The following is a 109,390-nucleotide window of genomic DNA, read 5'->3' as shown; positions in this document are numbered from 1 at the left end:
GTTATAGAATGTGTCTGCAACAAGCTCTGTTGCTTAATTGATTTACAACCACTGATGAAAAGATGCAGTCCTGTAACAATTGACAAAGTTTCTTATGTAAATGGAGACTTGATATCAGCAGTGGTGATAAAGTTATGAATATATTTTTGCACATTACATGATGCCCCATGGTTCACAATAATTGAAATAGTGATATAGATACATTTTGTCGATTTTACAGTGTATATCAATAGTGAAATAAGGAAATATTAACTTACAAAATTCTTAAAGTCCATATTTGACATTTGTTGTTTAAAAAACAAAATCTAAATGCCTCTTCCCTCAATGACTCTATTTTATGTAACATTTCATTTCAAATTCTAATTTATTTAATGAAGTCACTTCCTCACCCAACAGCCAATCATATGAAACCTACAATATGACATAGGGTGACAGTATCATTAGGAAAAATGTCATCATGATTTACTGACTGTTTTAAAAAATGGAAATAATGAACTCCCTTTACAATCGAGAAAACACTACAATCTGATGAGATTTAATCCTCTCATGAAATAGATTTGATCACATTGTGTTTATTTGTCTCCCATTGAAGACCCTTACACTGCAGCACAGTTTAAATGAAGGAGGTGAGGTGGGGGGGATATTTTGAGTGCTGTTCAGGCCCAGGGATCCCAATCACCACGCTGAAGGGGTCGTCTATTCACGTCATCTACATCAGAGAGCGGCACAGAGATAATAGCATCATTTCAACCTGTGTGTGTCTGTGGGACCATTCAGCCCCCACAAGTGGTCTTCATCAATAGCATCTGGGCTGGTGTGAAGCCTTTGTTGGCTTCGTCGGCTCATGTCTGAAAACGCTGTCACCTGCGCTGGCTGCCATGGCGACCACAGCTTTGATGGGGTTTATGTCCTTACCTCCACGCCGGAGACAGCCAGTGGCATGAGGCATTATGTTTTTTGGTTGTCCCTTTCCCTCGAATGCAATATCTCAAGAATGGAAATGAATTTCTTTAAATTTGGTACAAATATTCCCTTGGACTCAGGGATTTACTGATTAGATTTTGGTGATCAAAGGTCAAGGTCAAAGTGACCTCATAAAGCAAGTTTTTTTTCAATGTGAAGGTTATATCTCTGCAAGGCCATCAAGGAATCCTTTCTAATTTGGCACAAACATTCAGTTGGAGTCAAGGATTAACTCACTTGACTTTGGCAGCCAAAGGTCACGGTGGCCTCACAAGTATGTCTATGTTCTATGATATAGCATGCCCATTTTACCACAAGTTGATATGGTTCCTTGGGGTCTTAATGAAATGTCTGTAACATACTTTGGTCAAAATACCACAAGGATCATTTAAAACAGCTCCTTTTTACCCTGTATAAAACAGCCCTCCACAGAGTGACCTGTTTTGAGTGCCTGTTCCTTTAAATGCTAATGAGCCAGCTCCCCCTCCCCCCTCTCCCCCCATGATTTTAAACGATATAAATTACATATTTTATATGATATAAATTATCAAATATGCATCCCATACTTTGTATTCCCTTTGTTGTCCTGGAGTTTTAATTTTCCCAATCACATAATTAAATGTCCCCTCTGCCCATCCACTACAAGCACACAAGCAGACAGACAGAGAGAGAAAGAGAGGGGGGGCTATGAAGACCATCATTTACCCCGAACCCCGACATTCAACGGGTACAACAACAAGCGGAGAAAGCAGAATCGCGGGCTGACCTTATATATACAGTCTATGGGGCTGACCAGCGGAGAAATGCTCGCCTCGTGAACAGCCAGGCGGCTGCGCTGCTGGAGAACGCCGCTGTGCCTGAGCGGCGCTTCCCGTCTCGTACCCCGCGGAACTACTGTAACCCGCGTAACTACTGTAACCCGGCGGAACTACTGTAACCTCGGAACTACTGTAACCCGTGTACAGTAGAGCTGAACTACTGCGGAGTCTTCTCACTGACAGTTGTGCGGAAGACCTCCCGCAGTGTTGTAGCGCTGAACACTGCGGAAGTCCTCCACACTGCTGGCTGTGTGGCGCTGACACAAATTCCAGCTCACGCACGGGAGAGCGAGTCGCCCGAGCAGCTGCTGCAGCCTCCCAGTCCCAACGATCCAGACAAATGCCACATGTGAGTGAATCGCGGGCTGACCAGCGGAGAAATGCTCGTCCCGTGTGAACAGCCCGGCTGCGTGCTTGGGAACGGCGCTGCGCTGCCTCGCAGCCTCGCGCCGGTGTAAACCCGGCGTAACGAGTGTGGGGGGACGGGGGGGGTGGGGTGGGCCAAGACCATGTAGGGAGACTTCCAGTACCTTGTTACGACACAAAACCCAGGAAGCTCAATCGAGTCGCTCAAGCATGACGTTTCTGACTTAGAGGAACTATAACAAAACGCGCAAGTGTCAAAGGTCAAGGTCACATTGACCATGTTACTGTGTTTCAGCTGTACCAAGGTAAAGGTTACAGTGACCTTTCTATGAAAAAAAGGATGTTGTAATATATACACAGAAGCTGCACTGGTCGGCGGAGGCATACAACCGCAGTGCAGGAATGTTATTGAGGACAATCTATCAGTGATATGAGATAACTGATTCACCGGTGTGTGTTATTCTAGCAGCTCACACACAGACAGGCCTGTTCACATGTTCGTGAGGCTACACGTACAAAGCTGGAACAGAAATCTGACCTGTGACTGAAGAGTCCTTTATCCACTGAATTAATTTGATTTCCCCAAACTTGGAAACTGGGAAAAGAACAAAAATAAGAAAGAAAGGTTGATTATCTCACTGTCCTGATGGCCTCATTATTACATCAGAGACTTAGAACTGTAAATTTGGGTGTTGGAATAAAAAATCTTGTGTGTGTTATCAGAGGGGGTGGAGCTACATGCAATTCTGGGGATTATATTAAGTTTAAAGGGTACATATTTATCTTGTTATTGCTGTTTTGAGTTTCTTTGTGGTTGTTTTGAATTTGTTTTTAGTAATGTAATGTTTATTTTGTGTCTTGTTCATGTAAAATGACTCTGTATTTTTGCATCCATTTTGCATGTTTTTGTGGTTCATTTGTGTCACTTTGTTGTCGCTTTGTGTGCTTCTCTCTTGTTTTGCATCTTTGTGGTGCTCCCTATTTGTCTATGTTTTGTATCTCTTTGTATTTGCATATGTTATGTAATATTGCATGATTGTGGTCACTTCACTCCTCATTTTGGACTGTCTTTTTGAGGTTGTTCTGTTTATTTTGTGGTGCTTTTTTTGTCCCTTTTGATCACTTTGCATCTTTGTCTTTGCTTTTCTTTGTGATTGTTTTGCGTGTTTGAGTGGCAAAATGTCCTCATAACATTAAAAAATAAAGACTTTCTGTCAACGATCAGAGGGCAATTGCTCTACTTATGTCAACGGATCAAAACATGTAAACATGAAATTGAATCAAACAATGATCAAAATCAATCAGTTAAAATTATGTTTTTCCTTATTGCCCAGTTGAGAATGTTTCCACTGTATCTGTGAGGAAAATCTTGCTGCAACCAACTTACACATGTCGCAAAAACGAAATCCTTTTTATTACTCAACCACCCACATATAAGGAAGAGACCTTCAAAAGAGCCAATGTTGCAAAGACAGGACAAATCACTGTGGGCTTGGCTTGTCTCTCCTTGTGTCATATAACTTGATCTTTTATATCCCTGTACTATGGCTTATGATATTGTCCTTCAGTGGTAAACCCTATGACCTTTGTAATAATAATATGACCCTCGTTTGAAAGACCATTCAGCCTCCATTGACTCCTGCTTCGGACTAACCTCTTTGGGTGAAGGAGTTCAGGATAGAATGTCTTAGAAAAGCTGAAAGTTGCCAAAAGGAAACTGGAGCCTTCGCTGACATGACGAAGTCACGATGACTCGATGGTTTCAACACACTTCTTATCACCACTGAGCTGCACAGGCCATCGGAAAAACCCATGCACCCATGATGTAATCAAATCAAGCATACTGTATATTAACTGCGGAGTCATGATGACGAGAAAATGTCTTTGCATTGTCCTCGCTGCCAATGTTTAACCAGCGTGATGCACACTGAGCTGGTGGATTTCAGCTACAACACTCCAAGTGCTCTCACACTGCTCTTTTACGTGGTTATTGATTAATAGGATTTCTCCAGTCAGGAGTGGTTTTACCTGGAAATGCTTTTCTCATTTCTCGTAAAAATCAGGGGAGTGGGTCAAGCTGGACAAGGCAATTTCAAACACAAAAGAAGAAATCAGAAAACCTCCTTCATATCCAACATAATGAAGAATTAAATCAATAATTAAAATGTACAAAAACTGTTAATATGAGCTCAGGAGTTTATGACCTGACATGAGTGACTCCATAACACATAATTGATCTTTTATTAAACTTTAATTCATGGTTTTGTTCTAAATGTACACCTTAATTAACTAAGCTAATCAATGCCTTAATTTTTATCAACACGAAATAATAATTTAATACAGAAAGTCGCGGTATGGTCTCCCAGGTTACCTTAACTACCAGATTACTCAAACACTGGAGTGTTAACCTATAAATATACTAAAAGCACATAATTCTATTAATAACAAACTTAACCTATCTAACACCTTTAAAACACGGTTACAGGGTATTTTACAAGTGTAGTTAAAAGCAATTATAAGATCATGCAACATTAGAGCACATTTACCAAACTAAAAAGTGTTACAAATGAGAAAAGAGTAAAAACAAGGGGTAAGCACATCTATGACATGTGTCTTTAAGAGAGATTTAAAAGAGAATAAGAAGATTTTTGGAAAGATCCCCTCAGGAGCCCTGGCAGAAAAGGCCCGGTCACCTCTGGTCCTCAGCTGGAACGGTTACGACCGGGCACAGATGTCAAAAGATCTGAAATGTACTAAGGTACAAGTCCAGAACGGGCCTTGAGAGACGGCAGTAAAATCTTAAAATCGATTCTGAAATGTACTGGAAGCCATTGAAGAGAAGCCAAAATCGGAGTAAAATATTTTCTCTAAGTAGATTTAGTGAGAAGTCTAGCTGCTGTAGTTGATGTTTGTCTTGATGTAGGCAATATGCATTAGGGAGGAGATCTGGGCTCTTGAACATGACTCGTCTCCCTGTGGTACATGTCCTGTTCAATATTTAATAATGTGTTGATTTAACATGAATCATAAGTTGTATGATGTAGGTGAAGGAGCTCCAGACACTGGGACTCAACTCTCAGCTTGAGGTTGTATCCACTCTGCTGCTGCTGACACTCATCAGCCTCTAGGTGGCAGCTCAGACTTACTAATGTATCTGTATTTAACTTTCAGGTACTTTCCACTTTTACTCCATTACATACATCATCAAATATCTGTCCTTTCTACTGCACTTCTTATTTACAATGCATTGCAGTACATGTTTACATTTCTTTTTATATTTTTATATTTTTTTTTACCGAAGTAAGATGTTGGAGTACTTCCTCTATCACTGCTCAGCAGTAGGTTTATGACAGCATGACAGACTTTACAACATAACGTGCACTAGACCTTTACATCTTCAAAGCAGGAGTCATAGACAAGCATCACTTCCTGCTGACCACACCAAAATGAGTTACAATGGTTCAGCTAAATCTCTTCATTCACACAGGTTACATGCAAACCAGGCTCTGTCTCGTCTTCATTTGCACCGATGTACTTTTGGTGTCCTCTGCTCTTTTGTACATTATGTTCCCTGTACAGCAGCATGTGCCTCCTCCTCCTCCTCCTCTGCTGCAGAAAACGTGTTTGTAATGAATGTTGAGAGGAGTGCTCGCCGGGTGTAAAGTGTCTCTCCAGCTGGGAGTTCAGATTTGGACTCGTGTCGGATACATAGAGAGAATACTGATCTGCTCTCCCTGCACTGTGTCACCGTTCCCTCGTGTCCCGTACACCACACACAGAGGGGACAGAAACATGCAGGGGAACTGTTCTGGTGCCCTGACGTCCTCTATCCTCTGTTACTTAGCTTTTACTTTACCTATGTATTCATTTATCAAGGGCTGTATATTAAAGGGTTACTCGCTTTTACACATGGAAATCAGTTTACAGGTGTTGAGGAGTACAACTGCATATGTAAATCTAGAAATACTGCCTGTGTGACAATTGCAGTTTACATCCATGTCCGTCCACTATGTAGTAAAGACTGAAGGAATAGAAAAGGAGGTATTAAGTCCATTTTGTCCTAATTAGAGAATTATCCATTCTTGAGTCACGGCTTGTGTTTCATGACGTCACACTGACCTTGAACTTGACTGAAGTGAACATTTGTACTAAATCTGCAGAAATTTCCACACAACGTTCCTGAGAGCCGAAAACATAACAGTGGGGGAGTTCAAATGATACGATGAAGAGTTGTAATGGCTCCAGAGGGAGCTATAAATTACCGCCAGTGATGTCATCACTTGCATCAGTTGTGGCTGATCAGACTACAAGTTTGTGTCACTGATAATGAAAACAATCTAGAACAACACAATGGATTAAGCCTTTTTAAACAAGTTGTATGTGTACTGCAGCAGACTCAGGAGGAGCTGGCTGATCGGCAAGATGAAAGTTTCCTCTCTGGTTTGATTCAGTCACATCTATTATCAGCTTTAAAATTTAAAATGTGTACTTACTCTTCCAAGATACTTAATCGTGCTTGACTAAAATGTCCCAGTTTCAACAGTGTCTCAGATCTCTGAGGGTTGTTTGAATGTCTTAATAGACACACTTACAACTTGTCAAACAAAGTGTGTGAGGAGGAATTTTGAATGAAATATAGTATGAAAGATATATTAGTATTAACTACCTATGATTTCAAAATATTTAACCAAATGTACAACCTACTTTTTCAATAAAATACATCAGGTTGAACACCAGAACATGTTTTTGTACTGTGGTTTGGAGAAGTAGCATCCATCCTTCCCTCCGCTGACAGACTGGATTAGGCTGGAATGTGTACACTGCCTCAGCTTGCTGCCGTATCAAGGAGCCCAGAAAAAAGAACCTGAAGGATTCATTGGTGGTAAATTGAGCTTTTAGACATCAGTAGCATTCCTTTAGATCAGGTAATGGAGATTTCACAATTTATTTGTATTTATTTCCTTATATTTGTCATAATTTAAAATGATGTGTGTAGGATGATCTTTAATAAATAATGAAGACACCCTAATTGTAGGTTTATTTCGCTTTTATAGCTGATGGTTATGATTGCATTAGATATTTGTTAAAGAGCTTTCATATAATTTTCCCAATTTATTTACCTGTTTCCATCTTTTGCTGTTAAATGCCATTTAATCTTATCTTTCATTTGTTTGTTTCTGTTTGTTTCTTCTACCAATTTTTTTGGACTTTTGCGTTTTAAAATTATTTCTCCAGGCAGAAGCTCCTGATAGTTTTGAGCCAATTTCATGTTGGGAGATTTTATTACCTCATATATCTGTCAGCAGCGCAGAGCTCCATGCACTTTTTCCACCAGCCTTCTCCTAATAAGCAGTTAGGAACATATTGCGCCGCTCAGACCAGTTTTGCATCTATTTGTAGTCATTTTGTCTCTCTGTGGTCGTTCTGCATCTCCCTCTGGGCCTCAGGGTGTGGGCCGGGTACGCCTGTTTAGGTTCTGTCCCCATTCGGAGGAAAACAAAGTCAGTTTTACCGTTTTAAGACTTTTCTCACTGACTTTAGATTCAAACTGGCAGATCTGTAACCTTTGACCATGCATTGACTCTGTTTGATCGGTCGGTCGCTAGAGGGAATGTGCCCTGACTCTTGGCCAGCCCCAACCCACAGACGGTTACCCATCATTCCATTCTCAGACAGTAAACACTGACAGGCTTCACACCGTCTTACCATCAGGCCTGGGGTTTGATCAGTCGCGTGGCTCCTAACTCATCCTGACTTCTCCCAGGGATCTGATCTGCGATGCCCGAGAAGACGGGCCTGAGGAATGCAGGGGAGGTCACAGGTTGAAGGCAGCTCAGCAGGAAGTGCTCTCCACTCTAATTAGCTGAACTTAGGGTTGTGACTTGAGATGGACGGAGCCACAGGACGCTGACTGGTTCACCCCTGTCTGGGCCTGAAGGTTTACAGTTGTCTCACACGCCAGATTAAAGTCAAACCTTGACGGCCTCGCTACAGTCATGTGCTCTCCCCCGTGGAGGTTATACTCCCTGAGATGCCTCCATCATTTACAATGTGGGCCAAGTGGATTTTTGTGTTTTAGGACTTTTTTTTCTACATTTACTTAAGCTCAACACAATGTGCAAGAGCCAAAGTCCTAAGTGGATCAAGAGTCTCTGGTTTGGTTGAACTTTGTTCCACCAGACTCATCTCGTTTTGTTTTTCTTTAAACAGGGAAGATTGGGAGACAAGAATTTCCTGTATATTTCTTGAGGGACAGATTATAACAGAGTGTGTCTGTGACTGCAGCTTTGCCAGGAAGTGTTTGGTGAAAAGGACATTAAAAATATCAAGCAGATAAAATCTCATGTGAATTCTCTGTGAATTGCAGCAGAAGTGCTTCATTGTTAAAGTGGAATTGTATTTACTATTTCCAATAGTCATCATATAATAGAAAGTGTACGTGGTAGTATATTGTCCACAGCAACTTCTTAAATATTTATATAAGTTACTTTCTCCTTCAAACTCCATTACATACAGTATGCACTGAAACACATTTAACCTGTAACATCACAGATCATTTCAAATTGTGTTTTTTTTGCTTCGTTTATGTATTGTCTGTAGTTATAATGAACGTACCACTTAAAATACTTATAATGCTAATATTTATTTTGTTGATTATCTGCATCAGGATATAGATCTGTTTTCTAAATAAGAGTTTATCGTAAGCTGACCTTTGTCTTTACTTTTATTTGTGTTTCAGCTAAGTGTGTGTGTGCTCTTGTGCGCTCTTGTGTGTTCTTGTGTGTTCTTGTGTTCATGTGTGTGTCTTTGTGTGTGTGTGTCACAGTTGAATGAGGAATTCAGCCAATTCAGCATGAGGCCGAGGAATAAATCATGAGAAATGTAAAAATATAAATAAATAAAATAAAAACATGCACATGAGAAGATGATTTAATGGGGACTAATGCAATGCTACAGAGGAGACATGTGGTGAAATCACCAGCAGATGTCTTAACTGAACACCAATCCATCAGTTGGTCACAGTTTGGACTGAGGTTGATATTTGTGGGACTAGAGCTGTGTAAAGACAACAAGAGAAATATTGACTGACAGCGGATATGCCTTCAGTTTGGCTTCAAAATAAAAGCAGAAACTTCACTTGCCATATTGTCTAGGAAATCAAATAGTTAAAAAGGTATATTTTACTTAACTTTTTTTTATTTAACGCTTATCCATTTATTAAACAGTACAATATATGTGCAGGCCTATGTGTTCCTGACCTTCTATTTTAGTATTTAGGTCCTTTTATCAAGTGAAGATACCAGTAGGAGAGAACGGGGTAGGTCGAGCCAGTGGGTAAGATGAGCCACCCCCTGTATCTAGATAACCCTTAAAAAGAAAAGTTATGATGTGATCACAAATTAAGAAAATGTGTAGTTGACATTACTCATTCCATACTCAAGCACATGGAGAGAGTGGAAAGCAAAGCAGAGCAATTCAGATTTTTGTAAAGCATAGTGCATCATGTTTCTAAAGTTATCAGTCTTGTATCTTAATTAAAATAGATATGTTTTTGACATTATTACATGTTAATTTAAGTCATTGTAAGCTACAAAACAAGGTAATAAACTTAACATAACTATTGATCTAAGCTACTGAAATTACTAAATTGAGCCAACGGTCAGTCATTGTTCACTGCACACACACACACACACACACACACACACACACACACACACACACACACACACACACACACACACACACACACACACACATAGACATGCCTACACGTACACAAACCCTTTCTGTGTCACTGTTACAAGTTCATGTTGATGTTTTATCACTGTTACACATGTTACAATGTTAATGTAATAAATACCTTGTTGATTAATGTTAAGTTTAAGTCACACAAACATGCTGTACGCACACAAAAGTACAAGTACACATTTTTTCTGTTGCTAGCACACAAAGGTCAAAGTTTAATCCTTCCCTAAAATGTATAAGTAACATGTTGAACAACAGTAAACAAATATATGGTTTTACTACAACAACCTGAGTTATGTTTGTTTTGCAGTAAAATCATCAAATGTAAAAAGTGACTCATCTTACCCCGTTCTCCCCTACGACTGAGTAAAATACTGCATTACATGTACAAGGCCTTCATTGAAGGACTATACAAGTATTCCAGCAGCATTTTAATATTGTCCCTGGAGCCTTTCTATATATATTACAAATTTTGTTTGTAGAAACTTTATCTGTGAGTGGAGGAAAAGAAGGATACACTCTTTGTTTTGACAATGTGATTTAGAACTACACATTAGCACTAATGGAAGCACTAACTAATCATCAGTATACTAATATAAGTATAAGTATAGTAGCCTATATGAGTAAATATGCTTTGACTACATCCATCGATTATACTTTAAAAAACTCTTCAATCATTACATTTTAAATGAGGTCATAATCCCCATCATACATCACCAGCACACTGCCAGCACAGTTGTCAGGGACAATCTGGGGTTCAGCATATTACCCAAGGACACTTGGGCATGTGGAATGGGATCAATTACATTTAAATAAACCACTTTCTTCAGCTGGAAAGTGGTATAGTTGATTTTATCAGAGCCAAAGCTTTAACATCATGGTTTAAGTCACAGAATTTCACACAACTTGGGCTGTAAACTGTTTTTAACCTTGAGATGTCACCTTTTTCTATTGTATCAGTTGAATAATAGTTCCATAGGGTTATTTGGTAGTTTCTCCTTACTCTTGTTGAGGGTTAAGGACAGAGGACGTTGCACGTTGTTAAGCCCTAAGAGATGAACTGTGATTTGTGAATATGGGATATGCAAAAAAAAATGTGATCAATTGATTGAGTTCCTGGGGTCTACTTGTTAATCTGCCCCAGGTTTTTAGGTCCTGTCAGTGAGTGAAAAGCCAAACTCAGCAGGCAAGATTCTCACAGTTTCTATTTGGACTGGCATGACTATCTATTACCTAGAGAGCCACAGCGTGTGGGTTTTATTTTGAAAGCTCGTAGCGGAAAGATGTAGACAGTGATGTGGCTGCAGTCCAGCTTGTTGGGTGTCTGCAGACTCGTGTTTGGAGAGAAAGGGTTAAACCAGGGATCCAAACTCGGGCTGTGCCACACAAATCCCCCCTTTACACACACAGAGCGGCGGCCTGAGCTCGGTCCACAGCTCGGTGCCCGGCTCCTCTGCTCCCCCGCTGCTGCGCCTCCCGGAGCGGACTATGTCAGGATGTACAGGGGGCTGAGGAGCACCAGAGGTCAGAGAGCCGGATCCATGCTCCTGTCCGTCATTAAGTAGACACCAGCGGACCACCGTCAGAGCCCCAAATCAGCCCCCTCCTCCGCGCATGATCCCCGGCAGGACTCGGCTCGGGTCCTCGGTCGCTTCCAGAGCCTCAGGATGAGGAAGCCTAAAGTGATCCGCATGGTGTTCGCCCTGTCTCTGGGTTGTTTCATCATGGTCGTCTTTTACTTCAACAGCAACCTCAAGACAGGTGAGCACGTTATTATCGATATGTGTATTTTTTACATTATATATTTCATCTCAACCCCTCCCCCCCTCTTTATGTCCAATTGTCTCCTTAACTAGTCTAAAAACCCCAAAGACACAATTATAAATAAACGAATAAAGACAATTGATTCAACAACATTTATTCCGTCACTTCATCATCCCTCCGCTGGTCTCATCTATCAACACCAATAATTAATTGAAGTACATGATCATTTATTAAAGAGATTATAAATCCCAGTTAATTGTGCTTACATTTTAATAGAACCTTAACATAATAGAACCACACAAAGCACATTATATTTTTAACATATGTACAAAATAAAATGTTATATCCCACAAGAGCTTTGAAATTATATTTAGAAAAAGATATATAGAATAGAACATGATAATATATGAAAAGATAAGATAAGTCCTTTATTAGTCCCGCTCTGGGGAAATTTATCGCAGCAGCAAAAGAAATTGTGAAATCCAAACTCTACATGTTGTTTGGTCTCAGAGTTCAAACTGCAGAAGATCAGCTGGTCACATCCTGTTGGGGTTCATGTTCCATCTCCCTGTCCTAATGATCACAACCATTCATGCTGTGTCTGCTGTCATTACTGTGAGACATGGTGATAATCCAGCTCAGTCATCACTATGTGCATGAGTGGAGGAAAAGATGTGCAGTGGAAGTGATTGAGCCTCGCACAGCACAGCTTTCTTTACACTGTGTCACTGTCCTCCCTCCGTGCCACCATGCTCATCCCTCTCCACTACCACCCTGTGTGAGGGCCTCAGGTCTTGGTGGAGGAACACTTTGATTAGCACACTGATTAGCTGTAGTGTTTCCTCTGCTACGTGGAGGAAGGCTGGGAGAAGTTGCAGCTGTGCTGGAAGCTGGTCGGCCCTCACCCAGATCTGTTTCCACCTCTTCCTGGTCCCTGCCACACACAATGGCCTCATTCAGACATGCCCAGCTCGACCGTGGGCCAAGAAATCATATATGGTGCATACTGTGAGGAGGGTTTTTGGAGAGAGAGGGGTCAGTCAGCTCTGGATGTGTGTGATGTGTGACACAGGGAGAAGACTGTCCAGAGTCGTGGGGTGTAAAAGACCAGCAGGAGAATTTCAAACTAATGTTCGGGGTTAAAGAGTAAACCTTGAATCACTTGACTGGTCGGACACTGTTCATGTCCACCTTGCTTTGTTGTGGGTTGATGTTTCATTGAGCTGCTTGTATTGTGCTTTGTCCTGAAAGTCAGAGCACAGAACTTCAAGTGTGAAGTTTGACAGATTAATGTGACGATGATTGTGTTGCATTCAGTCACTTTGAGGTCCCCGATGCTGAACATGCTGGCTTACTGGTATTGTGCCTCTTTTACATCAAATGTGGGTAAACCCGTTAAAAAAGCCGACTCTTTTCTTATTTCTAGTAGAAGACGTTGCCTTTTTTTTTTTTTTATGGTGCAAGAAAACGAGAAGCTCCCTCACCGTGCTGTCTCACCAGTGTTGCATCTTACAAGATGTGTAGAAAAAAAATCGCTGTTGTTTACAAGATGTAAAAAATGATACACAAACGTTCATGGCTATTTATGCACCGACACCCCCAATGTTCAATGTGCGTCATAATGTTGCACCAGAAAAGGTGTCAAAATAAACAAATTAGTGTCAAACCGAAGTGTCAGAGCTGATAAAACCGGTCTATTTCAGAGTCAGGAGTGAACGCAGATTGCATCTATTCCTACTGCAGAGAAAATATGTTATTGGGTGTTAGTGGTTTTTTTGACCATTGGACAGTTTGACTCCAACACGAGGCCGGCTGCAGCCATTTTGGTGCCCGAGGTAAGATAAGGATTTGGCGCCCCTCCACCCCCATGTTGATTTTGAGAATGTGTGCTGAATTGAAGGATGAAGAGATCCTTTCAGATAAATAAACTATCTGAAAACCTGCGTGGGTCAGCTGGTGGAAATTGCTGTCACAAAGCGGGAAACAGGATGTTTGTCTGAGCTCGTGAAAAGTTTATTTTTTAGACATGACTCTCACAGGACAGACAGGCTACAAACACATGATCTTATAGAATATGGTGCATTCCTGTAGATCAAATGTATCAGACAGTGTATGTAGTAGTTCACATAAATTTAATCTAAAACACCTTTTTAAAATATTTAGCCAAAAACCTGTTAGATATTGGAAAACCCCAGGGACTTCTTTTGCTACAGTACATTTAGCTGATAATAATTACATGTCTTCACTTTGGCACGTTTCTGAACGCAGTCACAGCTTTCATCAAAATCCCTGCATCATCCTCCAGGAAAGAATCCCTGGATCCTTTGTCTGAATTTACGCCAAAACTTAAAAGATTATTTCCTGGCCCGTGTCCCGTCATTCCACCACATTTGGTGGAAATCTGTTTAGTGGTTTTGGCATAATCCTGCTGACAAATGAATAAACTGACAAACAGACAGACTTTGGTGGAGGAAATAATTTGAGTTTATTATAATAAAAGTAACTGATGCATCCCTCCAGCTGATCCAATGTTGGCCAGTGATTCACAATTGTGCATCAAACAGTCTCCATTACGACACCACCGCATTCAGCGTGCAGTGGTGTGCAGCGTCGACTGACAGTTTAATTGGTGCAGTATGTGTACTATCATTATTAAATAGCTTCTTTATCGATAATGTTGTCACTGTAATAAAACAACCTTGGCAACCGCCTGTGTCCCCGATATGATGAGCTGGCCCAGCTTCAACAGAGCCATTTCTCATGTTATTTGTTACACGTATCCTTTTGAAGGGTTGAGGCTGGGGCTCAGGCCGTGGCTCAGGTTGTTCACTAACCAGAATGTCAGCGGTTCGACCCCAGTCTCCCCATTCCACGTGCCGAAGTGACCTTGGGCAAGATACTGCACCCCAAATTGCCCCTGGCGGCTGTGCTGGCAGTGTGTGAATGATGTATGATAGAGAAAGTGCGGCACAAAGATGCACTGTATATTTGTGAATGTGTGTGTGAATGGGTGAATGGCAAAAACTGTGCAGTAAAGATCTTCGAGTGGTCAAGATTAGAAAACCGTTATATAAATACAGACCATTTACCATTTATCTTACAGACATGCAGCATTCATTTCTGGTGACGTGCTTCAAAGAGGCACAGGGTATGTGATCATATGCATATTTGAAATAGGGTTATGTATCATTCAAGAGGATTTAAGAAGTAACCTCCTTTTATTGTATTGTTGTGTAGCTTGAATGCACATGGAAGGTGTCTCATGTTTCAGGCATTAAACCTTCCTGTCAACTTTAAATGACTTGAAATTGGTTTCAGATATGCAGCCAGTCCGTCCTATTTGCATTTAGAGCACCTGCATGCTCCCTCTCTTGCTTCATCTGGGTTAAAGTTCATATTGTTTTTGCAAAGGCTATATAAAGCTGCAAGAGAGCAGCCACATTACAAAGGAATGTACAGCCAAGTCAGCTGTAGTGTTTAATAGTTTTTCAGGTTTTCTTTTGCTCACAGAATTCACAGCACTATTTAAATTTAGTATAATTACATAGATACAGCGGGTTTACTGCACATGTCGTGTATGCTGGGCTGCCACAGACACAGGAGATTGAACTAGTAGGTCTGCAGATAATGAGACGTTTCCATCAAGCCTTATTACAAGAAAACTTAAAATGGGTATTTCTTCCGGTGTCTGATGTCCTGCCTCAAGGGCAGCTGGGGTTTCTCCATAAGGTTTACAGAAACACAAGAACTGAAGCAGAGGAGGGAAATGATGAATGAATGGTGCAGCATGGTCTGGCATGTGTTGTTATGTTTTATAGCATTGTCAGGATCTTCTCCAATACTGCTGGAAATGAAACCCAGGAGTATAAAGTATATGTCACCAGTAAAATGTATACACACAGATATGAGTTCATGGTTATCTTGAAGCAGGTTCAAGCCAGTGAACGACAGGCAAAATTTGGCTGTGCTGTCTGGGCTTTGGGGCAATTGTGATCATCTGTGTATTGCTCAGGCATCCATTCCCTAGTCATACCTGCCGTGTCTGGGCTTGACTGGATGCCACAAGAGTCTAACAATGAACTGTTCAGTCAGTGGAAAGAGCTCAGCCCATCAGCTGAACAGTGGCTGTCCACAAAGAAATCATGAAGACTGGATGTGGATGTGACATTTATCCAATTAAAAACAAAGGAACAGTCTGTGACCTCATGATATAATATCCTGCAAAGTTAAAAAAAATCCCTTTTGCCCTCTAACAGCACATCAGATCCTCAGTGTGTATCTAATGGTGGGTCAGGGAAGCGCCACTGTTCTAACCTCCTCCAATCAGCTGCATATTCATAGCAAAAAGCAGCAGGAGCCAACTATTCTGCTAGTATAAAGAATCATGTGTTTTTATTTATTTCATTTAGACCATCTGCCCTATCCTCAAGGATTTGTCTTTAGCTGTTGATATTGCTCAAACCTCCCCTCGACAAAATATCTTTTCTACTAAAGTCTAAGTGCTGCCATGTGGGAGCAAACTGGTCAGGCTAACATCACTTGGTTTTCTGATGAATCTAGGGTTGGTTATTGTGCTAAATTGATACTTTTAAAACAATACTGGTGCCTAAAGGGTGCCAGAACACTTGGGTCACGCAACCAGTCGAACACGCAGCATCCTACCTGATCTGCAGGACTGCCAGTCAGGGACTTTACTGTTTGGAGGTAAGCTAGCTCTCTGCCCAGTGCAAAAGTACATGACTTGTTCCTGCGTAACGTTAGTTTAGCTTGCTAAAGTAGGAAGCTAATTTACAAGTTTAGTTTGCTAACTAGAAAGCTAAACAAGGCATGATGGCCCGTGACTCAGGCAGCCCCTTCAGCGAGGAAGCTGTCACTGCTGTTTCAGGGCTTAGTCATCTCAGTCTCTCTGCATAAGTGGATAGCAACTGCAAAGCAACTGGGGGTTATTTGTATAACCAGTGTCCCCTAAGGGAGAACAACACAGCCCCTCACCTCCTAATGGCTGCATGAAGTGCTGGGTAGATAGAGGACATGAGACTGAGGCATTTCTGGAAGGGTCGGGGCCCCTGTGCCTGCAAAAGTCTCATTGGCCATGATGGACTTGTTAGAAGAAATTCTGCTGGTTGGTCTCACATGGACACAATCCCCATACTTATAATATTTACCGCTCTTTCCTCCCTCTGGGAATATTGGTCATAGACATAACCCCCAGGATTTCATTGAACAAAAACAGGGAGTTGTGAAAATGGACTTGCATGCCCTGGCTGGAACACAGAGATAAGCCATGTGAGGGAAGACTTTGAAGCGTTTGCAGCAGTGTGGCAGGCAATCAACTCTCCAGTTAATGATTTTAACACTGGAGGGGATCCAGAGGAGCTGAGGACACAACTTGGGACACCAGCTCCTCCAACAGCTGCATATGTCAGTACTCAATATTTGGCTTTACTAAGTATTTTTACTTTTCACCCTTTGCAGAGTGATATTGACAGAAGTTGCAACTGCATTCCAAAATTATTCAACCAACACATCAGTGAGCTAATGTGTGTTACCACATATGCACACCAGACCTCTGTCTTATGAACATGATCAAACTCATCTCACTTGCATGCATTTATTATCCTACACCATCCACATGCCTCTGCTTTTGCACTAACACCCCTTAGACACACATTTGTGGCCTCAAAGGATTAGGCTTTCCCTTGTACAGTGTGTCTCTTAGTGAAGCTGCTCTCTGGCATGAGAGGCCAAGGAGGCAGGGAGGGGGCCCCAGTTTTCCCAGTGGGACCTAAACACTGCTCCGTTTATGGCCTGGACGGGAGGAACACACATCAGCCCTTCTATTTTTTGCATTTTTTAAGGCCTCCGTTCTGTAAGAGCAGAGAGGAATGCTGCAACGTTTTGGGTCTAGACAGGGTTAAACCAACAGGACCGCTGCTTCCTTTGAATAGTCCTTAGGTGGGGTTGGTGAATCTCCTCGGTGGAGGAATTTGAACTAACAACTGAGACAGTGTTGCATAGAATAGCATATATGGTATGAGGCCATCTAGCTTGGGAAGTTACCTGTGTCTTTGTAGCACCTGCTGTGACTTTTGGAAACACTACATTCTCCATGTGGCCAAATATAGGCCGGCCTTTTTTGTCCAACCTCTGTTTCCCCTGATACCCTGCAGTTCAGCTTTTACAATTTATCAAGTTCTTTGTTCTGTACTTTAGGAAAAATGTAGATTGTTAATGTTCTCACTTGCCGAGTGATGCCACATTAACAAGGGAGTGATGACACACGATGCACCTTTTCAGCTTGTTGCTGAAACCCTGGTATTTGTCAGTTCCTAACTCATTTCAGACGTTACTTCTTCTTACCTGGGGTGGGGTGGCTTTGGGAGTGGTCCTGTTGGAAATGTGTTTCTGACTTGTTGGTAATTTCCAAAAGGAAGTGGTAATGTGTTAAGAAAACAGGTCAAATAAATCAGTGTACTGTAGCTCCCCTCACCTTGGTAACTCGAGGCAGAGGACAAAGCCTCTCTTTGGCAGCAGCATCCGGCAGCATCTCTGACTCCTCGTTCCTTTAAGAAGGCATAATTTGGCTCCTTGGCAATGGTCAATGCGCTGATTGAGAGGATTATACATTTTCTGTGAGAATTAACCATAATTACATGACTTGCTCTTTGTGCTGTTGGACAGCAAATGGTCACGATGTCATCTGTTATCATAATACAAATGACATCTTGCCACCTTTATAATGTCTATTATCTATTTAATTGTTGGTTGTCAATTACATGAAGACCGCTGAGGAATGATACCATGTTTTTGGCCAGTCCACATGCATTCAAGTAGCAACATTATCATTTATCACATATCATTTTGGTATTCTTGACCTCAGACCTTTGGATTTTATGAAAGCTCAGAGTTCACTGGTTCTTCTGCATTTAGACTTTACAGATTAAACTTGAAATGTGAATTAAGTTATGGAGTTTCTCTTCAGAATTTTATAATACGTCTGAGGAAAATGTTTATATTCCCACTGGCCTCATCTTTTCCCTCTGTTTTAAGGCTTTTGCATTTCCTGCATTAAAATACCCTCCTGCTAGTTTGCTGAATTCTAACTTCTGTGACCTCTAGATGGGGACAGTAATGTTGATTTTAGCATCCATGTGCCGTTGCCTAGCCTAGAGATCACAAGTCCAATTTGAGGGCATCAAGTGTTTACCTTTGAGGGGACGGAGACTCAGTGTCCCGACACAGAGGAATAGTTTGAAGTCATCAGATGTGATGGTAGAGATACATCTTCTCAACACACTCTGTGAATATTGTCCAGTTAAGGAATCAGCCAAGCTAATGTCAGAAAATAAACAGAACAGTCCCAACAAAACAGAGAGAAGGACCTGATTGTGACTGACACATGAATATGAACATCTCTGTTACTGAAGTCCGGCACCTACAACCAGACAAACTGCAACATGTGGCATGAAGGTGAAGGGGCCATGACGAGTCAGAGATCAGTACATGCATGTTGATGTATCCATCCTCTTATTGGCTGTACTCTGACACGTGGGGGGCAGAGCAGGGATGCTGCTTTTAGTGCCATGTGTCTCTGTGCCGTAAAAAACTTGCCTTTTAACATTATTGACCATAAATTCATGTCGTCTGGACTCAGCCAGATGGAATGTGACAGTGTCCATGCAGCTACTGAGACCAGCAGAAAGAATGCGCCTGTGTACAGTCCAGAGGGGCACCACAGTCTCGTAAAGACTACAAGGAAGAGCATGCGATGCGAGGTGACTGAACTTAGTCAATAGAGTTGTTTCTTTTGGCTTTGTTGCAGTTGCTCTATACACAGTTAGGAAAGAGGACATCAATCTGTGAAGTCACAAAACACATGATCTGAAAGAAAACCGACGACACGAGGGAAAAATAATTTATTGGGAGAAAATCAAATGGCTGTGCTACATGAAAGATGATCCAAAAGGTATTCAGTTAAAATATGAACTGTCTGACAAAGCACTAACTCAGGGAGTGGAACACATGTCCAACTGGGTTTACTGTTGTTTAAGAACCTTAACTCGCACTGTGTGCAAAGGGCAGTATCCCTCTCTCCTATGTGGACTTGTACCAGGCTTTACAGGTCAGCCAGTCACAGCAGGGATACCGTCTCATTCTCAAATCCATCATAAACTTTCATTTATATCCTCAATATACAGTTGCCTCCTGAATATTCTGAATGTTGTGAAATCTCTTTTCAGTTGGTTATATGGATGATTGTTAGTAGCTATTAATTATTAATAATTAAATGGCAATGCAGGGTTTCCCGCAGGGTATTAAGGGTGTAAGATTTAAATATCTTTTAGACCGTAAAAACTTCGAAATACATCAAAATATTAAAGGTCCTAAATACGTTTAAGTAGGTCTACATTATGTTAATGTTCATTTAACACTGCTTTTGTCGAGGTTTCATGTTTTTATGAGCAATGTTTTGGCAGCATGCATAGTTTTGCAATGTGTCTGTGTGTTGTAGTTCTTTCTCAACGATACAGATATTTGCATGCTGTAAAAACTACAAACAAGACCATCTGGCCAAAGGTTTTTATGTGATATTGTATTTGATTACAGTGGATTGTTGTTTCTTCGAAACTCAATTATGTAGCTTTTTTCATATTGTCACCAGATGCACCCACGTTCTATAGCTGTGATAGATTTTTAAAAAAACGGACACATGTGACTTTGATTTAGAAATGTAGAAAATATATTTTTTTAATAATTGATAAAATATTGCTGATTCAGCCCTGTGTATAAAATGTTTTGAAATAATGTTTTGAAAGAAAAAAGATGGAAAGCAGGACATAAATTCAGATCAAACTATAGTCAGGTTTTTTTCTTTGGTCTTCCTGTAAAGTTGGCAACATGTCACGTGTGCTTCTTTGGTTCAAAGCCCTCGAAATGTTAGATCAGGAGCCAGTTCTTCAATCTCAGTTTTATTTCAACATCCGAATATATTATCAGTAGTTGGTCGACCACCTCAACAATTCACTGATATGATCTTTGATAACGCTGTAAACAATTTATCTTACAAGATCTACATTGTATCTCATATATTGAGTTACTGGTCATAACCACACATTCTCTACTGTACGTGTCTTGTTGGCTGTCCCCACCATTAGTGTGTCAGTGGGTTTACAGCTCATAAGCTGCTTGGCTCCCATGACTGCTCTGGTCACACCACAGTGAAGAGAGGGAGGTGCACGCACACACACACACGGAAACATGGTCCCTTTTTTATAGGCTTTTTCTGAAATATGGTCGCCAATCTGCCAATCATTCACATGACATCATTTGGCCTTTTAATTAATACTGTTATTAGCATCAAATCTCAAGTATTTGTACATGCAGTTTTAGACACATATTTCCATGGGGTTATCGGCCATTACTTAATCATTTTGAAGTATTTCAAAATGAAGATAAGAAAACATTTTCAGGTGATCTTCAGTTAAAACTGTTTTGTTTTTAAGATTTAAGATCTTTTCTTGTGTTGAATTATTTGACTTTTTCAACAGTTTGTGGCAGCAGGGTTAGGGATAGTGTGTTTAAAATGATTAGTGACTGCAGAGATTATTTAATATCTTAAATCCTTTCAACATTAACAAGTTGTTAATGAGCTTCGGATTTTGTTACCTTCAGTCTGAACTTGACTGACTAAACGGATTCCCCCTGCATTGTTAGGCTAAGCTAACATGCTGTTAGCATGTTCAATATTTAGTTGTAGTAACGTTTTTTAAATTGTCTTTATATTTTGTGCATTCTTTGTAAGTACCATGTTAAATAACACACAACAACAGACAAATATACACTCTAACATAATTTACAAATGCAGTACTGTAAAAATGTGAGTGTTATCTCAAATTTAAAAAGCAGCTGTACTGTACACCTATGGAAGATTACAGCTGTAAAAACACCTCATGCTGTGTGTGTTGATTTGACTTCACACATCTGGCTGACATTGTGACGTGTGAAAGGACGGAGATTCTTTTTTTAACATAAACAAACCGAGCGCGTGTGGAGAGGGTCAATGTCTGTTATATTTGAAAGACTTGTGATGTCAGTGATTCTGAGACCAGTCAGTTCTCTGATAAGTTGCTTTCAGACATGTGATGAACTGCGGAGATTCCCACACTTTGTCCAGAACAGCTGTATGTGTGAACACAAATGTGCGAGGGAGAGAGAGATTCCGAACTCTCTGCAGACTTTCTGTGGTTGGCTCCCTTGTATAAAGTCCACAGAAAGTCCAGAGGAGCCGATGTGAGAACACAGCAGGAGATCCTCTGCACGATTCCCCGCGAGCGAGTGGGTGTGTTGATGATGCTGATAAAGATATCAGGAGAGCTTTTGGTGATAAGAGCCGACGTCCTGCCTCTGTCTGCTGCACCACCCCTCACCTGAATCCTCCAGAAACATCTGTGTTGTTGTGAACTCATCTGAGCGGAGAATCTCTTGCTGCGTTGTGCATGTGTGACAGGAAAATTCTGGAGAAAGTCCAGACCCAATTCTACGTACCTCCTCCGAAGGTCATGTCTGAAAATGGCTTTAGTGTTCTGTGCCCATCTCTGGTCAGACTGACGGCTTCAAATTGTTATGTAAATGCAGCATGTGTTAGAGGACATTTGCAAAATATCAGACAAGTGAGCAATTAAAGTAGTAACTCATAGTTAGTCAAGAATGCAGTCATACTCACACATATATCTGTATTAAATATAAATCTACAATAATAAGGGGACCGCCTAGTTTAGCTTAGTTTATCTTAGCTTACCATAGCATATAGACCCCAGAAACTCACTGTTCCTTGACAAGAAACTCTATGTAAATCCATGAACAAGATATAAAGTGATACTTAGTGAGCATTACTCATCACTGCAAACAAAGCTCTAACTTTGCATCTCGATATACCCAGAGGTCCTTTTCTTTCTCTCTCTGCTGCTCTTCAACCCACACGGTCTGACAAAAGTAACTCCTTAAATATAGAAAATTGTATGTTTACACTGCCAAAAACATCTTTGTCTACTGACACTGTAATAACAAAGCAAGAAAATTCACATTATTGTTGCCATCCAACATTTTCAAGTTTGAACAGTTCTTTATAATTTTCAAGTGTTAAAAATGATAAACCTTCCATCATCTAAATGAACAAAAGTTTAAGTCAGTATGTTTTAGTGTCATTTGGATTCCAGCCTTGGCTATGGAAGTAGATTAGTAGTAGTAGTACAGTATATTAAAGGTCAAAAGGATAACAACACTGTAAAGTCATAAAAAAGCAAGTCATGAAGTAGTTTAAACTTTTTCATGTTTGTTGTGTGAAATTAATGTCATTGTATTTTATTTGTTGGATTTGTTTTTATTCAGGTGATTTAAATCTTCCTTTATCTGCATCTACAGAGCAAAAAAGTAGCATAACCTGCACATATACTGTTTATCCATATGCATTACATTAATATTTTTGATAAGGTCTTCACCATATGAACATGTGGAGCTTAATAGTTGAATCGTTTTTTAAAGCCATCTCTCATATACAGGTAGATACTGAAGTAACTTTAGGAAAAGTAAATGATGTGTGATAGTCAATGCAGTCAGTTTGTGCTCACGTTCAAAGATATTAGTCTTTTTTAACCTTTAACTGTTTGTCTCTCCTCAGCCTCAGAGCCGGTCGGTGAGAGAAGCAGTGGGCAGAAGTCGAGGAGAAGTCCTCTGCAGACGCTGTACGATGGTGACCAGGTCAGTCCTCTCTAACTATGATCCTCTCCTGTGACTCCTTGGATACACAATGTAGCTAGGGCTGCCATCGGCTGCCAGTTCCAAAAACTCCTCCCCTTCTTCTTCTTGCCTGCTACTGTTTTCAAGTAAATTTCACTCAGGGAAACAACAACCTCTAGGCTCCAACCCCACATGCTAAGTTTTGTTCGTACTTAAAGGGGACATAGCATGCCCATTTTACCACAAGTTGATATGGTTCCTTGGGGTCTTAATGAAATGTCTGTAACATACTTTGGTCAAAATACCACAAGGATCATATAAAACAGCACCTTTACCCTGTATAAAACAGCCCTCCACAGAGCGACCTGTTTTGAGTGCCTGTTCCTTTAAATGCTCATGAGCCAGCTCCCCTCTCCCCTGATTTTAAACGATATAAATTACATATTTTATATGATATAAATTATCAAATATGCATCCATACTTTGTATTCCCTTCTGTTGTCCTGGAGTTTTAATTTTCCCAATCACATAATTAATGTCCCCTGCCCATCCACTACAAGCACACAAGCAGACAGAGAGAGAGAAAGAGAGGTGGGGGCTATGAAGACCATCATTTACCCCCGAACCCCGACATTCAACGGTACAACAACAAGCGGAGAAAGCAGAATCGCGGGCTGACCTTATATATACAGTCTATGGGGCTGACCAGCGGAGAAATGCTCGTCCGGTGAACAGCCAGGCGGGCGCGCTGGAGAACGGCGCGCCTGCCTCCGGTTAAACCCGGTAACGAGTGGGGTGGCCAAGGCCATGTAGGGAGACTTCCAGTGTTTTTTCCAGAGTTTTGGGGTTGGTAGACATGCCAGATACCCAAATTAATGTGTAGAAGCACTAACAAAGTGGAGTTTTCATGATATGTCCCCTTTAAATTTGCCATTTTAACGACCGTGATCACCTCCACACATGCATGCACCAAAACACCAGTCGGTTCCTGACACTATTTGCAGGGGCAGCATCCTTGGCTCAATGAGGCCCAACATGACTGTGATTAGTTAAAGAAATACAAACAGACCCGGAGCGTTTTCCCTCTTATAGCAGACACATAATGGGTTCAGCCAGACCTTTCTCCAGCTTTGACACAGCTCTGTAAAGATAGGTCTGTTCATGCAAGACAACCCCCTGACTTTTCTACAAATAGTCAGTAATGTCACTCCATAACACATGTTGAATATTTATTTGAAAGTACAGTATTTATTCAGGCTTATTCTTGCATTTTCTGGGCAAATATTCCCATATTTCTGACGACATACTCAATGTGAGCTCTGATATATTCAGACAAGTCGTTTTGGCAAATGATATGATGGATGGACAATAATGATCCACTTGCCAGGTATGTTAGGATGGTGGAGGAAAAGGCCAAATCAATGACTGGCAGACAGTGTTAACCACAAGAGAGTGTCCAAAAGTAAGCATCTGCTTTTTAGGCTCAGGAAAAGTCTATTGAGGGTGGCTTGAGATTGGATTATAAAGGTTTTGCCACTGTTCTGTCAGAAGAAGATACTGTATGTGATACATTATGTGAATGACAATAGAAGGACAATAATTCTGAAAACATTATGTGCAGGTGTAACATTGGAGCCATCTGAATAAACTTGATTCGAAAATAAAAAGCGTCTTTAGACATATTTCCTGTTTACAAACAAGCATCTTGCTAGAAACCAATCAAAAAACTGTTCAAATGTAAATGACTGTGTTTTCCTCTCCTTGAATTTTGAAATCACATGTCTGCCTTAGTTTGTTGACTGAACCTTAATATGGCATAACAAAGACGGCTAACAAATTACAGGAAAACCCAACATAAAATGTGTTATTGAGGTGTTGGCCCACCACATGCAGCCAGAACAGCTGCAGTGAGCCTCAGCGTTTATTCTCTGAAATCCACTGGAGGGATGAGCATCATTTTTCCTATTTCCAAGAGATTCCCTCATTTAATGACAGTGGTGGAGAGCGCTGTCTAACACATCGGGCCAATCGGGCTGATGTTTAACTGGATTGACATCTGGTCACATCTGGTTATATGATTAATTTAATTTAATAATTTCTTCTACAAAAGCATAAGTGATTTTCTTTAAATTGACGATGATGGGGAAAAAAAACAGCAGGTTGTGTACAGCAGCAGCTAAATAGTCAATAGATGTGAACCGCCGCTGTGCTTAAAGGGGACATAGCATGCAAATTCCACTTTGTTAGTGCTTCTACAGGTTAATGTGGGTATCTGGCATGTCTACCAACCCAAAAACTCTGGGGAAAAAACACTTGCGCGTTTTGTTATAGTTCCTCTAAGTCAGAAACGTCATGCTTGAGCGACTCGATTGCGCTTCCTGGGTTTTGTGTCGTAACAAGGAACTGGAAGTCTCCCTACATGGTCTTGGCCCACCCCCCACCTCATCCCCCGTCGCCCCCCCCACCCGTCACGCCGGGTTTACACCGGAGGCAGCGAGGCTGCGAGGCAGCGCAGCGCCGTTCCCAAGCGCGCAGCCGCCTGGCTGTTCACACGGGACGAGCATTTCTCCGCTGGTCAGCCCGCGATTCACTCACATGTGGCATTTGTCTGGATCGTTGGGACTGGGAGGCTGCAGCAGCTGCTCGGGAGCGACCGCTCGCTCTCCCATGCGTGAGCTGGAATTTGTGTCAGCGCCACACAGCCAGCAGTGTGGAAGACTTCCGCAGTGTTCAGCACTACTGTGAACCCCGACATTCAACGGGTACAACAACAAGCGGAGAAAGCAGAATCGCGGGCTGACCTTATATATACAGTCTATGGGGCTGACCAGCGGAGAAATGCTCGTCCCGTGTGAACAGCCAGGCGGCTGCGGCTGGGCTTGAGCGCTGCCTCGCAGCGATCTTCCACACTGCCAGCTGTGTGGAAGACTTCCGCAGTGTTCAGCTCTACTGTATGCCGGGTTACAGTAGTTACGCCGGGTTACAGTAGTTCCGCGGTATTCCGGGTTACAGTAGTTATGCCGGGTACACCGACGCGAGAGCGCCGCAGCGAGCAGCGCAGCGCCGTTCTCCAGCCGCAGCCGCCTGGCTGTTCACACGGGACGTGCATTTCTCCGCTGGTCAGCCCCATAGACTGTATATATAAGGTCAGCCCGCGATTCTGCTTTCTCCGCTTGTTGTTGTACGACGTTGAATGTCGGTTCGGGGTAAATGATGGTCTTCATAGCCCCCCACCTCTCTTTCTCTCTCTGTCTGTCTGCTTGTGTGCTTGTAGTGGATGGGCAGAGGGGACATTTAATTATGTGATTGGGAAAATTAAAACTCCAGGACAACAGAAGGGGAATACAAAGTATGGGATGCATATTTGATAATTTATATCATATAAAATATGTAATTTATATCGTTTAAAATCATGGGGGAGAGGGGAGGGGAGCTGGCTCATTATCATTTAAGGGAACAGGCACTCAAAACAGGTCACTCTGTGGAGGGCTGTTTTATACAGGGTAAAAAGGGTGCTGTTTTATATGATCCTTGTGGTATTTTGACCAAAGTATGTTACAGACATTTCATTAAGACCCCAAGGAACCATATCAACTTGTGGTAAAATGGGCATGCTATGTCCCCTTTAAGTCTATCCTTACAGAGCCTCTATAGCTTGACTGCAGACTCTTCCTCAGCCACATTCACAAAAAATGGTTTTGCACAAACGTGCTGCAGGTTTCACCGACTTTAAGGTCTATGCTATGCAGCTCATTATCAGCTGCTGGGCTGCGTCTGATACTGCCCTGCAGATACTCTCTGCCAGTGAAGGAGAGCTCCCATTCAGAGGTGGGATTTGTATGAGATCCCCAAGAAAAGAAAGAACTATAGTGAAACCTGTGAAATATGAGTTACAGTAATGAACAGTCACAGTTTAACTAACAACATACAAACAATGTTATTACTACTTGTTTGTGGTTATTGCTGCCATAAATCCATGGGTTCACTTTCATGTTTCCAGCAGCACTGTAAAACATGATCACATTATATTTTATGATGGATTAATGCAAAAAAACTGGTTATTTCAAATGGTTCTTTTACTTTTTCATGCCACTGCACTGTGGTGAACTTCACCTGAGCAAACTGGTATTATACAGATGGAGCAGGTGGAGGGGGAGATGATGATGATTTGATGTGTTCATGAGGTAAATGCAGCTGAACACATTTTAACATCATTTATATTCAAGTTGAAATTCAATCATGATGAATACAAACCATTACACGATTGGATTTTCTTACACAGTCACATATTGTGTTCATTGATAATATTTAATCATTTGTTAGCTGATAGTTACATACAAGCCTGTTCTTATATTGCACTTCTTTTTTCTCTGAGAGTCTTATAAACTTGTCTGAGCTGTGACCTTCTTTTTAGAGGCAGAGAATTTTCCCTGGAGAACTGGCAGTTGCTATTAGCGCGACCTCAGCGAGTCCACCGGGACACTTAATCATCCTCTGTTAACATGTCACCTCTTGCTCTTTGCACAGTCCCTCTTTAAATACATGTGCAATGAGGAGAGAGGCACACACTTGAAGACACTAACAACCTACAAACTGAGGCTCCAGCCTGCTGCGTCGGCTTAGTAAATACTGCACGTGTTTGGGAGTAAAATGACTTGCGTCTTTTTTCAGGTGCAAAAAACCTGCGTCAAATCTAGTACATCTGGTCCTCAGTTGTTTTTTTTTTTTATCAAGTTGAAATGACTGAATGCTCAGCCCTCAGGTTTGAACCTGTGTAGGAGTAAGCAGAGGAATGGAAGAGGAAGGATAAAGGTGAATTTCAGCATCTGTTTGGCACCAGCCCTCGTGAAGTTATCTCTGTTGAACCATAAAGAAAGTAACTTTCTCGGAGCAACTAAGTGGCTGGCCGCTGTGATGTCTTGATCCCTGTGATATTTTTCATGTCGATCTTCTTTGATGTTTCTCTATCCGGCCGAGAAAAAAAAGGTCAGACATCTTTGTTGAATTACACCGGTGACATTTATTGAGGAGGATTCATGGGTCTGAGTGCGCGGAGCATCGGACTGCAGACCATTATCAGCTCAGCAACTTCAGAGGTTTCTGGCATATGTTAATGTATGGAGTTCATATAATAAGAAGCAGAACATATATAAGACCTCTGCTCTCTCCAGATTAACAAGCGACCTCACTTTTCTTCAAAGTTTACAGCCAATTTATGTTATTTTATCTCGTTGTATCTCTCTCATGCAACCAGTAAATATTATAATAATAATAATAATAATATAAACAGAAGAGTCAAAAATCCCTGTTGGATTGGTTTGGAGCTCAGTGTTAAGATCTGACTTGAGTAGTACAAATATTTTGTAATTCAAAGATTATTCTTTACATCTTAGATGTTTTCTCATTATCACTGTCATGTTTTGTATGTTATTGAAATAGAAATAACAAAACAGTACCTGAAGTAAAATTCAATTTAATTCAATTAATCTATAGGGAGAAGTAAATTATATATTGTGAATACATTTGAGTGAGGACAACCTGCATAGTTCAAAAGTATTTATTTTCACTGTTTCTTTTCCCTGAATTTATCGTCTTTATTTTACTGAGTTTATCTGCATCTGTATCTCGCACTTTATCAACAACAGCAGCAACAACAACATTCTCTGAGTGCTGAGATATTTTCATTTAAATATTCACTTCTAAGTCCCCACTGTGATATGGAACAACATAAAATATGATACTGAAAGCACAAACGCAACATGCCTGTTTTAAAAGCAGCGTTTCTGTACACAATTACTTTTGCGGTGAAGTTTATTTATTTATTGCTTGTCTGAACTGATTTTGCCAGTTGAAGAAGATTTTCTCCGACAAACATCCCTGGGCGGGGCTCTAAATAGACACTTTCTCTCTCTATAAAGCCATACAGCTTTTTTAATATTCATCCATGTGAATGTTAGCGCTGCACGTTGGAGGCACAATGATGTGATAGCAGCTGCTTCCAGTTAATTCTCCATGTGAGGAGAAGGAAGGTGAACATGCCAGAAAACAAACCAGCTCCAGAAGACATCGTTGGCTTTTAATTGCTTGTGAGATTTTCTTTGTTCAAACCACTTAAACGCTTCCCCAACAGGAGGAAGCTGCTCGGCCCTCAGGACGGGAACAGGCAGTGAATTGGATTAATGATAATGAGTGTGATTTATTTATTTATATTCGTAAAAACGCTGCATATAATTGCCTTGGGTTCCTCTGCAAGGCTAATTGAGGAAAGTGGAGGATAATGGCTCTCAGACTGACAAAACAAATCCAGCTCCATCCACCATATAAGATGTTAAATTATTATAGTATTATGAAGAGTAACTTGGACAGTGATTGGTTTTTTAAAGATCCACAGCTGATGTGCCCAGACGCCCCAAATATATTTGAAATAAAGCATATTATGTTAGTCTGGCACTCTAGAGCAGGGGTCTTCAACGTTTTTCAGGCCATGACCCCCAAACTGATGGAGAGATGGAGCAGGGACCCCCTACTATATATATTGTATAAAATAGTGTTTTATATTAAACTGGGCCTAGTGCCATGTATAAACATAGCTACCCTGTTATTGTGCATTCAATACTAAGCTATTCAAATAATACACAGGTTCATATATTCATGTTTTTATTATTGTGTGTCGCTGAATGAGCGCATTGCTGACTGAAAGATAATGTCTTCTGCCTCCATTTATCCGTTCACTACAATATGTTGGATTCATGTTAATGTGTATTTAAAGACGTTTAAATTTGTGGAAAAAAAATTGGTTGAAAAAAAAAAATTAAAATTAAAAAAAAAAAAAAAATTGTCTAATCAACCAAAAATTTGGTTGACCCCCTGTTGAAGACCTCTGCTCTAGAGGAACATACACAGACAGCAGAAAAGGAAATATGTATAACTTTACAAATAATTTGTTACATTTATCTGAATGTAATAATATTGAGAGTTTTTATGAAAGAAGAGTTAAAGCTGTTTTTTTGCTTTTTAGGGACGACTGAACAAACTTTAAACGTAACACTGAACTATCATCACAAATTTAAACCTAGAATGGAATTAATGCTTAACACAGGAAGTGTTAGGCATTAATGAAACAACTTCCCTGGTTGTTTTGTTTTACTTTCACTCTGCTACCATAACTGTTATCTCCAACTCCTGAGGTTCCACGTTTGTCCGTCTACTGTTTATTGTTGGGCAGATAATATCAGGGCGGCCGTGGTGAGATGTAACAAAGTACATTTACTTTGTTGCTGTACTTAAGCACATTTTTCATGTGTCTGTACTGTACTTAAGTAGATTTAGTTTTGGTAACTTTTCACTTTTATTCCACTACTTATATCGGCAAATATCAATACTCTCTACTTTGCTATATTTTGACAATAAATTGCATTACCTGATCACATTGTTTTTTTTACATTTATATAATTGACAAAGAGATGGGTATTGGTCCATTGATCCAATCAGAGTGGGCAGGTAACATTAGAGCCCGCCTCCTGCGGCTGCATCACAGGTGAAGAAGAAACATCTGAAATGGATGATCAGCAGCGTTCTTTATCAATATAATGAAGTTTGAATCGCTCTTGTATTAAACAAAATATACAGTAGGCATTAGGCAATAGGTTACAAATGGCAAGTACTATTTTTAAAAGTACTTACTTTTACTCTAAGAAGGTTATTGTTAATGCTTTTACTTGAGTACAATTTTGTCTATTTATTTGGACTTTAACCAAAATAAAATATTTTAGTGTTTAATATTTAATCAGCCTGCTGCTGAAAACTGTTGATGCTGTGAGCTGAGAATCAATGAACCAGTAGGTTTGTCGGTCATAGAATCTACACAATGAGCTGAAAGATGCTCATATACTCTAGTACTTGGGTTGCAGAGTTGTCTGGATATTCCCTGCAGGTGAATGGCCCCTTACTGCAGGTAAATGGCCCCTCACATAGTTATTTTATTTTTTAATATTTAATTAGTGCGGTTTTGAACATTTCTGAAACAAGGGAGAAAACATATGGCGCTGAAAAGCAAATACAGTAGCTACTGGTTAAAACCAGAATTTATGAATTTGGTTACTTAGTGAATCTTGACTTCAATATATTAAGCCATGTGGGCAATTTGCATGTTTACCCAACACAACTAAGAAGACTCTGGTATTCTCCTTGAAAGACACGTTTGTCTTGTGGTGCATCCTGGTGGCTATTTTAATCTCAGAAAAGTATACAAAATCATGCACATGGCTCACATGAAGAGATTCAAGTCGGAGGTGGAAAGACGGCCTTGTACAAGTTTCTGCTGAGAGGAGAAGTTGAGTGCTGGCTTTTCTCTCTATGGCCAGTCTGTACGCTTGATGTCTGCCAGTAAACACACAGCGCCACACATAGTGTCAGGCTCTGACTCAAACTGAGAGGCTCAGGGCTCGACCACTGCAGCGGCGAGCCAGGCTGATTAAATGAAAGCAGCGAATAAGACGTTTTCGCTATGAGGAGGCCAAGCTGAACTGGCTGACCCGTGATTTTATTAAGTCTGAATCCAGCAGTGGATGAACCAAGGGATGGACTGTGATTAGGACCTCCAGGGGAGAAGTATCTGAGAGTATTTTCTCACACTCATCGAATTTATAGGCGTGGGTCTTGGCTTTCTGCTCCAGTTGGCAAACTTATGTTATACATTCTGGTTTGTTTTTTCCTCTATGAGAGCGAAAAGATGTTTGTCCTGGCAGCTGTTATTGTTCGAATGGCGTTACGGAGGACAGGAGGCTCTCTGGCTGTGCTCAGTCGACTCAAGGCTGCACTAATGTTGGTTCAGTGTTACCAGTCTCCACAGGTCCATCACCTCCAGTATTGGGCTGTCTGAAATAATCTGCCAAGGAATTTTTTGGGCATTTAGTTTTTGTCCTTGTAATTCTACCTAAATATCACAAAGGAAGCATCTGACTGTTTGGCTAGCTACCTACACATGCAGTGCATTCACATTTTAACCAACAGATGATGTCGGTGACATGTGTTGGTTGACTACTGTATGTCTTTAACTGAGCTGGGCCTAATTCCCTGATGCTTAAATCCAGCAGGGGGTCAATTTAGGTCCGACCGGCCGGCTGGCACACTGGCAAAGACCCCGGTCCTCTCTGGTTTTTAACAACTTTCATTTTCAGTTAAGATAAAATTGTACCATTGCATGGTGATGTTGCTAAAAATAATTCAAACTTGGCAAGAAATATAAGTAGTGAGACATTCAGAAACAGTGAAACATGTGTAACAAAACCTATGCCACATAATTGAAACCACTTTACTGTGATGTAAAAATGTCAATCTATAGCTGCGGTCTAATCCACTTCATTTAACTCAATTTTGTATGTATTTTATATGTTTGAACCCTTTTGCAGTTTCCCAAAACTCAAATGTCTTTTTTTGTCAGACTTACAGTCCCAGCGATGTTAAATTGACTTGAATTTAGTAATTCAAAATAACGATTAACCAATGAACAAAATAATTGCTTTTTAATTCCTTCTCTATTGATAGACTTATCCTTGACTGACATTTTTTTATGTTTTAGTTCAACACTATTTGGATTAACATAATCAAAAAGTCAGAAGGAGATCTAAATAACCCTAACCTATTTGGAACATGCATGTATGTTCCAAATAGGTTTTTGTTAACTTTAACGTTGTTAACTTTATTGTCAGCAATCAACTCGTAGATAATCTATACTATTATAACTAACGTGAAAAATGAGCGATATTAACCCACATTTATCTTCTAGCTGTTCGCTTCAGGTTTTATTATCCTTCCTTATTGTCCTTTCTTTTCCTTCTCCCTGCAGATTGAATCGGCGGTACAGGGAATCCATCATGGCCGGCGGGAGCTGTTAGAGGAAGGCTGCAGCTCCTACACCCGTAAACGCAGGGTCCTCATCCCAGAGGATCTGAAGCACGTCATTGTGGATGACCAGCATGGCTTACTTTACTGCTACGTGCCCAAAGTGGCCTGCACCAACTGGAAGCGGGTGCTCATGGTTCTGACAGGCGTCGCAGGCTCCCACAGAGAACCCCTGGCCATCCCTGCCAACGAGGCCCACGTGCCAGGAAACCTCCGCACCCTGTCGGAGTACTCCACCTCCCAGATTAACCAGCGCCTGCGCACCTACCTGAAGTTCGTCTTCGTACGGGAGCCCTTCGAGCGGCTGGTGTCTGCCTACCGCAACAAATTCACACGGAGCTACAACACAGCTTTTCATAAACGATACGGCACAAAGATAGTGCGGCGGCACAGGCCAGACCCACAGCCGGAGGCTCTGGAGAAAGGAAATGACGTCTCGTTCGAGGAGTTTGTGTATTATCTCGTGGACCCAGCCACCCAGAGGGAGGAGCCCTTCAATGAGCACTGGGAGCGGGTGCACTCTCTGTGCCACCCCTGCCTCATCCACTATGACGTGGTGGGGAAATACGAGACGCTGGAGCAGGACTCCCGCTACGTGCTGCAGCTGGCTGGGGTGGAGGACCAGGTCAGCTTCCCCACCTCGTCCAAGAGCACCAGGACTACAGGAGACATGGCCGCCCAGTTCTTCCAGAACATCAGCCCTTTTTACCAGAAGAAACTGTACAACCTCTATCGTATGGACTTCCTGCTCTTCAACTACACAGTACCAGCCTACCTCAAGTTCAGATGAGGCTGGAGCGTCACTCGAACACAAGGTTCCACTTGAATGTGTGGAGCCTGAAAATGTACAGTTTGTTTTTTGAGATGTTTTCTTATCACGGACACTGTAAATACTGTTTTGGAAGAAAGAAGCACCATAAAAAGTGAGAGCTTATGTCACAAAAAGAACATCCAGCTGAAGAACTTGTGCAAACAGAGGATCAGAGTAGGAGAGGACCTTCCATCACAAGAGGAAAGTTTCTGCCTGATGAACGCAAATTCTTTTTTACCATAAACAGTGATCGAGTGGATGTTGCTCTCTGTCTCTGAATGGGTGAAACACCCTTCATATTTGGTTACATTTCACTTTACTTGTCTGCTGTTTCCAATGTGTAATTTGCACAACAAATGTATAATATCTACAAGATGCAGTAACATTATGAAAGTATTAAAACCACACATGAACAGTGAATGTCTCAGAACGTACGTGCCTTTAATTGCAGGTCTTATCCAGCAGACAACTTTTGTAACTGTGACTTTTTTGTGACTGTGATACTGTTTTTATTTATTGTTACTTGTGACTCTACCAAGTCCTCCAAACCAAAATAGATTATATGGTTCTCTCACGATTTCCAAATAAATGCATTTCAGCAAGAAGCTGCTCATTGCCTTGAATATTGTTCATTTTTATAGGTTTTGAAGGCAACCATCAATAACAGCAGTCATGACTTACATATCATTTTATTTCAGTGACAAATCATGGCAGCAAAGACGTCTTCTAAATTTTTTTTACAAATGTGATGGCACTACAAAGTCCAGTAAAGCTTGATGTCACTGTGAAAATAAGAATATTCACATCCGTAGATGCTATTTTCAGATCACTACAAACATCTGTCTAAACATGCATATCAAGCGGTTGAAAAGGCCCCATACAGCGAGATGCTCACCGAGTCATTTCTACTCAGAAATAGCTCAAAGAAATATCTGTACTGTCTTTATCCGGAACGTATAGTAACATAGAGACAGTCAAACGACAGGATACCTTTAGTGGCACTGTGATGCACAAAAATATAATATCCAGTAGAGAACATCAAACGCAGAGAACTGAAGGCTTATCACGGTGTAAAGGCACAAATCTACAAAAAATAAAGACAGTAAAATCCTAACATTCCTCCAGGCAGTGCAGCATCTGTTGATACACATTTACACTCAGTTTTATAATTTAATTGCCCTAATACAATCACTTGCCATCTAACATTTTAAAAGCTGACAATGGGTGTACAGATGTTTAACCAGGTAACGATACTGTGGGTTCTTCAGTCTCTGTTGTGTCCATTTTAGATGGATGTTGTTTCTACAGGGCCAAGCTTGGTGTTGATTCAAACTCCACAGAGTCCACACTGTCCTCAGCTTATCTTTCTATGTTGAACCAGGTCATGTTGACTTTTATTTTTGCAGCCTCTACCTTGTAATAACTCCATCTCTGATGTGAACCCGTATTTTGAGCATGAAAAACCATTCTTATAAGTAAGTTATTTTTTTGTTGACTAATTATGACCACTAAAGAATAATATAATTTGTCCAAACAAAAGTCTAATCTGTGCTCAAAAGATGTCTGTTATTTTCTGTCGCTCAGTTTTTGTTATTTGCTCTTTATCTCCTGCTCTTTGGGACGCTCACAGTGTGTTTATCCTGATCCCTGCACACGTGTCAAACACAGAATATTCAGAATACTAATCAACAGTTCCTGATCCAGTGTAAACCATACATAGATTTGTATACATTACAATGATAATGAACATATTCTTTTTGCAATTAATTTTTTCGTTTTCCTCATAAACCCTCTTCATTCTGTATAAATGCATGAAAAACATTGCGCGAGCAACCAGACTGGCAACAAAACAACCAGAAGTGACTTAATCCTGTTTTTAGACAAAATTGTTGCATAACTATAAAAGTCTGTTCAGACTGATGTAAATTGGTATTTATTCCCCCAGCCAGCCGATATGCCAACTGTCTGTAAGCTCTAAACTGGAAGAGTCTTTCCAATAAATTGTAGTCAAGTTTGGATCCCAAACATGTAAAGGGGAAAATGAGGCTGTATACATAGGGCTATATCTGGTAATAGTGTAAATTTTTTTTAATTCCAGGATCTAACCTGAACAGTTACTATGGAATGACAGAGAAAGCTAAATATTATAATAATAATAATAATAATAATAACTTTATTTATATAGCACTTATCTAAATAATGTTACAAAGTGTAATATTGTGTCTGTGTGTATTTGGTCGGCTCAGCCTCCGATAGCCTCTGGTTAATCTCCTTTTCCCTCTCATCTCTGTGCAGTAATAAAGTGTCAGGCTTTGTGCAAACTGGTGGGTTAGGTCAATTTTTACAGCCGAGGTTAACACTTGTGTGTAATGTCATTAGTTAACCTTAAAGGGATAGTTCACCCGAAAGTGATAATTCTGTCATTATCTACTCACCACTATGCCGATGCCGGGGGGCTTCTCACGTTTTTTTACATTTGAAGAATTGGTCCTTAGTTACTTCAATTGTATTGGATTTGGCTGCAATGCTGTTTACCCCTGAAACTCCAAAAGTGTTTTGTGGACTCAAACACTTCACCCACCCCTCCATCAACATAGTGGTGAGTAGATAATGAGGGAATTTTTATCTTTGGGTGAACTATCCCTTTAACACCTGGGTTAACCCTCTTATTCATTTCAAAATGGCTGCTGTGAAAATGAGCAAAAGGTCAGTGGCTCTAACTGTGCACTTGCACAGTAGGGAACATAATCATACAGCAAAGAATAGATTTCTTTTGGCTGAATTTAAATTATTGGCATGATGATCATTTGTTCAATGGAATGTATGGGCTTGAAAAAATGCAAATTTCTGTGCTCAAAATATCCCATAGTGCCATCAGTAGGCATTAACAGAATGCCCTAACTTGCCTCCTGTGGCCTTTCTTCCTCACCTTCTTGTTGAAGGAAGTCCAATGGGCTTCTTGTACCGCATATAGGGAACAGTACATTCAGCATGTACAGAAAAGCTTTTCTGTGTCAAACTCCAGCCCCAGATGAGCTGAGCGTCAGAATGAGTCTGAAGCTCAGAGCCAAGAAGCCAGTCCCCAACAGGTCACCGAGAGCTGTAAGGTATGGGATGGAGAAATTGTCTGGATCGAGTCCCCTCTTCCACAGCCAGCGCACCATCAGCCTGGCCCCGTAAAGCAAAATCACCACCTGCATGATGACAGTTGATTCAGATTTCAAATTGGAATATCTCAGATTGGTACTATTTAAAGACAAAAGTCAAATTAGTCTTGTAGGTTAAAACATCTTCATATCGGGTTATTTGACCTGAAGCAGAGCAGCAGACAGGTAGCAGATGATGAAGGAGAAGGTCATGGCAGTATGGCCGCCCCGCAGGAGCTGGATGGTGTACAGGAAGAGGAGGTGACCCGGGACGACGAGGAGGACCAGGACTTTGGCTGATTGAGAGTTCATGTCTGGGTCAACACAATACAAGTAATAACAAGTGTGAAGCCTATACTGTGTTTAGCATTAACTTAAAAACAAGCGTTAGGTGTTAAAAGAGCTAACTTTAAACAATATACTCTTGTGCTACATAAAAGCATCAGTGCTGTTTACAGATGTATCAGTAGAATTGTCAACCATGATTTTATTTTCAAATGAACCCTGATCGTCTGGTTGATGAACATCAGAAACAATGATTGGTGCATCTGTACTGAACCAGTTGCATTATTAAATTCACATTTCACATGAACGTGGTTCATGTCTGGTACAAACAAGACTTTTTAAAGGAATAGTCAGACAACTTGTGGAGTTATTTATGGTCTGTATGTAGCTGGAGCTAGGATCAAGTTATTACCTCTAACCTATTCAAATGATGCCATATGTTGTTCTTCAAATTAGTGTTTTTACACATCACAAACTGATTAACAAACTGCTAACTTCAGTCAGAGTCAAGCTGTTTCCCCCTGTTCCTCGTCTTAATGCAAAACAAAGGTAGGATAAGCGTTGCTAATCTGTTGACTGTAGCTTCATTACAGCACAGAAGTGAGAGTAGATCCTCTCATCTAACTCTTGACAAGAAAGTTATTGTATTTCCCAAAATGTCAAACTATTCATTCAATTTATTTCCTCCTACTATTTCACCGAAGTAGCTGGTTTGAAGTGAATTTTCCGTTTGTGTCAGACCACTTTTGTGCTGAAGAACATCCTAATTATTCCATTAGCAATGGAAACAAGACTGTGCTATGCAACCTACTGCAAAACCAATATAACTAATTAACAACTCTTTTTGTTTCTCTTTCTATTTTCGTGGAAAGAGAGATAGAGACTGCTAGAGAAATATCACAACATAACTATTTAGCTCTATCCTAGACTATTTATCATCTTTTAAGCTGCCAACATTTCTTCAATAAAACTCTGCCTCTGAATCGCAAAGGCTGTTGAACTCAAGTGTCACAAACAGAAAGGATCCAGACAAAAGCTAAACTTATAACAAAGAGCTATATTTCTGCACAAAGCCTTTAAACCAGGTGTTGGTTTTTACATCTGACCTGAGGAGCAGAAGGTATCACAGGGTCCAGGACAGTTCTCACTCTTTTTTAATGGAAGGGATCCAGGAACACCCCAGTAGTGGAGGTAGGTGGACATCCTGCTGGCCTGGATGGCCACCAGATTTCCCCCTACACCTGCATGGACAGGAAATGGTATTCATGAAAGTGTTGCCAGAGACCAGTAATGATAAAATATACAAAACCATTTCAGGATTCAGCTGAGAACAGCAGTAAGGCTGCCTAATATCCAACGGTTGCCGTTGTTCTCTGTCCCTCTGAGAGCCTCTTGGCTGAGCAGAATAGAGGAAAAATAATTCACCAGCCCAAACAGTAATTTGACTTGAATCTACTCAGCAGTTATTCCTAACTCTCAGGCTCCTGTGGGATGCATTTCTCTGAATGTCTGGAAAAGGCAATCTAGCTATATTCATTGTAACATATTGCTCTTCGCTTCAGGCTGATTTCATTTTGGCTTGCAGAGGGTTAGAGCACATGGGTCATTGGAGCAAAACAGGGGGATTGTTTCTGGTCAACATGGCAGGAGGGAAAAGAGCTGAATAGGAATGCAAATGCACTTCCTGTACTGGGATGGCAAAGGAGTCTGTGGGAGCACCGCGGCTGGCAGGGATGCTGCGGAAACGGGAGCGGATGAATGCATAGTTGGCATTCTGATCAGGCTTTTGGTTCATGTAAAGACCATTGTTATGGCTCTCTACTTAGTATGTGTGGGCAGCAGAAGATCTGGCCCCATGTGCCTCCCTGAGAGTCCTGACAGAGAGGAGACTTTCCCACCTCGTGACTGACTAACACTTCATACCTGGAGCCATTTAAAAGTTGAGCTTTGCCTTTAGCACTGTGACTTATTCACTGTCAGCATGTGGAGACCCCAGGACTTATAAATAATGGGATTAGCTGCTGGGCGCCTGCACGCTTTAGCAATTTCCACATGACATCAGTTGCCATTAGGCTTTTTCTTACAATAATGAAGGTACTTAAGAGGCTTAATTATCATTCTTCAGATTAAGACTATTAAAACACCATAACCCCAAATCCCAGCTCTGCTTACTCCTGTAGGAAAATATGTCAGTGTTAATTCCTTTTCCAAGAGAGGAGAGGTCACTAATTGTTTCAGTTTAAATGAAAGGGGCATTATTCACAATTACATCTATTTTAGTAAAAAGTAACCACTACTATTATCACAGTTAATTTCATATCTCTGGCCCTGTGAAATGAGGACTTGTCTGACAAAGTGTCCGCTGAGCACTGTATCATACATCCCTGCAGAAATTCTGTCTCCTCTAGATTCAGACTAAAAGGACATCTAATTTCTCTAAACTGTTTCCTTGTTTCCTCTCTCCTTGCATCCTAACTCCTCCTTGGCATCTCTCCTTGCATGTTCAGTGGGAACCAATCGGATGCAAAGAAAAGTTACAAGTGGGGGAAAAGGTGGACAAAATGTAATTAACAGAGAAATATCTTCAAAGTTTTGTCAAATCCCTGCTATAATAACCGTAGTTTCAGATTATTAATGATATAATATAATTATACAATATAATAATTAGTATAATTTAACCGACATAAGTGATCTAATGACTTGCTCTCTATTGCCATCAGCATGTTGATGTTCTCACTTCTCCAGAGAAACACCTAATAAGTATTTACTTGATGTATTGGCCCAAAATGAATGCTTAATAAACGACCTAATAACACTTTTAATGTGATACAGTGCAAATAATAACCATAAAGATTTGTATCTCACAAGCAACTTATAAGTAATCACAGTTAAGACTGGAAATGAAATCATGAAATATAAGTTTACTACTGAATCGATCATTGAATTATTTCTCTTTTTAAACCATGTATCTAAATTGGTCTAACTGCTCAGCTGGGAAAACCTCATCATATACAAAAATATCTAGTTCTCAAGATTACACCTGGTTTATCTCCTCCTCTGTCTTTTTTCATCAACTTCAAATCTACCTCCAGTAGAACTACCAGAGGTGCAGCCAGGGGGCGCTGCACAATCCCACTCTGGGATCCCAACATTTGCTGCTATTGTATTATGATTATTGCACGATTACGGGATGCCTTTCAACATCTGGCAAAGGGACAGCTGATGAAAATCACCTAGTGCAGCTAACTCGGGTGCATTTACATTTGTATTAAAACAATTTTTTTATATATATGTAAAGTATTTTAATATAAATAGTCCCTTCCCAAATAAAGAATAAATGAATACATTTAGATTCATAGTGTATATCTATAGTCAAATAAAATTTAAAAAATCTCCCTCTCACCCTCCTTGTTGGGGGGGGTGGGGGGGTGGTATTGTCTTCCTCTACCAGAGGCCTGGGAGTTTGAGGGTTCTGCGCAGTATCTTAGCTGTTCCTAGGACTGCACTCTACTGGACTGAGGCTTCAGATGTTGATCCTGGAATCTGTTGGAGCCACTCTCCCAGTTTGGGGGTCACAGCCCCCAGTTATATACTAACAACTATATAACTATATAACTACTATACTGCTAAAAAAAAATTATGGAACACTTCAATCTCAAATGAAATCTTGATGAACGAATTAATCCAGTTGAAAATCTTTACTGATGTATATTCTATAATTTTTTGAGAACAAAATGCTGTAACAATGGTCAATGGAAACCAAAATCAGGCTGGATTCGAAACCACACTTTAAATCAAAGTGAAAACCTGAAATCACAGGCTGATGCAACCTGCGTGAATTTCATCCTGGCAACTCATAATGTGACTCAGTAGTGTGTGAGGCCCCCGCGTGACTGTATGCACTCCCGACACGTCTGGGCATGCTCCCTATGAGTCGGCAGATGGTGTCCTGGGGAACTTCTCCCAGACCTGGATCAGGGCATCAGTGAGCTCCTGGACACTCTGGTGATACTTGGCGGTGTCGGACACACCAATACATGACTTCCCATAGGTGCTCAATTGGATTTAGGTCAGGGGAACGTCAGAGCCAGTCAGTGGCCTCAATGCCTTTGTCATCCAGGAACTGCCTACACACTCTGGCCACATGAGACCGGGCATTGTCCTGCACCAGGAGGAACCCGGGGCCCTCTGCACCAGCGTAAGGTCTGGCAATCTCACCGTTGGCTATAACATGGAGTTCTGTGATCCTCCAAGGATATGCCTCCCAAGACCATCACTGACCCACTGCCAAACCAGTCATGCTGGATGATGTTACTGGCAGCATAACGTTCACCACAGCATCTCCAGACTCTTTCACGCCTGTCACATGTTCTCAGGGTGAACCGGCTCTCATCTGTGACGAGAACAGGGCGCCAATTGTAGACCTGCCAATTCTGGTGTTCTCTGGCAAATGCCAATCGAGCTGCGCGGTGCTGGGCTGAGAGCACAGATCCCACTAGAGGACATCGGGCCCTCATGCCACCCTCATGGAGTCTGTTTCTGACAGTTTGGTCAGAAACATGCACACCTTTAGCCTGCAGGACCAGTAAGGAGCTGATACCGGTCCTGCTGTTGGGTTGATGCCCTTCTAGGGTCATGTCCAGCTCTCCTTGTATAACTGCTGGTCTCCTGGTATCTCCTCCATGCTCTTGAGATTGTGCTGGGAGACACAGCAAGTCTTCCTGGAGGAGCTGGACTACCTGTTCAATCTGATTGGACTGCACGTACCGCCTCATGCTACCAGTAGTGACAAGGACACTAGCAGAACACAAAACTAAAGAAGAATTAGTCAGGAAGGATAAAGAGAGAGCAGCTGTCTGTGGCCAGCACATGCAAAATCAAGACAACCTCTTTTTGGGGGTTGTCTTGATTTTGCTTCTCCATTGGACATGTTGTCCTTTTAATTTGCACCAAAGCAGGTGAAAGTGATTCATTATCACTTGTGCTTCCTAAATGGACAGATTGATATCACTGGAATTTAACTGACTTGCTGTTATACTTTGACGATTAAGTGTTATGTTTGTTAGTGTGTTTTTTTTAGCAGAAGTTATAATATATATATATATATATAATAAAAAGACTCAAAACAGACGATACACACCTTAAAATAGTCTCAGTCTAAATAAATAGGTTCATATAAAGTAAATAAGTGTGGAAATGGTGCATTAATCAGACAGGATTTTACTCACCGTTGATGACTGGTGTGAACACTGCCATTCCCTCAAAGTTTGGATCACTCACTGTCTTATCCAGAATCAGGCCACCAATACTGAAGAGATGACAACACAGCCCATCTCAGTGAGTCTCAGTGGGTCACCTGGGTCTAAAGCTGCAGCTGTCAGCCTGTCACCTCACCTGCTGATGGCCATGGCCATGATGACCGGTGTCCAGCCTGACTTTAGGACCTCTCTGACCGGTGGAGAGTGGCAGGCCATGGTGACCCAGGCTGGGATGAGGAGCAACCAGAAGACACACACCACAGGAGGCAGGTACCACATGTCTGCACAGAATAAACCGGTACACATGAGTTTAATGCAAACAGGGATTAAGAATTAAAAGGATGTGCCCATGATATGAATGAATGTAGACAGCAGGTTGAGGTTAACTGCTGCTGTAAATCAAATGTGGACTATGCTGCCATCTTCTGGTTGAAATGCATCACCACTGCACCACCAATACTGCTGATGCACAGTTATGTAAATGTTGATCATCTTTTGCTCCTAATATCTTTCAAAAACTCTTGTGTCAGTGTAACTGATTCGATTTAGGCTTCATCCTTTTTGATCTCTGCACGTGCTTCCCTGATAAGTGTGACCTCTGACCTCTGTAACAGAAGAGGAGGCTGCTGACCCCAGCGAGCACAGACAGCGTGATGACATCACCAAGGCTGGCCGCGATGGGCGTGGCCACGTTATCCGGGTTAATCCCCATTTTCCTGGAGCCAATGATCACTGCCACCATCACCAGACCTGACAAAGCATCAGACAGTGACTTGACATAGAAGATATAAAAACAACACACCAGGCTCAGAAACGTTCCTGCCCGCCAGTTGCATTCTGGGTATCCAATCTACTCTCAGCCCCTTGTTTCTCTGCAGCACTTTGTGTGTATGTCTCACCTAGAGACAGAGCAGTGATGAAAGCAGTGGTGACGCTGCTGGCACACAGGATAGCAGCCTTGATAAGATCCCCTCTCCCCCTGGTCAGAACCCCAAGAGCCAACGCTGCAACCGCTGCCAAGAAGCCCACAACTGTGGCCTGGACCTGGGGAGGGAGGACAGAGCCTAGAGGATCTATTCATTATATTTATTTATTGAATTTGTTTATCAATCTATAGAACTCTCTTTCCATATTTGTATATCCTCATCGAAGGAGGTGTGTGTTTGTTGGTTGGACGATTGGTTGGATTCTTTGTCAGCAGCATTATGCAATAACTACGGAACAAATGTCAGTGAAACTTGGGGGATGGATGGAACATGGGCCAAGAACATTTTGGCTCGGATCCACAGACAAATGGAAGGGTTCAGGAATTGTATTTACCATTGTCTTTAACATGGCAAGATAGGGTGTTTACTTGACCTTTTGTTTTTACAGATATCTCGATTTAACGATCGATGAGAAAACGTGTGCAATTTGCAGCTTGATTTAATTTACGGGGACTGTTGGGCCTTGGTGGAGGTATGAGCTCAAATGAATGTCATTCTAGTCTTACCTGCATGTTATCTGTCTGTCTTAAAAACAAGTTAGAGACTGTATTATGCTGTACATGTTTTTGTGATGTTAGTGAAATACATAAACTATTTGTGACTACGCAAAAATGACACACAAATCATTGTAAAACCATTGGCTGAAGTGTTCTGAATTGTACTACACATTGAACAAAGTGATGCAGTGTGTTATCCTTATTGTATGGATGTAGTATGGATGAGTGTGTCACCTGAATGAGAGCCAGATTACAGACCACCAAACTCCACTGCTGCTGGGCCTCCTCCATCTGCCCTGTGTTTGCCTGTGGACGTTTCCATAGACTAGTTTATGTAATCATGTGTCTCAGTCACATGGTTTTGGTTTTTAAACAAGTCTCATCGAAATGTTTATGTAAAAGATGTTAGAATTACCCTGATAAATGCTTTGATTTGTCTTCGCTCCAAATCCAATACAAACCAAATGAAAGAATAATTGTTTCCATCTCGTTCTGATTGCATGTGTGTTGTGTTGTGTTGTGTTGTGATGTGTTGTGTGTGTTCCCACTCACTGCTGTTGAGAGTCTGGATGCCAAAGTCATCTCTAGATTCCCCTTCAGCCCCACCAGAGCTGGCACCAAGATAAACACCTCTGAGATCTCCTTGAACACCTCCCAGTGCTGAAACACACCACAGTGTTCGTTCAGGGCACAATCTGCTCCCACCGAGCACAACGCCAATACATTACAGTGAAATACACAACAAAAACTATTGTTTTAATGAATTTTTAAATGAAAATGTAGACTGGTATTTAATTTACTTTTTTTTAACTGCTGCAACACACTTCAATGAACCTTTGAAACATTTGCCAACAGTAAATGAGGACTTGAAAACCTTCTTTCTGCGATTAAAGCCAATGCAGCAAAATCTGATTTAGATCATTTTTTAATTCACTTGTTCTTGATCAAAGTCTGGTGCCTAAATTACCCGCAAGGCATTGATAGCACTGAGAGTTACAGTTAGCAGCTGATGTAGCGGCTGGATCACAGATGTCAGATTAACTTCTTTCCAAATGACTTCTCATGTTTCTCACATCCACTCTGAGAATGTTTACCTCTGAACAGTTGGACTCGAGCGTGTTGCTGGGTTTGATAACTGTTTCCATGAAACCTGATAACCTGATGCTTCAGCTAGCGGCTGACTGCCCTGCTGCCTTATTCAGTTACATTGAGCTGTTGTTGACATATCTACAAGACGTTAAAAACAGGGAGAGAGCTGTCTGGTGGCTCTGCTCTGTTTGCCTCGTGCTGTCCTGTAATTTGTGTAAATATTCAGCATTCACTCAAACAAACTGTTACCTGCCTGTTCTTTAAAGGTATGACACTGTCTGTTTTACCAAGAACCCCTCTATAGATTTTATTAGATTTATATTCAATTATATTGTAAATTGCATATTTTTCCTTTTAGCACATTTAGCAAAGAAACTATAATTTGTTTGTATGCATCATCCCTAGATTACTTACATAAACATCACATTCACTCATTTGTCTGACGCACTCGGCCCTCCTGCTACTCGCCATTAAAAAAATTAACCCATGGAAACCAGTGGTGATGATGAAAAAGCATGAAACAAGACCAAGCATTAACTTTCATATTCATAATAGGTGTTAAGGGGTTAGGGTTACAAATATACCTGTATGTTTCTAAACAAACATACAGCTGATGATGCAGTGATAAGAGTGAGACAATATTACAAATAGGAAAATCTTCTGCAGACGAAATCTTCTCTCTGGATCATCTATAGTTCACTTAGATAAACATCCCATTCAGTTATTTTTCTGATGCCCTCGGCCCTCCCGCTACTTTTATATTCACAGTATTTGTTTAGAGACATATAACCTGTCTGGTATCTAATCTCAACAACAAGACTACTTTTTTCCATACTTGCACTGTATCCATGAGTATCCCGGCCGGCACCATACGGCACCAGGATCTGGGCTGCGATCATCCATGAGCTCTCTGGCAGGAAGCCGTGAGGTGAGTGGGTCAGTTTACATCTGAAGTCCCTCAGCTTCCTCCCCTGGAAGCCCAGCTCCAGACTCAGTTAACCCATCCCTGCCTGAAAAGTCCTGCTGGAGGTGTCACCAAATCTTTGTGTCGACGGCATCGATGACACAACCATTAGATAATGGTCTATTTCCACAGAGGGGAAAAAGAGTATTCCCTCTTTTGTTTGTGTGTTTCCAAGTTGTCACCTCAGGCTCTTTAAAAGTCACCGGTGATGGTTCTTGACTGAAATCAGTTGTTCATAAAGTTGTTTGGCAAAAAACTGTGATGACACAACAAGCTTGTTTTGTTCTTCATCTTTCTCTCCCACAGGGCAACAACGCAAAGTACTGTGCAAATGGTGGACTAGTCAGAGGAAGCTGCTTTCCTAGACTTGAATGGATAACACACACACACACACACACACATACACACACACACACACACACACACACACACACACACACACACACACACACACACACACACACACACACATTGACACTCATGCACCCACACACAGGTCCACTTGACAGCAGATCTGTGAGGCCTCCTCTACCACTCTGCTACTGACAGACCACACACACACACACAGACACACATACACTTCCTCCTCTCATGCCTCACTCTTCAGCAGACGTGCTGCCGAGGTGGAGCGCTGGAAGCTGGGTCTCTCTCGGGGCCTGAAGAAGGTCCAGGTCCTGTAGGACAGGGACATCCAGAAGGCCAGCAGCTTCTTCTCAGCCCTCCTGTGCTGCTGCTCCTTTTCCTCCTTCTCCCTCCACACGTCCCTCTCCTTCTCCTCACTGCTGTGCAGATGGCCCGCGTGAGCTTGACCACCGTGGAGCCCCTTCCTCATTTTGATGAGGAGAAGGCCGGGATGCGAGCTGGGAGTTGGGACACTGATAGACGGTGGGACTGAAGAAGTATGGAGCCTGTGGTTGTCCCTGCCAGGGGCTTCTCTCTGATTGGATAGATGAGTCGTGACGGCTCTCTGTGATGGAGACAAGAATGTTTGTGTGTGTCTGAGAGAGAGAGAGAGGGAGAGAGGAGGGGGATGCTGCAGACGTCTGCGTTCGAGCGAGGCGACCACACTGTATCAGGAGTCCTCTTCTTCAATTGTCCTGCTCCTCCTGGTTTTTAGACTCAGAGGATGCTGCAGCTGTGTGCTCCCCCTCTTTGATAACAGCTCCTCCTTCCCCTGCTCCTCGATGTCTTCACTATGAGTGGCTGACGCACTGTGAGCAGCAGCAGGTGCCGTACCTGTCACCGACACGTGGTGCTGCTGCTGCCTGTAAAGGACACAGTTTGTCCTGTTCGACTGGGGACAACACAGGCTGTCACGACCTGGACCTTTCCAGAGTAACGTTTCATTACGTCACTCACCTGTCTGTTCCATTATTATTCTCATACCATTTGCTATTCCATTCAAATATAATGTAAATATTTGCATGGTACAGTTTATAACATACAGCCTCCACATACACTCAAACTGCTGCTTGTAATAGGACGATAAAAAAGTCACGTTCTGACACTTTGTTCTTGTTTTTGCCTCTTTGCCCTTTTGTTTGAATTATATAATGCAAATACATGCAAATAGATGAAAGGAACATACGCACATACACACACAAACACACACACACACACACACGCACACGCACACAGAGTGACTCAGCTGAATAGTGTCCTTGAGACATGACTCAGAATAGCTGCTCCGCTGCCTGCAGCTCCCCCCTCTGACTGCTGCCTGTAATTTGGATTATGAAGCAACAGCTGCTATACACAGTGGGGCTGTAACTGAGTGTTTATGGCGTTCGCACACACACTAATTTAATGGCTGAGTGGATTAAGAGGAGTTTTCCTTCTTCTTCTTGAAGATCACCTTGTCTCAGAGTCCAGAAAACTGACAGTAAAGAAATGAGTTGACAAGATTAAAAGTCTGCAGACAGAATCCTAACTCAGGTCAAAGTCGGTCCAGAGAATAAACAAGTGATGCAGAGCTTCCTGAACCTGTCCTTTCCTTTCACATACAGTTATGTCTCTATGGCCTCTGCAGCTGCAGCTTCTGTCATCACGTCTCAATGTCACTGAAGATTCACTGCAGCTCTGTTGTGATGATTCAGATGTACAGGGGGAAAAAAGGGATTTGTCTTTTGATTCAAGCTCCTTGCTTTCTGTGCATCATTTTTCATCAGATTTAATGGAGCCCAAATATGTTCTAATTAAATAATAGTATCACTTTTCAGACAGTCATCAACTGCTATCTGATTTAAGTTAGCTGGAGCAACTGTCTATTTACTGCTATGAATAAACAATCACAAGGCAGAGAAAGTTAGACTATCTATCTACACTGAAAGAAGTGTTTACAAACTTTAAAACATGTTTTAATCAAAGTTTGGGTTAGTATAACTTGTATAACTTTTAGCAAACTTAAGAACCATATATATATATTTATATATATATATATATAAGGCTGCAAATACTACCTACACAGGTTTTGGAGTGTAAAGGTTTGATTTTCCATATGATTCGTGCACATGTACGTTACTGTTCATCCAGCTGGCTCCTCCTGCACACTCTTTATGTCCCATAGACTTTACATTGGGACATTGTCAGGAAAAATACAACTTACTCGTGAAAGGGTCTGAAAAATAATAATGTTGGTGGAGAGTGGTGGTTTGTGGTCAAAGAGACCTTTTGGGGCCACAGGCAATATTTTTGGTTTCAATACCACAAGTGGTAGACAAGGAAAAGGCTGAAAGGTTGAAAGGTTGAAAGGCTGAGGGACAACAGCATAGCCAGCTGTTTTAATATAAATCTAAAGAGGTCTAATATCAGTTACTGTAACTTTGCCAAGATCTGTTAATTTGTTCCCATGGGGCAAGGTCACTTTACAGACTGATTAGGTCACTGTGACCTGCAAACTCACAGCACCATAGTTAAGTTCAGAGAGACACGGAGAGACATTTAGCGGCACAGAGACAGAGACACCAAAGGACAGATATGGTTATATTGTCAGAATTAAGCAGTCCGTCTTCCAAGTGGAATAATGATCTGATCATATTCCACTTCCGCGTCCTGATTAGACTTTGAGGAAATAATCTAACAGGAACATTTTCTCACGGCATCAGTAACTGAATGTACTGAGATGAATGTAATGCAATGGTTCAGTCAAACATGTCCATGCTTTGCGTTTGCATGGGAGTTTTGGTGCAGATCACTTTGGACCTCTCCCACTGTAGTTTAAACTGGCGTTGGAGTTGTCTGATTCAACAGCAGCCTGCGTGTCACTGACCTGTGCCTGGTCCAGCAGCATGCCGGCCGTCACCATGCCCAGCCCGGCCAGCAGGTATGAGGGCAGCACCTGGAGGCAGATCACTCTGGACGACTCTCTGGAGGAAACGTGGAGCTTCTCTTCCTCCATGTTTGCAGGACAGCAGCAGCTGCTGATTCAGGTCGAACTCGCTGCCAACGCTCTGTGATCATACAAACCAGACTGCTGCCAACCACAGGAGCCAGATATTGTTTGACTTTCATCTATAAGTCAACCTGTCCTGAAGAACTTCTGCTTGGTGCAGCAGAGCTGTTATCTCTACTATACAGTTGATGACGGGTCAGAGCAAGGATGTCAAACTGTCCTGCAGTTATTTAAACTACTGTGGACTGTGCTTGAGGCTGTTTTCTTTTACATTTTCTGTGGGTTTTAGTCTCCACTGTGTGTGTGTGTGTGTGTGTGTGTGTGTGTGTGTGTGTGTGTGTGTGTGTGTGTGTGTGTGTGTGTGTGTACTTATTTTGTTACCTCTTTACGACTTTTTCCTGCATAAACACCGACCTTGTCAGGACCAGTATACCTCATGGGGACCAAAGCCTGGTCTATAATGAAGCAAAAAGTCATTTCTGAGGTCCTGGTTATGGTTAAGAGTAAGAGATGAATTGTGGTATATGTAACACTGTTTTTTTCACAGCATTAAAAACTAGAAGGAGAATATAAACCCAGTTGCCTCGCAGCTAAACCAAATGCAGTCAAATGTAATGGACTTCCTGTTTGTGATGAAACTGTTTTAGAGGCGTTAAAACAGCCCTATATGTTTATTTTGGAGGCTGCATTTTGTGGTGCAGTTATAGCATTACAGGTGTTTCCATTATTTCGTCTACCCTGTTCATTTCAACGAAGATAGGCCAAATAACTCTGATTCCATGTGGTGCGATCATGGAGCAAAGGAGTTAATGAAGTCATTATCACCAGCGGGTCGATGGAACGTCCACAGCTGCAGGTGGAGGCTGTGGAGGCTCAGGTGCTGCATGGTTCAGCCATCACTTCCTCACCTCTTCATTTGGCTCCTCTTTTTCTCCCTCCTCTCGTCCATCACCTGACCATCCACCTCCACCTTCACCTCCTTCTCCTCCCCTATGACTTGTGGAGAAGTTATGAATGCAAATCAAACAGAATATCATCTGGTGGCTTCAGGGTGACGGAAGAAATAAAAGCACCAAATCACAACTTACATTATCTCAAGGTCCTTACTTTTCAGTCATGTGTAAAACATCACAAGTGATAAAACAGGAAACTTACAACAGCAAAATAAAACTAAAAATCTTCTATATACATTTCACTCCACTTGGCTGCTTTTGTAATTTAAACAGCTTTACAAGCTTTAATGTTTGAGTGTAAACATTATGTTCTACTGTAAAATAAAAGTGTTTCTTTTAGTTGTAAGGTTTTAAAAAATGATAATCAGTTAAGCAGAGGGTTAAGACTCGGCTGTTTACATGCAGGTGCTGCCATCTGACACTTCTGATGTCATTGAGTCTGTACAGTGGTGATCGTGGTCTGCAGCTGCAATATCAAGGTTCTGCCAAGTGCTGGAACAAACAATTTACAATAGAAATTTGCACTTGAACATGCAATACATCAGTGTGATAACTACTGCCTTAATTTGTGGGGGGCTGTCTTGTCATCCATATTTACATGCAGTCTATATGGTATAAGAACTTGTGCCTCAATGCTGATGATACACATCACTCTGACCAAGGACAGAGACCAAGGTGCAAACAGTAGAAAGATTAATAAAGACCTAAGAATGAGTAGAAACAGTGAAACCGACACCAGGGTTAATCATGGTTACGATGGCTGAAGCAGCGGAGATAATGACAAAGTGCATTGACACAAACAACCCTGAGAATCCAGATCACACCACATTTTGTGTTTTTTAACATCAACAACAATCTCCTGCTGCGTTGTGCATGTGTAAAGGGCAACCTCTAGAAAAAGTCCGGACCCAAAAACAGTTGTAGAGGAAAACTTTGCATTTATTCCCTTGATTGTCCTCATGAAACAACTTACCAGTGAACATGAAGTCGAATTTTTAGCCAAGAAACTGCCATGACTCTGAGCCCTGAACTCTGAAAGACAGTGAAAAAACATTTTGGATTTTCTGTTTATGGGCATTTTAGATCATGGACACTATCTTGTTTTTCCTTGTGTTTTGGATTTGTGTTGGGTTGTTCCATTCTGAGGTCTGTTTCCTGTTTTATTTTGAAATGATGCTCCTTGCGTATCTCTAGCTTGATTTCCTGCCTTTGTCCTGTTTTCCTGCCCCTTGATGGTCTACACCTGTTCCCAATGTGTTCCACCTGTGTTCACCCTGCCTCCTTGTGTATATAAGTCTCTGTGCTTCTGTCCGTCTGGTTCCTTGTTTATTTCAGTTGTGTTTTCCATTTCATGTTTCCTAGTGCTCCTCAGAGTTTATCTTATTGTTTGAACTTAGATGTTTTTTTGGACCATGGTTACTTTTGTACCTCTTGTTAATTTATATTGATATGTGCCGGTATTAAATTAAACTTTCAGTTAGTTACCTTCACCAACTTTGGCTGTTTGTCAAAGTTGTCCAGGAGATATCCAGTCAGCCGAGATGTGTTGATATACTGCTTTGAAATTCAACTAAAGCACTTTCTGAAAAATGAAATCAAGCACAGTATTGTCCACAGGTTGTGAGTCCATAAGAAGTCTAACAATGTCTTAAATAACCACACGTTGTAATAAAAGGCCTTAAAAGTATGGATTTTGTCTTACATATAGATTGGCTGAGGTTAAAGATTTTTAATCACATATAGTGAGAATCTCCGGTATGACCACCATGTCTCTATTTCCTGTGCATTTAGCTCATGCAGTGTGTCTCATCATTAAACAGCCTGAGTGTTCGGGGGAATGCTGGATGACAGCTGGCTTGGCAATAATGAGGACTCGAGGTAGTAAAGGGCCTGGAAGCGTTTACAAAGCTGCATGTTGTACAATGTACAAGTTGTTTCAAACTTGGGGAAATGGGCATCGAGATGCTGGAGCCGGTCTGCAGACTGCAAACTGCTCCACTCGTTCCACCATGAGCAGGGTTGTGACCATGGATTCTACAATGAGAAATCCAGAGCAGAATCTGATTAAAGCACTGAAGCCTTTAGCTTGGTCTGCACATGTTTCTGTCAATTTGTATTGGCCACTGATATTGAATGTTCTGAGAAATATGAAATCATAAATATAATTTAGGACAAAGATCATATTTTATGATTCCTTTTCACAATAATAAACACATTTGGACAATGTTTTACACTTTTTCTCCCTGAGTGTTTTTTGGAATTAATTAATAGGCAGCAAAAGTTTGCCCATTTCAGACAAACTCGCTGATTTGACCCTGGATTTCCTCATCATATTGTAACCCTTCGTTTCTTTTGATTTAACAATCAGTCAATACATGTCTCTTGGCTCTTGGGTCACATTTCCTGTGTTCCTGGCACAAGTTTGACGTTAAATGTTATTGAAATCAGGCCTTGGATTGAATTTGTGTCATCTGTTGACGTCCTGATACAGTGTGCTGCACTGTCATCTACTGTTTTGCATTTCGATTCAACAGCTTGCCATTCCGATTTGATTGGTCTCAGTTATTATTTACTCACAAGCAACATCCTATGGTTCTGCCTATGCCGGTGACATCTGAAAAGTAATATTTAAGTGCAATGCACATCAAGTGTTGTCATTGGTCATTTTATTCATTTAATTTCTATTTTGATGTAATCTGATTGTGATATTTGTATTTAAAGCCTTCTGTGTGGCTTTTTTTACACAGCCTTTGTACCACACTCTTGTCACAAATATGTGAAGGCTGCTGTGTAATATCACCCGAGTGCTGCAAATCACTGCATGGCATTCTCCAAGCTGGCTGGTATTTCTATGACGAGTAAAATGTGGGGCTGTTGGCCATGTTGTTGAGGTTAAACATGGACAGCTGTTCATGGGCAGAGACAGTCTTGACTTCTAGAGCAAGTGCACCTGAGAATTCCATACGTCCTCAATGCATAAGGATGAAAACCTAATGTTTTCTTCAGTAACCGTTGTAATAAGTTGACTACAACAGTGGTTTCATTAAAGTGTATTACAGACATATTAGACACACTGTCTGTCTGTTATTTAAACTTTACTTATTTGTTGGATGCCTGTCAGGTTTAGTTAGAGTTGCTGACGTCATCACTTATAAACCAGTTAACATGAATCAGCTTTAAATATTATAACTTCTAAAGTGAACTTGTCAATTGTTTCATTTTTGTCACTTGCAAACTGTATGTCCATCTCCCACAAGCACCCGACACTATACGTCTCAGTAAATACTGACGTTAATATGATTAACATGCAGGTTTTAAATGTTTATGTCTGTCAAACCTGATTCTTGTTCTTTGCTCTTTGTTATTGTGCAGATGTTGGAAGGAGGTATCATGATATTTGAACATCATTAACACATAAATACAACACATTGTTCACAGCGTCCATGTTTTTTCCACATTCACACACATGAACACGCCAAAGTCAGAACAACGACTTCACAACTCGGGAAATTCTGAGGAGCGTGTGAATGCCCGGTATCACATTGAGGCAAGAGCAGGATCTCAATCACAAAGGAGGCAAAGACAGGAAGTAAACTAAAAGATTCAAAAGCTTCAAAGTCAAACAGGAACTAATAGATTTCGAAAATTCAAAGAGAGATATAAATCCAAATATACAAAACCAACCCAAAGTTTCACATAAATCAAAAGTCTTAACCAGATAAATCAAAAGTTCAAAAACAAATCTAAAGTCTTTCAAAATGTTCATAACAAAAGTTCAAAACAGGGGCAGAATCATGACAGATAATAACACATCATCTTTTCCAGTTTTGGTAAATAAGTAGCATGAGCTAGATTATTGTAATTATCCCACAATGAGACAAAGTACATCTTGCAATAAAATCATAAAGATAATCAACTCATGCAAACCAACACAAGACACCAGAGAAATACGATAGCGTGACACACTGCCACAAAATTAAAGTTGCAAATTTCCCGCAGATAATTTTTTTAATTTCTTTTGTGGTGGTGGTGTTTTCTAATCTAAAATAGTCTGACAATAGGGTTCATTACATGTCACTACTGTAAGCAGCTGGTATTTTAAGCCAGTAAGTCATCTTCAAAGAACAGAAACACAGCCCACCACTATCTGCTATAAATATTCACTCTACACCTCCCATCCCCACTAAAGGTCTCATGTTATATGTCAAAGGCTGAGCTCCAGGGGTGAAGTGCAGTCGCCGATTGCAGGCTGTGCTTTTCCAAGTCTTACCAGATAATCTACTGTCTGTAGTTTGCAGTAGCTCTATTTTATTTTTTGCTCAAGATGTTGTGCTGGGCTTCACATGGCGAATTACTGACATTGTCTGGCAGAGGCTGCCTCCTCTCATCTGTCATCTGGTAGCAGTTGGGTTCAGAGCGACTACCAGACAGTGAGCAAGGTCAATGCAAGAACACCAGCCTGACACCAGGACTGAAGACGTCTGCCGCAAAGGTTTGATCCTTCTTCAACGGCAACATTTACATTGATTTAGATCATAAGAATTCGACTGGTGGTCTTGTCAAGTAATTGCTCTTTTGTCTATAAATGTGTGATTGTAATGTAGGTATTTGCATATGTAGTGTGAAATGATGTAACAATTCGGTTATGCATTGGTTGGTCTGTTTCTCAAGGTGATTGTATGTGACGAACATGGCTGACACTTGTGATAAATGGCAGCAGAGATGTTGTGGTGAGAGGAGTGGGGTCCAGCTTCAGTTCATCAGTGGCTCCAGCAGCGTTTCCACCTCTAAAACCACCACCATCCGTCTTCGGGACATTTATGACCCCAAGCCTCAAACGCCCAAACCTCCTGTTCGGATCCGCCCTCCGCCACCCAGAACCCCCGCAGTGAAGGAGCCCAGTTTAACGCCCGGCTCCACCACCGAGCCCCCGGTGAGGACGATCATGAGGAGACGAGCTCAGTCTCTACCTTCGTCTGCAGAGAGGACGAAAGGGCTCCGGAGCCCGCAGGTGCGCTTCGTGGACTCGCTGGGCCTGGAGTTAGAGGAAGTGAAGGTCTTCAAAGTTCAAGAGCACCCATTGATCCCCCAACACGTTATGTTCAGACTCCTGATGAGCTCTGAGCTGGCTTTTCGGAAGTCCCAGGAGCTGTCCCTGCCGTACTTCAAACCCTGTTTCCCAGAAAACATGGCAGCTCAGCCCGACTTCCAGAAGCGTCTCTGCACTCAGAGTGTGTGTCTGCAGCAGGTCCTGTGTTCAGAGCAGGGGATCACAGGCACCATACAGGTACTGAATCTAGCTTATGAGAAAAAGGTCACAGTACACTACTCTTTCACCAACTGGAGAACACATACAGAGGCAGGTGCATGCTGGGTATCGAGTGTGAACCACGGGGAGCACGGCGCTCCAGAGGCAGACACCTTCAGGTTTCGTCTGCCGGTGCCGCCCTTCATTTTGCAGCCAGGAGCTGTGTTGGAATTTGCCGTCCGCTACCATGTGAGAGGATCTGATTACTGGGACAACAACAATGGACACAATTACAAACTGTCGTGCCACAGCTACAAAGTGATTGTGCCGAGGGAGTGTGAGGACAGCATGCTGCATTTTACCTGAGTGTCCACACGGGGGAGCTGTACAATACTGTACAGATTACCAATGTGTCCTTTACTTTAGTATAAACACTACTGGAATTTAATCAAGTATTAACATCAGTACTTCTTCTCCACTCCACTTAATCTAAGAGCTAGATACTAATCAGATTCTGAATTTAAATGAAAACCATATATCTGTTTATAAAGTATTAAGTGTTGTCAGAGATGACACATACAATTTTTGTATAAACTTTATCTTAACCAGTCACAACCTTTAAATCAGAGGCTCTCACATTTTTCTCTGCCAAGGACTACCTACAAGAGAAAACATATTCTGGGGACCTCCTCATTTATGTCAAGATTCAAGATTCAAGAGTTTATTGTCATATGCACAACGATTACATTAAGCAGTCGCTTGCAATGAAATGCTTGGCTCACAGGCTCGCTTATAGCAATGCTCAGAATATTACAAGCAGAAAAAATATCGAGTAAAATAAGATAAAATAGAATATCAAAATTTAAAATAGAAAATAAAATATACATATCTAAAATATATATATACACCTAAAGAAAAAAAGAAAAACAATAGTGCAAGTGTGTGCAATAGTGCAAATATGCTACGGTGCAGAGTTAGTGGAATTATGACAGATTGGAGGAGTTTAAAAGTCTTATGCCCTTGGAATATTTTGACATGGCCTAATACACTTCTACGTATCAAAATGTTTTCACCATGTCAACACAGAATATCAATATATCGTGATCTTTTTAATGGACGAATCTGGAAACGTTTCACGGACCCCCTGAAAGTGTGCCACAGACCCCTAGGGGTCCTCGGACCCTCATTTTAACAACCACTGATTTAAATTATACTTACATACTAACTCATCAGTGATTATAATTGTGTAATGACATCAAACTGCCCTGCTACTTGATTGACTTTTTGAATAAGGACATTTACTTGTAATTAAGTATTTCAGTACCCCTGGTGGTTTCGTTAGTCACCACAGTGCGGTGATGTAGGAGTGTATCCCCGGGGCCCCATGACATCACAGCTGGATGTGGAGAAAGCTGCAACAAAGCTTTTTTCGGACCTCACCTGTATCAAAGCATGTGTCTCCTGAGCAAACACAGCTCTGATGACAAGTCGACTGGACATCCTGTGTAAAGTTGGTGTATTGGCCCTTTAAACCACTCCAGTGTGTTTGAAGTCATACCAGGTTGCTGTGTTCCTGCTGGGCTTTCATTTAGATTAAACCCCCACCACCTCTGAACAGACCCACACAAGAATCTGCTCACTCTGCACTCTAGCAAGTAGTGACTCAATTTAATGATCGTCAGCGTGATGTGGAAAAACAGTGTCGTCGTGTCTGAACACAAAGCAACAAATCCATATTCTCTGTTGATTTCACACAGATGCAGACAATGTAATGATCTGTTTGCAACCTGAGCAGTTTGTTTACCCTCTGATATAACAGTGTTTGACCTGTTATCTTGTTTGTAAGTGACTGGTTCCTTCCCCTGACAGGGTCTGACCTTTCACCAGAAAAGTTTCCACTGACACCGCTGCCCAGATTCCAGCGCTTTCTGGCAGCCTGCGATGTTTGGCTCATACGAGGACATGCTTCTATCTGCATGAGTCACTGCAGCTGTGTGACGTGTTGCTCCAAACATGATCTCAGCTATCTCACCAACCAGAAATCTGCTGAGCATGTCAGGTTTTTTCGACATCAATCAGAAAAATTATGGAATGTTTTGTTAAGGCCACAGTTTGAGATTCAAACAGTAGCTTATTTATCTTATAATGGTCTGTAGTGGGAATAAGTCCATTTTCTGAGAGATGATTTCAATCTGTTTTTGATGTCAATGACTTTATGAATTAGCCAGAATAAATTGACACTCGTCTTACTTCTACGTCAATCAATCCAATTTGATTTGTAAAGCCCATATTCACAAACCACAATTTGCCTCATGGGGCATAACAAGGTGTGACAGTGTGAGGAAAAATGTAGAAACCTCGGAGAGAGTCACAAGTGAGGGATCCCTCTCCCAGGACAGAGGGAAGTGCAGTGAAGCGTAAAGCAGAGATGTATTCTGTCTTCTTATGATTCTCGCACCCAACTGCAAAAAGATAATTAACTCAAGATATCAATTAATTCAATACAGAGTCATATATAGGCTCCATTACTCATTCTACTCATCTTCCTCACCACTTTGTATCAAATGCAAACAATCTGATGGAACACTGAGTCATGTGTCTTGGTTTTGTACAAAAGTTGGGTTTTGGATGCTTTTCGGTAATACATATGATTAACCCTTACAGGCTGGTCACACCAGCTAGATACTCTGAGTCATTCAAAACGTGTGTAGATCTATTATTAAGTGGTCAATACTGAGAGAGTCCTACTTCAGGTCTGAAACAATGAAAGATGTCTCTTGACACTGGGCTCACAGAGTTCTCTATGAGTTTTCTAAGTCACTGTGCGGCAGGAACCCTGTAGACACCTCAATGGCTTTAAGTTTTTTTAATATACATGCGATTTAAACTTTGATGTGATTATGGATGACAGCCATAGGTTCATCTGTTTTTTGTTTTTTTTGTCGAAATGTCTCTGAAAATGCTTTTAATAAAAACAACATTTCTGCCTGAAAAGCTTGAAAATAATCTGACTAACCATATTTTTTTCACTTGTTCTGAGGAAAAGTCAATATTATCATGAATTATAAAAATCATTAATAATCTACTTTTACTTCAGCAAAACATGTCATGCATTTAATTTAACTTAAGTAAATCATCTGAAAAGTTTTCCCACAACAAAAGGAAATTGTTTTTAAATGTAATATTAATAACTAAATCATTCATTCCCCTTACATCTGTAATTTATGTTTTGTGTTATGTTTTTTGTTTTGTGGGGGGAGCAGATACATTGTTATCTCTCACTCCAGGAATGCTGACAATGTCGTGTGTAAATTCGAGGAAATCATATGTAGCAATTATGGAACACAAGATGGCGCCATTGTTCAAATCTAAGACTCTAGATGTCCCATTTAAAACACAATTTCTAACTAGACTTCTTCGTATACTGCCGGGCCATTTAATCTAAAACACTAAGTAAGTAACAACTAAACGTAGTTGCCAAAAATAAATGCAGCAGATTAAAAAGTGGCATATTTTCTTGTGAAATGAAGTGAAAAGTTAGAAGAGAGTAACGTCAAATTCAAACACCCAAGTAAATAAACAACTTGCAACTTAACTATGCATTTTCCCTTTTGTCCACAGTCAGTTGTATAAGCCATCATATCATCAGCTTTTTTGCAATAATATTAAATATGATATAGGTTATGGGCTGAGTTATGAGGTGTATTTTTTTCTTTGCTCTCCAGGGGGGCATTCGTAACCTGGCAACCCTCGCTTGGCCTCTCTTGTCTGTACAGTTGCTTGTAATTACTGGATTCACAGAAGATGATTTATTCTATTGTAGCAGTCATAATTATGGATAAAGGGATGTGTGAGGCAGTGAACCACAGACTGTAGCACAACCACAGCGATGCAGCAACAACAGGCCTCGGTATCCTCTGCTCTTGAAATGAAATCATCTGAACATTTCTTACAGTTGCAGCTGAAGAGTCCCCCCCCCCCTCTGGGTCCTGCGGGGCTGCCATGGTGCTCGTTTGTGTGGATGTTCTTCACCCAACAGTCATGGCTGTCACGCCACTGTGTGGTCGGGGTGCTCGTCCACGCAGCCTCGCAGCGCTGAGCCTGTATTTGGGGCTGTCATCCTGCATTTAGTTATATAAGAAGGCTCCATATTAGGAGGAGAGATGATGCTCCGCAGTGACGTGAGCTCTGGGGACTGGCTGCATGTAAACTGGTGCATCATTGTGCGTCCCAGTGATTGAGTTACATCACTAAAACACCAGTATGGCCTGTGTGGTTTGGAATAAAAGAGCCGTCACTCATATTGTCTAAAGCATGTGACTGATTTCCTTACATCAGTATTTATTTGTGGAGGCAATTTGCTGCTATAAAGGCTAATGGGTGTTAAAAAACACCTTACAGCTTGTGGGTGTTGTTGAGAAATAGTGACGTTGTGTGCTATTCTCATACATGGCACCTGAAGTGCTGGCCAAGTGAGTTCAGGAATATACAGTATGGAAAAAAGCAAATGACGCAACTTTAAGACAATTCTTGCATCAGAATGTCATCACAGTTACATTTGGCTGAAAACAGCAGAACATATGTTGAGTGTGTGTGTGTTCCTCTTTGGCCTCCACCCACCTGAGGGACACCCGGAAGTCGGGATATCCCCCATCACACCCTATAGAGCATCTCTTGTTCCTCCCACGCAGCAGCACCACCTCCCAGCCACAGGTTCCTGAGACTGGACCAGACTCCATCAGCCGCCCCAGCTCGATTCATTAATCCAGACGGTGAGCGGTCCTGGACTCACACGCAGTGTAAACTGGAGCTGCCATCTGTTCCTGCACCAGGGCCAGGGCGGGGAGTGTGACTCACATATAACGTGCATGTTGATGTCACAGAAAGAGCTCAAATCAACACATTGCCGATGTGAACGTGCCAGAGACAGAGATGATCCCACACCAGGGTTGAATTAATTTCTTTTTTGTATTTTTATGTAATACCAGGTAAGAGGCTTCCGCCTTCTGAAAGAGGCTTTACAACGACCTCATGTGCACCTACATTATTTGAATGTCTTTGTCTGGGAACAACGTGCTCAGGCAGAACTATGAGGTCACATCTCAGTAGAACAAAGGCCTGTTTCTCTGCCTCTTGTTCCTCTGCCAGTGTCAGGCAGCAGTTATTAGATGAACAGCCAAACGCAGTCAGGTGAACTTGTTTTCACGAGGGTCTTTAACCTAAATAACCTTCTAATGCAAGTCATGCCTGTCCTCATTTATCAGAGATTTACCTGTAGCAGGTCACTGCCTGCACATTTTACACTGATTTCTGCTTGATCCGACGCTATGAGGTGAATGTGACATCAGTATAATTATCTGCATACGTAAGCATAAAAATAATTAAGAAATTAATCTGTTGGGATTACAACCCTCTATGACGCTCAGTCAGTAATTATCACCCTAATTCTGACACTTTCTAATCACATTTTTACATGTAGCACATTTCTACCACTAGTGCAGTGTCAGCTCTAAACCAGCCTGCTTGAAATGTTCAGTTTTCTTGTCCTGTTCTGGAGCTACTTCAGAATTATTACTTGTCATTAGCTCCTCAAACAGTTCTACAATAAACTGTCACTTTTTATTGTTTGTGTACCTGTCGTTGTGTGCACAGCTTTTTATAAACAGTCTATGGTTCAGAGTAAAGTTAGAAAACTTTGTGTTCATCCTACTTGGTTTATCTGCAATGAAAACTTTATAGTAAATGTTTTTTATAAAATGAAACTGAATTAGCTTTATTACTGTTCACGTGTGGTTTATAGAAGTTTGAATGATTTACTTGACTTGTTTAATTTTTTCATACATTGTATGTTGGCTATTTCAGATCTGTCACAAGCGACACTAACTTCAGACCCAAGTTCACAACTTCTCAAAATCAGAGCTCTGTAATTTAGCTCCATATAAAGGAGCAAAACGAATGTTGTGCTCTGACTTTAAAGACAAATTACCAAACCAAGTGATTCAATGAATGTTGTTGCCACTGTTGATCAGCACCCATGGTGTGTCAGTCCGTCTGTATCAGTCTGATATGGTAAAATAAAATTATCAAATTATTTAAATGATCTGGCAGCGATTTTGACCCGAGGTTTTACCCAGTTGTCGACCACTGCTGTAGTTTATTTGTGGACATGTTCAACTCGGTCCAGACTGAAGGCCAATGCCCCGCCCACACTGACTGCTACAGAGCGCTGGTCGCCTGTTTATTCAAATTATATTTATAATGAACCTATCACATCAATTCGCACCAAATCTTAACACTTCACCTTCTCTGGCCATGAGGAAAGTTAGTTGGCAGATGATGTGATATTAAAATATGAAAAAGACTCCAAACTACACAAGAGACCAAACAGAGTTTGTTACAAATTGAAAACCTGTATTGTGCAGACAATAAATAGTGCTTACAAAGGGATTTCTGTTGTACACAGACAAGGTTTCTGTTTAAGAACATTTACACTGTCGATATGAAACGCAACCATCAACTGAATCAGTGAGACTCCGACACAGCTTGGGGATGTGACTACTGATACTGGAGTGGGACTGGTCGACTTGGTCACATGCACGTTTTCCCCACGTGTGGCATCAAAAAAACGACATTGTTCAAAAAAAGTCTGTTTACAAAAAAAAGAAGTCTCTGCTTGTCTATGGCAAATTCATGACCTCGCCTCTTCCCAATCCTCCGACAGGGTAAAAGTGAGGGTGATGGAGATGTTCCTCTGAGCAGAAAGTGGAGCTCGCTCGCATGCCCCCCTTCCACTAGCAGCTCCGTGTCTAGAGACATAGCCTCCAAGGTGGGCTGGACCCCAATATCAGGACACCCACTGACTGTGGGCCAGGGCGCTGGAAGACTCCGTGCAAAGGTCTTCACTGACAGAACCAGGTTTCAGCAACTCTTCACAGAAGAAACCTTGCTAAGGCCGGTGGAACCTGCAAGGACGAGAAAAGAGGGGGAGTGAATGTGGGCCAAAATCTTCACTTAGTCATCAATCAAGAGTCCTATTATTGGCCCAAAAGACAGTGCAGCCAATGGCTTCTCCTCCAAAAAATGGGGGCTTGCGTAAGCACAACCCCGGCTAATTCAAGGTTTGTCCTTTTTTTAGCTACACACGGTCTTGACATAAGCGAAACGTAAGCTAAATTTGGGGCGGACATTCATTATAGTGGAGAGGTGGTGCAAAAGGGTGCAACTTTCTCATCTCGAGGGGCCTGGCTGCAGCTAAATTTAAGCTCCAGTCTGCAGGGTGTGCACTCATTGATGTGAGACTGTAAGTCTTTGCACAATGTCATACCGGCCCCCCCGACAAAAGGAGCGCACGCGCACATTTACCTCGTCAGATGCTTGCTCGATGAGTGAACTTCCATCTCATTACTCTTGAACTCGTTCAGCTCCTTCCGTATCGCCGCCTGCCAACAGAAGCAACATGAAGCGTGAGCCCAGGTGCGGCCCCTCATACATCGATGATCATGTGGTCAACCTCAAACCAGGATGTTGTGAAAAAGCAGAGACATCTGTTGTTTAGGCGCCAATTATGAAAGCTTAACTGGGTTTTCTGTAGTAGAGGAGTGTTTGGCCAACAGGAGGTTTATATGAGAAACACTTATCATGTGGGAGACAGGATTTCTGCAGGAGTTACATTTAGGACATAGTATAGAGAGAGTTTGTTTATCAATTTTATATTTAACTAATAAATATATCTATACAGGCATTGAGAGAAGTACCTCAAATGTTCAGAGAAAGCCTTTCTTGATTTCATCTCATTGTTTATTTTCATTTCTGTTCTTTTATTGATTTGCATAACTTGTTGTTTCACTTGTTGTGAATTACTTTGTAGCTGTGTTGAAAAGTGTTGTATAAATAAAGTTTAGAAGAGGATATAAAGTTTATTATATGACCTACTATAAGTTATTATGTCATATACTCCCAACCAGTGTATATAACAACAGATTCTAATCTTAGTAAAAGTCCCGCTAAGGGCTGAATCTTAATTCAGTGTTTTTTCTTTTAGGATTTTTCAAGACCAGATATCCTGGACAGAGGTTGACCACACTTCTAGTTCACAAAAGTTGTCAGAGTATAGTCACTGAATCAAAATGTTCTACTATTTAAAAGGTCAGTGTTGCTGATCACCAGAGGTGTTTTTTATATCCACCTTATCAGAGGCTGACAGTCTGGTCCAAGGCTTGTCAGCTCGCCTGTCATAGTCCTGAGCTTTGGCCACTTCCACGTAGTCACTGAAGCGGATCAGGATCTTTCTGTCCCGCAGCTCGTCCACCGTCGGCCGCTGGTTCAGCTGTAGGACACACAACTGTCAGCGCTCGCTCTCCACAGCATCATCAAAGCAATTTAAGAGACTATAGTGATAGAAAAATGTCAAAAACAGGAGCAGCTTAGGTATTGAGGTTCTGTTTTGACTGGTTGACAGTTCCCTGCGGCGCCTAATGTGTATGTGTGGGTGTGTGTGTGTGTGTGGCCTAAATGTGGGATTAAACCGATGTGACTCAAGGACATTGCTCAAATCATCACTGCCGCCTACCTTTCTGTTCAGCCGCTGTTTGATTTCCCTCCTCTCCTCCTGCTCTGTCTGGTCATTTCTCTCTGTTGACACAAGGAAAGACGAACATTACAACCAAACTGCTGAAATCATTTAATTACCCTGGACTATATTTCCATGGTGGTGGACATCAGACAGATTTGTCCTTCTTGGATCAGCTCAGTCAGTGTGCAGACTGTTGGGTAAACAGACGGCTGTCACTGTCGTGGGACCAGACAGTTGATGAAGTCTGTGATTAACGGAGCTAATGTGTCCGATCCTCCTCACAATCAATAGTGCTAAGTGAGCCAGTCTGTAATAGTGCTGAGGACGGGACTCATGCCCTCTTGGACTGACTCCAGCTCTCTGTGTGAGTTAGAGAGTGGGACACGGGCAGATCAGAGCACTAATAGGATTCATCTTTATTAGATAAAGATTACTCGATGTCCCTCTCATTCTAATTAAAAAATGAAAGCACACATCTCTCTCTGAACACAATGTGACAGGAACGGATGATTGAATTGATTTGCATTTTTTAAGGTCTTTAGCTGCCAAGACCCAAAAGAAAACTCACATATTGCTTCATAGGAAAAATATATATCAAATTTTAAGATTCTTTTCCAAAAAGTGTTTTCATGTATTTGATGAAATCCCTTCCTCTATCCTTAGGTCACTGATTGTAATGACCTAGAATGGCACATGTAGGTTGAAGGTTGCTAGGAAACTAGGAAAATCATTTCTTTAAACCTGAGTTAATACCTGAATCTGACTTTTGGAAAAATACATATTTGAGCTGTTGAAGTGGACTAGCAACTGAGACTGGCACCTGTCGCTGTCTGAGAGTCATTTCACTCTCTGAACACAATGTGACAGTAATGCAGGATTCAATTGATCTACATTATTTTAAGGTCTTTATTTTGTCAGTGGAGGTGCTGTGGTTCAGGATGAGTGTCCTGACAGCAGGAGGTTGGGTTTAGCTTCAACATGTTAATAAGCAGAGGAAGAGAGAGAGAGAAAGAGAGACACACAGAGACAGAGAGAGAGAGAGAGAGAGAGAGAGAGCCGGAGACGGAGCCGGTGACGAAACAGACAGCTGCCACTCACAGGTGGCTCGTCTCTGCTGGGAGGAACAGTCAGTACTAATGTGGGAATTCAGTCCTCACATGGCTGTTTCATAATTGTTCTGCACTGTCAGGGACATTGGGACGAGTTTCACAGCTCGAAAAGCTACAATCTCACACATTTTCCCCGAGGAAGTAGAACTTTACGACAGAACCATGAGCTGAAGTCATTTTTAAGAAGTCAAATGTGAGGAGAAGTGCTGATGGAGAAGATGAACAGAACTACAATTAACAAACTGAGACTTTTAAACCTTCTAGAAATACTGAAGTAGGATGAATATTACAGTGATTTGGGGATTTTATGATCAGGAGTCCTATCATAACTTCTGGGCAAAAAATCATGTCACTTTGTTTTCTTATTCTTCTTCTAACACATGCAGCAGAAGTACTTAAAGTAATGACAAATGCTGCTTTTTTATGGAAATGTTTTCTGTTATAGTGTAAGCACTGACATTATTCCAAAATATTATTTGAAAACTATTGTTTTTACACAATATTAAGAATAATAGATCTAATTGACATAAAATGAATGACTTATTTTGAATCATTTACTTAATATAAGTGTAAAACATTAGTTTAAAGTAACTTTTGATATGAATATTGAAGAATTTCTGTCCACTTATTGTGATTTTTAAAATAAATGAAAGCTCTATACTTTATGTAGAAACATCTTCACTAAATGACAAAGTAAAAGAGGGCCGTTGATCAGCACACACACACAGAAACACTTCTGATCACAGAGTTATCGATAAGAGCCTGTATATGTCTCGCTGATGTCTGAACTTACGCTTCAGGATGTTGCGGCTCTCCAGCTCCTCCACCGCCGGCCTCTGGCTCAGTCTCCTGCGGAAAAACACCAGGATCACGTTCTGGACCATGTCTACTCCTCCTCTGCTGGAGCTGGCGTCTCCAGCCTGCTCCGCATAAAGTCTCTACAAGTCTTTCACACCACTACCACTAGCACTGTGGAAGCTGGGGCCGGGGCGGAGCGCGCCGCGATCCGCGCATCCGGAGCGCACACACCGCGTCCCCCCTCGAGCCCAGGCACCGGGTTAGTGTGCTGGTAACACGTTTAAGGATCCACATCGGGGAGGGAAAGTCCGACTGTGCGTTTGAAAGCACGCGTCACAGCCAGTTTAATGAAGAGAAGCTAAGTAAAGCAGCTTGGTCTGGAGGTTCCAGGAGTTTGAGAGGGAGGAGCGCTGCTTGTATATTCCCCGTGTGAGCGATGCTGAGCGCAGAGCGGAGTGAGTGGTGCAGCGGCTCCTGCACAGCCTTTAGCACAAGCACTGATGTGGAGGGGTGGGACTGAGGAGGAGATTCCCCATGCACACACACACACACACACACACAAAGGGGAGTTGCTTGACAGCTCTATCAGGAAAATCCAGTGGACTCATAGCAGGGATGGACCCATTTAAACAGGCATTTTTTATACTTTATCAATATTTGTAACATAAGCACGTTGCAGTTTGTGAAGTATGTGAGATGGTATGGAGATGTGGGTTTCCGAGAAAACATAAAGCAAAATGTGCAACATGTAAGACATCATATGATGCACTGATAAAAGAACATTTTGCTAACCCTACCCTAACCCCCCCAAAAAGTGTTTACACCTAAATTAGTTAAGAATAAGTTCTTTCAAATTAAAGTATAGCCTTCATACAACTTGTTAACTTTAAGCTGAAGAAACAACTTAATAAGTCTGTATGTTACCGATTGACGTGTTTTTTTAGGTTGGTGCAACAATTTTCTTTTATCAGTGTAATGAGCGCAGCATCAACAGGAGGTAAAAGCACCAAATATTTTATGAAGATAAAAATGTTCATATGAGGCAATATTGATAATTATCATGTTGAACGTCACGTTATTTATTTTACTGATGTTTGCTCCATGGGTGAGGGCTGTGGTTTTAAACTCTTCTGTGAGCAGAGAATGACAAACACTTGATAAACAGCAAAACCTTTTGTAAATCGGAGGTAGATCAACTATGTGTTCAACCTCCTCAATGTGTTTACAGAATGCAAAAGCAAAGTGAGGAGGTTTAACACATAATTGATCTCCCTCCGATTTGTAAAATGTTTTCTAGACTTTTATTATATTTCTATAGATAAAAGTTGCATAATTGATTTTTTTTTTTTGCCCAGCCATACTGCTCTGTATTGTTTTTGACATTTGGTGGCTCAGTCACAAGACAAAGTGAAAAAATGGACACATCACCACTTCCCAGATCTTTGTCTTCAAATGGATTTTGTCTGGCCGTCAGTCCAAAACCCATGTCATTCCAAGAAAAGATAAACATCTGCACACATGACAACTCCAACCAGCAAATGTCTTTTTTGCTTGATAAATCACTTAAATTATTATTTATAATCAAAATGTCTTACTCAATGATTACTCAACAGTTTTTCATTGTAACACCAGATTAAGCCTGTGTCAGTGCTCACCCTTCCACATCACCTGAATTATAGGATTCTACGCATGACTTTCCAAGATAAATCTCCCCTCCGCCCACAGCACACTCACATTTACTACACAGCTGGCAACAATACTCACATATTGCCTCATATAAGAAACAAACGTTTAATGTTAAGATTTATCTAAAAACAGTTTCTATGTATTTCATAAAACACCTTCCTCGATCATTTGGTGACTGATATCAATCAACTAAAATGGCAAATGAAGGTAGCTAGTTTGATTCCTTGGACCAATTAGAATATAAGGTTTAATTGCTGATAATGGCACAGCTCTGTCCTACAAATGCTCAACACAGTAACAATTTTACAAACTGAGTTAAAACCTGATTCTGACTTTTTTTTGTTTTATTTTACACAAAATATCAAAGCATAAAATATTGTATTTAAATGCTGTGAAAACAGCAGTTTTATTAATTAGCATATATTGCAAAACGGAGCCAAACACCATAGCCGTAATGAATGTACTCTGGGTTTATGATATGAGAGAAACAGAGAACAAGACTGTATACATATACATGACCACTCCCCAAAAAAGAAGCCAAATGCAAGGTATAACCATATTTAGATGTAATAATGTTGCTGAACACGGCGCGAGCGTCCAGAAACCTTGTTACCCGAAGACAACCAGTCATGACCAAAGAAAAAGGAGAACGAAAAAGGGTTCGATCTACTTTCATACTCGAACACAAGAGGAACACACCACAATGTATTCACACTCACACTGCTGGGATGTGAAACCATGGTTCACACCAGTAACAGGGACAGTCGACAGCAAACTGAGAGCGCAGAAAAAATAGATGTCAGATGTTCTGAGCAGCTCATGGGCTTGAAGTGCTGACTGTCCCCCCCCCCTCTCTTCTAAAATTACTGAGCTGGACAGAGTTTGTATGTTTTACAACAGAGTTATCTCACATCTTTAATTTGTCAAAAGCAATTACTGTTCCCTGCAGATGCTATCTGCATGTCTAGTTAGAACAAATGTGGAAGGGATATGGACATGAACATGGAGACCATTTAGGCATCTGTGACTTCACATGATTTTATACACTTGAAAAATGAGTGATCTTTTAAAGCTAGGGTTGGTAATCCTGGAAAAGCGAGCTAGAGCAGGCTACACTTTGAAAACCTGTAACCTATGCATCCCACCCCCTCCCATTCAATCTGAATGAAATGACTGGTCGTGTTTATCAAAGCTATGCAAGGGCCACTGACACCGGCTTTTTTTCTCTTTTTTTCCCAGATGACTATTTATTGATCGGGACATGAAGAGGATTTCAACAAATAAGAAAAAACATACCAATACCAAATTCAACTAATTTTATTAAAACAAAGTTCACTGTACTACTAAAATATTGTTTACTTAGGTCTCTCATTTCTCAATGCATCAAGCCTATCACCACACAAGATTGATGATAATGGTTGATTCCGTTGATATTGGACGATGATGTGAATTTCTTTCTGCCACTATTAACTAACCTGTGGTGTATTTCCATTTGGTTTCTTACCGAAACACACTGAATGTCTAACAAACATGTTGAATACATTTCATTTTTTAAATATCTGACATCCTGCAGAGTTAACATCTGTTTGTTTCACTTTGTTTATTAGCACTTTGCTACTTGCTATTGCTATTTCTTGGCATGTTGACCAACTATTCCTGTAGCTGAATTGTGGGGTAGCTTGAAACGAATGGTAGTATTTGTGTGCTTGTGCACCCATGCATTAGATGAAACAAAGGAAGCATCAACTGGAGCTTTGCAGTAGGCCCACTTTCTATGTGTACAATCTACGCAGTCACAAAAGATGCAACTTACATCTGTAATGACATGGTGCCACATATGAAATTACCTCTACCAAGATTATCAAGTGGTCATATCACAGCTCTATTCTTGTCCTGTAATGGGTTTAAGTGGTGACTGCTACTACTGAGGACTTATAAAGCAGGAGCACGGAAACGGAGGAATTGGAAGCTGGGGGGAGTCGATGTGCTAAATGGAGCAGAGCTGTGGCAGGATGTGAGGTCTGCAGCAGAAAACCTTTCAGGTCAAAAGCATTTGCCTCAGTTCACAAAGTGATTCAAATCAACTGCAGTCACACTTGTCAAACCAGAAGAAAATATATGAGATGTATTTAACAGTAGAAAAATGAGATGCTGTGGATTATAGACGAAGACAAAAATCCAAATAGCATAGAAGCAAGAGTGAGTCAGCATGTGTCTAATTTACCAAACAATCCTAATGGGCCTTTTGTCAAAGCCTCGTGCAGCGAACTGTGCTTCACAAGTGCTCACTCACTCGGTTTGGTCAGAGGTAAAAGTTCCTTGCTTGTTGGAGAACTCACCAGCCCGTCAAAGCAATGAGCTGCCTGTAAAAGCAGCGGCTGATGGAAATGTCAGGCCATGAAAAGTGGAGGAGAACGGGATGAGTCAGACGCCACGGGCCGGGCAGCAGCCAGCGGCCAGCTACTGCCCACTGAGGTGTGGTGTAATTGCTCGCTGCTTCCACTCAGTGTCAGAGCCCGTGGAAACAAGGGCCATGGTTAGATGGCCCTTGTTGAGTTAGGCTAGGACGGCCAGAGGGATGAGTTGGGGGGTAGTTGCCAGGAATAATTAAAAGGAAGCCTCTTTAAATCGTAGCCGACCAGAAGCTCAGCATTTACGTAACTTGTTTTAGTTGAAGAGTTGACCTGGATGTCTCCCTCAGTTACTGGGTCACATTAATATGAAAGACTCGAGTATCATGCTGCTTGTGTGTACTGTATATTTGCAGCATCACCTGACTCTGTTCCACCCATTAGACACTGTGGCTGAGGGGTAGAGTGGTTGTCCTCCAACCGGAAGTTCGGCGGTTTGATCCTCAATCTTCCCCATCTGTATGCTGAAGTGTCCCTGGGCAAGATACTGAACCCCATTTGTCCCTCATAGATGTTGAATGCACTTATTGTAAGTCAATGTAAGTAAAAACTCCAACTCCAGACAGGAAAAACAGCTCAGTAAATCCATGAAGAGCGTCCAGACTACCTTTTAAAAACTGCCTGCTTTAAGACTTGCTGTGCTTTTGATGATACATGAATGGGACTCATTCATGAAACCAAAAATCAATTCCATATCTAGCCAATTGTTTGTCTCCAATGCTTTGCCCTTTAGCACAGGTCCACAGATCAAGCAGGGGAACATGTCTGGCTCTTGAACAACCTGCTGGCAGCACAGTGTGGAGGAGGCAACTTCAAATAGCATAGCTTTGAACGCTGTGGACTCGTGCACATAAGCCATAAACTTTCACACTAAAGGGAACACTATAGGTTATTGTGGAGAGGAAGAACTTTCACACTGGAAACATCAGGTGGCCCGGTAAACTGAGGCACATGTCCATTATGTGTAGAGTCTACCAGTAATAAACAAAAGTTAGAGTCAACAACCATGCTTGTAACTATGAGAAGTTATATTCAGGCACAGCAGTGCAGTTCAGTGGGAGGCACGGTGGTGTGGTGGTTAGCACCTCACAGCAAGAGGGTACTGGGATTGGCTCCAGCTCCCCCCGGGACCCTCAAAAGGATATAGATAGTGGAAGGATAATGGACTATCTTAAGTTATCATAGCATGCTAACATTTTCTTATTAGCATAAAACATCAAATAAGTACACCTGACGCTGAGGGTGTCAGTAGTTTTGCAGGTATTAATGAAAAATGACAGTTGTTACAGTTTATCCTCAGGTGACATGAATGTCTGTTACAAATTCCAAGCCAATCCAGCCAATAGTTTTAGAGAAATTTCACTGAAAACCAACAATGCTAACCTCATTGTAGAGCAAGAGTTAAAGGATCACCCAAGTTATTCAGATTTGTCCTTTGCAATAGAGATTCTTAATTTTTTTCTCAGCCCAGGAACCCCCTATAGGACAGAAAATATTCCAGGGACCCCCTCATGTCGATCCCTTGGAATAATTTCACATGTTTTTACACCTAGCTGTAAGAAAGAACAACACAAGAGAAATATCTTTAGAAAGATATTAGTCATGTATTGAAAATATATAAAATAGGCGGACCCCTATTTGAGAACCACTGCTCTGGGGAACATGAATATCTGTACTTGAACTAACTGGTAATTCAAACTAGCATGGTACTAAGGCACAACTGTAAACAGTAAATTCCACCAGGAAAATTCCACCAACGTTAAATTCCACAGGCAAACAATCTGAGTGTGAGTTTAGACTTGCATCCTTTCAAAGTACACTAACAGTCTGTCAATGCTTTAAAGATTGATTTGCTAAAACAATGGACATCCATTAGCCAACACAGCAGATGTAACATTTAAAAATCAATCTCTGTTTGCATAATGAACATTCTTACAGTCACATGTGGAAGCCAGAATCAATGCTGGGGACGGACAATGGTCAGACTGGCAGGACAAATATATACCCTTCTGTATCTGTTTATTTATAGGCGGAGGAACAGTGGGTGACAAGCATATAAAATGATCCACAAATGTCACGGGTCACGCCTCTGATCACTTCTGATCCCACCCTTACTTGGCATGAGGTTAGATAAGAGCGAAAAATAACCAGTATTCAATGTGTGGGTGCAGAGGCATTGAGACTTTTGACATTTCAATTTGAGGGTGCGTGCAGCTAGAGCCCTAAAAAAAGCCATTGTATAACGTTAATTACTGCATGTGGGACAGCAGTGGTCTATAGTGGTGACAACGTGTAATTTGAGGATTTCGCTTCATGCCATATATGTGCAAGCTGTTTCATCCGCTGCTTACGTCTCTCCAACTGCTTTACAATATCTGCCCGCCCCAGTCCTGTAATTGGATTGATGCCTAGCTGAGATGCTGCTCGCTATAAAGGCACAAATAGAAACCAGGGAGTCACATCCTGAAAGACACATTCCTCATGTGAAAACACAATAAACCACATTACACACTGTGTTCATTCTTTTCACTGTCAGCTGACTACAGACACATTTTACACATGGAGCAATAGCTGGAGGTGGCTGGATCCGAGAGTTTCTAACATTTAGATAAGTTGCACACTGATAAAAATCAGAGGATGCAAAGCCTGGAAATTTCATTTAGCAGACTACAGATTCTCGACAGGAAGAGAGCTGTTAGGCCATTGATCATGTCTACATCTATATGAAACCTATAGGAAAGGTCAGAAACAACAGCCGCAGTTCAGACTTGCTGTTGTAGGCAGATGATGTCGCCACCTACAGGCAAAGAATGAAATGACTGCATCATTTTTAACACTTGCACCAACCTCAGGCAATGTGTGTCTGTACTGAGTGTCTGTTAGGTTTTACATACAGAAATAAATAAAAAAAATATAAAAATTATTAATAATAAATCCAAATAATGAATCAAATTAACATCTCGCTGCAATAATATTAGCTTGTGAAAATTATACAAAATTATATATTTTCCATGAGCTGTAAAGAAATACTGTTTAACTTTTGAAAGAAAATTTAATATTATAATCTTATTCTTACAAATGACAATTTATTTCAGTTGTCGTTTGCTGCTTAAGCTTTATTTTTGTGGGATGACCACTAGCTTAAAACAGCTGCTAATTTAACGTTCACATATTAGTATCCCATTGGTAACACCCATTCAAAGCTACCAAAAAAGTTTATAACTTAACTATACAGCAACAAAGACAAAACCTAATTTTCATTAATTGCTTTGTATTGGCCATCATTTTCTTCCTGCTTTAACAAGAAACTGAGCAAACTTTGAGACCAGCTTCCTTCTCTCTCCGTAGAGACTGGTGGAACCAAGAGAACAGTTTGGACAGAGGAAAATCTCCACTCTTCAGCAGGAAATATTCTTCAGTCAACGAAACCCTTACCCTGCACACACACATGCAAACAGCAGTTATATAAAAGAGGGAAAAAACAAGCTGAATGAACCACTCAATGCCTTCAGGTGTGGAAGGGGTCAAAATGGCAGCAGCTTTTACTTTCCTTAAAAAGCTGAACTTACTTTTATGTTTCTGCATCGGTTACACTGTGTACCCTCTTTCATTAATTCACTCTTGTCTCAAGTACGCAGAGTCTTTGTTATATCGCACAATACTGGGCTCTTAAAAGCTCAGCACTTGGACATTTCTATTTTACCAACGGGAGGGAACCAAAAAAAAAGAGTGAGGAAAGCCCCAACAGACCATTCATTAATATTACATCTTGGGTCAAAGGGATTACAAAACCTTTTCTCTGCAGTTTCACGAGGAAAAGCAGCCATCTGACAGCCGTGTTGCCTGGAAACTGCTGCTGTGCAGGATACAGTTCAGAGTGATTTCATTTAAAAGGAACGTGAATGAAAAGAGGATGAATGATGATGTCTTCATGACACCTAAAAGGACCTTTTTTAAGGTTGATGACATGATAGGTGCAACTTTGGCTTCCTTTAGCTCTGTCTGGACTTCATGGAGAACTCACTGGCCAAAAACAGAGAATCTATACCTGAATAAATCTATTTCTTTGTGACTCCTAATGGATAAAACTCCAGCACCGTTCTGGACTTGCGTCTTGCAAACACAGCTGCTCTGTGGCCACTGAGTTATTTAAAGTGGTGCTGGACAGCAGCTGTGGTTATAGCTGCTCCGTCCTGCTTCCCACGGGGAGTTGTGGCGTCAGCAGAAATGGGTCTAGGTGACACAAATATCCATGTACCGGTTCATTCATGAATCAGTGGAGAGAGGTAAACACTATGGGCTACAGTCGTCATCATCATCATCATCATCATCATCATCATCATCATCATCATCATCACTTTTATCATCATCATCATGTGTGTCTTCCCTTCTCTGCCTTTCTCTTCCTAACATATACCTCAGACATGCTAACTGGAGTTGTAGTTATACAGTGATTTCACTAAGGCCGACCTGGTCAGAAAACTAATCTTGTTAGCGGATTAAATGAGGAGTGACAAGGTTTCTTCCTGCTAGCTTTCTGCACATTAGAAACACAAAGCAGCCATAGTAGAAATATAAATAAGAACTGTTAAAAAAAGTAGCATTGCTATATGTACAGTATATACATGTAATGATATAAAACAGGTAATCATGGATAGCATTAGTGTCATAGTGTGGTTGCATGAGTCAGCTGCTGTAAACACCTTGCTATCCTCATGCTGCATGTATACTATGATATCCCTAATTATTGATAGCATCCAAACTGTGGCTTAGTTTCAGACACTAAATATGTAACAATGCTGTAAATCAAGGTGTCAGTTATATTAGTAAACCTTCTGGCTAATTTGAGATCTGACAGGAAAGAGCCTCCACGCTCACGTGATATTTGGCACCTGTTCAATAGGAGGAAGCAGGAAGCAAACAGCAGCTGTGAGTTAACCATCATGAGATAGAATTTAAAAAATGCTCTGTTTTTTCACAGGTTGCAGTGATGCATTTTGTAGTTTGAATAATTTGTAAATTTACTATCATTTGGTGTAACTCTATGGCCTAAATACCCTTTAGTATACTTCTTAGTTTGGTTTTCCTTTTAGATCTTGTTCAAAGACGTCAGTTCTATAAACCTATTGGTCATTAAAACATGACAGATGTGTTACATTCTTACCAGGTCTGATCTAATCAGGGCAAACATGTAAGTAACAACTGACATGGCCCTTTATTAAACATGACAATATCAAGTCAAATTACCATCATGTGCACTACAGGCCTCATAATAATATAATTGTCTTATCACACTGCGTTTTTCAGTTGGGTTGAATTTAATTCAGGCAGTGATTATTTCTGCATCCAGAGCAGCTCTGCCTTCAAAGCTAGAACTAATGAAAATATCTGCTTATCTTTCTTTATATTCCTGCTGCCAGCTCCTGCTCCTCATCCCCCACACACACACACACACACACACACACAGGGTCATCACATGACAGGTATGGGGCAGAGGGTAACAAACAATGGATTATTCCCAAAGTCGCCGTTCTTAAAATAGCAGTCACGTTTCTTCTGGGAATTCGGAGCCTTGCTGCCTCAGGGACTTTTACTAAGTCATCAGATGCATGATTTCCTACCCTCTCTTCAGAGAATCAGGCGTGCTGCAGTAAAATCTTTGCAGCGTTTTATTAAAGGAGGTTTTCACAGTGACACTTCTGTATGATACTGTCCTCAGCTTAGGAGATGAGCTCAGGACAGAAGCCTGTAACAGGGGACAGGGGTGGAGATGTAGATTGTTGCAGTGGACTGTGTTCCAGCTCTCCAGGGAGATTGCATACAGTTCAATCGCGGGGGAGCGAGGACAGGGGCTCTGGGCTGTGACGTAGATAGGCCATTGATTATGGCTGCTGCAGCGTTTCGCCAAAGAGAGCTAAATTTAGAAACAGAGGATTCCCTCCTGCTCTCCCACGGCAGCCCACTGCTCTGCATTCTGCTGCAGAGTGCCGCTCTGCGCTCCACCAATGTAAATCAATGCAACACGCCAAGTGCTCTCCAGCACACAACAGTGGATGTGTTGCATCACAGCTCAAACGGAAACAACACTGCACAATACGTTTTGTGTAAATGAAGCATATCTTTGCTTGGTTATTTTAAAATTTGTTGTAATTAAACAGAAAGGTGCACCAAACCATGTTATATCTATTCGATTGCGTAAAAACACACCAACCTTTGTTCTTGTGATGTAAGCTGACACAGTTTTGCTGATTCTATCCAAGACAAATTCATAAACTGTCTTTAAGAACCAAATCAAATTTTGAAGGAACATTTTACTACAGATAATCCAACGAATGTCACAGCAGTTAGTGAGGCTCTGTAGATGATATAATAATAATAGACTGGTGCTGTAACAGCAACACAAAATAGCCTTTGATTCCAAGAAAACTACTGTTTTGTTACAGTGGGACTCGGGCCAGGTCTGTTTGTATCACTCCATCTTAAACCTGCATGTGGCAAATTATATATTGACATGTTCTTTTCAGTATTTGTCCTGCAACACACTGTCTCAAAAAGGAAACAGACGAATCTCAGTGGTAGACGGAAGTAGACTGAGCTGGCACCTCACTTGAAAACTAACATAACACTGTAATGCATGTCAAGGATTTCACTTTTTCACAAGTCCCCCTGTTGCCAAGAATTGTTGATGGCAGATCTGAGGAACCTTTTCAATGTTGGAAACTGCATTAAAAATAATGGCTGTAATAAGAAACTATCCATTTTCAGAATTCAGTTCAGTCTTTTCTATTTTCACATTTTACTGTTCCTTATTTGTGGTTCCTTGGTGTCTTTAAATGTTTTGTTTGGTTTCTGTACTCTGCTACCTTGTAATTGAGGTCTCTACCACAATGTATTTCTGAGTTAAAATAAAGGTTGGTTGAATGAACGAATGAATGAATGAGCACATATTTCCTGCTGGGTGGCATTAATGTGGCTGCTCATCTCTGTTTTCTCTCTCAGTGCAACATATTCACTTTTACCTTGCAGTGATGCCAACAGTGTTTGAGAGCACAACACATAAATCAGACGCTGGCTTCATTAGGAGGAGCCACACAACTGACTGGAGCCAATCCCAGCTGACACTGGTCGAGAGGCGGGGTGCAGTCCATCAGAAGGACCGACACATCCAGACAAACGACCACCCACGCTCACATCCACACCTACGGGCGATTTAGAATCTCCAATTAACCTGAGGTGCATGTCTTCAGATTGTGGGAGGAAGCTGATGCAAAGCCGACACAACTCCACACAGAAAGAGGATGTCAGGTTTGAATCCAGAACCTCCTTGAGATACCTCTCTTAAAATACCTAAAGCATATACATAATACAGTAGATCTTTGAAAAATAACCTGAGTCAGGCAAATAGCGATGCACCACCTGGCTACAACCTTACGTTTAAGAAAGAAAAATTACTAACAACAATATACAACAATAAAATGGGATAAATTACTTTACATATTATATACACAGACCATAAGAATCCTTTAAAAGTATACACACAGTGGCCTTTAATGCTCTTCACTGTAAAATGTACAGAATAAAATACATTATCAGCTGATGTCGCCTATGGAAGCCCTGATGAATGCTCTGGCATCGCTGCGGCTCGGCTCAAGTGTCAAGGCGAGACAGACTGATTGTTCTCTGCCAGTGATGAAGGCCGCTCTGTTCCTGATGTTGTACCAACAGCTGTGGACAGAGCGTGCTAACCATCTCTACAAACACTGCTCTGTTGGATTCAGCACCACTCATTCAACGTGACAGACTCAGGGTGATTCATTCGGTGTGGACACAATCACTGGTACGAGCTGGATGTTTGTAGAGTGGGTACAGGAGCGGGTCTCTTTTAGCTTTTGTTCTTGCTGTGAGCGCTGCCGGGGTGGGGGGGGGGGGGTGCTCGTCATGCTCGCCCTGTGGCAGACCGTGTGGTCAGCAGGACGGAGACACTGGCAGACGAGCACATGGTGCCGTCACCCTGGACAATGGCATTCCTCAGCTGTCCGCGGCTCCGACTCAGTTCATGTGGGCGGCTCTTGTTGAGCAGCCCGTCCTGCAGTCAGTCGCAGCCTCTGCTGCAGCACCTGTGAGAACACAGCCGGCCTCTGCAGACGCAGCCTCTGGCACAGGACCGGACGACTCACACTAAAGCTCAGCCAAAAGTTTGTAGCGTTTCCGCGGAACACTTGCTGCACAGAGATGATGATCTGATAACTTTCATCTGTTCCTCTGTGAGCTGTAGAAACAGTCCACACGAGTGAGAGCTAACCCTGCGTCAATCTACCAACCTTGCTGTGTAAACTCATAATATCTGTCTAATAATAAGCCATACTGCAGCTATGAGGTAGTATCGTGTCGGCTCCATCATGGTACCGATTGCTGCTGTTTTGCTGCACTCCACTTTCCAGAGACCTATAGAAATAAATGATTTCCCCTGCTTTCTCTTGTCATGTACGTGGCCCTCTTAGCCATTAGTGCCTATCACTGTTAATCCCAGCAAGCTAGTTTTATCTATCGATTTTTCCTGAGAAGAAGCTACATCAGAGAAATTGAGAAGCTACAATTGGTTTACCACTGCTGTAGCATTTGGCAGTGAAGAGTGAATAAAAATACCTACAGAAATGTACCTTGTGAAATTCCCAGTAGTCACAGTGGACATTCATTTGTACGTTGCATGTCTTCCACTTGATCTTCATGTGTTTGCAGAATTATTTTGCACTGTTGTAAAATTGGGATGGTTGTGATTATATAGCTTCTCTCACTCAGATAAAATCAACGTTAATCTACAATCCACTTTATGTTTTTTTTAAAGTATGTGTTTATTGGTAGTCAGTAACCTTCTTGCTTTAAATGACTAATCAATCCAAAAATCCGACAATAACTCAAACAGGAGGAACTAGGGCTTTTGTTGGGGACTAATTTCAGTGGTGGATAATACACATTCAAGTTGAATGGCGTCTGTGTGTTTGAGTCAAAATAAGCTACAGTGCTCATATTCATGGTAAACCATGAACACATCACCCAGTACAATGTTGTGGCTCATTGATGTTTTTTTAATGTTTAGATTTGTTGAATTGACCAAAATTGATTTTTGAGGGCTGATGCCAAAACCCAAATTAGGGGGTAAATGACTCCTGAAACCGATATGTCATTTAGCAATGACTCCTGATGTGTCTTTATCAAACCCTTATGACAAAGAAATATTTAACAGATTAACCATAAACTTTATCATAAATACCGAAAAATGTTATGAAATGCAAATTCAAACATGCCTGTGATAAAGGCTCATACATAATTGTATCGGCATACTGATCAATCAGTTGGCCTTTATTCTTTTCATGTGATTTGTTGACAATAAGAAAAAACAGAGACTAAAGTATGTATAGTCACAACATTACTCAATGAATAATGTCACACTTCTCTAACGGATGATGACTTAATAAGTCGGATTGCAGTGTGGCAGCGTGTTGACGCTTGGATCAGAAAACTAATCAGTGCACTAATGTAACACAGAGTGAACTGAATGACCAGCAACAGCAGACCTGCTGCTCTGACCTCTGTCCTGAACCATCACTGTGTCCATTATCCAGCATCCCACTTTCACACTTACAAAACATAATTGATCACTCCCTGTTTTTATTATGCAAGAGCAATCAGGAGTTTACTTTACATAAGTAGTGTTTGGGATGTGGCTGTGACTGTCTACAACGCCCCCTGCAGACTGACTGTGGGTCATCATGCCTCCACTGTCCTTTCTGGCAAGTTCGCTAATTAAGTCTATGATGCCGTTTGCTATTCTGCAATTACTCGCTGGAATCTGTCAACGAGAGAGAGGCTCACGTGGAACGAGGCCTGTTTGGAGCAGCCTTGGTTTATGATAACGTCACATACATCAGAAGCACGCAGAGCCACTCCAACGATCCAGATTGACACGCAGCTGTGAAATGCCTGGGCGTAGGAAAAAGGCGCACATGGAGACGCATGATGCCAGGTTCAGAGACGCTCATAGCCAGCGTTATTATTTATCTCGTTTGAATGTCATTCTGACTCACTCATCTCTCTCAGTTAAGTTACAGAGCAGGAAGCAGAAAGGCTTCACTGTCGATTAATTAGGCTTCATCAAACACACGCCGCCCTGTTTCTCTCTCGGTGTGGTCGGACGGGAACGGAAACCAGCTCTCTCTCTCTCTCTCCGCTAAAAGGTTTTATGTCTCTAATTAGCTGCTTTGACCTGTGACAGCGCTGGGTGTGTAATGAAACCACACCCATGGCACACGGAGGTCTAGTCTCCCTGGAGTTCTATGACCTTTAGGCTGAAATATGATGTAACGACTACGAGGCTGTGTAATGAATATTTCCACAGGGATGTTATTACAGATACTGTGTTAACTGAGTTCCTCAATTCAATTACATTCTTGATGATTTTGTTACATCGGACAAAAACGACGTTCCATAAATTTATGTTAGGGAACTTAGATTTCTTCTATGTTCAACAAGTGACCAACACTGTTGTTTCCTTGAACAAAAAAAATCACAAACTGCAATGAAATCTCCAGTTTAGATGCATATTTTAAATATACTGTATATATGTCAAAGAGAGCTCCTAAAGTCTTAATAAAAAAGGCTCAAATGACTTTATCTTAGACTGTAGTCAGATGCTGTTTACATGACCCGTGTTAAAGTCTGAATATTATCAAATAATAGTGGAATATCAGTGAGAGTGTTATTTTATCTCATTGTTTATGCAAACACTGATGATTGACTGAAGCGACTTTAACGAAAAGAAAACAAGTAAAGTTGCATGACGTTGAGGGAATCTGACTACATCAGTCACTTCAATTTAGATATTAAATAACATCGAGCAACACACATCATTTTTACAGTACATCCTACAACACATCAAGTGTCTGATAACACAAAGTGGACTATTTGTGATATCTACAAACTGTTGTATCAGTTGTTTGAGCAAAAGATTATCATACATCATATGTACAGTATATAAAATATGGACTGTATAGATGAAGCATCGTCCTCGAGTGAAGACAAAATATCCTAGATACAGAATCTGGCTCCACACATTCGGAGCTACTGCACAGATGGAGCCATGGTAGAAAGGTCGTAGCGACACGTGCACCATCAATAAGTCTCAGTGATCTCTCGATCATGACGTGTCACCCTGTTTTATTTGGTGTGCCTTTTTAGTTTGGTCCATGTCCCATCCGCTAACATGGAGGATGTGGGATTTATGACCTATAATGCAAGTCAGCCAGCAGGTGGTGATCGAGATGCCTTGGCTTTACGTTTAGGGAGCAGTCATGCCGTCCATCTTTGTATACACTCAGTGGTACATGTGGATATATACAAACAACAGGATATGACACTAGCAAATGTGTTCATTATATCTAAGTCTGAATCAGTTGATGAACTAAATAATACACAATATTCACTAATAAATACATAAAATACATGATTTATGCTGATACCAGATACATTGTGCACCAATATGCATATTTCATAATGCTTTATCTTCTGAATGAAATCGACCTGTAAACAGATGTTACCAGATGCACATGTGAATTCTGTTTGTCCACCGTCTTTTCTAAAAAGCTGAATTCTGTCAGAGGCCTACCGGGTATTTTGAGCTAAGTCTCATTACAGGAAGTTTGCCTTTTACACTTAATCGTGTCCATTTCGACCAAAACATGCATCTGAAAACGCGTCAGCCTCAAAGTAAAGCACTCAGCAGTTTTCAGCACACAGCAAAGTGGAAGCTATCACAGCTGCCTGTTAAAACTAAGGTAAGAAAAACAAGTAAACGTGTTAATAGTCCACAAGAGGGGAAAGTGCAAACTGCCACAAAAGCAGCCGAATCTAAAAAGTCATAGAGTCATACAGCGAATGAGAGCTGCTGTTTTCCAGCTCCCACACTCTGACATTCATCAGGTATAGAGAAAAGCTTCAGTTACTATATGTTTGCATTTCTCCTCCTTCTCCTCCCCCCCACTCTGAGCATTGCATAAGACTACCAGCACACCCCTGCTGCTGCATTCTTCACAAAAAAACCTGACTCAACCGTTAATCCACTTAAAGTAACCACAATAACAGCCTATTGCCTTTTTACATAACACAGCAAATACGATTATGTTCTGTGTTGCATTCACCCTCCGCTCGTCAGAAAACCCAGTTCCACACTCCACAAATCGGATCGCTTGACCCAGAAAAGCCAGGTCCAAGAAAATATAAGGAACAAAAATTCTTGACAGGACAGAACTTTGACAGGAGGAAGGACCAGCAGGAGCTTTTTCTCCTTTCCCCCATCTCCTAATAAGCTCACCATCATTTTGAGTGCTCAGTGCTGTACTCTGTGTGATTTTAAAGGTGTGCTAATATTAACTGCACCAATAGAAAGCAATATATTTCAACTGCACCACAGAATCAACACGTCCTCGAGTCTCAACCAAAGCTGAACAGGCTCATAAAGGTCGGATTAACACAGGAGCACTGAGGGTGTGCTGAGGCCAGAATGAGAGTTTGCTCCCTCCACAGTCACCAAAGTGTTTGCTCATTGTGGGAACTGTTGAGTTTCTCTATCATCTTTAAGGTCTCAACCTTAATATGTAAAGTGCCTTGAGATAATGTATATTAGGATTTGGCGCTATACAAATAAAATTGAATTGAATTGAAAATTGATTATGCGGTAATGAACAGCTTTAACCCAGTTTAGGCCAAAATATATACGTGAGCTGTAAATGAACACATGACAGTACAAAATTGTAAAATTCAGTTAAGTCCTCGGTATTTAAGAGTTTTAAACGTGGAGTTGGTATTTAAGAAAGTTTAAAGATGCACTAATCAATTTATAATAATAAAAATAATTGATGAATGACACATTGTGACAAAGAAACAGAGGCACTAACTCTGCAGGTCATTTCAGCCCCTGTTTCCAGCAGCAGGCAGCTGTTTCTGAGTGAATCAGACAATAGACCCAGACCCAGTTCAGACCTGGTATCCGTATCAACATCCATCCACATACAATACATGTTAAGTACAAGTGTGAAAGCACACCCAGATGTGTCCTCAATATGTCTTGAGATCCAATCACAGAAACCACATTCAGAGATGGTCTGGGACGCATGTGGTCCCATTCTCTTTGCTGAGTGAACACACATGCATCACAGGCCACATACGAAGGACCGCCCACTCAGCTGACATCCTCTGACCCAGCGTAGTTTCATAATGAATCACATGTATTTTTACGCTTGGCAGACATTTCCCTGATGAGATGATGGGACGCAGCAAAAAGTATAATATGCAATTGCTACCATGTTTTATATTCTCTTCATAAAGTTATTTTAAAAACTGTTAAAAAGACGAATAAAAGAAGAAGAAGAATGTAGAGCTTGATTAGCCTAGATAAGCACAAATAATGGAGATGGAGGAAACATCTAAAGCTCAATATTTACCTCCACCAATGTTGGTGTTTTCATTACTGGGTGCAGCAGGATTACTCAAAAACTACTGAACTGATTACCATGACATTTTGTGGAGGGGTGAAACTCAGGGAAGAACCTTTTAAACTTTGCAGAGGATCCAGGAATATTTATGTTAAGGTTAAATTCTATGCAGATCCAGTTCTGATCTGGATCTCACTACATGTAATATGTTGATTAAGTGGCCAATCAGCCTTCGCAGAGGTATGTAGGTAAATTATATTTCGAGGTATAGACGTATATGAGGTGGTATGGGTGTTAGTGGCGGTGGTGGTGGTGGTGGTGGTGGTGGAGGGGGGGGTTTGATCACAGGCTGATCGTCAGCGACTCACTTGGCAAGCTTCATCTCTATCTGCTGGCGGATTTCCTGCCGCTCCTGGTCGCTGCGGACTGGGAAAATGTTGCGGTCCTCCAGCTCCTGCTTGCTGGGCCGGTTGCGGAGCTTCACAGTCAGCAGCTCCTTCCTCATCCTGCGTGGGAGGGTGCCTGTTGTTGTCAAGCACAAATTTTAAGGTCAGTACAAGTGGAACAGTGGTTTGCAAGCGCCCCACATAGCTCTCCAGCTAAAGCCGCTGAACTGGTGCTAATCACCACACAGTGTTCTTTCCCAGAAGAGCTGAGCGACAACAACTGTGTCAAACAACACCTTATTAATAAAACACACACGTACTTATTTCAAGCTGAGAAGTGTGCACTGCTATATTTATTTAACTACATAACATTAAATGCGTTATATATCAGTGTTAAGGTTTTCACCATATCAGTCGATAGATCTGGACATGACAAGTATTTCGATTCTTCTATGCAAAACTCTTCAAGCACTGTAAAGTTACCTGAATACCACATGGGAACAAGTGTTTTTAAGTCCAATCTGAAGTCTGGACTAATATCTGGACTCTACAGAGCATTAACCTTGTTTTTTTTAAGCCATTCTTGTGCAGCTTTGGCTTCACATTTGTGGTTTGGTCTGAATTACAGCAAATCTTCACCTGACCTGCAGTTTAAACTTTAATCTGGGATTTATTAATTTATTCAGCATTTATGTTGCCCTCCACCTTCACAGGAGTTTAGAGGCCTGCTGCTGAGAAGTATCTTAAACAGCGCCAGGCCCACGATGACTACCACCACGCTTCATGATGAGAATTAGTTGAGTTTGCTGACTCAGTCGACCATAGCGACTTCTTCAACTTCTTCCAACAGGACTTCTGGCAAAACACTGGCCAATGTGTCATGTGAGTGTTGTGCTGCCAGTGGCTTCCTGGGTGTCAATCTGCAGCTGAGAGGCGGGGTTCACCCTGGACAGGTTGCAAGTTAATCACTGACAAACAAGCAGCTAACAGCCATTCACCCGCACATTTACACCTGCGGGCAATTTGGAGTGTCTAAATACCCTAAGGTTAACATGTCTTCTACAGTAGACTGTATATAGACGATGTGACACACCCACTATCCAGAAATGAAGCCAGACTATTCTGGATACAAATGCTACCATCTTGCGCATCTGGAACCAGAGTCTGCGCAGTAGCGGTCGGAGGATGGAGCCGCAGTAGTGAGGTCCCGCAAAGTATTAATGTTAATATACATTGTAGATGTTTCCATTCTGTTTGCACTTCCTCCACTACACATTTTCATGACTGTCTCTTCACTCATCAGATATCTGCTCTCGTGCCAGTGGCGTGCACATCTGCCATGTCCGCCCTTACTCCACGATTGGTGCGACTGTGCACCAATGACCCACATGACTGGATGAGAATTAGGCCAGCAGACCAGATGTTGACAGGCTACTGAAATTTAACACCAGTGAGTCTCCGCTTTGACATTACTGCAAATCTCCCTGTCATGCTCCCACTGTAAACAAACAGCAGCAGAGATTAGGCTGCTTCATTATCCAGGGTGCCCAGACTTTGTCGGCTTTGCACATTAAGAGACAGATAATAGCAGAGCAAATGTATTTCAGCCCGTCTGCCCGCGGAGACCTACCGGAGATCACAGAGTCGTTCCAGCTGTCCTGGTCGTTCAAGTACTCGTCCAGACGCCAGTTCTCTTTGTTCTCGTCAGACTCCTTCTTGCTCTGAGAATCCCCAGCAGGCTCCCTCTCCGTGCTGGACGTGCGGGACACACGGCCATCCAGCCGCCGTTTCGGGGATGAGCGCGCCTGGAAACTGAAATCACATATCGCACAGCAAACCCCGTCAATCATAACCGTACTTTTGTTTCATGAGTGGCTGACTTCAACAAAGGTTTTTAAAAGTCATTCAAAGGCTATAAAAGAGGTTGGATGAATAAATACGGGGAAATGTTCGCTGAGTTTAGAGCGTTTAGTCATATCCAATAACAGTGACTGGAGGACAGTTTAGTTGATATTTCAGAATCCAGTGATACAGGTACATTATGAAAAGAGCCTGTTTTTAACATGGATCACACTCCTCCTGTTTAATACAGCCTCGTGCCTAGCACAAGAACTTACACATTTCTTACGACTTAAACAACACACTAATTTCAAGCAACAGTTTGTATCCTGTGACAATGACTTTAATAAACTTGATAGCATATATTTCCAAATCCAATGCAAATTACTGGTGGGAGTGGGGGAAAAAAGTGAATTACATGTATGTATTCTCAACAACTGAACATTTATACGATCATAGAGAACATGATTCAGTTAAGTGAGTTATTGAAAAGGTGCAAACGACTAATGGTTCGACGCATGAGGCAGCAGACTCAGAACCTGGACTGTGTATTAATGAGACATTGAGCTGAAGAAAATTTAAAATCACGCAGCTGTAACCAACGATAACCTCACAGTCGAACAGTACCATACATTTCAAGTCCCTGGGGTTCTTTCTGCAGAATAGACACAGTTTGATTGACTGCTGTCAACATATTATTGATTTACTACCTGTTGGCTCCATGGAGGAGGGTGTTTAACGTTTTTTAATGTGTGTGTTCCAGGTGTTCAACACCTGAAGAAGACTCGATGTTGCACCTTTTAAATTCATTACTGAAGTGAATCAAGGACCTTATATGGGTATAGTCATTGTCAAGTGGTCCATTGAACCATTTTAATTATATGTATTCTATATCGATTTTTTTCAGGTCTGAAAATAGACATTTGAAATTTACTTTATATTCAGATATTTGACAGCCCAATAAAACATTATAAATTGTGTTTTAAACAAAACATTTTAACAGACTAGGTAGTAAATGTCAGCAGAAAGGCTGAAACAATCAATTAATCACTTAATCATTCAGTTGTATGACAAGAACGTAATAAGCAACTATGTTGATGATCAAATAATAATAATAATTGTTCTTAACTCAATCAAAAATGGCAACTTTGCTGGGGTTCTTAAATGTTGCAGCTTTTCTGCGTTTTATATGATTCTAAATTGAATATTTATATTATTTGTAACATTTGAAAGTGTCATCTTGGGCTATAAGAACCTGAGACAGTTATTTTTCACCATGTTTTTCCACTATATTTGAATTTAACAATTAAAGACTTAATCAAAAAAACGTATTGATATGAAAATAATTGTTTATAGCAGCCCTCTTCTTTGTGTGATGATGAGCTGTTTGTCCACACTGTCCATATTCTCTGTGTGATGTGTTCAAATGGAGTTTTTCATAATGGATTATCATGAACAAGGCCTTTGAATAGTTAAACAGGACTAATACTTACTTGAAGTGACAATTGATCGTTTTTTCCTATTGAAATAATTAATTAAGACATTCTGCAAAACTCTCATTATAGCTCATGTAATAACACTTAAATAAGTACACGAACAAAGTTAACTTAGTATTGTAGGTACACATGCGTCCTTTCTCTAAAGTCTGACCTTTCCTGTCTGTGTTTGGTGGCCAGAGCACGGTGCAGTTCCTCAATGATACAGCTAGGGGGCAGCTGTGGGTGTAGTGCCCCTAGGTGGGGGGACCCAGTGGGTGTGGAGATCCTGCCTCTCAACAAGGAGCCATGATAATCTTTGGGAAGTGTGAAATTTCTGGGTAAGGTGGCTGGGGACTTCTTCACTGACACCGGAGGAGCACCTGAGGAGGAAAACCATCATCGTGAGACACCACAGTAAACCAGTGGGGCTTCACATCATCGTAACCATGGTGAACTCACCGTCAAGGCTGCCCAGTCTGGGGAGCAGTTTGACCGGCATGGTAGGCGGAGGAGGTGTGCTGGCTCGTCTCTGGGGTTGGGCCACAGGCGCCTCCGTTTTCCCTTCAACAGCCTTTGCCTTCCCCGCCGACTGCGACTCACTGGGGTCGCTCAGCGAGGTGCTTTCGTCTCCTCCATCGTCACTCTGACCGGGGTCTCCCACAGTATTTGAGTCCTCAGTCACGTCTTGCACTGAAACGAAGCATCAGCGATGGTGAGGCAGAGGTTAGGTTTGTTCAGAAAGTCTCTGTCTCCACTTAGTGGACAGTCAGAGACATGGCATTCCCGACTGAAGCTGGTGCCACTAAAACTGCACCGAAAAGACTTTCATATACAGGCAGGACCAACCAAAACACCACAAGATTACTCCTAATGATTAATTATCACTAATAATATTAATTTGATGAGCTTTAAAAACGAAAAAATAAGTGACATACAACAATTAAAACAGGCATAAAAAATGTTGCTAGCATCAAATGAAATAAATTATGTACAGTACTAATTTTATACTGACAATAACTTGTTAATTAGATTGTATCTTTGTTTCTGATTGTGTGTGAATAACATAGATAATGTACAAATGAAAAAAGAGTAAATACTTTGGTAATAATAACAAAACTACCACTCGATATGGTCACTGACAGGAAGTGGTCATGATCTCTCACATGACTTTAGTTGTACACCACCTTTATACGGTGCACTAGCTCTTACTAAACACTCTGCAGGGGTTAGTAGCACTGTTGCCTCATAGCAAGCGGGTCCTGGGTTTGAATCTATCAAGTTCTTCTGTGTTGAGTTGGCATGTTCCCCAAACGTCTGCTCTGGCTCCTCCCACAGCTCAGAGATATGTAGTTTAGGTTACGTGGCACCACTAAACTTTCCTACTACTTGTGGTAGTCTATCATTCACAGCCCAACCAATATGGAGGCTGATACTGATGCAGATATTTGGATATATGACTGTAGATAATTTTTTGTACATAAGCTCATAACACAAATGCATCCCTGATCGATTTGTGACCAAGATACATACTGAGATATTTTCCATTACATTAATCAACCTGTTAGTGCTCTCTGGAGGACTGAGCTAGGAGAACTGTAATGGTGACGATGGTTCTCCTCAAACCTCGTAGTTTTTTAATCCAGTTTCTTGTTATTTATCAACCAACATATTCACAGACACTAGTATTTCTGCTAGAAGCTAATATCAGTTCATTTATCTGCCTTGGTCAGAAGGTAGTGGCCCTGTGATAAACCTGTTCAGGTGTACTGTACAGAATGGAATGCTATAATACTCATATTTAGTACTATACTGTACTTGAACAATGTATTTTAGGTCATAGTCTAAATCTCTTTCAAGTAATGTAACCTCTGTTATTTCAATGTTTGGCCATTTGAGGGCACTGCAGCAAACAAAACACTGCCATATCATCATTACTGAAGGATGACTGTACGCTGGTAAACAGGGGCCTGTTTACACATCCAGCAGATGTTAGACAGCGGTAGTGTTTTTTGGAGTTGTGTTTCAGGCCTTCAGTAAAAGTTAAGTCCAGTAGTTGCTCGGTTTAGCTCTGTTGTTATCTCCACTTACTCCTCTATATGTCTTTCAGTTGGAGAGCAGGACTTACTGATTTCACATTCAGTTGCTGATTTCACATTTCACTTGGCATTCTGTTGGTTGAGGAATGTTAACAGACTTGTTGCAAAACCAAATCCAGGCACAGAAGAAATGATCCAAGAGCAGAGGAGAATTCCGAGCGAAGATGTTTCATGAACAGAAGCAGTGTGACAAAGCTGGAGGAAATCTGAGTGCACAGTTTGAGCACATGCAGAGCAAATCTAAGGACAAGCAGCTAGTGCAGGGCATTGCCAAATGTGAACGTGAAATCAATAAGTCCTGCCCTCAAACTGAAAGACCACACTGTTGAATAAAGACGGGAAAAATATATATATATATTAATGTGCCTGTCTGTTGTTTGGTGAAGGGCAGAGAGTGAAATGTGGATCTTTAGAGGTTTTTTCATTGTGAACAGCTGCTGTCGTCACTGTTGCTGGGGATGACACAGGGACTGAACCAAAACAGTGAAGCTATGGGCCACAAAATAAAAACAAAAGGCGGAAGGTTGCTAAAGTGCTTTGTAAACCTGATGGGAACTGCTGTCAAGTGATAATTCTCATTTCACATTAAATTGTAAGGTATATGAATCACAGCAGCTTTAAGTTTAGCTATTACCTCTCTCTCCTTCTTACCGTCAGCAGATGTAGTTTTATAAAGCAGCTTTAACCCTTTAACCTAAACATCAAGAAGTGCTTTACACATTTCTTTGTTTCTTAAATGTGTTCAAGCCACTGTATTGTACTCCACCTGTGGAAGCGTCTAAGTCGCTGCCCAGGTCTTCGTTGGTGCTGGCCAGAGGCGCCACAGGCTCCTCATCTCTGTCCTCAGCGTCAGACTGAGTCGGTGTGTCTGGATCTTCACCGTCACCCCCGCAGGCCAGATCTGACTCTGCAAAACACAGTGCACAGAGGAGGAGCACGGGAATGAGTGTGGCATCATGTGGCTAAACAAATTAACTGTGATCAGCCTGGAGTCATGTGTGTGTCCTCATTTCTCATTCTGCACCTGTCTCCGTCTCCTCTGGCTTCCTCCTGACGAGGTCATCTCTCTTATGTCGCACAGCTGCCTTCTTTTCCACCGCTAAAAACAACAACAAACACTTATGAAACCAGTCTGCTGGATGCTTGGGAAATGAAAACACGTGGAACCATAAATGCAGCCTTCTTCCCTACTCCCTGAATGTTTCCCCGACCATCAGGTGTTGTTTGTTTTGGTATTTTTTGCAGCACAAGTCTTACGACACACTCACTTGCTGGAGACTTCAGCTTCTCGTTTTTCTTTTTCCTCCATTTCCAGGGCTTGAAGATGCGTCCCAGGCTGGCCAGCTTGCTGTTGCGGCGCACGGGAGGCGTGCGAACCCCTGAGACCAGGCAACCCGAATGCAGTGCCCTCTGCTGGTCCATCCCATCTGCAACACCAAACAAACACAGCTGCCTCAAAATGGGATGCAGACAACAAAAGCCTTCGTGCCAACAGGCAGTGGTGACATCAGTCAGCGCTCCAGTGTAGCAGAAACTTCAGAAATAGTATTAAATCACTTGTAACACAATTGGCCGAACAGTACCAACATCCCATCATCATGTGAAAGTGGCAAATGTGGGTCAGTGGCTGTAAATGCCTTATTGATTCCGGTCTAATTCTGAGGAGCAGCGAGCGAGTGAGCGAGCGGTGGGGAGAAGACAGAGAATCACATTGTTTGTGAATGACTCACATGGTTTCAGGGCAGCCAGACCTTCCTGGCCCCAACACACGCAGACAATGGGAGGCTTTTAAACACTCTCTTAAAAGCCACACGGAGGATAAATTAAATCAGCTCCAGCACAACAGCCTCTTCTGAGGTCAGAGCAGATATCTGCAGCCTGCAATCCCCACACAGTTTACATTACTTTGGCTGCATTACTGCGTTAGTGACGTTCACAGAGATTTACTGCACTATTTGACAACAAGCAGCAGAGACAGAATGTTGTGCATCTTACAGGCTGCTACTGAGAAACAAGCAGATGAGCAACTGGTTTTGCCTCCATGTCTAATGTATATTTTTGAATTCTGTTTTTTGTACAGTAGATTTTGGTGAGGGAAAGGTCTTGTCTTGAAGTTAAAGGTTTAACTGTTTTTTTCACACAATGCTTGATAATAGTAGTCAAACATGTTTATATGTAAAATGCTTTTTATGTACAAGAACACTTTTCTTTACTTTATGTTCTGCGTGTGTAATGGAGAAAGAAAAATATGAATCTAGGGCGGCAACTAACAACAATTTTCATTATCAACCAATCTGCAGATTATTTTCTCAGTTGCTTGATTTATTTCTGTCTATAAAATGTCACAACATCCAAGAACCAAAGTTTGACAGAATCTCATATATTAAGTAAAAGTTGTTTGCTATCATAGGAGACAAAACCATCCAAAACTTATTCCATTTTACAGGAACTAATTAATTTTCTGGAACTTTATGTATCCTTAATTAAATTAATTAGTCAACTGAGAAACAATGAATACTTGTTCATATACAGTTTATTGTGCAATTACTGATTGTTTGGCCACTTGGAGGCAACAGAGCGATGTTATCATTCGTTTTGGAGCCATGTCTCTGGTCACCTGATGATTGTTTCAGTTCTTCACCAACACCTGAAGGAAAAGTTTTGAGCTTTAACAGCTAAATGCTCAACTATGTTCCCCAGCTGGCCTCTGACTGTGTCCGTCTGCTGTTTGGAGCCGAGCAGGTAGTGGACAGAGGCTTTTTGTGGCTTTTTTCTAAAGGGCTGTGAGAGTGAAGAAAAACATGTGACCGAACAACTCAACGAACTGAAACTCACTATAAACCTCTGTAAAGCTGAGCGGAGCAGCCGGTGAGGTAGGTTCATCATTACGAGTGACCTCTTTCACACAGTCACACTGCTTTCACACTTGATACAAATTGGTTTTAGCTGCTCGCTCATATTATCTTTCTGTCGACCATGTGACTTTGGTTTTCCTGGTTTATCTGTTTGAAAAGAATAAAGTACACGTTACCACCCAGTCAGTGTCTGTTTAGTCAATGTCAACTTCTTTTGGGAATGTATTTTAAAAACACCTCATTTAGACGAAATTATTTCTCATTGTGAGTTAGAAAGAAAAGGAGATTTTTTTATTTTATTAATTATGAATTATTTGACTACAGTTATAGTCAGGATATTGTTTTGACACTTGGGAAAAGGTATCTGTTGGAAAGCCCAGGACCCGCTAAGACCACAGATGTGATTAAGTTGAATATCACACCCGATGAAAGAAATGGTCATCCATTTTATGTGTGAAGAGTTGGTAGTATGGAATTATTTTGATGGCAATAAGATGAAAAACAAGAAGAATATATTATCTGGTTCCAGCAGGTTTGCTGCTTCTCTCTCTTTCTTATTGTTGTAAACTGAATATCCATTGGGTTATAGATTGTCAGCCAGACACAAGTCATTTAAAAACATGTCACTTGGCCCTCTTCATCAATAAAATGTCCATACAGTCTCAATTGAAATTCAACCTCTGCAGCAGTTGGCTTAACTGTGTTGCGTTCAATGAACTAACAGGGATTAGAGTGGTGCCAGCCTTGGTGTGGCAGTGCTCTCGTGGAAAGACTGTAATAGCAGCGGTAGAAATTAGATAGCCCAAGCAGCTATCTTTGGCTTCCCATTACTTACATTTGGTACTTATCAGCTGTCATAAATGCCAACAATGATTTATCCATAGTAGCATTAAGCAGCTGATAAACTCAGTCTGTCAATGTATTGATTGGGCTGTTCTAACCAATCAGTGTTCTAATGTAAAAGAAAAAGAAATGTAAAACATCTCCATATTAGAGGAGCTAAAACCAAAAAATACTTGGTAAATGACTCCAAATATTTATTGATGTTGATCAACAATCTGATAAATCGATCAGTGGCTACTCCTCTCAGTGGCTCATCTGACTTCTTGGAGCACTTTTAAGTCTACAGGCTAAGCTGTAGTGGACAGATCACAATGATGAACAGATAGACAGGGAGAGAAGCACTGAGGCCGACTGAGAGAGAGAAGAGAGAGAGAGAGAGAGAGAGATGTTATAAATGCCCGAACAGATTTATTGAAGTTCCTTGGAGAAAGGACAGAAATAGTCACTCCTACACAGTCTGGCTCCGCCAACAAGCTGACACTTAAGGGAGCGTACAGCTGAGCTGTGGGCTGAGCAGGGATCGCTCCACAAACACTTTCATCCCTTAAATCAATTTCAGCCGCATCTAAATCTACAACATCTGCTCAAATATCTCCCTTACGAAATGAATTACATGCACTCACATTTACTGGCCCCAGTCACATAAGAGGAAGACAGAAGGAGAAGTACTGTGATGTAAAAATTGAGATGTTCCACAGGTGAGGATGGATTTGATGGCGGTGGTGTCAGCATCTGGCAGAAGGTACAGATCACCTTCTGTAGCAGTAGCTAGCACCCAAGCTAAAGTGCAACATATTCACAATGTGGTTTTAACAACACGGTCAAAATCCAGCTAAATAAAAAAAAGATTCTCCATGTGCACATACCAGCAGGCACCTTTCAACTAGGTGATATATTTACACAGGATTTCAGCACAGATACAAGGCATCATGTCAGCAGCTACTCACTATCAAAATGTTCACAAGGAGGGTTTTCATGAAGGCTCCATTGACTATTTTCATTATTGATTCATTTGCCAATTACTTCCTCCATTAATCACTTAATCCAATCTCAGGAAATAGTGGGAAAAAATGCCAATAACCATTCCTAAAGCCCTTCAGGTGATTTTAAATGTACTGGCACACAAGAGCAATAATTTAGGTGTTTTGTGATTGAACAACACTTTACTAAAAAGGAATCTGTCGTAGAAGCTAGAAACCTATAGAGACTGCAGCTGTTGCATATGCATACAGAAGCTGCATCTATCCCTGCATTAACATAACACTGCATTCACATCACAAACATTCAGCCTCTTCTTAAAGCACTGGGCCAATAGAGTTTCATCTCTGTCTCAACAGAGTTCATCGATCCATGGGCAGCAGCAGCAGCGGTGGTTTTGGTGCCCCGTCTTTATCCGACGCCCTCAGCTGCTTGTCCACCAACAATGAGAAGCAGGTCAGTCGCCCAAGTCGTGTGCGCCTGCCTGGGATGCAGCTGCGAATTCAGGTCAGGCCTGTAGTAACAGGAGCAGCGCAACCCAGGGTCAGGCTGCCGTTGCCATGGTTACTACGCTGGATGCTGCAGGAGGGAAAAAAAGGCCCTCGGAGGTAGAGAATCACCACGACATGAGGAATAGGGAGTTGCTGGGCGGATCGGGGAAGGATGCTGCCACACAGAGAGACGGAGAACCGCAGCCAATCGCGGCCCAGCATGCAACGATGCATAATGTAAATCAGGGCGCAATTTGCAAGTTATGTTGAAATATTTATCAAAGTGCTTCGGTGGCCTGGGGTTTGGGTGAACGTGAACATGTCTTTTCTGCAAAGAGTCGTCTTTTCAAGCAGGGAAAAATAAGATTGAATATCAAAGTCAGAGATAATGTACAGTCAATGTACTGTAACCTAAAGCACAGAGCTGCTCCTGCAGATAATGAGGAAGCATTCTCCTCACTCACGTTACTGACAACTTACTTTCATGAGCTTTGTTTTAATAAAATAAATGCACGTTTAAATCTATATTATGTAGTAATATTATGTTATGTCCATGACAAGTCTCCAAAGCAATATTACATTTTTATCACAGCCAAACCCCTACTAAAAATGAAAATATTATACAAGCCCTCTTCGCTAGAAACTCACTGTACTGCTCGGCCGTTTCCTGAATATTATGATGCAACCTTTACATAACTCATTTAGATTTTGCATTTTATTATTATGTATTGGTTTTATACTTTCATTATGCTATACACCCTTTCTTTTACTTTGTTGGTAGAAGTACACTTTACCTGCTGTAGTAAACGTTGTTGTATTTCTTATGGAAACAATAAAAAGCATAACTCAAAAAATAAAAGAAACGCCACAGGTCACTGTGGGAATATTACAGTTATATGATGGTGATATAAATGGTGGTTATAGCAGCACTGAGTACCATATGGTCATAAAGACAAAAACTACAAGTCCCAGCAGACTCATCCCATGATCAACAGTACTTTTAAGGTAAATACATGTGAAGTATGAAATCAGAGTAACGGTGTTGGAGGATGTCTCTTACCTATCACAGCAGACCCGCTGCTCGCTTCATGTGTTCACAGATCGACGCTCTGGAGCGGGGACTGCTGCTGTTTACTTATTGTTACAAGTAAGAAGCGAACGACTTCAAAACCGGTCCCTGAAACAATGGTTCGTTCAAAAATGTGTCAAATCCCGGTGTAACAGCGGCGGTAAAGGTGGGAGCGGGAACACACTCAGGTGGAGACCACCGGCTTCCATCCGCAGCCATAGTCCGCAGCTCGCTGCTGCCAGTGCTGGTGATGGGCCATGCGAGCCCCGCCCCTCCCGCCGGGAGGAGGGGGCCAGATAAACTGACACACGCTCATCCTCCTCGGGCTCTGCCATTGGCTACTGCACAACGTAGTACAGCCAGAGGCGGCCACACGCATCTGGGAGCCCACCCCCCATTGGAATAACAAATAAGAGCTTATTTTCTAAACCTTAAATGCATTATGTGCACTTTCAGCAGCATGGGTAGCTGGAGATAATCCAAATATCTCCTTAAATTAAATTCTGCAATGGCGTTTGAGGAGGATCCTCATCCTGCACCTACTATTCTGCAATAAATTGTATTATGTGTTAAGTATTATAATGATAACCTCAAATTAAACTAACAGTTGAAGTAACACTGGGCTGTAAAGTATAACATTGCAGTTCAAATAGGTACCGTCGCATCTGCAGTATCATTTTAATAGTAAATCCTGTCAGCTGAGAAGGATGCACTTCGTCAGAGTTTACAGGTCAAGCAAGGTTAATTAGTTATTTCTCCAATATACTATTTTATTACATTAATCAGCCATATAAAGGTATAAGTTTGTGCTGAGGTTTTTTTTCAGACTCAGCAAACAGAAAACTAGGCGACCACAGAACAGCCATGAATACAGAATAGCCTGTGTCATGAATTAACGTGCAGGCTCCAATGAAAAAAATGACGTTGACTGGCATTTTGTCATTACTTAACTTTTGTGAAATGTTATAGCCACATATAGAAAAGAAGATTTAGAAGGCTACAGCAGTTTAACGACAGCTGCAACAATCCAAAAGTTACTTGCACTATGCCATTTATTTGATTAATTATTCTGTGATTATTCTACAAAAAGTTAGAAAATTGAGACAAGGACACATCAAGATCCCTACAGCCCAAAGGGACATCGTAAAACTGTGTGTTTTGTCTGATCAATAGTCCAAAGCCCATCAAAATGAATTTACCATCACCAAAGACAAAGACAAGATGAAAAGCTGCACATTTGATAAAATAAACAATCAATGTTTGACATTCTTCCTTGAAAAAAAGAATATGATATAATTTTTTTAACAAATAGCTGATTCACAGTCACAAAGTGCAGTGGAGAATGATGAGAGAATAATATGCATGTTTTTTCAGGTATTTAAACAGCTAGGATTCACAAAATTTCACCCCAAAAAAAGTCAGGGAATCACCAAAGTGATCCAAGTGAGAGAATCCATTCAAAAGTTGTGTGTCGTCCATGGTAACGTGGCTAAAAACCTCAAAGAAAGTTTACATAAAAATATCAGGTCTGCTGCTAAGGTCAGAAAATACCACATAAAATACCACAGGTTATTAAAGATGAAATATACTCACATGCTCTGGTCAAAAAGCTACTTATTCAGGACTTTATACAGTCACATAAACCCTGTTGCAATAATAGAGAAAGACTGTGTTCATGTTTTTCATTATATACAGTGTTTTTTGTTTTTTTTTATGTTGCTGAAGACCAGTTTTTAAATATATCTTGTCATCCCTGCTTCATCAGCACAGACGACTAATTACTGAGACAACATCACTTAAGCAAAACCTTTGTGGTTTCAGATCGATTTTCTACAAGGCTGCTCGTACAGGAAGGGCCGAGTTACATCAGGGATGATAACAGTCAGTTGCTGGATTTCTCCTCAGGGACGCACCAGCAGTAAACAAAGAATAAAACTGGTGGCGTAGGCTACTCAGAGAACATGAATCTCATTCAATATTTACAAGACTTCATTTAATATGGCCGAGCACGTACGGCGTGCCAAAAGGTTGTGCACAGAAATTGTGATCAGCTCGTAAAGAAGTGACACACGACCTCCAGCTTGCCAACTTGAAGATGAGGGAATCTCAAGTGACTTCAGTGATGCAGGATCCATTCACCAACAAGAGCAGATGGAAATATTTGTCAAGAGCAGAGCTTCAAACTGCGAAGCCAAAGGGCTTAAATCTACTTTAACTAAATAGACAATTTTCTTAGCAAACTCTTTTTCTCACATTATGAAAAACACTTGTGTATTATTCGTAACATTCATTATGACTTACTACTCACTTAAATGTATGAATTCCAGAGCTAGGTTTTGTGTATACCGCTTCAACAGCCTGGATTACTATGAAACTGAATCATTGTTATTATTATACCAGTGTTTTTCTGTTTCTCTGTTCATATCTAAGTGAAGTGTCTGTTCTAAGCCTGTCTGTTTGGAATGGGCTGTTTGCTTGGCCTGTGGAAATGCAGAGCTTTTTATGTACCGTCTAAGGTGCAGACTGAAGTTGGAAAACGTAATGTTAATCCTACCTGGTTTATCGGCAACTACTATTTTGAAGCCGATGTTTTGCATAAAAGGAAACTACTGTTCATGTATGTGGCTTGTATATAAGTTTTAATGATGTACTTAACTGCCGTTATTTTTTCATTCATTGCATATCGGCTATTACAGTGGTCTGTTGAGCAATTTACAAAATCTTCAGACCCAAGGTCACACATTTTTCAAAATAAAGGCTCTGTGATTTAGCTGGATGTGCTTTTACCTTGTAGACAAGTGATTCTATGAATGTCGATGCCCTGATGGAGATCAAAACACTTAAATTCTCTGTAAATAAGCTGTAAAGTGTACATGGTGGGTAGTGGCCACAAGTGTGTGTTTCTGCCTGTGTGTTTGTGCAAGTGCAGGCTACGTAAGTGTTGTGCAGTCACAAGGGAGGCGAGGGAAACTGGAGCAGCACGCTGCACATCAGCAGTATAACTGCTCAAACCTTCAGTTATGGAGTGTCCATTTGTGAAGCAATTTGCACCAAAGCACTTTACAATTGATTGCAAACCTCAAACGTGCAGTAATAATCCCATTCACTGGGATGGGAGATGTCTTGTGTTTCACAGCATAACCGCAGAGTAACTGAATCATGATGTCAGGTATCTGTGACCTACAATAATTTCCACCTTTGGCTAAATAAATATAATCAAGTATTTGCCCAAGGATTTTTTTACAAATGGTTTGTTAATATGAGGCATATTGTGACTCTGCACATCTACAGTGGTTGTTAAACCCATATGTCAGAAGCAGCCAATAATGTAGCATCAAATGTAAGTAACTTCATTGTGTTTGACATTTAAGTCCTAAACAGGTTTTCGAGACCGACAGTGCAACCTACATTTCATTTTCATAACTCTGCTGCTGCTCCACTCCAGCACTGTTCCCCTTTAAATCTGCTGAATCATTCATCAGGTAGAGCCAAAGCCTGTGCAGCCTGCGAGCCAATGCAGTGTCACAGTGACAAATGGGGGACTGTAGCAGCGGGGAAGACACAGCCTCGATTGCGTAGTGTGTGTGAGCTGCAAACAAAATAGTCTCTGGGATTCCTCCGAAGGGGATGTTTCAAGGTTGGGAGGAGGCCAGGTTTCTCAGGTCGACGCCATACTGCCTGGGCTCTAGTCATCATTTTGGTTTATAGAGTGTCAGGTAAAATCATGAAGATGCCATTACAGCAACCGCAAAACCAAGGTGGCATCTTCAGATTGCTTGGTCTGTCCGACCCACAATCCAAAGCGGTAAGGATATTCAAGTTAACAATCACATGAAAAATGGAGGAAGGCACCAAGATGCTCACATAACAGTTGGACCAAGCAAACATGGTGAACATTTCACCTGTGAGTAAAAAAAACCCTTTTTAATTTCATGTATTTCATAGGGTTCGCTCACGTCACATTAAAAAACATTTGGGGGCTGATTAGTAGCTTTCATTTTTTCTTGTTAGTGTCTCTTTAACACTGCTGAGAGAGTCTCGTCAGCCAGAGTCTCTCCATTCCTACTCTGGGATTTAGCATTTGTTTAATTACATCTGCCGCAGAGACCAAAAGGATCTTTTTTTTTCTAATTAAACCCTCACTAGGCTGTTTCCACTCCCCAGCTCCGTGGGATGTGCAGTGTAGATTTTGTAGAGATGAATGGCTGAAAATAACTCTGCTGGAGGTGGTCAAGAGCCTCTGCCTTTCCAGGGGCGTCGGAGTGATCATAACGCTGCTGTTTCCATTTGTCTGAGCCTTATACCCATGTTGATGTGGGATGAGGATGTCAAAAGGATCAGCTGGATGCTGTGGTGTGTTCTCCTGTGCAACATATTGCTTCTCGTCGTCTCTGAAAGGAATTAGGTCAGCCCATGCAACATTCATAAAAGATACATCGTGTGTAAATGGCTGACAGCTTAAGTCGAGTCCCCCAACATGCCTGACCCAGTCACAGGGTATCAGCCTGTGCTTAACACATAGTCTTTCTTTTCCTTAAAATAAATCATATTATGGGCACCCTCAGGAGGGTTACACTGTTCTTGCAGACATATGAGAGCAATTCCAGGATATTAAACCCTGTAAGAATACTAAATAAAAGGGCACACACGCAGAAAAACATCTATTTAAATCATAAAGGCAGCATTGCCTGAGAACCTGTCATGAAGAGCACAATGGAGAATAAAAGCCAAGCTCTGTTGGTGAAAGATGTAAGTGGCACACAGAGAAGTAAACACAAGCCACAAGATTTGGTCTCTTTGGGCAAAGCTTCACCACCGCTCTGTTTTTAATTCCATCAGTCTACAGCAGACTATAGCAGCAATTTTTAAGTCCTACTGTATGTGTGACATCCTTGTTGTTTAGGGATCCCAGATTGTTTAGTTGTTGGGGGAGGGGAGACAGTGTGTGTGTTTGTGTGTCACAGGGGTGGGGGTAGAACAGCTTCACCATGTCTGTTCGTGCAACTGTTCAGTCTGTACATGGAGAAAAACACATTCTAAGATCACTTTGTTCTCTTTTCTGCTCTTTAATTGTCAAACATTGTTGCAACATTGTTGCATCCTGTCATATCAGACAATTTGCTCGATTTGATTTACGCAGAAGACCAAATCACCCCCAAAGCTCAATATTGATATATGTATATCTATGATGATCTATGATATATAAGTCGGCCTGTAATCTTTTCGGTTTCAGTTTACTTATTAAGTGTTTAACACTAAAATTCATAATTTCAAGGCATTTTCAGCAATATACCTATGAAACCATGTTATAGTACTTGTCCACTCCATTGGACAAAGTTAGCATCTAGCTAATGAACATTTAAGCATTCAACACCTACGAGAATGTTGCATTTCTGAGTTGGTGGAGACCAAAAACAGTTAAAGAAGAGTACAAATGAGACTTATATTGGTCAGGCTGCTGGACACGCCACTCAAAAGAATGCTGATGTTTCTCTGCAGAGGATGAATTGCTAACAAGCTGCTACATATACTTACAACTATTTTTCTACTGCCCCCAAGTGGTCAAGGACTGAGTCAGCAATTATAGTCCACCGACCTAATTCTAGCCATTGACAATCAGAACAACCTTGTGTATAAAACGGCCTGTGGGGGTGACTTGTGGACATTGAGGTTATTGGCATGTAGAGGACGTATATAATATATCTTTACACATGTTGTTTGGTGTTGTTTTTTCATGACTGATTGTGATATTGTGATATTGATATTATGATAAGTATCATTAACCTTTAGCTTTTAAGAAAAAGTGTACATCCCCAAATATTTTAGCTTCTCAAACTTTTGAGTTCACAGCCCCAACTATACTGACTCGAGTGACACCACTTCTGGCAATTTATCAGATTTTGACATGTGAAGTTGGTGGTGTTCCCCTTTATATGAAGAAAAAATGTGAAATGAGAGTTTGGTTTGGGGGTCTGTATCCACACTGTGAGTCTCCTACATAGTGCTGTTGTGTCCTTCCAATACATTGGCAGAGAGTGATGTCATGTTTTATCCTGCCTGCCTCCACAGGGAGCTGTAGACAGAGGGACACAGAGATATCTCTGCATAGTGCATAATGACATGAGAGATGAGTTGGCACAAAAAGAGGTATTTTTGAATTAGCCACTATACCACCATTGAGTCTCTGCTGGCTCATAAAGAAGAATCAACGCTGCGACAAAGACTCAAGGGTAAAAACTCACTGACGGAACAACCTATTACTGTCTCAGCAAAATCACTAAATAGCCCTAGATTCATCACATCACATCTGCAATGCTCCACATTAATCACGGCCATACTCTCCACACTAAACCCTTCATCTTTCCTTTTAGATGTTCCACTTTTAAATAGACGCGAGATCCTAAAACACTCTGAGGAGTTGCATCAGCTCTAAAAATATCCAGAGGAGCATGAAGTTACGCAAAGCTTACTTTTCAGCGTGGAGTTTTTTTAACCTCCTCTGCGAGAATTTCAAACGGTTTCAGAGCTTATTCTAACGATGCCTGCACAATGCTCATTCCTGTCTCTGAATCACAGTCTGAAGGGTGATTCGACGTAAAGTGAACATTCATTCAAAGTGCATCAGTCTACTTGCATCTCATCTTAAACCTTGCAGTAAAGCGCTGAGTAATCCTGAGAAAGTCCGTCCATTCCCACTCTATATGCAGCACGACCTTGGACAAACCATTTGTCCCTTTTCTTTGTGAGAGGTCAGGTGACTGCAGTGCCGGACTCATTGACAGTGACTGCTTACCTCATTTATGAAACACAGCCATCTGCCAAGTAGAGCCCTCTGGTGGCAGTTTGACCTTTCAACTGCTCTTGACCCCACTTAGCAGCATTTTTGGACCTCTCCTAATGTGCAGGTGTTTGAGACACCTTTAAACATCTCTCTAGTGTCACCTCAGCATGGTATTTTCAGAGAGTAACAACTGTACAACTGCAAACCTCACGTCTGCGGATGCCAGGCTTGCAAGCCAATGAAAAGAGAGTAGGATCGCCAGGTATAAGTCTGGTATGTGTTCCTAATAAACACTGACTGCAAAACGTACGCATAAAACACTGATGATCCATTTCATCTATATATATTTCAGCGTTTCCCCTTGGATTATTTTTTAGCAGCGGGCCGACCATATATATATATATATATATACATATGTATCTATCCAGTGTTAATGTTGCCTCATTGCCTGATAACCTTGCAGTGTTAAAATGCTAAATGACTTGATGAATGAAAGAACAACTGTAGATATTCCAGATACTGCTGTAGCCTAAGAATAGACTATGTGGTAGAATGTGGTAATTCAAAATAATTCGAAAAATTATTTCTGGAGTCTGAAAATTCACATGAATGCTATCTAGAGTTGCACCAACAACTCGGAAAATCTGTGAAGATTTTGGTTCAGGAGTTGCCGAGTTGTTTGCGAGGCTTGCAGCTTCCATCATTTTCCCACATTTCAACTTCAAAGCACATGGACACACCGAGGTCAGAACAACGACTTCACAGCTTGGGTTGGAAAAAGGACCTTCCAAAGAGCATGTGAATGCACAGTTCGAGAGCTGCTAGTATGAATGTAGAAAATTTAATTTGTTTATATACATTTGTGACTGAAAAGGAAGTGACATTTTTGGGGAACCATAAGTGGCTCATATTGTCAAGGGACCCTACTCTCTTCTAATCGGCTCACTGTTCAATAACAGCTCTGAATATGAAATGAGACACACTCTCTTATGTATAGGCTATGTGGTTAATAAAACATGAGGCACCCTGATTAAAATAAAAACAATCTTAATGGCCTCGTCAGAATCCCCGTGAGGATCAAACTGAGGCCAGTACGTAGCTGAGATGTGTGGGTGGAGGCGATGTGACGAGCCGAGGTGGTTGGAGGAGTCCAGGGAGAAAGCCTTTGATGTTAGAGCGACATGTCAGATTAGCACAACATCACCGGCTCAGAGAGACGAGGGGAGCAAGAGAAGAGACTCCAGCAGGCTATGAGGTAACACCAGAGACGGACAGAGCACCGCCATCAGCCCTATACATGTTTTGTTTTGTTTGCTGAGGCCACTGGCACTTCATCAGGACGTCAATTGCAAAAGTACATTTGAGAGATATATTCATTAGGGACATTAAAACAATCCTATTTTCTGTGCTATTCGTTTATAAGATTACTCTAAAAATTTAAAATCTAAAAATCCTGTTTATTATAACTCGCAACTTTTGTATTGTTTTGGTCATCATTTCTACAGATAAAGATAACATGGTACCACGTTGATTGCTGAGAAGCCTGTTTATCTAAAGCACTTAATTTGGAAGTGAAAGTGAAAGTGAATGGACCTGCAATGCAGCTCATAATGTCTAATTTGCACACAACCAATGTTTTTACAAAGCTGAACCAGGATATTAGGGTAATAATGTTATTCTTGTGATTTCCATGAGATTTTGTAGATGGGTGCGACATGGCCCAAGGAAGAACCCATTCAATTTGGGGACAGATCCAAATAAATTGGTGGACTCAGGATTTCTTTCACTTCCTTTGCAACCTTTCCCACAGAATAAATTCAATTTATGGCGGTAGCGGGGGTGCACGTGCATGAGGGTCGTTCTCATGCACAACAGATTGCGAGTGACAGGTACATAGACTAGAGCGTGAAAGAGAAGTTCTCGAGTGAGAGGGAACTGCATTGCATGCCACTTGTGGGTATATAACTGCAGCTGAAACTATGAGGTCTTCCTCAAAACTCCAAAACCATTTTCAGCAATTAGACTACTTCTTGTTAAAAAGGGGATATAGATATGGAGGGGTAATAAATGGTGAGACACACAGCCAATGGCAGGCTTATACCATAGACTGTATATTAAGATGGACAGTGTGTCAGCTTCCCAAAAGTGAAGCTAAATCATCTAAATCGCCCCTGGTGGTGACTGGCTGCAGAAACAGGTGCAGTCATAAACCCCATCTCCTCAATGTTAGTGGATGGGACAAGGGCCAAATAGAACAGGTCAAAGAACATGGCAAATAGATTGTTTTCCAAAGATGGTTTCTGTCATTTTAGCTGGTTCTTATCACACTGACATATGTTCAAGTGCTCATTTTCTGCTAGGTTTGGTTTTATTTAGTTATGTAATGCAGATCCAGGATCGCTGCTGTGGCCACATCGTGGATCATGATGATGAATCTGTGACTGTGAGTATAACAAATGCCAAGGCCATCAAAATCACACTTGTCCTCTCCACCAGCAGACTGTAACAGCTGGGAAAACTCTGCCAATTCTGTCTGCAGGTGCAAGTGCAAGTGTCACATTGTACCTGCGCAGTCAATCTCTTCATGAACGTAATGAATTTATGGATTGCTGGCTACTTTATATGCCAGAATTTGAGCGCAGCATGAATCTCACCTTTGGGCTTCAATACTTTGGCTGCACTTCAAGCTCTGTATCATCTCTAACTGAGATGGTGATGTAACCTGTATGTGCTGAACAATGTTGCTGCTTGTCGTCGCCTCTAAAAGCAAAACCATCTCCATGTAAAGAGAATTTGAATGTGTTGCTCTGAGTCTGCCATTTGTGTCTGGTAGAGAAAAGCATTTTAACTACAGGCTGTCATGTGTTAGGTTCTGAGAAACATGTATTCCGGTAGAATCAGAGTCCTTGTTGCTCTGTGTGGTGTTTTATGGCATCAAAATATGTAGGATCAGAATCTGATTTGAACGATTCCTTCTCTGCACAAATGTCGAGTGGTTTCTGTTTCGGTTGTGACCACGTGCCAGAGAGGGAAATGCTTCGTTTTCCTCCTGCATCACTGTAAAAGCATCACAATGGAAGAAGAAGACATTTGAGTATTAGGCCCAGTTTAGTGTGCAGCTGATTCAGTGTGACACTGCCCAGCTGGATGCCATGATAATGCCATCATCAGGGATGTGTCACTCCCCCCTTTTATCCCCTCTAATGGAGATGGTTCTTCAAGGGCCAGGATCAAAGCGGCAGTAGGCATGCCAGGGCTAGGAAAGGGTTAGTAGCAGAGGGGAAGGAGAAGGGCAGGCGGGCTTCACTGCAGCATTGCCCGATCCCTGTCTGCCTGATGCTGCACAGGAAAACTTCAGCTCTGGATGAAATCTGCTGCAGCGCTTCTTTCGGAGGTGGGATCAGGGTGAATTCAAGTTTAAAACGGTAAGGAACAGTGGATGTAGTGTATCACAGGACACTGCTGCCAGCGTTGTCTCAGAGTTGCCTGTACACCAACGCTGTTACGTAACCATAACAACCACGACAACGTGACAAGCGGTAGAAGCCGAGGGCACGAACACAACATCCTCCTGTCAGCAGGAGAACTTGAAGATCTTCTCTGCAGTGTTGCCATTGCCCTCACATCTAAAGATAGCTGATCCCTGTGACACCTTCAGACCGGAACACACACACACACACACACACACACACGAATGAAAACAAAATCGCACACTATGTACTATGCACTGTCTCACATATTACACACAGACACACATCAGACTAGGATTCAGTAACTGAGCCTCTCATTTGTGCAACAGCAGCTGAGTAGCATCATTTTCTACGTAGTGAAACCAGTTGAGTCGACAGCGTGTGGGCGGTGGTGGATATTAAAATGACTGATTTATCATACTGCCATATAGATCCACTGATCAATACCTTTCAAAACCGTACACATCCCATGACTGCTGCTTGGTGGCCACTTAGCCCAGCGACTCCCAGTGGAAATGTGAATCCCTAAGACGATTCACAGACTAAGTGGCGTTTCTCACTGAATAGCCGGCTGCAATATATCACCGAGGGTAATGAGGACAAACACTCCAAAACAAAATGTTCAAAAAAAGCCAACAACAACCAGTGAGTGCAGCAGACAAACACCATGTCAGCTCAGAGACGGAGAGCCAAGTGCTGCCTTCTGCCATTTGGATCGCCATGGAAACAGCCAAATACACAACCATCACTCTCATCAGCTTCAGCTCCATATACTGCAGTCCACGGCAAGTTGTACATTATATCTTCACCTTGCTGCAAAAATATGATATCTGCCTCATAAAAATCACTTTTGTCATGGGGGGGGGGTTCTTTGCATTAATGGCATCGTCTGCAAGTAATCACAACAATTATGTTTATATGGAGAGGAATAAACAGGGAAATGGGACAGATTGGTGGGGGAAACACTGCATGGGCTCCAGCTGTGAAACATCTGCACATGAGTAAATGTCAGCTGATCAATGCGTGTTATTTTTAATGCACCGCTATAATGAGTCATCAGAGACGTGAGTGGAGGGACACCATTGGACTACATCTCACGCTGTGTGTTGCATGGCACAGAAACGTCCCTGATTCCTTGTGTCACTGTAAGTGGCACCGTTATTAGAGCAATAAGGCCTACAGCCCAGCACAGCACGGCCCCGCACAGCTCAGCACTGAGCACATACAGGGGGGATAGTAAATGACGCACGTTTTCAACACAACCTACGTTTGTTGCATATATATTCACAGGGATGTGATCGGGCTGCAGACGAGAGCCGACTGACACTGCGATGCGCGTGCGATCAATCCAAGCACCTGGCCAGAGCGCACAGAGGTGACAGCTGTCACAGCACGCGTGCAGCCCCCTCCCCCCTGCCTCCCCCCCTCCGCTGCTTACCTGCTCTGTGCGCTTCACCCAGGCGGACCTCGGTGATGCTGCTCGGGTCACTCTGAGATCGGCCCCGCTGCAGCACGCAGTCCTCCTCCTCCTCCAGCCCGGTGGCGGAGCACGATGCCATGGTGGGAGAGGGGAAGCTGGAAGGCGTAGCCAGCGCCGGCCAAGGTCGCCAGCATCAAGTAGTGGAGCTGCTTCACTGTGGCTGCGCTGCTGCAGCTGCAGCTCCTGCTCCAAGACGAGCAGCAGCGCTGCTGGGGAAATCCATTACGCGCGCAGCATCATGGCGCCTTCCTGTGCGCCTCGTAAATCCCCCTCTTTTCAATGTTCCCCAATATCTTTAGATAGAAAATCTTAATTCAACTTGTGAGATTCATTTGGTTTGAAAAGTAAAATAATAAATATCTAGAGTCCGGACATTGAAAAGGGACATATAATGTAGGTTATGCAATAGAGTATTTAATTATATTATAACCATAGAGTTTGCATCTCACCGTTCTCCATATAAGCAAAGCCTTCACTAGGTCGACGAATGTGACTAAATGCATGGACTTTAGTACAAATGTAATGTATTTGTACTTAACTTGCATGGAAAAATATTGTTCTAATCTATAGTTACCAGTTGTTTTATAAATTAAGAATTTAGGCTACAAGCAAAACGTATGAATAACTTTAAAAATAAGGATGCACCATTACATTTTGATATATTATATTATATTCACAAATATATGTAAATTATTAGATTTAAATGCTCAGTCGATTAAGCACATTGATCCTTTTCCATACACAAATCTAACTACATCCACCTCAGACAGCTATGATAGTAGGTCCATATAATTGGGGCCATTTCCCTGCAGTGATTCTCAAAGTTTGGGCATAATTTTTCTGATGACACCTACTTAATTTTATTTCAGTAAACAAGAGTATTTTAGCATCATGGTAATAGTACTTTAGTAAAGGATCAGAGTATTTCCTCCACCACTGGCTAAACTCCTTTCTGAGGGCTATTTCACGCTTTGATGACTTAAAGTGCAATAGGCCAACTCTTAGATGTGATCTGTCCCACAGCCCCTGAAGGCAGCTTTGCATTTATGGAGTGGCAGAAAATGGGGACTCTGTTAATGACGTTTTCCCACTGGACTGAGCCATCCCCGTTTGTTGAGTAAAAGGATGCAGGGCTACACAGATGTGAGATCTGTCTGCTGAGAAGTTGTATTTTTCTGCCAGAAATATAAACATGCTGCCCCGAAATTAAATGGAGGAAAGTAAGGTAAAGAAAATAAGATTAACCTTGGAGCACAGACTATGGTAACGAGTTAAAGGCATCATGATTATCCTTTACTTAATTAAGCACACTCATATTTTCCCACGCATATTTTTATTACAACTTGTGCTGTTATTTTATTGAAATGAATGAATCATTTTTACACAGTTAGACATTGTTACTAAGAAGCTATAAAAGATAATTGAGCACATGTGAAAATATGAAACACATGATGAAATGTTTTATTGCAGCAGTAACAGCTCACTCCATGTCTCGTCCTCCCTCGAGCTCAAGCTGATTGTACAGCTCACTGCTCTGATGCCTGATTGTATTTTACACTTGCAGGTGATTGGTCAAGTGTTGAGGGGATCAAGCCGAGCAGAGCTGGGAACAGAGCGACGTGTCCTCCGGAAAAACTG

At 41.5% G+C, this 109,390-nt stretch overlaps 3 protein-coding genes and 1 pseudogene across 4 annotated transcripts; 2 read left to right on the top strand and 2 right to left on the bottom strand.

The window, feature by feature from the left end:
• Window positions 1-11,203: 11,203 nt before the first annotated feature.
• Window positions 11,204-34,711, top strand: si:ch211-236h17.3 (carbohydrate sulfotransferase 11). The gene is made up of 3 exons (XM_035152396.2): window positions 11,204-11,654; window positions 23,335-23,414; window positions 33,240-34,711. The coding sequence occupies exons 1-3, from the start codon at window positions 11,561-11,563 to the stop codon at window positions 34,083-34,085; spliced, it is 1,020 nt and encodes a 339-aa protein (XP_035008287.2). The 5' UTR covers window positions 11,204-11,560; the 3' UTR covers window positions 34,086-34,711.
• A 1,966-nt stretch (window positions 34,712-36,677) lies between these two features.
• On the bottom strand, window positions 36,678-46,361 carry LOC118104845 (annotated as a pseudogene).
• An 8,500-nt stretch (window positions 46,362-54,861) lies between these two features.
• Window positions 54,862-58,926, top strand: ppp1r3db (protein phosphatase 1, regulatory subunit 3Db). Its single transcript, XM_035151856.2, has 2 exons — window positions 54,862-55,167; window positions 55,347-58,926. The coding sequence occupies exon 2, from the start codon at window positions 55,366-55,368 to the stop codon at window positions 56,287-56,289; it is 924 nt and encodes a 307-aa protein (XP_035007747.1). The 5' UTR covers window positions 54,862-55,167; window positions 55,347-55,365; the 3' UTR covers window positions 56,290-58,926.
• Window positions 58,927-62,313: 3,387 nt separating this feature from the next.
• phactr3b (phosphatase and actin regulator 3b) lies at window positions 62,314-107,972 on the bottom strand. Of its 2 annotated transcripts, none has more exons than XM_035152782.2 (13): window positions 107,711-107,972; window positions 91,054-91,212; window positions 90,810-90,884; window positions 90,552-90,692; window positions 88,149-88,379; window positions 87,862-88,069; window positions 86,003-86,184; window positions 84,355-84,508; window positions 66,398-66,453; window positions 64,493-64,554; window positions 64,109-64,249; window positions 63,286-63,362; window positions 62,314-62,885 (listed from the first exon to the last, which is right to left on the bottom strand). In XM_035152782.2, the coding sequence occupies exons 1-13, from the start codon at window positions 107,829-107,831 to the stop codon at window positions 62,870-62,872; spliced, it is 1,623 nt and encodes a 540-aa protein (XP_035008673.2). In that variant the 5' UTR covers window positions 107,832-107,972; the 3' UTR covers window positions 62,314-62,869. The 2 variants fall into 2 exon arrangements, with proteins under 2 accessions (XP_035008673.2, XP_047195414.1); XM_047339458.1 differs by lacking the exon at window positions 107,711-107,972 and adding an exon at window positions 96,013-96,282.
• Between the last annotated feature and the right edge of the window lie 1,418 nt (window positions 107,973-109,390).

This window comes from Hippoglossus stenolepis, chromosome 3 (assembly GCF_022539355.2).
Source record: "Hippoglossus stenolepis isolate QCI-W04-F060 chromosome 3, HSTE1.2, whole genome shotgun sequence".
Lineage (NCBI taxonomy): Eukaryota > Metazoa > Chordata > Actinopteri > Pleuronectiformes > Pleuronectidae > Hippoglossus > Hippoglossus stenolepis.
The sequence above is the reverse complement of the archived record's forward strand: the minus strand, read 5'-3'. Positions and strand labels throughout refer to the sequence as shown.

Coding starts and splice junctions, on each gene's coding strand:
- si:ch211-236h17.3 (XM_035152396.2), top strand. CDS start 11,561: ATGAGGAAGCCTAAAGTGATCCGCATGGTGTTCGCCCTGTCTCTGGGT. Junction 11,655..23,334: donor CAACAGCAACCTCAAGACAG/GTGAGCACGTTA, acceptor GTCTCTCCTCAG/CCTCAGAGCCGGTCGGTGAG. Junction 23,415..33,239: donor CGCTGTACGATGGTGACCAG/GTCAGTCCTCTC, acceptor TTCTCCCTGCAG/ATTGAATCGGCGGTACAGGG.
- ppp1r3db (XM_035151856.2), top strand. CDS start 55,366: ATGGCTGACACTTGTGATAAATGGCAGCAGAGATGTTGTGGTGAGAGG.
- phactr3b (XM_035152782.2), bottom strand. CDS start 107,831: ATGGCATCGTGCTCCGCCACCGGGCTGGAGGAGGAGGAGGACTGCGTG. Junction 90,885..91,053: donor GAAGCTGAAGTCTCCAGCAA/GTGAGTGTGTCG, acceptor TGTTGTTTTTAG/CGGTGGAAAAGAAGGCAGCT. Junction 88,380..90,551: donor CGACTTAGACGCTTCCACAG/GTGGAGTACAAT, acceptor GCTTCGTTTCAG/TGCAAGACGTGACTGAGGAC.